General features: G+C 46.0%; 7 protein-coding genes and 1 long non-coding RNA gene across 16 annotated transcripts; 6 read left to right on the top strand and 2 right to left on the bottom strand.

Annotated features, from left to right (window-relative positions):
* The first annotated feature begins 9,274 nt into the window (after positions 1-9,274).
* MMP11 (matrix metallopeptidase 11) lies at positions 9,275-26,405 on the top strand. 3 transcript variants are annotated; one of them, XM_090152485.1, is made up of 8 exons: positions 9,275-9,367; positions 17,668-17,909; positions 18,956-19,099; positions 20,079-20,212; positions 22,849-23,096; positions 23,325-23,538; positions 25,149-25,406; positions 25,846-26,405. In XM_090152485.1, exons 1-8 carry the CDS (start codon positions 9,278-9,280, stop codon positions 25,977-25,979), a joined length of 1,464 nt encoding a protein of 487 aa, XP_090008611.1. In that variant the 5' UTR covers positions 9,275-9,277; the 3' UTR covers positions 25,980-26,405. The 3 variants fall into 3 exon arrangements, with proteins under 3 accessions (XP_090008611.1, XP_090008610.1, XP_031448207.1); XM_090152484.1 differs by lacking the exon at positions 9,275-9,367 and adding an exon at positions 16,241-17,584; XM_031592347.2 differs by lacking the exon at positions 9,275-9,367 and having other exon boundaries at positions 16,241-17,909.
* Positions 26,406-26,576: 171 nt separating this feature from the next.
* On the top strand, positions 26,577-37,630 carry SMARCB1 (SWI/SNF related BAF chromatin remodeling complex subunit B1). Its single transcript, XM_031592349.2, has 10 exons — positions 26,577-26,772; positions 28,833-28,944; positions 29,455-29,484; positions 30,179-30,308; positions 30,885-31,022; positions 31,255-31,382; positions 31,911-32,077; positions 32,257-32,447; positions 36,201-36,332; positions 37,262-37,630. Exons 1-10 carry the CDS (start codon positions 26,680-26,682, stop codon positions 37,299-37,301), a joined length of 1,161 nt encoding a protein of 386 aa, XP_031448209.1. The 5' UTR covers positions 26,577-26,679; the 3' UTR covers positions 37,302-37,630.
* Positions 37,631-40,191: 2,561 nt separating this feature from the next.
* LOC116228492 (derlin-2-like) lies at positions 40,192-44,211 on the bottom strand. 3 transcript variants are annotated; one of them, XM_031592368.2, is made up of 7 exons: positions 44,048-44,211; positions 43,868-43,930; positions 43,331-43,404; positions 42,879-42,972; positions 41,633-41,828; positions 41,093-41,183; positions 40,192-40,395 (listed from the first exon to the last, which is right to left on the bottom strand). In XM_031592368.2, exons 1-7 carry the CDS (start codon positions 44,138-44,140, stop codon positions 40,284-40,286), a joined length of 723 nt encoding a protein of 240 aa, XP_031448228.1. In that variant the 5' UTR covers positions 44,141-44,211; the 3' UTR covers positions 40,192-40,283. The 3 variants fall into 3 exon arrangements, with proteins under 3 accessions (XP_031448228.1, XP_031448227.1, XP_031448229.1); XM_031592367.2 differs by having other exon boundaries at positions 43,868-43,933; positions 44,048-44,207; XM_031592369.2 differs by lacking the exon at positions 43,868-43,930.
* Positions 44,212-46,388: 2,177 nt separating this feature from the next.
* LOC149915516 (uncharacterized) lies at positions 46,389-52,600 on the bottom strand. Of its 2 annotated transcripts, XR_016472055.1 has the most exons (4): positions 52,519-52,590; positions 51,520-51,683; positions 47,745-50,446; positions 46,389-46,953 (listed from the first exon to the last, which is right to left on the bottom strand). It is a non-coding gene; the product is annotated as an uncharacterized LOC149915516 (long non-coding RNA). The 2 variants fall into 2 exon arrangements; XR_016472054.1 differs by having other exon boundaries at positions 51,520-52,600.
* Positions 52,601-52,652: 52 nt separating this feature from the next.
* Positions 52,653-62,494, top strand: SLC2A11 (solute carrier family 2 member 11). Of its 2 annotated transcripts, XM_031592345.2 has the most exons (12): positions 52,653-52,874; positions 55,159-55,257; positions 55,812-55,972; positions 56,083-56,207; positions 56,469-56,598; positions 56,754-56,902; positions 57,988-58,175; positions 58,553-58,663; positions 59,133-59,234; positions 59,360-59,435; positions 59,860-59,987; positions 60,451-62,494. In XM_031592345.2, the coding sequence occupies exons 1-12, from the start codon at positions 52,854-52,856 to the stop codon at positions 60,649-60,651; spliced, it is 1,491 nt and encodes a 496-aa protein (XP_031448205.2). In that variant the 5' UTR covers positions 52,653-52,853; the 3' UTR covers positions 60,652-62,494. The 2 variants fall into 2 exon arrangements, with proteins under 2 accessions (XP_031448205.2, XP_090008742.1); XM_090152616.1 differs by lacking the exon at positions 55,159-55,257.
* Positions 62,495-65,700: 3,206 nt separating this feature from the next.
* On the top strand, positions 65,701-73,631 carry LOC116228487 (solute carrier family 2, facilitated glucose transporter member 11-like). Of its 2 annotated transcripts, XM_031592346.2 has the most exons (11): positions 65,701-65,832; positions 66,820-66,980; positions 67,465-67,589; positions 67,807-67,936; positions 68,179-68,327; positions 68,886-69,073; positions 69,728-69,838; positions 70,130-70,231; positions 70,584-70,659; positions 70,987-71,114; positions 71,850-73,631. In XM_031592346.2, the coding sequence occupies exons 1-11, from the start codon at positions 65,737-65,739 to the stop codon at positions 72,054-72,056; spliced, it is 1,473 nt and encodes a 490-aa protein (XP_031448206.2). In that variant the 5' UTR covers positions 65,701-65,736; the 3' UTR covers positions 72,057-73,631. The 2 variants fall into 2 exon arrangements, with proteins under 2 accessions (XP_031448206.2, XP_090008741.1); XM_090152615.1 differs by lacking the exon at positions 71,850-73,631 and having other exon boundaries at positions 70,987-71,421.
* A 118-nt stretch (positions 73,632-73,749) lies between these two features.
* Positions 73,750-85,998, top strand: LOC116228289 (solute carrier family 2, facilitated glucose transporter member 11-like). Of its 2 annotated transcripts, XM_090152501.1 has the most exons (13): positions 73,750-76,653; positions 77,578-77,676; positions 78,320-78,480; positions 79,306-79,430; positions 79,801-79,930; positions 80,555-80,703; positions 80,850-81,037; positions 81,850-81,960; positions 82,529-82,628; positions 83,327-83,415; positions 83,532-83,607; positions 84,624-84,751; positions 85,068-85,998. In XM_090152501.1, the coding sequence occupies exons 1-13, from the start codon at positions 76,630-76,632 to the stop codon at positions 85,272-85,274; spliced, it is 1,587 nt and encodes a 528-aa protein (XP_090008627.1). In that variant the 5' UTR covers positions 73,750-76,629; the 3' UTR covers positions 85,275-85,998. The 2 variants fall into 2 exon arrangements, with proteins under 2 accessions (XP_090008627.1, XP_090008626.1); XM_090152500.1 differs by lacking the exon at positions 83,327-83,415 and having other exon boundaries at positions 82,529-82,630.
* Positions 85,999-91,778: 5,780 nt separating this feature from the next.
* LOC116228288 (solute carrier family 2, facilitated glucose transporter member 11-like) lies at positions 91,779-100,834 on the top strand. Its single transcript, XM_090152502.1, has 12 exons — positions 91,779-91,908; positions 92,213-92,311; positions 93,091-93,251; positions 94,002-94,126; positions 95,576-95,705; positions 95,850-95,998; positions 96,539-96,726; positions 97,778-97,888; positions 97,971-98,072; positions 99,099-99,174; positions 100,079-100,206; positions 100,361-100,834. Exons 1-12 carry the CDS (start codon positions 91,885-91,887, stop codon positions 100,568-100,570), a joined length of 1,503 nt encoding a protein of 500 aa, XP_090008628.1. The 5' UTR covers positions 91,779-91,884; the 3' UTR covers positions 100,571-100,834.
* The last annotated feature ends 1,192 nt before the right edge of the window (positions 100,835-102,026 follow it).

The following is a 102,026-nucleotide window of genomic DNA, read 5'->3' as shown; positions in this document are numbered from 1 at the left end:
GCTGCTCTGAAAGTGTTTTTGTAGAATCAAGTTTCCAGCATGAGGGGAAGAGAGAAGTGTTTGTAACGCAAGCCACCCCTGCGCTGCAGGAGCAGGGCAGACAGGGCATGCAGGGGGAGGGACGCAGCTCCCACATTTCAATCCATAGCAAGTGGATTTTGCCTGAAAACGACTTTTGTCTCCTCTTCTGTGCAGACAGCACCCCAAAATCCTTCCTCCCATAGCGTTGGGAAAACCTCTTGCCCTGGCAGCAGTGCTGTGCTCCAAGCAGAGCACAACACGTCTCATCCCTGTGAGAGCAGCAGCGTTTTGCATTCAGCATTTCCCTGTCTTTCTCCCACTGATAAACAGCAGAGAGGGGCAGACAGCTGGCAAACTGGCAAAATGTAACCGAAAAGGCACTGCAAGGCAGCACTGCATCTATCCACCCCCAGCCCCATTTCCCAAGGAGGCTCCTTCATCCTGCAGCCCTGTGCCTGCTGCTGAGGGGGGACAGAGGTCCTGAAGACCTGAGAAGAAAGGGCTTGTGCTGGGGGATGAGGGGACTGTGGGGGCGTCGGGAATGCAAGACATCCAGCCATAGGAAATCAAGGCTTGTTGGTCCCACCACACACACAGCAGCTCGCTGGAGGCGTCTGGCCTTCAAGCTGAGGGCATCTCTGTAAGCTGTGTCTCCAGGACCCTTTGATTTGGTTAATTAGACACAAAGTTGTTCTGTGCTGTGGGAGGAAGGTATGCGCCGAGGAGCCCGGCTACCGCCGCGGTGCTAATGAGGTAATTTAGTGTGGCTGTCTGAGACGGCTCAGTGTGCACAGCCCACAGACAGCAGCACTACCAGCTCAGTGTGCACAGCCCACAGACAGCAGCACTACCAGCTCAGTGTGCACAGCCCACAGACAGCAGCACTACCAGCTCTGTGTGCTCCTGCTGTGGCAGCCGGCTGCACTGCGCTGCACTGCATTGCCCCACGCAGAGCCCGGTGTGTGCAGCATGGCTCTGTCTGCAGCAGGCCATCTCCCCAACAGAGACCAAACTTCCTACTGCCTCTACTTTTCAGTCCAAATGTGATCTTGTTTCATAGCCTTGCATCTGCCTCTTTCCCTTCTGTTCCGTAAGATTCCTCCTTACATAATAATTCAAGTGTTAGGGCTTGCCTACACTTAAAGTTCATTTTGGATGAGGAGACACATAAATCTGAAAGACAGCAGTTAATTTCTGAATAGTTCTGGAACGATTTATCCCAAACCAATTCTTTCTGAGTAACTCAGCACTGGGCTGTGTGTCCCCTCCAGTTGGCAGCAGGATCAGTAAGACGAGGTTCGTAAAAAGTGGCTCCATTTTTCCAACTGCTCTCTTGGTCTAAAAGCAGATAATAATCTCCCTTTGCAGAGCCTGCCTCACTTAAATCCTCACACTGTCACCGCCGAAATGTTGCTGCAGAGACCTCGGAATTCCCCGAGCATTTGATTTCAAGGGGTTATTTCACAGGTAAGGAATGCAACCTCTGCCTCCATCACACATCTCCTTCCCCCCGCCAGGGGACAGCCAGCCGCTCTCCCTGCCAGGCTGCAATCCTGCTGAGGGGCTCAGCGCCACCCGCAGCTCCCAATTACCCAGGCACTGCACGCAGCCCTTCCATCCCTGCCCCACGTCGCAGTGAGCAGATCGCCACCTGGAGATGCCTGCGGAGCCACCCAGCTACAGGTTTGTGCTTGGAGTGCCCCAATTACTGCGTGCATGGGCAGATCTGGGCAGCGCTGTGGGTGTACCTGCGTTCACGTTATCTGGGTTAACAGCGAGCGGCACAGGACGGCTGCTGGGGGATCTGGGCAAACTATTCAAAGAAACAGAAAGCGTCTGATGAATTAGCCAATGTTTGTGTTCGTGGATGATCCCAAAAAAAAGCAACAGAACCTCCAGTCCTTACCAATGTGTTTGTTACTCAAAATTACTCCATGAATCACTTATGACTGAGTACATATTGCAGTTTCTCATGTCCTGTTTGTGTTTTTGAGCCCTGGCTGGCCCTAATTTTGCTTGTGCTGAGTGGTTGAGTTCAGTCTTCCAAGTCCATACAGAGCACCGCTCTTTTATCCTGCAAAGTTTTCTGCAAGCAGAACTTGCAACCAACAAAACAAAACCAGAAAAGCTGCCGCCACTAAAAGTAATTCACAGATTTTTCATGAGTAAATGGGCACATTTCTGCAGTACTCACTGCTGGTTCCTCCAAAGGACCACGAAGCAGTGATGTCAGAGAGACACACACTGCAACTCTACAGCTGATGTTTTCTCATCAGAGATGGGAAAGGGAGGACTTAAGAAGTGAAGTGTCCAGCTGGAGGAGCAGCACATGGCTGGATGTGGCTACACGGGAAGCAAAGGCAGCACTACAGAGCACAGTTTCATCTTTCAAGTCTTGTGCTCCCAAGATCTACATGCCATTTCTTGGATGTGGTTTGCCCTGAGGGCAATCTCAACAGCTGTGAAGTTTCAAAAGATGAACAGAGTAGTTTTCAATAAATTTCACAAAGCAACTAAATGATTTTAACTCATTCGTGTATGTCCCGTTTTGGTATTAAGGCTCTTCCTAATGTCACAAGAGTTTCCCACTTGAACCCCAGGGCCTGGCTGCTGGAGCACATCTGACCCCTAGCAAGATTGTTCTGATCCCCATTTTTTGGAGAGCCTTTCCCCATCAAAAGAGGCTTCTCTCAGCCACATCCACAGATTCTTAGAGGTCTAAGTCCATTTCTGCATTTACCTGTCCCACTTAATGCCACTGTGAGCTGCCTGTGGAGAAAGATACCAAGCATGGAAACCAGATTCATTTTCCCTGGGGGAAAATGGACTGCTGAGTGGTGAACACCTTACCTTGTAGCAGGAATTCCCCTCATCTCTCAATGTGGAAAGAGGAGACATGTATTGAACCCAGTCAAATAAGGGCTTGTGTGTCCCAAAAATCATCAGTTAGTCCTAGTGAAATGACTTCTTCCAAAACATCTCCAGCATACACTCAGATAATGAGGACAACAGTGTGAGCAATGTGAATTTACTGCTAATACAAGGCAAAATGGTAAACCTGAGCCCTGTTTTGTTTCCTTCAACGCAGCAGAGAACCCACAAGCACACAACAAAATAGTCACAACACATTTGATTCGTGTGTAGTTAAAGGAGCTGAGTAATAAGGCTGCAGTGTGCTGCCCTTTATCCTGATGGGATCTGCCAGGCTGCTTCACAGAGTCTAAAGCAGCAAGCTCACACACCCTCACAGGGGAGACCACTGCTGTGCAGCCCTGGAGCAAGCTCTCAGCTTTATAGGGCTCCGTGTTTTACCTGAGATGTCCCATCAATGGGGCTTGGCATTTCCTTCTCATCCAAATGTCTGCCCAGAGGCCACTTCCCTCTGTTCTGCTCCCTGGTTGGTCTCACTTCCCTCCTCTGTGCTGCAGACACAGCAGACATCTCCAGAGAGCTGGTCCCAGCAGTTTTCCCAAGCAGAGAGCTGCTTACATGGCTGCTCGGGGCTTATGGCTCAGAGGAGTCTGAGCAAAACAACACACAAGTGAATATGGAAGTGAGGGTGGGGGCTGTGTCTCAGGCAGAGGCATCTGTGACCTTTAAGGAGGCTGTTAGCACCAACTCATGAACAGCTACTGCTTTGAACTAGAATATTACGTTTACAGGCTACCTCCCCCAGATCCCCCATGTTCCCAAGCAAGGATATAATGCCTATATGGCAGCCTGAAAGACCCTGAGCAATGGTGCAACTTCTCTGCAAGCAGTTCACAACCACCTGTGATTCAGGGTCCTTTGTTTCAGCTCTTCAAAATATCTCATGGATTTCAATCACCCCATTGTTCTCCTCTGCCCTACTGACTCTGTCCAACCGAGCAGCTCCCAACATCTGTTCTCAGCTGGAAATATCTTTGCCTTTCTTTTCTGTCCTCTGTAGAAGCAGTTGATGGTGTCTTCCCTCCACATGGAAGGCTAATAGCCCCTGCAAATGCACAGGGAACTCTGGTTCTGCACTGGTTTGTGGTTACTTCTGCTGAAATGCTGAGCTCAAGGCAGAGGACATTCACGTGCTCCTCCATTGGAACACTGCATGCTTTTTGTCTGGCTTCGGCTTACTGCAGGCAAGAGCACAGGCTGAAAAGATGCCTGAGTGATATGGAGGGGTAGGAGGGTCTCAGTGGCAGGGAGGCTGTGTGGGAAAGAGGTGCTGGGGGAGAGGTACCTGCTGGTTCAGTGCTGTTTGCGGAGGAGCGAGTGAGAAGGGGGACCAGGAGTTTGGCTGCCCTGAGCATGAAGAACTCCTCAACCCACACCCTGCATTCCACAGCTCAGTGCAGGGGACAGGGGAAGCGAGGAAGGACAGGATGGGACATTTCCAGCAGACCCACAGCATGTTCCTAACAGCCTTGTCCCAGCAGTCCTGGCTGCCTCCCTCCCCCAGTGCCTTCACATCTCATATTGCATTTTATTAATGCAATCCCCCTTAGGCTAGAGGGAATCGTATCCCAGGAGACATTCCAATCTCAGCTCCGCTTTGGAGGGGATCAGAGAGAGGCAAGGGTGGGGGGACATTTCATTGCAGAAAAACTGGCAGATTTAACATGCTGCAAGACAGCACTAGCAACCTCCTTATCAGACACCGAGCCACAGGCTGCAGCCAACTGCTCCGTGCTCCTGCTCTGGCTCACTGCCTCCCGAGGACCACTTGTTTCTGCTGTGTCCACACTGTGGGCTTAGAGCTCTACACCAGGGCAGTGGGCTGATCCCAGGGTGTGGGGATTGCCCTTCTGTTCAGGGATGAACACAACTGTGCATGCAGGCAGATCTGTGCTGCCACAGGGGCTCGGCCAGGTCCTTCTCCTATACAGCGCATGCCACGACCACCAGCTCCTCATCATGCTTGCCCTTGTTGCTAGCCAGGGCTAACATCTCTCACCAGAAATGGGAGCTGGCTCCCAGGCGTCTGGCTTCTGAGGTGAATTGTGTTACGCACTGAGCCTCTGCCAGGAAAACACCAGCAGATGAAACTCCATCTCTGGCCAAGAGACATAAAGATGGATATGTTTTCCTTGCCCGGCTTATCTTGCGGGCAGTGCTTCTCACTGTAGCCCCGTGCTGTTTGTGTGCACTCTGCTCCTGGCACAGACCAGGAGCTGATTAACAACAAACACCATGGCCTGGAGCCCACAAAACCACGATGGAGCAGAGAGCTGCTCGCTGGGGGCAAATCCCAGAGCTGGATGCCAGTTGCAGTGGGACTGTGGCCTTAACTCAGAGTTAAAGTCGATGAAGTTTGAATGAAAGTCAGTCACAAAACGCAGAATAAGTAGCAGTGGCCCACGTATGACTTTCTGGCCTAACCAAACCTTTCTAGAAATTCATACCAAGGCTGTTGTATTAGCCTGGTTAAAGAGAAATCTGGGGGAAAAAAAATTAAAGCCACTTTATTTTGGAACTCTCAAGAGGCATGGTTTGGATTCAGGACAACTTGCACAATTCAAGTCACCTCATTAAAAATTATGAAGAGCTTTGAAGCCAAGCGCCTCACCAACCAACAGAAATGTTCACATATTACTCTAGATGTTACTTTACTTTTCTACTTCTGATTCCAAGGCCTCCTACTGCTCCCTCCCCACACTTCTGTGCTGCGCTGCCAGTTGAGAAGCAGCACCTGGTAACTCAAGGACTGTCCAAGAGGGAAATCCTCCCCAGCCCTGGCGTTTCCAAGGGCAGTTCACCACATATGCCCCCCAGCCCTGTTTGCTCCTACCAGCACCTGCACAAACATCCACTTTGGCTGCCCAGGGAAAAACATGATGCCAGGGCTAAAAGCAAAAGAGAACCTCTGAAAATGAGAGGGTGAGAGCAGTGACTTGCCTGATGGTGATGCTTTCCCATTTATTACCCATGGAGCAGTGGTGATGGAGACAATTCACGAGGCCATCACCTACCGAGGGAACAGGAAAGACATCAGAGGAACCAAAAGGGTTACTCTGTCCTGGGCACTGGCTTCAGGACCCTCCTCCAGCTGCTCACAGCAGTGCCCCAGAAGTGCAGTGCTCCTGCTGACTTTGCAGGGATCCTGAGGCCAGGCCCTCAGCCCCACAGCACACAGCTGCGAAAGTCACACCAGGGAAGTGGCAGGAAACAAAAGGACTTTGGACAGACAGGCCTAATCCATTTAAATTCAGTTTCTCTCTCACCTCCCCCTTCCCCTTCTCTCAGAGACCTCTTCTCTCTCCTGCTCTCAGTCCAAAGTGCCACAGCAGCGTCTCGCTTCCCACTGAAATGTCACACTGACCGAAAGTTATGCTATTTGCTATTCACAACAGTGAGAAATCAGAACTGCTGTTTTCTTCATCTTGCACACTGTTAGCACTGGCTGGTGGTTCCTTGCAAGGCTCATGTCATGATTAGCACCAAAGGAACAAGATGCTCTGGCACCATGGCCTTGCAAAATGTTCCCCAAATCCAGCTAAACAAGGATTATCCAGAGAGCTGGAAAAAGTGAGCGGGGGAGGCTCGCTGCAAGCAAAAGGGCAGGGAATCCCCCATGCTCACTGTCTGTTTCTGAGGCCACAGAACTCATCATATACATGACACAGATGACCTCTGCCTCACAAGCATCTCCGCCATTCTCATCCCTGTTGTCAGCTCTAAATGGCCAACAGCTCCTGGTTTGAGCCCCATCACAACTCAGGCACCAAGGAACAAAGTATGCGGCCCAGCCTCAGCTCACAGACCAGCAGGCACTGAGGCAGCTGTCGAGCAAGAAAATCCATGCACCGGTGGGACCTTCCAGTCATGAAGGATCCTATGGACCTCCTGCAGCCACATGAGCTCCCTGATCCCCAAAGGTTGCTCCAGCCCAGCAGAAGCTGCAGGAAAGCAAGCTGGCTGCACTTGCTTTGAGAGGTGTCAGCGTGTTGGTGCTCCAGGGTTGGGTTGGAAGCCCTGTGCTCCTCTGCCAGAATCCTCTGTACAAGCAAGCTGCACACTGATGTAAGGATGAGGGCTGTACAGGCAGACAGTGACTGCGAGAGCTCCTAGCAGAGTAGTGTTAGCAGAAAAGGGTTGTGCTGGCTGCACGTACAGCTGTCAGCAGAAGGTGAGCACACAAGCTCACAACCCACTCAGTGGGCCATCTTCCTGCTGCTGAACATGTCCCTGCTCTGCTGGAAAATGCTTGGAATCCCAAACACACCATGCACTTTCTTTTGTGCTCAGTGTCTTGGCAGGAACCGGCTGTTCTCACGCACGGTCCCATCTCTGTAAGGCCTGTGTTTCCCAGAACACCCCCTTCCCAAGTCTCCTTTTTTAAGAAGAGCCAAGCTGCCTGTCGCTGCCTCGCGGGCTGCTCCCACGCCTCTCCCTGCTTCCCCAGGGCACCAACAGCCTCCCCTGGCATGGGCTGAAGGCCCTGAGCTCCCAGAGACACCAGCCATTCAAATGAAAGACACTAAAGAAAAGCGAAACAAAGGCAGGAAAGCCTTCCTTGCCTGAACCCAGCTGTCTGACTCAGAGCAAGGCAAGAAAGTAAGAACTTCTGTGTGTCCCAGAGCAGCGGAGCGTACACTCCACAGCATGCAGCCTGAGCCCTGCAAGCATGTTTCCCTGCTTCTTCCCTCTGGCTGCACCCACAGGTGTGGCCTCTGGGATACCTGTAGAACACCACTCCAACAAGGGACAGCTCCTGCCAACCCCAGTGCTCGCAGTGGGAGCCAGGTGGGGCCCGAGCTGTGACCAGGTGTGGAGCTCTACAGCTCTACATATTAGATCTGTGCAGGGTCAGGTCAGGACATCGCTCTTGACTGCCTGACACACAGTGCTAGGTGGGCTTTTGCTTTTCTGCCTCACCTTCCTTTGCTCAGCATTACAGTGCTGTCCAAGCAAGGCCACCACCAGCCTCACTCTTCTCTGCTTATCATACTCAGTATTTACATCCTAAATATGGTTTCCATAAAATAGAACATGAACAATTCATCACAGACAAATAAAACAGTCCTACAGACTGGGAAGTTAGGAAGCTTTAACCACTCCCCATGCACCAACACAGGCAGCTGGAGATCAAAGTCTCCTTATTTGCATACATTTCTTGAACCAATTTGCAGTTAAACTCTGCTGAAGGGATGCTGACACAGTGCAGAGACTCTTCCCCACAGGAACCAAGAAACCAGAGCTGTGCACTGCCTGCCTCCATCTCCAGGCTGAGCGGATGGAGGCTTTGGCATCCCCAAAACAGGGGACCCTTCCTTTCCCTTCCTCAGCATCCTGCCCAGGGAAAGCCCTCCTGTGGGTGGTAAGTGAAGGGCCAGGCGCACACAGTGCTGCCATAGAGCCCCACAAATGCAAAGCAGTGATGCAGGCACATTTCCTGCATTAAATCCAGAGATCAGGTCTTCCCTGTGGGGCACTGAAACGTCCAGGTGTGCAGAGGATGGTTTTTGTCCTCTGGAGGGGAACTGGAAAACACCTTCACTGCCCACCCACTTGCTCCCCTTGACCCAGGCATCAGCCCTTTTCTGAACTGTCACAGATGACAGCAAAGCATCTGACTCATTTCTTCTAACCTGCTTTGAGGCAGCTCCAAGAACTTTTGTGGCCCCACAAAGCACGCACGGAGTGGAGAATGGTGAACACTTGTGGGATTTCAGCAGCACTTTTCAAACCCCCTCCCAAGCACGCCCCGCAGAGCAGTCCCAACTTCGAACACCAGCCCAGTGAGAGCAGAAACCAGCTCCGGGTCTGGAAGGAAGCACTTGCAGCGTGTGTGCAACTTGCAGCCAGGTGCTGCCTCACTGTAGATGTAGACGGCCGGAGGCAAAGCAGCATCGTCAGCCCGGGGGCAGCAATACACAGCCCCGCACCTCCTCCTTCTCTTCTTCCTCGTTCTCCTCCTCCTCTCTCCCCCCCCAGCCGGGACTGAAGCCCCCGGCGGCCCCGCGCCGTCCGGCCGCGGCTCCCGGCGCCTCACTCCCTCCCTCCCACCGGGGCGTGAAGCCCGGGAGGGCCGGGGGGCGGCGGGGCGGCCCCGTTCCCGGGCGGCTCCGCCCGCGGTACCGACGGGCCGCATCCCCTCGGCCCGCACGGCTGTAACCCGACGAGGGGGAGAACAAAAGGCAGGAGCGGCAGCGGGCGGGAGGGAGGGAGGGAGGGAGGCGCGGGGGGAGGGCAGGCGGCCGCGGGGGGATAAAAGGCGCTGCGGGACCCCCCCCGCCCCATGTCCGAGCCCGCCCGCCCCGGCCGCTCCTCGCCGCCCGGCATGGCCCGCCCGCCGCTGCCCGCCGCCGCGCTGCTCGCCGCCGCCCTGCTGCACTGCGCGCCCGCCGCGCCCGCCCGCCGCCACAAGCCGGTGAGTGGGGACGGGCACGGCCCCCGGGCGGGCACCGGGACAAAGAGGGTTTGCGAGAGGATCCCCCGCCTTAAAGGCATCGGAGCCGGCCGTTCCGCGTGAGGAGACGGGATAACCGGAGGAGAGGGGCGAGCAGGCAGCAGGGGCCGCCAGGTCCCGGCACCTGGGATGCGGCTGCGGCGCCGTGCCGAGGAGCGGCGACGGGAGGCACCGGGAGCGGCTCGTGCCGGGAGCGGCTCGTTGGCTTCTTAGCGCGTGTGCTGCACCGGTGTGCCGTAAAGCAGCGGCAGAGCGAATGCCCGGTAGCAGCCCGCGGGGATTAGTTGAGGGTCTGCCGATGGTTTTATTATCGGCTCTGTCATCTGAGCGCTTTCTAACTTGACTGCTAAGTATGCTGTGGGCTGGGACTTGGCACCGAGCAGCTTCGGCCCCCGAAGCGTTTGTATTATTCCAAACCAAATGTCACCGCTCTTGGCTCAGCCGTCCCTCTGAGGAAGGTGGGGCCGGGCGTTTCCGCGGCTCTCACCCACAAGCTGGCTGCTGCCGTGCGGGGCGGCCGTGCGGGCCGGCTGCGGAGAGGCAGAGCGCGCAGCCGGCGGTGCTGCTGCGTGCGGGGCCGCTCGCCGTGCTGGGGGCCGCACGCAGGCTGGGATGCTGGCGCTCCCGAAGGGACCTGAGCGGCCTCTGGTCCTGCTGCCAGCAAGGACCCGCGAGGTTCCCAGGGGACGGGAGAGCCGGTCACGTGTGTCACATCCTCCAATCCTCCACGGACATCCGTGGGTCCGGTCCTCGCACCGTTCGCATGGTGCATGCAGCTGCCGGCCGGCTGCGGGGGCTGCCCGGACCCCCAGCTGGTAGCCTGCTGTCCCGAGGCTGTTTCCTCCTCAATCTGGGTTAGCGCTCCGCATCCTGAGTGCTCATACTTTTGTCTTGGCTGGAGTAACTCCACGTGATACCCCTACAAGTATGTTTTGCTAATGAACATCTTGTGCTGGTGTGTTTGATCAGCCACGTGGAGATCAGGGTTGTAAATCAACATTTCATTCAGTCTTTACAGAAAGAGTGGCTGCGCTGCTTTGAGGGTTGAAATGGACAGATGTTTTTCCATTCTTTTAGATAGAAAGGATCACCCCAGATTTCCTTTTGGGTACATATTCCTTATCTGGTGTCAAGGCTCCTGTAGGGCATTCTGGTGCCTCCAAGTACCAGCCAGCATCACAGTGGCTGCTCTCGGCAAGTAAGATGACAGCAATGTGCCTCATCCCAATCCCAGTGCCCCTGCTGGGGTACACCGTGGGGTGGAGCAGTGACTGCAGGGAGGAGAACTGCATGGTTGTCAGTGGCCTACACGTGAATTTCTGGCCTCACCCCTTCTCTGCCCTCGTAAGAGAGCTCTGCCATGCCATCACATGCTCTCCTGGCTAATTTTAGTCCTTCCACACAGAGAGATGTTTCCCCATGTCTAACTGCAGCTGTTTTCCTTCCTGTGCACCTTGTGCTGTCGGGTGATGAATGAGAAGGGAGCCAAAGGGCTGAGCTGGGAAAGGAGGCTCGCTCCTCTGAGACAGAATATGGTGACTTCCTCAGGCTGTGCCAGTAGGAGGTGTGGGCGAGGGCTGCCCAAACCCAAACTGGGGCTGCTGGGTGCTCCAACACCAAATGACAATAGCCATAGTTGGGAAGAGAGGGGAATAAAGGGTTAAAATTCATTTTAAGGCTGGAACTTAAGAAGCTTCAATCTTTGTAGCAAGCTTTGTAGCTCTCCTTGACTTTTACCTTTATGCTTAAGAAAGAGAAAACAGAGTAAAACACAGGCTGTGTCTGGTGTCCACAGTAAAACTTGAGAACAAAAGAACTGCAGTCTCTGGGCAGTGCACGGGCGCGTGCTGAATTCCTGCACTGCTTTCAGCTCCCCTGGGAATTCAAAGTCACTCCGCTTGCTGGGAAACTCTCCGTGGAAAAGCAATGGCACCTCCCCAGCTGCCAGCACCGTCACCCGGGAGCTGCACCCTGCAGCTGTGCCCCCAAAGCTGACAGTCCTGGGATCCCTGCACTGCTCTCCTGCAGCCCCCAGCTCTCAGCGGAGCTGGCGAGGCAGTGCCTGCAGGAAGGGTTTGATTTGCACTGTTTGGTTTGGCTATTTAAATACTGCAATGAGTGTTGGGGTAATTTTAGGCATGTTTATCCTCTGCTCTGGGAGAGACTCAAGACACATGTAAGCAGTTATTCTCCAGTGGGCCTGTTGTGTTTGTGCTTTCACATGCAATATGCACACACCCCGCAGTGTGGCAAATGGGGTGCAGCTGACAAAGCAGGCTGGAAAGGGAGAAAAGGGCAGAGGGGAGAGAAGCACTCTGTGAAGACCCCACACTGCAGCACACAACTCACTTTTACTCACTCCCATGGGTGCAGCCTGCCCTGGCCCACAGCTCAGAGGGGCTCGTAGAAGCAGGGTGAAGGTGTCATTCAAAATGGGGCTTCTATGGAAAACTTTTCAAGCTGAGTCTGCTTGTAGCTGTCCTCCTTGCAGTGGGATTTAGGTAGCAGAGAGGCATCACAATCTCACACCATCTCACTTAAGTGGTTCTGAAAATGCATGGAGGGAGAAAGCCCACTGGACATCTCCAGCAGATCAGGCAGGGGAACAGTGCTGTCTCGTGTGTTTGCTGCATTCCCTGAGGGCATCCCCCATAGCTCTGCAGAGGGCTGCACTGTGCCTGGTGGCTGTACCAGTGGGAGATGTCCTGGCTGTTGTCCCCAGGTTGAGCACCAGTTGCTCATCGCTCACCTCAGCTTGGATGTAAATGCATAATGAACAAAAAAATCTCAGCCCTTCCTCCTCTGGCTGGACAGCACTGCATCCTAGATTGGTTTCTTGTCAACAAGGGGATTTCTAGGTCATCAGCCTAAGGGCTCTTGAAACCTTTCACTATCCTGGCATCCTGGGGCTTGTTTGCTTTCTAAGTACTGCTGCGTCTGGCAAACTGTTGCTTGGGTGACACCAGCAGCATGACTGCAGTGTTAATGATGGACCAGACTCACAAACTGTTATGTAATTAAAGCGTCTGATAACAAAAATAATCCTGCAGTGTTTATTCATTTGCTTTCTCTTGTTACATCGGAGCCTGGGCCTTTTCATTCTGACTGTGGGCATAAACATTTGCAGTCTATAATGTTTCGTGTTCTGTGTTGCTTAGGAAAAATAAACATTTTCCTTCTTTCATTGCCAACAACAACTATCACCAAATAATCCGGAAACAAACCGTCAGGCCCCAGGAGGTCGTGCTTGGTGGTGCTGTATGGGAGCGAGCAGAGAGGAACCTCCAACTGTGTGAAGGCCAGGAACTGCAGCACCTCCCATTTGGCCTCATTTGACCAAAGTTTGGCCTTTTCATTTCCATTCCCTCTGCTCTGTGTGCAGTAGGACAGAGCTGCAGCCCAGCTTGAAGGAGCCAGTCCTGTTATAGATGTATTTGGTGTAAGTAAAGAATTCAAAGGGGCTGGGAGAGAGCCTTGTTCAGGGAGGAGGACCAATAATCTGTTGACTTTGCTTACACATTTCTTCTACAGCATTTCCATTAACTGTGCCTTCTGACCAGCAGCACACAAAAAAAATGCTGTGGACTTCAAGCTACAGCATTCACACCTTTGTGACCATCCAGTGCTGCACTTATGGTCTGCCTCCATTCTCTACTCCAGAGTGGGATGGCCTCGGTTTCAGTGCTAACAGCTGTAGATGACTTCCAATCCAACCCCTGCAGATCCATGCTGGGATGAGAAGCAGGCTGGCCAAAATACTGGGCACAGTACTCTGTGCCTGAGGAAACCAGCGCTGATGTCAGGCAAGACCACCACCAAGAGCCTGTTCAGCGGTGCAGAGCCACTGAGGGGGCACAGCTGCCTGGCAGCAGACAGAAAAGACATGCTGGAACTGTTGTACATAAGAGCCACAGGAGAAATCATATCTGCTTTTCTTCTCTGCACACTGAGCTAAGGGAAGGAGTGCTCTCCAAGGTGCAGACTCGTGGATGGGAGGAGGATAATCCTACTAGCCAAAGGGTGAGCAAATACTGGGACCACACCAAATACTCTGAGTAACAGAAGAAGAAAACAAGGAGAAATAGAAAAGCATCAGAAGAGAAAGAAGGTGAGGAGAAAGCCTATCTACTCATCCCATAGCAGAAAAGAAAACAGCCCTCAGCGACAGGGGAAGTATCCAAGACTGATGGAATTCATGCTGTAGCTTGTCCAGTCCCTCCCATCTGACAGGGAGGGGGGTCTCCTTTCATGTCTGTGCTGCAGGAGTCAGCAGGAGCCCAGCCACAGAGGTAATTACGTGTGTGACAGAGAAGACAAGTTTAAGTTCAGGGCAGGCAGCAGAGGATGGACCCAGTCAGAGGAGAGCACTGGAGTTGTCTGTACCTGGCAGTGGCCTTGCTCTTGAGGTTTTTTATACATCCATTGTAGCTGTGCTGCTCTGGCTGCTTCTCTTTCTGGGGGATGAGTGCTGCCCAACACAATGAGGTTAAAGATGCTCCTGGCTCCTCGGGATGGCTGGGACACTTCCTGGGAAGTTTGGCTGATGTTCATCTGGCCCCATCAGAGCCAGAGAGATGTATGTTGTGTCACAGAATTTGAGTACTGAGACAGCTGGAAGGAACCGAGTAGGCAGTCAGCACCTCCATGGTGGTTTCTGCTCTCCCGTGGGATCAGTCCTTTCTCTCCAGCTCCCTCTCAGCCTTTTGGTCACAGGGCTGTTAGGAAGAGGTACTTTCTCTTCATAGCTCTCTTTGTGAACAGTTTTGATCCTCTGCTCTTCTCTACTCTGGGTTTCAGGCCTGGCAGCCCCTCTGTACTCAGCCACTTCTGCTCTGCACTTGCAGAAATTTTGCTGCTCGGTCTCCATTGCAAAGCCTTGGCTTCTTCCCCAGCGGAAAGCTGCCTGTTCCTGTGTACACTCACCATCCCTGACTATGGGTTATCCTGTGAAGGACAGTGCAAAGAGCTGCAGACTGCTGTAGGCTCAGAGGCAGCATATGCATGGGAGGGTTCTCATAGGCTGGGGATCAGCTGTCACTGGGGAGAGCTGGCAGGCCTCTAAAGCGCTCAGCTCCCCCAGGCTGGCAGGAGAGAATTGCTGGGGGGTGAGGCAGCCTCTCTCACGCTGTCTGGTTTCCCATCTTCTCTGCAGGTGCTGTTCTTGTGCTCTGACACAGCTCTGCATTTGGCCGTTCTGAATGTCTTTCCTGGCTTGCAGAAACCTCCCTTTGCTTTTGGTCTTCAGCAATCCTTTCCCCTCTGCTGTCAGGATGGGAGGAGTGGGGATGCCCTCATGTTTATCCTACAGCCATTGCCTTCCTAAGCCTTCTCCACAGGTGTGTCCTTGCTTCAGCAGCAGCACAGCTCTAAGCAAACCCCTAAGCATACAATTAGGGCATACCACATATGAAAAGCTGAAGAAAACAAAGCAGGAGCTCCCTGAAATTCCCATACATATCCCAGAGATGGGTGGTTTCAGCACAGGGTGGAAGGGATTCAACCTTAAGTGACAGGATGTGCCTTATCTAAGCCTTGGGAAGTGACTGCAGTGAGGTGTGTCCAGTCAAGGAGGCTGAAATCTCCAGCCTGATACGTCTCCTGAGCATTGTTTGGAAAATGGTTTCTGCCCGTCACATTTCCCCTTGCTGGCTGTGCCTGCAGTGGCATTTTCCAGCCCTTTCCTGCCATCATGCTAATGTCAGTGTAGTGACGGCAGAGAGAGACTCTATGCCCTACCACTGTTTGTGCAGGGGTGCAGCAAGTGCAGGAGCAGCAGGGCAGGTCTAAGTCCTGCTTCCACCCAAGGGACCTGCTGGTGGCCCCTCCCAAGCCCAGTCAGGCTCGATCATGGCAGCGGGAAGACAGGTGGAGCAGGGAGGGTCCTGCTGGAGGTAAAGTTGGGTCTGGATGGCTGAAAGCTGGAGTTTGTGCCAACAACCTCAAGTTAACCATACAGTAGAGACAAAACCTGCCTGTCCTCAGCCCCTGCACATAGGTTCCTTCAGGGCAAGAAGGAAAAAGGTAATTTCTCCTCTCTGCCTCTGCTCAGACATTGATAATATCCAGTTTATGCCAGTGTTCCTAGCCAAAAAGCCAACAATTGACTTTTCCTCCACTTGTCAGGCCTCCAGCAGTTTGGGTAGATCTTGTTATCATAGCCAAAACAGAAAGCCCATCTTCAGTTTCAGCCCACTTGCCTATCTGGGTAACTCCCGTATCATTTCCACAGTGAGGGCTTTCCCTGAAGTCCATCCGCACTCCTGTTCCCTATGTGCCTTGAAGCAGCTGCCTGGTGCCTCCTGGCCCTGGAGATGCAGGCACATTCATCACCCCATGGTAGTAGAGTGCTCCTGAGCAGTGCATGCAGTGTGGGAAGCCAAGAGCCTTTCAGACTGGGCTTTGGTGAAAAGCATCAGCAGACACAGCTGCCATTATATGCTTGGCAGAGGGTTTCATGGGGGCTGAGAACAAAGTATTGGCCAGGACACAATCCTTATGAGCTCCTCCTGCCAACTGTCCTTCTCAAACATTAGCTGCCTGGGAAGGCAGGACGCCAGGCCACTCTTAGAGAGTTCAGTTTAGAAAGACAGGTATCTTACACTTGGCAGCGCTCCAGCATTCGGTGGAAGCAGGCTGGTGCAGCCTTCCCTTGGACTGGCCAGCTGATGCACCCTCCTTTCACTAAAGGATTAGATGGATTCCCCATGCAATGGCTGGTGGGTTGAGTGGGCTTTGTTGTACAAGACATAAAATGGCTTTCTTTGCCCTTTTTAGTGGTGTATGAAAGTGCAGCGGGATGCCAGGATGGGGTTGATGCAGAGGCTGGTTTCTAAGGCAAAGGCTGGCAGATGCCAAGCCCCAGGCTGGCAGACTGTCAGGGAAGACAAGCCAGCACTGTGAAGTAGTGACAGACATATGAAGAACTGGACACCTCAACTGCACCTTGTGCAACCTCTCTGGCTCCTGTGCCCATCCATGCATCACTCTTAGGCACGGGGCAGTCTCAGAGTCAAAGCCCAGTAGCGGAATTAATGCCAAGGACTTCACACTTCATTCCTGCCCGCATGAATGGGCTCATTGTAGGGGAACAGAGGGACGGCAGCACGCGGATTACACGGCATTGCGGCAGCACTGGCATCGCGCCAGCCCGACCCTTCAGTCCTTAGGCAGGCAGGAGAGCTGGCCTGAAAGAAGGCAGCTCTCTGCAAGGAAAGGAAGAGACCCCTAAACACGACTTAAGCCCTGTGGGACAGAGCCTGCCTGCTTGAGCAGATGCATCACTGCTGCATCTCAAGCCCTCCTGGTGCTCAAGCACATTTAAATCTGGCTGCACAGAATGAAGCAAAAAGGGCTGCATTTGGACCCAGGGCTCACACAGCACAGTTACTTGGGAATCAATCAGCCTCTCACCGTATGTGCCTCACAGCAGATTGGGGATTAAACTTGACTCACGTATCATGGTGGTCCTGTGCCCCATAATCTTGCTGTTAGTTGGGAAACCAATGGAAATCAGTTAATTAGCACTAATTAATGCTTCCACAAGGAACCACGCTTTTCTAATTAAGTGTGAGAGAGTGCAGTGACCTTACTGCAAGCAGATCTACAGGCTTAGTGAGGCAAGGGGGGATGGTCCTGTCCTCTCTCTCACACAGTGACAGGGACTAGAGGAACAGTCACTGCTGCTCTGCACTGGGTTCTGTCACCCTCCAGATCCGTGTATCCTGCTCTCCAGCTTGTGCAGCCCCTGAGCCATGCCAGGGGTCTGCTTATCACATTACAACACCACAGGAGGGAGAACAGGGCGCACAACCATGTGCTGGGGACTAAAGGCTTCCTCCTGTTCATATCACCCACATCACTGCTATCAGGGCAAGGAGGGAACACAAGCTAAAAGGATGTGGTGAAAAGTGGGAAATTTTACTCCCTCCATAGTGATTTATTTCATGTTTGGAGGGTCTGGTTCTTATCCACAGTTTGCAAAAGCATTTCATGCTGGCCAGCTGTCAAGGAAATGCGGACCAAAAGTAGACTTAGGGTATGCTATGGAATTAGACTTTGTTCACAGGTGTGACCTGACCTCGGAGCAAGAACCCAGGGAACTGAGGATGTCTGTGGGAAGCAGGATGTGCCTTAGTAGCCAGGGAAGAGACCAGGGAGAGGTGGAACTCACCTCTGCAGGTCTGTTATTGGTAGATGTTCATTCTTCCATCAAGACCTCATATCCCAGACACAGAAGTGACAGCTTTGCTTTTCTGTTCCAGGACATGTCTCGAAAACATCATACCTGGAAGGAGCAGAGTCCCTGGCTTTCATCTCTGGTGGGGACTGGTGTGCCCACCAAGGGCTTCCCCATGGGTGCAGATGAGCAGGCAGCACACTGGAATCCACCCCGTTGTGGTGTGCCAGACCTCCCGGTGCTGCCAGATGGCCAGAACGGGCGCAACCGACAGAAACGCTTCGTCCTTTCCGGGGGACGCTGGGACAAGACTGATCTCACCTACAAGTAAGAGAGACGTGAAATGAGAGTAAGACTTAATGGCTTCTCCCTCCCTAAAACTCTCCATCTGATGTCCCCTGACTGCGGCATGCTGTGACGTCCTCATACAAGTAGGAGGGCAGCCCTGAGTTGGGTATAGCCAGCTTGGCAGGGCAGCCACACACCAAACTGCCTGCAGGACTGCACCCAGCACCTCTCCATCCCTTCATGCACGTGTTCCTGTAAATGCAGATGCTCACTCCCCTATCCCAACACCTTCTGCACATCCACCCCTCGGCTTGTCCACAACAGCTTCCCAGTGCATGCCTTTGCTTCCCCATACCAAACCCCAATATACATGATTCTGGTGTCAAGTTTTGCCCAAACCAGTCCACACATTCTCAACTGCAGATCTGCTGATCAGGTCTAAGGGAAGGTTGTGTTGTCTCCCCAGTTACCCATAGGATATGAGGTATGAGTGCTGAAGTAAGCACACTTGTATGGACTTCAACAGCACCTAATATTTTGTTTAATTGAGTGCAGGAGATTGTTCCTCACAGCGATAGGAGGCTACAGATGAAAGAAAGTCTTCTTCCATTTTTTACTTTGGTGAACAGTGTTAAAAGAGGAAACACAGCTGAAATGAGCACACACCAGCACTGTTAATGGAAGGGAAAGTAAGCTCCCTTTGCAGCAGACCTGACACTCTGGTTAGTTGCAGGGGGGCAGAAGAGGCAACTGCTCTGAGCAAGCCCAGATTTTCAGGGTCAAAAAGTGCAGAGATTGAGGAGCTGAAATCACATCACACCACTCCCAGGCAGCTCTGTGGGGATGGACTCAAGACAGAGCTGGGAAATGCAGCCCTTTACTCCAGAAAAGCACAGCTCTGCAAAGCTCTCTAGAGAGTTCATCTCTGGGCCCAGTAGCCCAAGGGTTTCAGCACTGATGGAATTTGCCTGCTGCAGTGTTGCATGGAAGAGGGTGCTGGAATGGAGCTTCTCTATATTGGAGATACTCTGGTGCCACGAGGGAATGGCTGATGCTCTTTTCCCCTTGTGTCTTTTGCCTTTTAGAATTATCAGATTCCCATGGCAACTTGTAAAAACCAAGGTGAGAAGGACCATCGAGGAGGCTCTGAAAGTCTGGAGCGATGTGACACCGCTGACCTTCACTGAGGTTCAGGAGGGCCGGGCTGACATTGTCATTGATTTCACAAGGTGAGCGCGGCAGGTAGCAACACACTGCTCCCAGATAGAGCAGCAGCACTGTGTACGAGATCCCAGCCTGCAGCTAAGCTGCCAGCACAGCATGGGCACCGACAGGGAGACACATATTTCAGCTCTCAGACTCGGGCATGTTTTTGGTTTTTCTGTCAGATGTGGGCCGCTTAGTGTAAATGCAGCTGTTCTGTGCTGGCTATGCACAGTACCGTTACTAATCCGTCATTAACTCTCTGTGTTTATTTACATTTCTCTGCCCACAGGCTGTTTTCCTAAGTGTTTGTTTTGACGTTCTATCTTCAGGTCCTCCGTCCTGTCCCCTGACAGAACAATGTAACTGTCTGCCTGAAGACAAATATAGCTTCCTGGTTAAATGAATTTTGGCTCTTGGCTTGAAATTAATGACTGGCAAAATAAGCACGGGAGCAAAGGCTTCCCTCTGTGGGCTGTTTGCACAAAACTGGGAACAGCAGAGGAGAATGTCTAAGCAGGGATGCGATTTGTGTTCTGTGTATTTGCATGTGCCACCCTCAGCTCCCTAAAGCAATCACATCTCATGAATTTCCTTCAGTTGCCAACAGTGGACTCAGCTTGAGTGAGGACTTGAGGATTTGGCTGGCTTCCTCACAGGCTGCCCCTCCACATCCCCTGCCATTCAGCTGGGTTGACTTGATTCTGGCTCTGGCAGCCACCTCCTTAATCTTTAGGTTCCATTGTCAGCTTTGTCTTGAGAAAACCATAAAACTCCCCTGGGCTTGGTGTGGTGGGGCTCTACTTAGGGCTCTACTTACTCAGCCCCAGCACAGAACCAGGTTGGCATCAACCTGTAGGGCTCCAAGCAGTAATTACAAGATTAGCTTGTGGTGGAAGAGAGAGCTGCTGTCTCCTCACCGTGATTCTCCACTTTTGGCTGTGCAATGCCAAGCACCTGAGCCACATGGCTGTTTGTCTGAGGTGCACTGTGGTTCCCTTCCAGGTACTGGCATGGTGACAATTTGCCCTTTGATGGGCCTGGAGGGATCCTGGCACACGCATTCTTCCCCAAGACGCATCGGGAAGGAGATGTCCATTTTGACTATGATGAGACCTGGACGATTGGGAACAACCTGGGTATGGTACTGTCTAAGGGAGCTGTGGTGTGCCAGGTGCCTGTCAGCACACTTAGAGATCATTTAACTGTGCTTTGAGCAGAGTCCCTGTAAAACTGATAGGCAAACATCATTCTTGTGGGATGTATTGTCACTTCCTGCCACTTACAAGCCTGCTGGACTTTTTTGTCCTCTTCCAGCCACAGCAAAGCCTATGCCCAACATCAAGACCTTGGATTCCCAGAGCAGACACAGGCTCACACATTGGATGATACACCAAGTGGCTTCCAAAGGACAGCATAGGAATCAGGCCTCAGAATCAGTCCTGCATGCCCTCAGAGTATTTTCCCTTTGAACAAGTCCATAAAGGGAAGCTACCCAGGCTCCAGCTCTGTCCCTGTGGCCTGGGAATGCTCTGACCGTAAACAATGCCACTGCAAGTCAAGACATTTTTTTCTTTGCCAATAATAGATCAGAGCTGGTAGCTCACTGCTCAGGCATTTGGGGCCTGGCGTCACAGTATCCATGTAATACCACAGTACCACTTGGGACCATCTGGACCAGCGCCCAAAGCATCCGTTTCTGCAAGAGCCACCAAAACTAGTGCAGGGACAAAGACACAGACACAAAGCCCGAGTTAAATCTCCACCCCTCTGAGATTTTCCAGATGTTTTGTCCACATTGATGTCAGGGCTCAGATGGGCCCCCTCAAGTCTGACTATGTCAGGTGAACGCCAGGTTGGCTCTGTGGGGGACAGGACTGTCACGTCTCCAACTTGGTCCTTGCCATCCTGATACAAGAATCTCAGCACCAGGTCTTGCTGCTGAAACCTTTCTGCTTCTCAGGGACAGGTGGGTTCTGATACTTTGCACCTCCCATTGGGGCTGCATGTGCTGAAGAATTTCCTACATTCTCTCATAGACAGCATTGGAAGCAAACCAGAACTGTCAAAACAGATGCCAGTTCCCATCAGAATCCAGCCCTGTTCCATGGCCTTTTCCCCCCCTCTGCCTTCCATAAATAAATGTTATAAAAGGTCTTTGCAGCTAATTGCTATTTAATATGCCGAAAAGAGCTTTATGATATAAACACGGTTTAATCCTTGCCTAAGCTCTTAGAGATAGGAAAATCCTTAGCCTCATTAAATACATGGCAGAGCAGAGGGGGTAAGGTGCCTCAGGGTTACCCAAAGCCGTGCATGGAGCAGGACTGCATGCAGAGGACCTTCTGTGAGGGACAGCAAAGCACCCAGCACAGCTCCTGCAGACATGCTGTCCTTCACCTCCCCAGAGAATCTGACAATACTGCTGCAGATCTGCCAACACTGGAAAGCATCGAGTGAGGAGCCTGCCAAGTTAAACACAAGTGTCTGAAAGTTTGTAATAAATCACTGATGCAGAGACCTCACTTTGTCAGCTGACGTAGGTGTGTTGATCTAATTGTGTCAGTGCTGCAAAAATTCATCACTTCTACGTGCAGCTGACCAGTAGAGGAAGACCAGGGCTCACCTTCCCCTCCACCCTTCCCAGGCTCCCTTCCAGCTGCATCCCCATCCCGGTGCTGAGCAGTGACCTGCTCCCCTGGGCCAGCAGGGAAATCCCGCTCGGAGCAGTGAGACCAGCTGACTCACATCCCTGCCTTTCTCATCACCTGGGCTGCAGCTCGGAGGATTTCTGGCTGAAGGCAAGTGAAGGAATACGCTGAGACTTGTCAACAAACAGCCTCTGCTCACAAGCTTTGCTGCTTAATGTTTCTCTTACAGACTTCCCTAAAATGCATCAACTTCAAAAATGATCTATTGGAAGCTAAATAACGTCTGCCAACCAAACAACATTTTTGTTTACTGAAATACACTTTTCTCTATTCACTCTTATAAACGCTGTCAGATCACATATTCCCAAAGTACAATCTCCCATACAACTTCTTGAGCTTGGTGAAGAAGGGCAGGTCTTGACATTGGAGGAATTTTTGTGTGTTTATCTTTAAATGCCCTCCTCTTGCCACAGTCCATACACAAGCAATAAATGAGCTCCCTCTGCTGTCTGCGTGGCAGCCACCACTCGCAGGCTGTATCCCCGGAGAAGTCCCCACTGATACGAGGAACTGGCACAGCAGGCATGATATAAGAGCTACCTGCTACATTATAGCTGTAGCTAACAACTGTTGCAAGCCTGGGTGAACAAAGAACAGCCTTTCCACCCACCACTTATGTATAAAGGCCAGGTTTCCTTCCTTCTGCAAAGTTCTCCTTTCCAAAAGTATGTGGAAAACCCTCATCTTCCTGATAGCTAATGAGTGCAGAAGTCCCTGGAGATAGAATTAAAGATTATCAACATGCCCAGGCTAATACCTGAGCATATGAATTCACTCACAGTGCTCTGGAATCAGTGGATCTCTTAATTATTCCCTTTGATTCCTTAAAAACACACACACACACAAACAAACAAGGTATAGAGCTATACAGGAAAACATCTAGGAACAATCAGCAAGCTAGATTTCTATTGCTGCATGTCAGACTCCTAGAACATACCTCAGTGCATTGTCAAGAGCTGATGATCAGCAGCAATGAACCTAATAGGACAGCGTCCTCTCTGTGAGTACAGCCTGCCCATCTCACACTAACAGGCACAAGTGTCTCCTGTCTCATCCCTTTGCAGGCACTGACCTCCTCCAGGTGGCTGCTCATGAGTTCGGCCACGTGCTGGGCCTGCAGCACACAACTGTCTCCAAGTCATTGATGTCTCCTTTCTACATCTTCCGTTACCCACTGAGCCTGAGCGAGGATGACAAGCAGGGTATCCAGTACCTCTATGGGAAACCCAAACTGGATCCTGACCCAACCCCAACACAGCCAGCAGAGCTGCCCCAGCCAGACCTTGAAACAAATGAGATCACCAACATGGAGGTAAGCAAACCGCTCGTCTCGTTCTCCTTTAACACCGTGGCTTGGGCTGCCCACACCATGGGGCCAGCAGCAGGCTTGCACATGATTTGATACCTGTTTTCCTCCCACACCACTGAGCCCAGTTGTAGCGTGACATCCTGGACTTGGGGATGTCTCATCAGCTGAACCCAGCCTGGGTGAGGGCGGTTCTCGTGAGTCCCAGCCCCTGACCAGGCCATGCTTTGGCAGGCTGTGCAGCCCGATGCCTGTGAGACAGCTTTTGATGCTGCAGCCACCATCCGGGGAGAGCTGTTCTTCTTCACATCTCGCTACGTGTGGCGGCTCCGAGCTGGAAAGCTGCAGGCCGGTTACCCAGCTCTGGCCTCACGTCACTGGCAGGGGATCCCAAGCTCTGTTGATGCCACCTTTGAGGACCCTCTGGGCAATATCTGGTTTTTCCAAGGTAAGAGCTGGACCGGGATCAGACGGCTCAGAAGTGAATCTTCTTTACAGAGGGGTATTCAGGACACAACAAGTCCCTAGGAAAAGAAACCCTTAGGATACACTCAGCAAATCATGATCCTTGCTGTTTACTTCTTTCTCTGTTTAAGCTTTTAAGCAGCTATTGAGGGGGGAAGAGAAAAGAAAGGGTCACTTTTACTTTAGACACAACCAAGATATGCCATTCTCCTCCTCTGGAATACAATTGTTTTGAGCCTCTGACCTGGCCATGCTGCTGGCAGAAGAGGAAGGAAACATTTGTAACATCTTTCTTGGGGATTAAAACAGGAGAAAAAGGGCAGGTTCACTGGTGCCCACAGTCACTGAGTTTTGCTAGCACTCAAAAACTATGAGCCCACAAAGAAGGTAGCCTTTGTACAGAGCCAGGCAACCTCCAGCCACCACAGGGATTCAACATTAGGCACCACAGCAGGGTGAGACCTCCTGGACAACTCTGGAGCTTAAGACCAGCAAGGACTGCTGTTTCAGTCCACTGTTTTCTCTAATGCTCTTTCCAAGTGTGTATTTAATAGCAGGGACACAGAACTATGTAACTATGCCCACCTGCCCTGACTGTGCATGTCCCATCTGTGCGCTATGAGACCAAGCACCAGAAACCACACCAAGCATGTCTGCAGGCAGCTTTACCACATAAACAGATTGCTTAGCACCTCACCTGCAGATGAGGTTTACAGTGTAAAAATTGGCAGGCTCCCACCATGAATTAAAATGAGATAAGGGGAAAGTATTACATGCCATAGGGCAATTGCAGAGATTCTCGTTTTAATCTAACTGGGAATATGTTCCCAGTCTCTGTTTCAGCTTGGCAACAAGAAATGGGGTTCTGTAGCTTGCCTCTCTATAGCCAGTGTCCCCCTTATGCCTGTGCACGCCTACGTATGATGTCCTCCAGATAAACGGTGGGGTAAGGGCTGATCCCTGGGCCCTATCCCACGCGTGGATGTGACACACAAGGAACGTGCTCCCCTCAAGCCAGTCCATAACCCATTTTGCTCCTCTGCACCCACCTGGCAGCCCCAGGCCTCGCGACACTGATGCCACAAGAATCAGCTTTTGTTTTGTCATACTCTACAGCTTTGTGGATTTCTTTATCCAATGGTGGGTTCTACTCCTTTTTCAGCATAACCAGGGCAGACTCAAAATTCAGAGCTGATTCAACTGCCCAAATGCATCCTCAAAAACTAGAGGCAACCCCATCTGATTGGAGCAGCTAGAGAGAAACACACACAGGCCTCTCCAACACCACAGCCATGAACCTGTGAGAGGCCAGGAAAGGCAGCCTGGCAGCTAGTATGTAAAGTTAAATCTTGTATTATAACTTCCACAAATATAGAAGAGACAGCTGCTAGGAGTCCTCCCAATCACACCATTGACAATTCTGGGTTAAATTGAGGGGAGAATTGAATTCCTTACCTGCTTGAGGGGCATTCATAAACAGCTTTCCCTGGGAGCTCTGCCTAGGTACCAACTCGAGTCTGCAATTCATTGCCAAGTTATCTGACATCTAAGAACCTCTGAACCTGTGTCTTCCCTTTTCCATCTCCTCACCAGATTCTCAGTACTGGATTTATGACGGCGAGAGAAGAGTCTCTGGTCCCACCCCAACTGTAGAGCTGGGCCTCCCTCCCTCTCCTGTGCAGGCAGCTCTGGTGTGGGGGGCAGAAAAGAACAAGATTTACATCTTCAGTGGAGGCAACTACTGGCGCTTCAACCCTCGCACGCGCCAGGTGGACAACATCTACCCCCGGACTATGGCTGACTGGCGTGGTGTCCCACAGGAGATTGATGCTGCTTTTCAGGATGAGTTGGGTCAGTGCCAGCGGGGACAAGGCCTGCTCTGGGGCATGTGCCCAGGATGATGCTACTTCCCACCAGAAAGACTTAGACATTTGGTAGCAGTGGACACTTCCCAGCCATGGCACATGCCATGCAGTTTATAGAGATTGAAACAGGTCCCTCCAGTAGGGTAGGGAACTGAGGACTATTTCATGAAAGTAAGGAGTTTTTAAAGTATTAATTAGAACAATCAACACTTAAGCATCTGCTGAGAGAAAACCTAAAACTTCTGGTAAATGAATGGTCACAGAATCCAACCTAGCTGTTACCACTCCCAACAATGGCAGCACAGCAGCTCTGTCCACAGTTCAGCCTCGGCAGCTGTGCTGAACAGACTGGCTGCTTTCAGTACTACGTAGTGCTGGCAGCTGAGCCAAGCTATCTCACCTACTCCTCTCTCTGTCCTCCACAGGTTTCGCCTATTTCCTGAGAGGTCGAGACTACTGGAAGTTCGACCCCGTCCAGGTGAAGGTGCTGGAAGGTTACCCACGCCAGATCAGCCAGGACTTCTTCAGCTGCACACCTTCCTCCAACTCCTTCCGATGAAGGAGCATCCCCCACTTTTCCCTTCCATCCCTGACCTCCAGCAGCCACCGATGGCTCTGCTGCCCGTCCTGCCTCCTTCCAGGCGCAGAGCCTGACACAACAGACGTCTGTCACAACAAGTGACAAAGGTTGTTCCTCTCCTGTTCCAGCAGCAGCCCCAGCTTCGGTCACTATCAATACAAAAGTATCTGCCACATTCTTTACAGACACGAACAGGCCGGGCCCTTCCAGCGATAGCATCCCAAAAGCCATCAGGCCCGCCTGGAACGGGACCTCCCCCCCATAACCCCGACCCGCCGCCGCCCTCCGCTCTGTGAGGCCGCAGCCCCTCAGCCAGCCCGCGGCTCTCAGTGCTGGACACTGCCCGTCCGCACCGCGCTCCCGGGGACGGAACCAAATGCGGACGTCAACGTTTGTACGATGCGTATAAACCCTTTTTTTTTTTATAATATATATATATATATATATACTGTGTATATACGTATGGATGTACCAATAAAGCGCCTCTTTTCTACCTGCCGCCCGCCTCCCCTCAGCGCCGCCGCCGCGCGCCGGGTGGGCGGGAACGAGCGGGCGGGAACGAGCGCGCGGGGCGGCGCCCGGCGCATGCGCAGAGCAGCAACAGAGTAGGCCGCGGCGCTGCCCCTCCCGCTGCGCCCCGCTCCTCTCAGCGCCGCCGGAGCCCCGCCAGGCCGCCGCGATGATGATGATGGCGCTGAGCAAAACCTTTGGGCAGAAGCCTGTTAAGTTCCAGCTGGAGGAGGACGGAGAGTTCTATATGATCGGCTCCGAGGTGCGGACAATGGCGGGGGTCGGGGGGGGAGGGTGAGGCTGAGGGATGAGCTGAGCTGTGTGGGAGCAGAGGGCCTTTGCTGCAATGATAGCGTGGGAAATGTGCGGCTGAAAAGAGCCGTAGCTGCGGGCGGTCGGGCCTTGCGTGCCGTACGAGGCACGTGGAGGAGGAGGGATCGCCTTCCTGTGCCCTGCTGTCTGCTGGTGAGCGCCGTAGGGCAGAGGTGCAATTAAAAATGGCCTGAAAGATGGTAAGGTCAAAATGAGTCCTGTCTGACGAGGAATGTGAGCCCCTTTGTGGACTGTAAGCACTCTACAAGCAGAGCACCAGTCTAGAAGTCCGCTTTCAGAGCCTACAACTCATCCTGTTGTCTAGCAAGCCTGGCTGGAGCCTGCCCTGCTGGCTTGCAGCGAGAATGTTGTGCTGAGGAGAGCAGAACTGCTTTGCAGGTGTTCAGCAAGCCTGGAGGAGGCAGAGATCACATCCTGAGTATTGCAAGGATTTAAAGGACATGGCAGGAGTGCGGGTATCTGAGGTATCCCAGTGGTGTCTGGGAAAAGGGATGCTGCTGGGTTAAATCCCTACTGAGCACTGCGTTGATACAGCAAAGTCAATGTTAAATTGTTCAAAAATACAAGAAAATGGATTTTTGTCAATGAGTTGGAGTTTCTTATCAAACTAGATTAGGTTTACAGAGAGAGTGGTGAGGTGCTGGAACAGCTGCCCAGAGAGGGTGTGGATGTCCCATCCCTGGAGGTGTTGACAGGTTGGATAGGGCTCTGGGCAGCCTGGTTTAATATTAAATGGGGAGGTTGGTGGCCCTGCATGTGGCAGGGGGGTTGGAGATTCATGATCTTTGAGGTCCCTTCCAATCCTGGCCATTCTGTGACTCTGTGATAGTGAAGTGCTGATAAGAGCTATGCTTTCTATCTCATGCCAAAAATTGTGCTTTATGATGCCAAACCTGATATAGTGAATTATGAAAAACATTAAAAAAATCCTCTTGGGAGAATTTTTGAGGTCGCTGTTATCATTACAGAGGATGTCCTGTTTAATATCTTATTGATGACCTGGATGAGGGCATTGAGGCACCCTCAGTAAGTTTGCAGATGACACCAAGCTGGCTGGAAGTGTCGATCTGCCTGAGGGTAGTGAGGCCCTACAGAGGGATCTGGATAGGCTGGATAGCTGGGCTGAAGCCAATGGAATGAGATTCAACAAGACCAAATGCTGGGTCTTGCACTTTGGCCACAATAATCCCAGGCAGCGCTACAGGCTTGGGGCAGAGTGGCTGGAAGACTGTGTAGAGGAAATGGACCTGGGGGTATTGATTGATGCTAGACTGAACATGAGCCAGCAGTGTGCCCAGGTGGCCAAGAAGGCCAATGGCATCCTGGCTTGTATCAGAAATAGTGTGACCAGCAGGAACAGGGAAGTCATTGTCCCCCTGTACTCAGCACTGGTGAGGCTGCACGTCGAGTACTGTGTCCTGTTTTGGGCTCCTCGCTGTAAGAAAGACATCGAGGCCCTGGAACGTGTTCAGAGAAGGGCAACTAAGCTGGTGAGGGGTCTGGAGCACAGGTCTTACAAGGAGCAGCTGAGGGAGCTGGGAATGTTCAGTCTAGAGAAGAGAAGGCTCAGGGGAGACCTTATTGCTCTCTATAACTACCTGAAGGGAGGTTGTGGTGAGCTGGGGGTCGGCCTCTTCTCTCATGTAACTGGTGATAGGACTAGAGGGAATGGCTTCAAGCTGCGCCAGGGAAGGTTCAGGCTGGACAGTAGGAAATACTACTTCTCTGAAAGGGTGGTCAGGCACTGGAATGGGCTGCCCAGGGAGGTGGTGGAGTCACCGACCCTGGAGGTGTTCAAGGAACGTTTGGATGTTGTGTTGAGGGACGTGGTTTAGCGAGAACCATTGGTGATGGGTGAATGGTTGGACTGGATGATCCTGTGGGTCTTTTCCAACCTCAGTGATTCTGTGATTCTATGATTTGTTTCAGCTTCTGATAAGCATTTCTTTAAATGGAATATGATTCCAGGTCATATCTTTGTTTTTCTAGGTGGGGAACTACCTGCGTATGTTCCGGGGCTCACTGTACAAGAGGTACCCCTCGCTCTGGAGACGACTGGCCACAGTGGAAGAAAGGAAGAAGATAGTGGCATCTTCACATGGTAAAAAGATGAGTAAATGCTCCCAGACTAAATGACTGGCTTGAAGAACCGTCTCTATAGGCTCAGAAGCTTGTGTACCTTTAGGGCTTTGCTAATCACTTCAGATTGCCTCAGTGATGGAGTGTTCTGCAAAATATGTGTCCTGGAGTTGGCTGCATTGCAATGCAAAAGTCACACCTCAAGATAAATACCATATTCCAGAAGGGAGTTTTATTAGTGAAGAGAGGTGGTTCTGTCCCTTAGCCCATTGAAAGCATGCACTTCATATGTTTATGACTCCCAGAATTTGTACTGCGTTTCTACTAATGTTGCCGCCACAGTGAGAACACATCCACCCTGGTATTATTTTTGATGGGAGACCTTTAGTAAGTACTTATATTCATTAGCAGTGTAACTTGTCATATGTTCCTCAGGCTAAGGCATAATAAAGAGAAGTGGTTCATTCTATACTTAGGCCTCCTTCTTCTAACATCCTGCTGACCCATTGCTGTTTTCTTTCTTTTCCAACAGAAAATCAGCGGTCTCACAGTCCCAGAAGATGTAAGTCTGATTTTTGTGTTATTCTTAGCTGTGCTGCAGGAATAATCTCTGCCATGACCTTTAGTGTTATTACAGTATATATTAACATCTCACCCTCTGATCTCTCCCTGTGGTCTTCCAATTATGCATTGTCATCACATGCTGAACTTTTCTTTCTCAGAACATTAATGGGTTCTTGGATGCAGATGGTCTGTGCAATTCAGCAAGTTCTGTCCTGAAGTTTGCTCACTTTTCCAAGTCTTAAGAGTTTGTACTCCGTGGCTTAGCTTTTATTAATATCTGATGTGTCTGCTCAGCCACTCGCTTTTCCATTGAGTGTTACATCTCCATTTCCAACCTTTAAGTCCACTGAGGAATTACAGTTTTCTGGGCTTTTCCTCCCAAAGGCTGTGGAAGAGATTTTGCATCATTGTGGCAGACTGTAGGTGTGCAGAGCTAAATGATGTGATAGTACAGGGTAATATAGGGTAGGAATTGTTTTTTTTTCTCCCCTTATGTGAAAGCACATTACTTGTCAGCTTATTTACTATTTAGGAGGACTTAAACAGTTTTAAAATGATGTTTTTTTCTAGTCCCGCCTGCACTGACAGAGGGGGATTTTCGCTATTCAGCTTGTTTGTGCCATATGCTATGTAATGCTTTTTCATTAATTATTAATTAATTAATTAATTAATGGCATCTTTCCTGGTAATAGATCATGGATATACAACATTAGCCACCAGTGTGACACTGTTAAAGGCCTCTGAAGTGGAAGAGATCTTGGATGGAAATGATGAGAAATACAAGGCAGTGTCTATCAGCACAGAACCTCCAACCTACCTCAGGTAACCAGTGTTGGTGAGGGCCAGGGTCACAATGAAGTTGCTGGAATGTGTCAGCGTGGACTGGAAGCACTGTCCTGTCCCAATAGAAATCACATAAACCCAGGGCAGTTTGCAGGGGGTGCTTGCAAGTCTGTGCTAGCAGATATTTGCATTGTTGGGCAAATGAAGATCTCCAAGTTGTAAGGATTGGGTTGTTGCCCACGTATTACGGGAAGAAAAACATTAGTGTTTGATGATACAGCTCATTTTGCAATTACTGCATTCCAACTGTAACAGATGTTTTGGAGAACACTTTCTGCACGTACTTTTTGCTGGAGATGTCGCATTTCTCAGCAGTCCCTCTGTAAATATAGACAGGAAATCCAAATATGAACCTTGTATTTACAGTGGTACACCTGGATCCATATACGATGGATAGTTGTGAGCTGGAGAATGGACTTTGAAGGAGGTAGTGTGGAATATGAGTTCTCAGTCCACCTGTCATTAGGGAGGAGCTCGTAATTTATGATACTATTCTTAAAAATAGTGGCAGTGGTATTCAAAGCCTGCAGGTTAACACAGAGTCTCATTCTCCAGAGAACAGAAGGCAAAGAGGAACAACCAGTGGGTGCCGACACTGCCCAACAGCTCTCATCACCTGGATGCAGTGCCATGCTCAACAACAATTAACAGAAATCGCATGGGCAGGGACAAGAAGAGGACTTTCCCTCTGTGGTAAGGCAGCTTCCTTCTTCAGAAAAGTGGAAACAGTTACCAACATGACACACTGCAGGGGACTGCTCTAATAGAGAGGTGGTTGCCATGGCCTTGTAACTTTGTGTTGAGGAGTATGTCTAATAAGTGGGGCGTTGAAGTATAGGGATTGGTAACAATAAAAAGCACCTTCTATGCACGCCAGATGTATCATTTTCTATTCCATGTGCTGTGGTGTTGCTCTTTGTTCTAGCTTTGATGACCATGACCCAGCAGTCATCCATGAAAACGCATCCCAGCCAGAGGTTCTGGTTCCAATCAGGCTCGACATGGAAATTGATGGGCAGAAACTCAGAGATGCATTTACATGGAACATGAATGGTATGTAGGAAGGAGAGTTTCCTGCGGCTAGAGACATATAGTTGCATTCATCAACAAATACAAAGAGAGAACAAGCAGGTCTTTGCCCCATAGAGGAAAAGCTTTAAAGCTCTTCTACTTTGATGTGTTGTATTCAGCTCTCATGGCTCTTAGCAGATCCCTGACACTTCCATGGCTTGCAGTAATTCGTGGATGCCTGTAATCTGAAAAGTTAGACAGGCCTATTCTGATCCACTTCATCAGTTCAGCAGCCTAATGGAAATGTCAGCCAAGATTATACCAAACAGTTAATGTGTATGGCTCCTTAATGTATGTGGATTAATAGACAATTGCTGCATTCTTTGTGAAATAAGAAAGTCAAGTCAGTGTGTACATGTGTACAACCCCGAAACAAAGCACTGTTTTAACAGCAAAAGGTGATGCATTTAGGATTCCCTTTTTCAGGCAAAGATCTTAATTTTGTGTATTCTGTAAGTGGCAGATATTGGTGGCTGAGAAATAAGTCTTTTTGTTCTTATTCTGTATCAGAAAAGCTGATGACCCCAGAAATGTTCTCAGAGATTCTTTGTGATGACCTGGATTTGAATCCTCTGACCTTTGTCCCTGCTATTGCCTCTGCCATCCGACAACAGATCGAATCGTACCCAACTGACAGCATCCTAGAGGATCAGTCAGACCAACGCGTTATTATTAAGGTAATTACAGGGATGCACTAGAATGAGAGCTGAGCCATTTGCATTTCTCTATTTTTTTTTAGGGGGGAGGAATAGTACAGGACTTCCATCAAAACCTAGGAGTTTCTAATTCCAGTCCTGTGTCCAGGTTAGATTTTGTCTTTGAGAAATGAATGACTTGTCTCTTCCCTTGTCTCCAGCTAAACATCCACGTAGGGAACATCTCCCTTGTAGACCAGTTTGAATGGGACATGTCAGAGAAGGAGAATTCACCAGAGAAGTTTGCCTTGAAGCTGTGCTCAGAGCTTGGCCTGGGTGGGGAGTTTGTCACTACTATTGCCTACAGCATCCGGGGACAGCTGAGCTGGCATCAGAAGACATATGCCTTCAGGTACAGAGCTGTTATCTTTCTGGCATGGGTGTAGATGTGCTCTAACTTCATGGCTGTTAGCAGCAATAAATCTTGAACAGCTGATGCAATGTAGAAAGCTTAATTTGAAATTGGTTCTCGTGGATTGTACCCACTCTATAGTTCTTACATTATTTTTGGATGGTAGAAGTGTTTGATTTCTCATGTTCATATGCCCATACAACTGTCTTCCTTTTCAACAAGTTTATTAGATGAAAAAGAAGAAGGGTGCAAGTAAAGATTTTTTTATTTCTTGGACATCCTTTTGTATGTTTCATCAACTGGCAATCCCCAGATCTGGCATTATTTAAAGACCACTGTTTGTGGAAGGTTAGCAGTTCAGATGGTTTCATTTCTCCTCACTGTTTTGGATGGTTGCCTGTCTTGAAGTGGCAAGTGAGTCACATCATAGGATGGCTAGGTGTTACTGGTGAGCTGTAAGAGTATTGCTTGTATGAAATGGATGGACTCCTCTGGATAACAGAAATGTTAGTAGTGGATCTAACCAAAGCACTCTAAGTGTGTCTAGTGACATGTTTGCAGTCATGTCTTGCTCAGGCATGGCCCTTTGCTTGTTGCTGGCCGCCTGACTGGTGAAGAAATGAAGCATTTTGATCTAGTGCCTGGTGTATTTTGTTCTGTAGTAAATCCTGGTGCCTCTCAACCAGCTTGTGCTTTTGCTTAGAGATCTTTTTGTGGTGGGTGTAGTATGTCCCAGGACCAAATATCAATGAAATCAGCTTTTGCTACAGAATGAAAGGCTGTTCTAATTAACAGTGGCAGAATACTTTGTGCCTTCTTCTTTTAATGTCTGCACATGATGATCCTCAGATACGTTTCTGTCTCATCAGCTCTGCCTGACTTGGGCCAAGCTTTGGTCTTCTGAGCTAAGACTGATTGACACCATAGCTCTCTACCCTGGCTGAAGTTAAAGTTGATCACAGGTCATTCTCATAGCTGGAATGCAGCAGTGTCAGGTTTGATTAGTCAGCTTTGTAACTTGTCTCCTAATTATTCCCAGTTGTGCTTTGCAGTGTTCTGTGGCAATTTACTGTACGGATGTTATCCTCCATATGTTGCTGAGTTTGCAGTCTGTTAAATGTTCCTTAATGCGTGCTGCTGGGTTTTTTGACCTCAGGCCATGGTGACACGTGAGGAAGTTTGAGAGTTCAGCAAGTGATGTATTGCAGAGGTGGGAGAAAGGTGCTGCTGGCACCGGTTTTGTAGAGGTCAGTTCAAGGAAGCTTGCAGCTAATCCCTAATGTGGTTCACATGGAAGTTAAACTTCTCTTGGAGCTAGGGAGTTGACTTCTACCTTCCTATCCATGACAGTAGATTGATTTTTTCAGATCCATGTGGGACCAAATGAAACTGCTAGAGCCGAGGGTACGTGTTGCTGAGAATTGGTGGGAACCTGAAGGGCAGTCAGCAGTACGATGCTTCTAGTACTGCCTCTTCTTCCCTGCTGCTTTACACATGTACTTTATATGTGTAAAAACGTGTATCTGGCCATGGTTACTGAAGTGCTACCTATTTGAGCTTCCTTTTAGGGGTAGCTCAAATAGGTAGATTCCAGGCCGCCTTTAGACTGTTGCAATTTTTTAAGGGGGAGAATTAAAAACAAGGAAGGAAAGCACAGAGAACGAAGTATGTAGCCATGAACCATTCAGTGGCAAAAAACACCTAATTTAAGACTTGCTTTTTTTGTCATAGTACAAACATGTCCTCCTCTTCCCTCTTTTCTTCCTGCAAAGGAATACTTTTGAAACCTTCCTGTGATTAATGATGTTTGGGTTTTGTGGTTGGTTAGTTCCTGAATTCCCAAACCACAGGAGTAATGGTTGCTCCAAATTTATTCCGACGATGTAAGGAAAGAGTGCTGTAGATGTATCAAAAGAACCATAAAATCTCCAGGAATTGGAGATTTGAGAAGTCATGTGCATCTTAGTCATTAGAGGGAGAGATGAAACTGTCCTTCAGTTGATGAACTCCAGGACAGTTGGCTTCTCCCTGCAAAACAATGGGAGCCTGAGAACCCAATGGAAGTGACAGGATTGGAAGTGGTTGGTAACAATGCAGTTGTCATTTTCAGGGTGATGGTGTACTGAACATTTCCTGCCTCAGTGCTGAGATGTTTCTAAGGGCAGCACACAGTGTTTCATACCCAGACTTTTGCCTTCAAAAGCAGAATGATGTTCCCTTGAACATCAAATCTGTATGTCTGAGGAATTGCCCTTGGCAGAGGAAGACCTGTCCCTGCCCTCTTGGCTGCACTGCTGTGCTCGTGATGCTGCTCCAGAGGAGCAGAAGCAGTGCAGTGCTCCACTGGGAATGCTGCAGCTGACAGTGCCTTTCAGTCATTCTGCCAGCACCTCTTGTTTAAAAAATAAAGGAGGGGGAGTTATCCTACAATGAAGTTTAGGAGATGAGGGAGGATTTTTCATTTTCTCTAATTCTACCCTACAGAAATGTGGTATCTGAGTTGGCTTGCATGTTATCAATGCTCATGAGCTGGCTTTCCAGCCCCTATTTATTTCTAGTGGATGCTCATTGCTGATAGCATGTTCTCAATCTCATTTACCATGCTTAAGTCAGGATCTAGCAGTTAGCCTGGAATTTGCAACATTTTGTGGCTAAGATGAATTTCCTGTTTCAAGTGTTGCTTTAGTGGATATCAGCAATATTGGAGGCAGATTTGACCAAGGTTTCCTCCCAAGATCAGATACCAAAGGCGTTGGATTCATTTTTCTTTTAACAGCGTTGATGCAGACTTTGCTCCCATGGTGAATGAGATGGCTGAGCATCAGTGCTGGGATCCTGGTGGGGGCACGTTTCTGGGATCTGCACACACACCTGTGTGAGGGCTCACACGTTCACAAACACGTACACATTCACACACACACTTGTGCTGAGCTGCTTTCTAGAATTCAAAGCAAACATTTACATTCTGAGGCTCCTTTGTATTTATTCTGAGCTTCCAGCTCCACCCTCAATGTTTGGGAAGCTACTCCTGTAAAGTTCCTGTTGACTTTTGCTGAAAAGTCACTAGTGAAGGAGTAAACATTTTTATGCATGTGATAATGCAGCTGTTCAGGACAGACAGATCCCTGAGGAGCAATCTGGTGATCTGTGACACAGCCCTATGTTTCTGTGCTGGGATTAATCTCAGTCTGCGGATACAACAGCAGGTCCTCAAAAAAGAGCCTTTGCCATGGCAGTGGGGAGAAAGTCCTTGTTCCACTGTCAGGTTCCCATCCTGTCATGCTCCTGTGCTGGGAAGAGCTGCTGGAGGTGTAGTAGGCAAGCTACAGCTAGGAAGTTAGAGCTGCAGAATTGGAAAGCTAGTTGAAGAGCCCTGTTAATAGTCCCTCTTACTGCTCAAGGAAGACATCCTCCCCACGTTAATAAACTGATACAAATGTTGCCTGTGCTTACTCCATTTGAACACTGACAGCCAAATACATAACAGCCTTAATAGGAGAGAACTTATGCCCCAGTCGTTTTGATGTCTATCCTCTCTGGTGGTTGTAGAGTTGGTAACAATTGGTCTCCTTGAGGTGGTAACTGCCCCTGTTCTGAGAACCAGACTGTGTTCAGGGGGGCTGAGTGAGTGCTTAAGCCTGAAACACTTAAAATGATCTGCTGTGCTTGTGTCTTGCACCTGGGCTGATAACCCAGAGGAGTGGACTGTTAGCACTGATGAATGTTGCTTTGACTTCTGCCCTGCTGCTGCAGTGAAAACCCTTTGCCGACTGTGGAAATCGCGATTCGCAACACAGGGGATGCTGACCAGTGGTGCCCTCTTCTGGAAACCCTCACAGATGCTGAGATGGAGAAGAAGATCAGAGACCAGGATAGAAATACAAGGTGCTGCCCCTAGTTCAGTTCTCATTCTAGCCTGTCCCTAAGACAGAAGTTTAAAAGCTTTAATGTTTTTCTTTCTCTGCTGAGTGCCAATTGGCAGGATTTCAAGCTTGCACACCACAACAAACTCATAGGCCTTTTGCTTCAGGATACTAAATTGTTATCACCTTACTCCACAAATATTTAACTGTCTACTTTAGCCATATCCTGTTTGAAGCAAAGCTTCCTCTTTTTTTTTCTTCCCCTTGGACTCTCTGCTTGTGCGGGGGAAGTGTTTCTATAGGAAGGCATTCATCAAAAATATTGGAGTTTCACGCACTGTGATGTGGATTAGCATCCTGCCAGAAGGATTCCTTTCATGTATGATAAAGTGCTGTTTCATGTAGGGACAGACAAGGTCTCATCTCCAGCCTGATGAATGTTGACTTGTTTGCTGGCACATGAGCACATCTGTCATTGCAGGAGGAGCTCTGCTTGCCATAGAGCCCCACTAAGCAGTGCTCAGCAAGTACTCAAAAACACTTGCTCCTACTTGGTTAAACTGCAGCTGCTTCTGGCAATAGAAATGAACTGCTAGTATTCTCCAGAAGATGTGTTGTGGGAACAGTAAGTATGCTGGCTTAGCTCTCTCCTAGGAATATTTTATTGCTAATTAACAGATTGTTAATTGTCTTTCTTCTCAGCTATCACTATCTGAATAGTTCTCAGTAGCAACTGGTTCAGTCTCACTTAATGAGCAAAACTGCCATAAGAGCAGTTGCTGAAAATGGTGTGTCGTAGCACTACAAGTAGGGGAACTCAAGTGACCAAGGACGTTTGGGCAGTAAAAAAAAAGTATCACAAAGCTCTGGTAACCTCACCAAAAGTGTCACTTTTAGTAAGGTTTCACATGTCTGTAACATAGCACTCACTGTAACTTTTTGTTTTCCTAGGCGCATGAGACGCTTGGCCAACACTGCTCCAGCCTGGTAAACTTCCTGTTGTGACACTGGTGCTCTTCCTACAGACTTTGTCCCTACTCCTCTCCCCAAGTGGATCTAGGATTGGCAGGGGTCTTACTGTCCCTTAGGGGACACACATTCCACTTGCCAAGAGTTCCCTGTACTGCTGACTTCTGCCCCATCCCCTCAGCCTAGAGGCCACGTACCAAGAATGCTGCATTAGCACATGATCTAGCTGAGACTTGTGGCAGCTGTTGGAGCCCTTCTATACCTGTGTGTGGACAGTGTAAAAATACTTTTGTATAGGTGCAACATGCACTACTAGAACAACTTTTTAAATAAAAGGAATGCATACTACTAGAGTTCAGTATGTTTAAACAAGTAGTGAATTTCACACTTTGTCCTATTATAGCAACTGAGTCACTTCTGGGTATAAGTGTTGATGGGTGATGTTCCTTTGTTGTTTTTTTTTTTCCTGTGAAAACTGCAGCTGGAAGATTATAATGTCTCTGCACTCAGTAACTGAGACTGCAGCATCCCTTCAGTAATGGGCTTTGCTTTGGTCATTATTTACTCACAGAGCAGCCAGTTACAGTACACAGAAGACCATGCACTTTGGGTGCTAAATTCCCTCAGCACTGCAGTATCTGGTTTTTGCAAACCTAGAAACAATCTGTCTTTTCCTGGAATGTTTGAAAAACAAAAAATTCATTGAAATGAGATCAAAAAAATTCAAGCTTCCTTAAAAAAAAAAAAATCTAATTAGAATCTACCTTCTGCTGAGGTCCACCAGCTCTTTGATAGAGTTCCTACCTTTCGCTGCCAGGAACTGTCAGCTATTGCAAATAGGGTGGATTTTGCTGGCAGCCTGACACTGCATTAAGACCTTTATGATAAAGCCAGTAGGTTTTACAATCCTTGCTGATCCACCCACACTGCTTGTACAGTCAGAACTACTTTCTGGCTTTAGTTTATCGTGTTTAGACTTGAGTAATAGCAGAGCTAGTTCTGATTCCAGGGTGGGAGGGAACTTCTTCCAGATGTTAGTACACAGAAACCCAAAATTTGCAATTTAGCAATAATATTATTACAGTCTTAGCCTAGACTCCTGTCCCAGATTGGTATTCCATCCATTTTTTCTTATTACAGGGGTCAAAAGGATAGTTCTCCATGCAGAACATGTTTTGCCTTGTGGATGCAAGGACTCCAGTTCTTTCTGGGAACACTTCAGCCTCTTTTTGTTACAATCAGGCTTCTCTTCTGCAAGCAACCCCTTCAGGGAGCACGATCAAAACACAAACAAAACTGCTGTAGCCTTAGGCCTAGCAGTTTGTGGTTAAATAACTCTAAGCTTTGCATAAAAGAATGGACAAGTGCACATGAGGATGTGAGCTTCTGTAGCAAGTTTAGAAGTACTTCCTTTGGCTTCTCAAGATCCAGAAAAGATATAGGAATTTTCCCTCCAAGAAACTAGAGGCAAGGCTGCAAAGTGCAGAAGTCCATCTCACAGATGAGAACAGGCTGCTTTGAGCATTAGGACTATGAGGAAACAGCAAGGAGCAGCTTTCCCACCCTGTAAGCACACTCTCCTGTTTAATCTAATAACCAGCCCCCACTGTGTGCAGCCCAACTTCTGCATTCCAGAGTTGCAGTTCTGCATTACCTAAAGACAACACCAGCTCTGCAGGAGCTCGTTAACAAAGCACACAGCAGGTGCCTGTCTAGTCTGAAGCCACTTGCCCCTTGTACCACTCTACCTTCTAGAAGATCACTACATGTATCGTTCTTTCCCTACATAGAAACCAAAGTGCAGCAAAATAGTTAAAGTTTTCCATTACCAAACTGTTTTCATGGGAAGCCTGCAAAGGAGGTGAGTGGTATGGCTGTGGTTCAGCCTTCCATTGCCATAGGGCTTCTGTATCATTCTTACCTGGCTGCTGGTTACTCACACCTCTAATAATTTTAGCGGTGGTTTGCAAGCACGTAGCTGAACAGACAGCCATTAACTGAGCTATCATAAGATACACTGCAGATTTACTGTACATGTTTTGGAGGTCTCTAGTAGAAGCACACATGCACTAAAACTAGCAAGAATGATCAAATTCAGTTAGTAAGCTGCTTGTGTTTAATTTCTAAAATTCAGAGGTGGATTCCACAAGAGTGGAATTACATGGCATGCATAGACCACCTTTATTACTAGTATCAAGTGCCACTTTCAGTCACCAACTAGAACAAGCTTCCAACTCCATTCCATATCCCTTTTGTGGCCCTCCCTTTCTCCATCCACACCTCACCCCCCTTCTCACACCCTGCAGGGTGAAGCAGGGGAAGGAAAGCTTCCAACTAGACTAAGTTTTGCCTTGCCACAAGAATAAAAAATAAGCCTGAGCAATCAGCCTGGCAGTTTTGAGCAAAGTCCTGAAGAGTCCTGGTGCTTCTGCTCCTGGCAGAAATGGACACGCAACTGAAAAATAAAGACTTTAATGTAAAGACTCTTTGGAAACAACAATGTAAAAGGGTGGGGGACTCAGAGGGAAGGGAGTAGTTGAGCTGCATTCCACTATGGTAGGTTTTTGCCTGGGAGACTTGGCTGTGCTTACACCATGACAAGGTGCACTATTGGTTGAAAGCCCACAAAGATGTCTCACAACTGTGAGAGCAAAGAGCATCAGTCTTTGTACAGAGGCCAGAAGTGACTTGCCATACAGCAAGCCATCAACAGCAAGAGAATGAATAACAGGTTTCACACCCCATTTGTTACCTATCCCCACCAGGTAGCCGAGGAGCCATCACATAACTTCCAACCCTTCTCCCTAGAACACCTCCATAAGGATTCATCAGTTCTTACGTGCAAAGCTTTGCAGAGCCACTTAGTACAAGAGGAAGATGGGTCACCCATACAAACAGTGAAGCATGACACATCAGAATGGCAACTGGTATTATTCCAGTGAGATCTCTGGGGCATAGCGTAAGTCCAGCCAGAAGAGAGGAATCCAGCCACACAAGTCCTCTGCTACAGTGGACGCTGCTGCTGCTGGTCTTGGTCTCCAGGTTGGTTTTCAGGATGATCCTCAGGGAGGGGGTTATAGTTTGGATCCTCTTCAGGTGTGTCAAATACCATCTTCCTGGCAAGGGATACATGCATCCCATCAAGCAGGCAGGTTAACAAAGTGAGCTGAAGACAAAGAAAACCCCCAGCCCTTCAAGAATGCCCTAACCCTTCACAGGGTTTGGCTGCACAGAACGTCCCAAGCCAGAAAGGACCCACAAGGATTACTGAGTCCAACCCCCAGCTCCACACAGGAATGCCTAAAAATCAAATCATATATCTCAGAGTTGTCCAAACTTCCTGAGCGCTGGCAGCCTTGGTGCTGTGACCACTGCCCTACTGCACAAGCACTCAGCTCAACACACAACGACAATACCTCAATCTCAAAGACAGCTTTGATCACTGACATTAAGCAGAACACATTCTAACTTCTTAAACCACAAAAGTACTTCAGAAAAATAAAATCCTACCTGTATCTAGCACTTCCATAAGGCTCCAGTTCAGCTAGCAAAACTTATGGTACAGTAGCTGCCCCATACACATACAGTGTGCTAAGTGCCAGTGCTTTCTGCAGCAAAGGCTTGAATTGTTGAGCACAGGTGCTATAACCACACAGGTGGGTCCTATGGCTTAACACAACGTAGCAGAAGCTGCAGCAAGACTAACAGTCAAAGCTATGTTACCCCACAGAGCCACAGACCCATTTGCTATGGAAGCAACCCATGCTGGGAAGCAACATAGTAAACCCAAGAATTAAAATCTGTTTTACTTACAGGAAGCTGGGAGTCAAAAGCAACTTCTTTCCTCCAGGCTGGTTGGGGAAGACATCTTCCAAGAAATAATAGATATGACCCACTGCAATCCCTAGGGAGAGATGCCACCAAGGTCAGGCCCAGCTATGCCTCCTCTGCCTGCTGGACCAGAGCTGCTGGAGCTTAAGCAGGATGAACCCTTGAGACCACCACAGCACACAGCTCCCATCAGATCCACCTGAGCTGCATGTCAGCAGCCAGGTTGTTGGCTGTGCTCATGCTTTACATGGGTGCAGAGGCAGGCAGGGCAGAACCAGATGCCCAGGAGACCATGCACAGCCCCAGCATCACGCTGAGCTCACCACACCCAGCTGCTGCCTCTGGCTAAGATGCAGCAAGATACAAGGTGCTGAGCTGAGCCCCAAGCCTGGCCCACAGCAGACTCAGCCAGCTCACTTCAAGAAGCCCACAACCTTAAATAAGATGAAAGAAAGACAGCTTCAGCAGAATGAAGAATGCCATGGCTGCAAAGTGCCCCTCTACCCACAAGCTCTGACTTACCCAGCAAATCAATAATGATGGAATTGCCCAGGAGCAGGGAGAAGCCCATCAGGACCCAGGGCAAGAAAGGGGCCTGGAAATTAAGGAGCCCGAAGAAGTTCATGCGGATGTAAGGGTTCCTGCGACTCCACACATACACCAGCATGATGGTAAAAGCCTGGCCCAGGAAAAACAAGCTGGCAAAGAGGCCAAATAGCTAGGAACTACCGAGTCAAGGAAAAAACCTACCTTGCACACCACCTCTGGGCAGCACAGGATGTATATAGCCAGGGAAGTTTCAGCTAACTGGCATGAAAGATGCCGCCCAAGCCACGATGGCTCCTGAGCTGGTTGAGATGCACAAATGTTCCCCCACACTATTTCCCTCCATGCACCCCAGAACAATACACTGCATGGCACCTACAGCAACTGCTCCTTAAGGTGCTTGCTACAACAAAAGAGACCAGGGAGCTCTGGGCCTTCTCCATCAAGCAACCATCAGAAGAGGCTTTCAGAGAAGGGCCTGGTGTCAGCCTGTGCTCTAAGGCAAGCCATTCCAAAGACGTTTTATGCTTGGGAAGGAGATATTTTTCCTATCCAGACTACTTTGGTTACTGTAAGACAAACTTAGGACAGGACACATGGCAGTCTCTTCAGCCATTGGCCAGGTGCAGAGACAGATGGGCTCACAGTGCCCAGCACACTGCTGGCCTGCAGGCACCCTGTGCTCACAGCTCAGCATCCCCTACTTCAGTTCCTTACACTCTCTTCACACCTACTGAGCAGCCTTTCACATCAGCCCTGCCATTGTCATTGGCTCAGCTGGAGGGCTCCTCACAGAGCTGAACAAGAGGCTTCCTTCATGCAGAGCTTTCAGATGCTGCCGCACTGCCCCTGGGATTAGGCAGCCCTTCCCACGCCAGGTGCATCAGCACTTCGCAGACATAACAAATACCAGAAGCTCCTCCTTTGGCTTGCTTCCACTCCTCCACACACATTGGCTGGGCTCAGGCCAGGCTCCAGCCAACCCAGCCCGGCAGACCCTTCAGGCCCATGGGGCAGAAAGAGTGCAGGCTGAGGGGCACAGTGAGGCTCCCTGCCTGCAGCCCATGGTGCTGGGGTTTCCCCAACCAGCTGACCTGGCCCACAGACAGGTGCCTGCTACAGACCACACACAGCAGTGTGGGATACAGCTGGCAGATGAGCCCCATGCTACCCAGAGCATCTCAGAAGAGTCCAAAGGGCCTCAGCCTGCTCAAAAGGATACTGTCATGAGAAACCCTCCAAAGAGGAACATGAAGACAAAGTCAGCTGTCCTTCCACGGAAGGAGCCTTCTTCTAACATGCGGCAGTACCTGTACCTGAGAGCAGGAGAGAAAGGAGGAGTATAGGAAATTAACAGCTGGCTGCCTGCATCCCCAGCAAGGCCTTATGAGGAACTGCAAGTATAGGAGGCAGTGAGCAGGTTTACAAGCACCAGAGGAGAACAGTCTCATGCCACTGAGGTAGCTGTGGTGCTGCTACTCATCTGCTGCAGCAGCCATACCAGCAGCTTCATCCTCTAGCAGGGGGAACAGCAGAGGCCACAAGCAGGGCTACCACCACCCAGGGAACAGCCCCAGGGTGCTGTGTGACAGGGCAGTGTGGAAGGGAGGAGGGGCAGGGCATCACAGCTATGTTAAAAAGGGAGCAGACAGCCTTACTGATACCAAAGGATACAGAAATATCATGTTGAAAAAGAAACTGAATCCCAGGGGACCAAAAAAGAGGAAGTTGGTGATCAGCCTCCATATCTGAAAGAGAAGAGAGAACAGGGGGTGGACAGGTGGTTCTCTCTGATCACATGGACAACAGCCCTGTGCAGTGGGGTCAGCCCACACACTGTGCAACCGCATCTACACGTGGACCCCCACCCCATAGACATTTTACCAGCCCAGATGGGAGAAGATTACTCTGTTTCAGGATGGAATGAGCACAGTTCAGCACCCAGAGCAAGCATGACTGCTCACCCCACACCACAGCAAAGCTATCCTAGCCCCAGCAAAGCCGCTAAGAACCTCACCCAGGGATGCAGGGGATGAGGTGGGGTTGATCTATGGAAAAGGGAAAGGCAGGATGGAGTGTAGCAGGGGAAGGCCGGGAGGAGCGAGCTCCATCCTGCAGCAAGGTGATGCCAGGCTAGCGGGCAGCTCCTGCAGTGTTGGAGCAACCCCTCCGGACACGGTCAGGGCCCTGTGCCCCTGGGCACAGCCTCACCTGGAGCTTCCTGAAGATGAGGTCGGGGTTGAAGTACAGCTGGAAGGGGGTGATGAACTCCAGCTGCTAAGAGACACAAGCAGGGCAGCTGCCACCACTGCCGCTTGCTAGGCACGCAGCGCCAGCCGCCCCGCACCCTCCCCAGCACAGCACCCCAGCGCCCGCGCCCCCAGCCCTCACCACGGCGGCGGTGGTAAGCACACAGGCCGTGGTGTAGGCGCGCGTCACGGCCGGCATGCCCAGGTACTCCTGCGCCAAGCCCTGGTAGGCCATGGCGCACGGCGACAGCGCCCGGCCGCGCCGCGGGGCCTTTAACAGCACCCCCCGCGGGCCGCCGACGCCACGCCCCCGCCAGCTGCTCTCGGCCAATCCCGGCGCGACGGGCTGCGAGGGTTGGCCAATCGGAGCGCGCCTCATGCCCTCGGCCTCCAACCCGGAACGGACCCGCTGCGGACGGTGACGGGCCGAGAGGGGGAGCGCCCCTGGGGTTCCGCCCCCTGAAGGCGGGGCGAGCGAGGGCGGCCAATGGAGGCGGGCAGTGCGATTGGCTGGTGGCTGAGGGAAGGCGGGGAGGAGGGTCACGCCCCCACGGAGATAGCCAATCACGGGGAGAGAAGGGGACAACAGGGGGCGGGGCGGGGGCGCGCTGTGCACGTGGCTCTGTGCGGGGCTGCGCTGCGCCGCGCCTGCTGTGCGAGTGCCCAGGCCGTGCCCAGCCGGGCGGTGCGCCCTGCACACCTGCTCTCTTCGCCTTCAGCTGCAGGGCTGGTGCCCTCGCAGCACAGCCTTCCCCGCAGCTAGCCGGCCCCTTCCTCTCCTGTTCACTCTGCAGCCAGCAAATGACACGTGCACCAACATTCAGAGGCTTTGGGGTTTCAGGAATTCACGCTAGTGATTCCATCTCCTATTGCTTGTAGCACTGAGGTGCTTCCCTAAACTGTGAGAGGTCACACCAGGCAGCACAAGGTGCCTGCTCTCCGTGAGGCTGTGCCAGGTGTATGCAGAGCGCTCTCTGATAGCATGATCTGATAAAGGTTTAAATAAACCCACCATCCCCCAGTCCTGAGCTTGTGGTGCTTTCCAGAGCTGCATGCCATGCTGAGGAGCCAGGTCTAATTTTACAGCCAACCTGGTTGCAGGCAGAGGAAGGGCTCTGGTATTAGGTTTCTGTAGGAGAAGGCTAAATTGTCACCAGGTTTTTAGTGAGCCCTGAGATTCCTCTTTAAGCCTTCAGTCAATGGGAAGTGAAATCATTAGCAGAGGAAGGAGTCCTTGTGTTTTCCACTGCATCCTCTCTGACTGCTGTTTGATGGGGGACAAAACACAGCTGGAAGGTTAGGGAACAGTGAGGTTAAAGCAACACAGAGCAGGGGAGAGGAAAAGATGAGGCAGATGGGCACTGAGGTACAGGTTCCTGAGTGCTCAGGTACTGAGACCAGCACTGCCAGCCTGAGCTGCACTGGAGGCTCTGAAAGTGGAGCCCAGGGGATGCTAAAACTGCAGCTGAATCAAAAAGAAAAAAAAAAACCTCAGCTGGAAAGGCCAAGGAGGGAAAGAGAGTTCCTGACTGGGGCTGGGGGCTCTGCTAAGTGCTGCTTGGATCCACGTGGCTGTTTCAGCCCCAAAGCCCCATTGCCACAGCTTTGTGTGTCAGCCTTGTGCAGCCACAGACCCTGCAGAAGGGCAGCTGCAACTGAGTAAAAGAACTGAGTGAATAAATGGATGATGAAAGAAGTACATGAGAAAATATCTGCTCATTTGGATGGAGGATTAGAGATTTCCTATCTGCTCTCACAGTCAGAAGCTGAGTTCAAGCACTGTGACTCCTGCCCCTACCTTGCTTGAGCCAAGACTGGAGATAAACATTTGGAGCCCATTTGCTGAAAGGTCAGCAGCCTGGAGCCCAACCTCACTAGCTACAAGGAGATGAGAATCCAAATGATCAATTCTAATTATTCCATGTGCAAATAAGACATTGCATGAAAGGCAAAAAAATGTCATCACATTATCATTTTCCTTCTTTTCCCTTGTTTGCCAATCAAATTTTGAGAACTCTACTTCTCCAGGCTTATGCGTAAGGCTTTCTTTTTATAGGAATCAAGTGGGAAAGCAATGAAATGCATCCAAAACTCCCCCTTCAGCATGGGAAGACGCCAGACAAACCTGTGACCCCTCCAGTTCCCAGGCAGCTTTCTGCCCATGATCTCACTTCCTTTGGAGAGCAGCCAAGCTGACTTCATGCATTACAGTACGCCCAGGGGCAGCTTCAGTCTGCATTACAATCCTTGTCACATTTTATGGTCTTTGGGAATTATGTCCTTCTGTCACTTCACATCAGCTCAGCCACACTCATTATATACATTTGTAGGGATACTTCTAGAAAATTACAGAATCCAGTTAAAACCCACAAAAAAACCAAACCCAATCTCTTTGTCTCAGCTGTAAGATAACAGGAGGGACTGCCAGAACAGGAATGCTGCTCAGGAGCCACTTTGCTGATTTCCTCCTGTCTGGTCCTGCTGTCCTTCCCCTGCCCAGGGACCAAAGCTGATGTGGACGCAGGTGCTGCCAGCAGTGGTCTGATACCCAGACTTTTGGGTGGGCTCTGATAAACGTCTGTCTGGGGGCTCCTGGAGCTGCCTGAAGAACAAATTGCCAGAGCTCCACCTGTAGCTTTTGTTCAGGTCACTCACAGGAAGAACTGAAGTGCACTGGTACCAGAGGTAATGCTTTCCCATGCACTGTTAGCAGTTCTGCACGTGCAGGTATAGCAGCAGTAACCTGCAGCACCATAAACTTTTGTGATCTACAAACCAGCTCACAAGGAAATAGTCCAGGATGGGAAGAATTCACGTGTGTTGCACACCCATCACTGTGAATTCATCTGCTCTTTGATTTAAGTATGCATGTATTGAAAGGGAATGGTTTGTGAAGGCACACAGTCAGACAACCATTGTTACCTCTGTTTTTGTTTTCTGCTTCTGTTCTCTGTTCATGGGGGATTTTAAGGAATGTGCAAGCATTTGCCTGGGGTCACAGGTGAGTTTAACTCCACAACAGAAACACAGCAGCTTCCTGTCTCGTTTCTGCAAATCAAAATAGCAAGGAGTTTGAAAACAAAGAAGAAAGCTCCCCACGAGTTAAGCAATTCACAGACCTCGAGGAGGCACATGAGCAAAGATAAATGGGCTGTTGCAGAGTTCATCTCCTTTGTTTGTAGTAAATTATTGTGTGTAATTCGTGTTTCCTGTCCATAAATGCCAGAGGAACTTGAAGACATGGAATCTGTTCTAATTTACTAAAGACAAAAACAATTCCTCTCAAGTCCATCTGGAACTTGTTTTTATCATAATTGTTTTAGGCTCAGTAACGAGTTCAAGATCTAACTGACCTCCCTAATTGTTTCAAGAATAAACAGATGCTCTATTTAAAGGCGTCAGCTCCTCTTTGCCCAGCGCAGCAATTGCTGGGGTTGCAGGATGAAAGAAGTGTTGCACCAGGTCAGCACAGACCCCAGTGAGCAGTGGCTCTCCAATGGGACCACTCATGTCACCAGCAGTGCTGGGGCAGGAAAACAGCCCCTGGCCCTATATGCAGAGTGTCCAGTTGGTGAGGTGTGCCCTCTGCTCTCTCCTGCCATTAGCATACAGTTTGTAGCTTCATCTGATGACCTTTAGCAGCATGTCCAACTGGTGAATGCCAGATGGCACATCCCTCCAGCTGAGCTGCATGCAGCAGGACTGTGTTCGCCCCAAGCCCTTGGCCAGACCAGCACTCCATCCTGCACTACAGCCCCAGTTCTTTGGAAATTAGGACAAATTCATGCTGCCCACCCATCACATGAGGCTGAGTGAGCTGCTTGTGAGGTCTCACTCACCCCAGTGCCCCCCAGCATGTGCTGTGCCAGCCCTGTGCAAGGCACACATCTGTGTGAGTGGGAATGTAGTCCCACACAGAGGAACGTGTTCAGAAAGGCACAGGGCACTGGAAAGGCAACTTCTGCTCTCAGACTCCATCCTTGCTGTATGGATGAAGGGTACCAAGAGCCCCAGACCCACCACAGATCAGTCACAAAGTAACTCTGTTCCAGTTCTGGAAACTCCACTCCATGGACTCAGAGCCCATAGATAAGCTGTGTAACCATAACTGCCTGGGGCACTTGAGTCTTGTGTCTATCACACATCAGCTAAGTCTACAGTTTGAGGGCTAAAGTCAGGGGGAGATGAATCATACAGAACTGGATGTTTGGTTGTTATTGGTATTTTGTTTGCTTGTTTGTTAGAAAGAAACTAAAAATAGCACTTAGTGCTCAGCCCTCCAAGGATAAGTGGGTTGCACGGGGTTTGTGGTAAATCAAAGTTTATGTTGTTTTTACTCTTATGGCTTTTTGTTCAGAGATGCAACTGCTTCTGGCATATCATGAGAAAGATAATCTCACCTAAATCTCCTCGAGCAGAGTCTGGTCATATATCCAAATAAAGGCCCTCTTCTAAACCAGATTCTGCTTATGAATTGAAGGCATCAAGAGAGGAAACCACTGTCTCTTAGCACAGTTATTTTTTTCCCAGTGCTTCATCACTCCTGTTAAGTTCTGCCTTGTGATCTGTTCTCTGCACCACAGGTCACCTCCCACAGCTGTCGCTGGGGAATGTCATTCGAGGGCACTCATTTTGTAACATTCATTTCATAACCACTGTGGCCAGTTGGCTAAGAGAATATCAGGCAACACTTGTTTCCTATAAGAGAAGGTCTACTTTCAGCTGCAGAAATGCAGCACATACACCTGGGTGTGCTGTCAGCTGCTGAAGGTATCAGAAGGAGCATTTACACTTTAGAGCCAGGACTGTGCCTGTGTCCTAGTTCAGGTGGCTCTCAGTTAGCTGGGAACATCTCTAACAAAAAGCTCTACCTGAAGTGAGCGCTAAATAAGATATCAGGATGAATCTGGCACTGTGACATCAGGACAGGACCATCCAACACCATTTGTTGCCACGTGGCACTACAAAGGATCCTCTCCTGCACTCAGGGATGGAGGTTTTGTTCTGCAGTTTGCTCTCTCTGGCCCTCAGATTCCCCAGTTTCAACTAAGCCCCCGTATCAGAGTATGATACAAAGAACAAAGAGAATAGCTCAGCTACAGCCTGACCTACTGCTCACAACAGATTGAGAAAGGGCAATTCAATTACTAGTAGTATTTCGGCTTTCCTGGGTTTCACAGAGAACCTCTATTGCTTATCAGGGGGATGAAAACACCAAGCACTGACCCAGCACACAGGAGAGACAGAGCTGCTCTTCTGACATGCCTGCTTGCAGGTGAGCACCACAGGATCCCCTCAGTACCCATGTGTCCCCTTGGGGCTGGAGAGTTGCCTTGTGACTGTGTTCCTGCCCCCCAAAACTGCAACAAAGCCCATTTCCTGAAGTTGTCATACAGTGTTTTGAACTCACAGAAATTGTGGGGATGGTCCTTATGGGAAAGACAGAACATTCAACAGAAACAGCTGGGTGAGATCCAACACCCAGTCAGATCTCTGCGGTTACAGAGCAGGGTATGTAGTGAGAAGGCATCCTGTAGAGCCAAGCTGCATTAATAGAAACAGGCCCCTCTTCTCCTCTCACAGCTTGCCTGTAGATGGTCCAGAGGACCCCAGGTGACACCCCTGGCATGCAGGAACCTTTCAGCACAGGGCAGAGCAAAGTGTGTGCTGAGAGACTTCTAACAGCAGGATTCTGCTTGCTCCTGCAGTCAGATCATTGCAGGCACAGAGATGCCACCACATCTCCATGTAAGTGTTGTCCCATACTCGTGGCATCATGTTTCACCTAACTATGACAAGCTGAGCTCAACGAGAAGGTATTTGAGGAAAGAGGGAGGTAAGTCTCCACAGCAGTGCTGGGGAGCTGCTTCTCCTTTCAGGATTCGTGTAGCTGCAGCATGGCACTTCATGCCAGTGATACAGGCTGGGGATTCTTCACCCACATCAGCTGTGACACGATGAGAACTCATCCTGAGGGCTGAGCATTGGCAATACTGTGATCTTTAAAGGCACAGCAGGAATCCAGTCGGCAACGCAACCAATGTGGGCATCAGTCAGCATCACAGCACAATGCATACAGGTGCGACGGAGGGGAAAGAAAAGCATCCATTCACTCACCGAGGCTGCTGCTGGAAAAGGCAGGGAGCTCCAGGAGCTCCCATCCGGGCTGCGCTGCGAGCCACAGCTGCAAGCATCCCGTGCTGCTCCTGCCGCTCAGTGGCCGATGGCGGAGCAGCACTCAGTGTCCGGAAGAGAAGCTTTTGCAGAACGGGTCGGCAGCAACAACTGACCGGGGATAAAGAGGGGTTTAAAAACAGTTGCACCTATTCTGAATACTTTGAAGTGTATGGAATGTATTGCATAGAAAGACGCAAGCCATTGCTGTCGCTGCTGCCACACCATCTTCAGCCGTTCACATGGGACAAGGAACCATTTCTGGAACAACGAGCAGCCCCACACTGGCTGGCCTCTTTACGCAGAGCCCATCAGATCTGCCCTGCAGATGCGATGGGTGGTGCAGGAAGGGAGCAAAGCTGCCATCCTAGTGAAAGATAAGCCAGAAGACAAAGATGAAAGGTCATGGAAGAAGTCACCATTGCTGTGCAACAAAACCTTTTCTACTCATTAGAATTTAGCTGGAGCCTCCAAGAGGTAACAAGAGGGCCTCTGCTGCATAAAGGTATTTAATTGTTAACCAAGGTTTTGAAACAGAATGGAATTTCAATTTTGTACTCCAGGGGTGTGCCATAAATCCGCTGTACGAGGACCTCCATGCCTCTGTGAACAACTGTGAAGCTCTGTTGGTTCCTCAATTGGTGCCTCCCACAGCACAAAACCATGTACACTCCTTGGTACCAGCTGCCCTCAGAGCTTAGGAATTTGGGCAGCTCTGGATCCTGCAGAATAATTTCCCCAGACTGTCATGTATTTGAAAGAAAGTTAATGGAACTGTATTGCTAATGAACATGTAGTCCCATTTAGAGAATGTAAATCAGCTGGCAAGACACCAAATCAAGTGTGTTATCCCAATGTAATAGGTGACTCAATACATAGAATCACAGAATGGTATGGTTGGAAGGGACCCTTAAGATCATCTTGTTCCAACTGCCCTGCTACAGGCAGGGACACCTCCCTCTAGACCAGGTTGCTCACAGCCCCATCCAGCTCGGCCTTGAATGGTTCCAGGGAGGGACCATCCACAGCAGGTTTGTGCAACCTGTTCCAGTGTCTCACTACCCTCACAGTCAGTAATTTCTTCCTTTATCTAAGTAGCCTGTTCCTGCTTCCGCTCCCTATAGTCTTTCTTTTTGAGCTAAATAAGTCCAGGAGCTTCTTGTTGATCCACAGAGGCTTCCTGGCATTCTTGCCTTCCTTTTTCTTGGGATGCACTGCTTCTGGGCTTGGAGCAGATGGTCCTTGAATACCAACCAGCTTTCTTAGGGACCTTTTCCCTCCAGGGATTTCTCCCATGTCACCCCGCCAAGCAGTTCCCTGAAGAGTTCAAAGTCTGCTCTCCTGAAGTCCTGAGTGGCAAGTTTGCTGTGCACCCTCTTTAACACTATGAGGACTTTGAACACTACAACCAAGAACGTCCTTGAGCTTCACTTTACTCACCAGCCCCTTGTCATTGGTGAGGACAAGGTTCAGCATAGCTCCTTTTCTCATGGGTTCCCATACAGCTTGGAAGAGGAAGTTATCATCAACACATTTCAGGAACCTCTTTGATTTCTGGTGCACTGCTGTTGTCCGTTTGACAGATACGGGCTGGCTGAAGGCTCCTGTCATGACCATGTTTTGTGAACGTGGAGCAGCTCCTATTAGCTTGTAGATGGTCTCTTCTACTTGGTTTTCCTGATCAGGCAGCCCGTAGCAGACCCCCACTACGTCTCCTTTCCTCTGCCTTCCCTTTAACCCTAACCCATGCATATGCTTGCAACTTGTCTTGCTTGTACCCCATGCTCTATGCACTGTGTATGGGCACTTGAGTTGGACTCCCATTGAGGCTGATTTACCAATCAGAATTCCCTTATCCTGAACCTTAAGAACTCTCTTACTGACCTGTGATCCTACTCCAGGCCCAGGGCATCCTCACTGTCAGCCTCAAAGTGCAATGATTTTAAGATCCCCACCCTCAGCAACTCCAGCTTAAAGCTCACCTGACTGAATTGGAAAGCTTGCTGCCAAAGATGGTCTTCCCCTTGTCTGACAGATGAACTCCACCCTCCCCAAGAAGATGAGATGTCCCAAAATCAGTTCCATGACATAAGAAGCCAAAGCCCCATTCACAACACCACTCCCTCAGCCATGTACTGATGTTAATTATCAGTCCTCTCCATTTCCCTAACCTGGAGAACTGATCAGACTACCCGTGTTCCTGAGCTCTTCACTGCACCTCAGGCTTTGAAACAGACTTTTCCCTCCTGCTAGACTTTCTGGTGCCAATTTGCCATTTCTCATTACTGTTTGCTTCCCCTCCAACCAGATATTCCACTGGTAAAGTTCGGGGCTGCTTAGCCCCAGGCTGTGGGTTCAGCGCAGACCACACGTGAACCTGGCTGATCACGGACTGCACAGACGCTTCTTCCTTTAGAAGCTCTGAACGGAGGCACTGACCACAGCTCAGCGTCGCACCGAACCACCCGGCCGCGGCTCCACCTGACGAGTGGGCGGCAGTTCCGGCTTTCGGGCTTTTAAATCTGCCGCCGTTGCCCTGGCAACGCCCACGTCACGTCAGCCGCTCTCGCGAGAGCTCCGCGCTCGTGGAGGGCTGCGCCGCAGTGCCGGCGTTTCCCTGGCAAAGGACGCCGCGGACCCTCGTGCCCGGAGCTGGACGGGCTGCGAGGCGGCTGCGCTCCGCCACTGAGTGTCAGTGCCTACGCTGGAGATTTAAATAATCCTTTGGAGCACTGCTGAGAGCTTCGGCAAGACAGGAAAGACCACCAAAGAGGATGAACAAGCTGCAGAGATTGGTAAGAACAAGAAACTTTTCTATTATTGTTGACGGATTATTATTTTTTTTTTTATCCCTATTTTTTATAAGGCTATGGAAGTCCTTACAGGTTATTGTAGAATTACTCGTCAGCTCGTCCCAGTCCCTGGGTTAGAGCTGACAGACTGAGGGCTCTCCTGGCAGCTGCACATCACGCGGTGGTGAAGCCCGGCTGGGAAGGAACCCTGCAGGGCAGCTCGGCGCTGTGCCGTGGCTCCGGAAGGGAGGAGCAAACGTTTTCCCTTTGCTTATGGCTGTAATAGGTGATAGGCTCTAGAATGAATACAGGGAAATCAGCAGGAGGAATGTTTTGTCTTTTAGACGTTGTGGTTAAAGATCAAAAGAAGCGTGCTGTTGTAGGCACAGGGCATCTCTCTCATCTGGAGAACTGGAGTTAGTGGGAAGAGCAGGGATAGCAAGGGCTCACAGCAGTGAGACAGCAAAGCCGTGCCAAGGAAAGTGCAAGTGAGCGCGGTGTGCCCTCTAACGGGGCAGGAGAGAGCTCGGCCTCTTGTTGCCGCAGGGCTGGAACAGTCTGCTGTGCTTCTGCCAGGGAGAACATCTTATCTGAGCCTCTGGAAGTTAATGACATTAAGAGGCTTTGAGGAAAGAAAAAAGCTAAGATTATTGGAATTTGTGATTTAAAAACTACTGGTAGATGAGGCAAACCGTTCCTTTCTTTGGTAGATGGCTCTGTAAAAAGAAATCGAGCAGGTGAAGCAGATAGGGCTCCCCAGCTTTAGGATATCTAAGTCCTCCCCTGGGTCAGTGGAGTCATATTCACGCAGCAAAACAAAATCTGGCCTGAGGTGACCTGCCCTGGTGGTGAACAGCCCAGCCCAAGCACGGGCTCTTCATGTCATCCTGCCCTGTGGGGAATGCTGTGCAAGCCTGGCCCTGGGCTGCCTGGAACACTGTGCAGGCAGTGTCAGGATAAGGGCTGGGTGCCCCAGCAAGCTCAGAGTGGTCTTGGGACACGAGACAGTGCTTCCAGCCCAGGGACACCACCAGGGCACTGCTTGCCAGGCACAGCATCTCATGTACAGGTAGAGAAGCCGAAAGCACAGGCACAGAATACATGAGAACAGACAAGGATTGGTAGTGTGGCTGCAGTGAGGATGGAGGTGTGGGTATGGGGACGTGATGCTGCTGGCACATGGCTGTGCTGCTCTGCAGGAGCAGTGGATCCATTTGTGGAAAGTCAGACACACAGAAAAGCATCCTGTCAAGGGTGGCAAGTATGAACTGGAATTTACAAACACAATAGAGGAGGAAAGATCAACAGAAATATGTAGAAAGGGAAATACACACGACTGTTTTTTGCTCATAAGCGTAACAGTGAGCACCCAGGTGTCAGCTGGGACAGCTTGTTCTACACCCTTCCAAAGGCAAGAGGCTTCTCTTTGATACCAGCACCCTGATTCCATGATTTGCATGAAGCAGGCCCATTAAATGGCTATGGGAGCAGTGGGCAGTGAAGAAATGACTTCAAGGAGGCACAGAACGTGACACAGAACCCACGACCTGCCTTGTATTTCGCCCACATCATTATACTGAAAATGCAGAAAATATTTTGACCGAATACTCAACTGTAGGCTGCTGAACACCTGTAGGAACAACTGCGTGATGGAAAACTTCATCAGAAAGACGTTGTCTGCTCTGTACAAAAAGTGAAGCAGCATAGGAAAAGCAGTCTATTTTAAGCTGAAATGAAAGAACAAAAAAAGAAAGTATAATTGCAGTAAAAGGGTAGAAGAAATAGCATGCCAGTGAACAAGAGTGCCCTGGACATAAATAGCCCTGAGAAAATCTCTTATACTAGAGGGGAGCTGGAAATGATTCAGAAGTTATTAAACTTTGCCAAATGCTTCTTGAGTAATTCATCATGTGGGTACAGGTTTTGTACTGCATTGAATTAATTGAAGCAATAACACCAGACCCTGACAGTATTTGCTGTTGTTATGCTGACTTTCTGTAAGCATATGCATTAAATATTAAACAAAAGACACTTGCAAGCCTTTGTCTTCAAGCAGTTCCAAATTGCGAATGGCAGCGAAGTATTAATATGGAATCTTAGTATCATTTTGCACTTTTGGAAGCCATAGATTTTAAAACTCTGTATTTTGTTTTCTGTCATTTGCACTTCCCATTATACGACATCATTTGTAGCCTGTGCTAATATTCATCACACAATGGGCCAAATATCTGCTGAGCCATTTTATTCTGTGCACAAAAGCTATCCTTTTTCCATCCATCTTCTTCAGCTTCAGAACAAGAACCTGATCCTGACAGTGTGTGCTGCTGGGATTGGAGGCACTTTCCAGTATGGTTACAACATCTCCATCATCAATGCTCCGACTTTAGTAAGTACTGTGGGTCTGAGTGGCTCCTCTTGAGACACACACTGCCTTGGTGTTCTCATTCAGGCTGCAGATAGTGGCCTGCTACCAAAAATAGGCAGCCTGCTAGTACTGAGGGTGGGAATATGTTGTCACCTCTGTGTAAGTCATAGTCAAGGTACAGAACTTTGCTGTCATGAGCCACCCTTATTCAGGATCTAGAGTCACAAGAATTCTTTTAAAAGCCTTGCTTTTAGTTGTTTTAAAATATCTAATTTAAAATTTTTTCAACCTACATCCTACGAAATTGACTTTTGCCCTTAAATTCGAAGTTGGACCCATGATGCATGTTTTTAAATTATCCAAAACAGCTACACAGACACACAAGCCAAGTGCAACTTTTCAGCAGCTACAGTTTTAGATCCTTATCCCTCTGTTAAAAACACATCTATGAGCTGGAGGCCGTTTTCAGCCCAAGATGTAACAGCATGAGCACAGCACAAGAAGATGGATGCAGAAGGAAGCAGTTACACGCCTCTCTCTGTCCGTGGTCACGCAGCACTGTCCTTTTCTCGCAGTACATCCAGACATTCATGAACAAAACATGGTTGGAACGCACAGGTGCTCCCCTGGGGAGTGGCATGGTCCTGCTGCTGTGGTCCTTCACCGTGTCCATGTTCCCCCTGGGAGGCCTTGCAGGGGCTGTTGCTGCTGGCCCCATGGCCATTGTGTTGGGAAGGTAAGAGGTGCTGGATTATACTTGAAGCTTTGCAGTTTCTTTTAGGCCAAGGGGAAATGTGCAAACCTGGCACACATCTGAGCTCACAACCATCTCTTTTCTCTCTGAAGGAAGATGTCCCTGCTGGTTAACAACGTCTTTGTGATCGTAGCCGCCGTCTTGTCAGGATTCAGCCAGATGGCGAGATCCTTCGAAATGATTATGCTCAGCAGGTTCCTTACTGGTGTGAACGCAGGTATGAGGTGTGCAGGAATGAGAAACCTAACAGGCCAAAAGATATCAAAAGTATCAATTAGAAATAGAAGATACCGAAATAGGAATGATCTTAGACATGAAAATAATTTATCCTCTAGTCCGATCAGATGTGAAATTAAAGGTTTGGGTAAATAAGTTTAGGTAGGTCAGACATCGCATTTCCTGCAAGTCAAGAGTTGACTGCGTTTGCCCTCATCTCTTCTGTCTGCAAGCTGAGGCCAGCATTTGTCTGCCTTGCCAGGTGTAAGCATGAACATTCAGCCCATGTATCTGGCAGAGAGTGCCCCAAGGAAACTCCGAGGGGCTGTGGCCTTGACCTCTGCATCCTTTACAGCCCTGGGACTGGTGCTGGGCCAGGTTGTTGGACTCAGGTAATGTAAAGCTAGAAGCCCAGTTTATATTTCACCTATTTTACTCCTCCTCCCTTTCCTTTCTTTTCCAGTGCCCACACACAGCAGATGATTCTGGTCTCTTGCAGAATTTACTGAGCAAGATACTTGTTAATACTTGTTTTTTTTTTCTCCAGGGAGCTTCTAGGAGGGGAGGAAAGCTGGCCACTCCTTTTAGCCAGCAATGCTGTGCCTGCCCTAATCCAGCTCATGGTTCTGCCGTGGTTTCCTGAAAGTCCCAGATACCTCTTGATTGACCGTGGAGACAGAGAGTCCTGCATCTCTGGTGAGCTTAGGGCGACAGCCAGCCCCTCACTGAGCAGTGGGATCTGCTGACTGGGCAAAGGCACAGTAAGAAGGTTGATTGCATATCTTCACACACAATCCAGTGTATTCAGCCTAAAGCAAATTGAAATGTAGATTCCTCCCAACACAAATATTCTGTTGGGTGACCTACCAGTCTCCTCAGATGAACATAAAATCCTTGAGCCCAGTACTATGGGTTATGTCTCCAGTCCCGTGATGTGCCAGAACATTTGGTTAACAAACCAGAACCATGCTTGTTCTATACAGGATACATGGTGCCACCAATGTTTGCAGATGCATTAATTGTTGCACCCTTAAGCAGGTGGTAGTTGGTTGCATATTTGTGTGAACCAAAGTAATTCTGAGCACAGATTAATGTGTGATTAACTTCTTTGCATCCTGCTTTTGTACAAAGACTTAGGCTGCAATCTCGTGAGAATGGTGCCATGGTTTTATATCTGAGAAGCAATGTATCATTCCATTTGTCATTACTTCCTCCTTCCAAGCTAAACAACATTCTACAATCTTAAATATTTATGATCTATTAAGATAATTTAAAGGCATCTTTATAAAGTACATTTTTTGATAAGAAGAAAAGGTCAAAATGTGGAGCTTGTGTTCACAATGACGTATATGTTTTGTAACTATGAAGTGAAATAAATGCTGGCTGAAGAACTCATGACCAAATGTGCAGCCAGTTCATATTAAGGGATTTGCTTAGATTTGTACCATACAATCCCCATACACGGAGAAGCTGGAATTAGTTTCCAGGAATCATGTACCAGCAATGTCTTAATTGCCTGCATTTCCCAGGGAATCCACTTGAGGTATGAGTCAGAAGCATGGCTGCTGGAATGACATGGACTGGAAATATTCCCTTGTCAAACAATGGGGAAGGGTTTGCAGTTCCTACCCCCTAATCTTTCAAGGGGATACCACTTGTGGGGGCAGTACCACAATCATGGGCTCTTCTACAGCTTCCCACAACCATCATCTACTGCTCAGCTGTTTGGCCTGCAGGGATGGGCAAACAAAGGTAAAGCCTGAGTTCTCTTGTCCTTGCAGCACTGAAGAAGCTCAGAGGCAGCAGTGAGCTGGGAGAGGAGCTGGAGGAGATGCTAGCTGAACAGGCTGCTGCCAAAGGTCAGAGAGCGAAGAAGCCGTGGGAGCTGTTCCAAAACCCAGCAGTGAGGTGGCAGCTGATAAGCATCATCGTGCTGAGCAGTGCCATGCAGCTCTGCGGGAACGATTCGGTGAGCTGCTGGTGGCTGCAGTAATCAGCAGCAGCACTGTGCGGGCCATGGGTGCAAGCACTTGAGTTTAACACTCTTCCTATAGAAGAAGGAGCAGTGTTCTGCTCTGCTTTTGGAGATCTGGCTGCAGAAGGCATGAACAAAGTAGTGAAGGAGGAATCGTGGGAGAAGTGGGAGAAGTTGAATTGGAATATATAAAATGATGGCATAAAAAGTAAACAGGGTACAAATGCTAGGTCTGTGCTACAATGCCTGCTTAATATACAGGAAAAACCCTTTGGCACCCAGCCCTGATTTTCATGGTCCTTCAGGAAAAAGCAAGTGGATGTATTTTCAGACACCTTCCCTTACTGCTCTCTCCTCTCTTCTCTCCACAGATGTACTTTTATGCAGCTTACGTGTTCCAGGAGGCTGGAATTCCTCAGGACACAATCCCGTATGTTGTCATCGGCACAGGGAGCTGTGAACTGATCACGTCTGTAACTTGTGTGAGGCTCTTAAAACACTGCTGACACACAGCTGTACTGACAGTGAGGAATTTCGAATTTACATTGCCTGATATTCCAAGGAAGCACTTCATAACACAGCAGTCAGGCAAACTCTCAGCATTCGTGTCCAGAGGGGTTAATGCTGTATTTTGTAAGATATTGCATCGTCATCGTTGTCTGAAAAGTGCTCTTTGGAAGGGTTTGAATGGACACTGTGCTTCTGATCTGTGCACTCTGTCTCTAGAAAATGAAACTTTTACCTTATGTCACCACAGCTACAGGCTGGGTTTAGGTGCACCTGGCATCTTCGTGTCTCATTCAACAACCATCTTGCTGGCTCCTGCCAGACCCCTTCCCCTGAGCAGCCTTTCTCTTTCAGCTAAGAGTTGCAATGGGACAAGAGGGAACAAGCAGGAATCTAAACAGATGTCAAACATTTTGCTTTATTTCACTGTGTTACTTTGTGCAGAACATGATTATAGACTACGCTGGCCGGAGGCCACTGCTGCTGGGAGGATACATCCTCATGGCAGGATGGGCCACTGTCTTCATGGTTGCTCTGAGCCAGCAGGTAATGGACTTCATTGGATTATTTAAGGGAAATGCAATTGACATTTTTATGTGACTGGGCTGTCGAGTGGTGGCAAGTAACAGTAAGTGCTCTGATTGGCTTTTTGTTGTTCCTTGTGGCTGCAGACTCAGATTAGCTGGATGCCTTATCTCAGCATGGCCTGCATTTTCGCCTATATCCTGAGCTTTGGACTTGGACCAGGTCAGTTCCCCACATGTTTCACTGAAACTTTTGGGTGCCATGGAAGTCTGGAGTTGTGTGCAAGCACATGGCTTTGGAAGTAATTTCTTGTCCTTACAGTGTCATAGGATTGAACTAATTATGAGCTATTTTCACAGCCAGATCCCAGTGAGAATAATGTGGGTTACAAAACCTCTCCCAGCAGTTCATTCCAACATGAAAGAGACTAAATAATTAGCCAGCCCTTAATATTTAACCTAAGACTTCCCCACTGCAGTTTATCTCTTTTACCACTTATTCTGGCATTGTTGACTAGTGAGAATAATTTACTGAATACAATTCACTGTTCTCACAAATGGCACATTGGCTTTGCTTGTGCTCTCTTGGTTTTTATCAGCAGTGTTACCAACAATGTTCTTAACTTTCCTGCTATTCCTTTTTCCAGCTGGTGTAACAGGAATTCTGCCCACAGAGATATTTGATCAGATGTCCCGACCAGCTGCATACATGATCTGCGGGTCTCTGCTCTGGTTCAATCTCTTTCTGGTTGGAACAGCGTTTCCATTCATTGTGGTGGGTTCCCAAGGCAACGCAATGGTGATTTCTGATGTAAAGTTGATGTAAAGCTTTGCAGGCATGAAAGGCTTTTAGTTCTGCTCCGTCCTCTACTGAGAATGGCTGGGATTTAGAGATGCAATGTAATTCCCCTTGGCCAGACCCTGGCACCATGCCCCATGTTGATTCCTGAAGTGAAAGGGAGCAGAACTCCACCATATGCAATCCCATCTTAATTCCTACTGGGATCTCCATTCTATACAGTTATGTATAGACAGAAAGCCAGAAAAACACAATTTGAGATACTTTTCTTGCTACATCAAAGTTCCCAAACTTTGCTGGAGAGCTGCTGTCCTCCTTGCTAGGGAGCACACAAGTACCCTCTGGATGAAGTTAGTGCATGCAGGGAAGGGGTTTAATAACCTGTTTGCTGTTGTACAGAATGTCTCTAACATCGTCTTGTTCTTTACCTCCTCCTCAGAAAAATCTAGCACATTTCTGCTACGTCCCATTCCTTGTGGTTTGCATCTGCACTGCTGTCTACATTTGGTTCTTCCTTCCTGAGACCAAAGGAAAGTCCTTCCTGGAAATCTCAGAGGAATTCAGGAAACGGAACTTCAGAGCTCAGAGCCTTGAAGCTTTCTACAAAGGCCCTGAGGAGATCAGGTCCACCACGTTGTAGCAGAAGGAAGGAGAATGGCAGCTGGGGGAAATTCAGCAGTGGTTATGTTCTCTTTGCAGGGAGACAGAGAGAGGAGCAGGGCTGGGGAGAATATAGTGCTCTTAATTCAGCTGTTAGGATCACATTACTTATTTACTTCATTTGTTATACTCCTCCTAAGCCACCATTTGGCTGAAACCGTAACATAGAATCATAGAATCATAGAATGGCCTGGGTTGAAAAGGACCACAATGATCATCTAGTTTCAACCCCTCTGCTATGTGCAGGGTCGCCAACCACCAGACCAGGCTGCCCAGAGCCACATCCAGCCTGGCCTTGAATGCCTCCAGGGATGGGGCATCCACAGTTTGTCCTCTGTCAGTTCCTGGGGACATTCTCAGGGACTGCCTTCCTGCCAAAATGCTTGAGAGTTTCTCTTAAAAACCATGTGTGACGTGGTGGTTCCACTGAAACACTTTCAAGCCGGTATATCAGAGAAATGCCTGACAGCAGCATGATATAGCGAGACAAGGAACCTGACTGCTTTGCTCAGGGATGTCAGTAGATGTTACAAAGGCTGTAAGCCACCCTTTCGTCAGCTGAATTTTGTAACACCTGATAAACCATTTATTGTGTTGCTACACAGACTATTTTCCTGCTGCTTAAAAGCAAGGTTCTGTGAGTTGAAATGTGAAGTGCCTACTTCCAACCAACAGTGAAACTCAGGCCATACTGCCAGATACCTAAATATTGATGTAGGATACTGTGTTTAGGTATTCAAATCTGAAATTTGGCCCCAGAGGCTTAGAGCTTAGGATGGACCATGATTTAAAAAGAAAAAAAAGGGAATGAAAAATAGATTCCCTCCTCTCCCAGATTCAAAGACAGTTTTGGATAAATGCATGCACCCTCTGAAAGGTTCATAGTTAGTAGCCAAAGCTTATCAGTGTCTTGGTTTACACACAACTTTATGCTGTCACAATTGTGTTTCTGCTTATGGAGAACAGATTTATGATATACAGCTACTAAATTGCAACAAAAGTTAAAAAATCTGTTAAAAATACTAAGTAACACGCATATTAAAGAGTGATAGGCTGATGCCTTATTCTCTTATCAGCAAACACCACCATGTGATGCTTCAGCAACTTTCTTCTGAATTTCTCCTAAGTTTCAATTGTTTTTCTTCTCAAACCAAGCAGCAACTTGCACTCCAGAAGTTTTGTTTGTTTGTTTGTTTTGCTTCTAAATCTGGGCTCTCAGATACAAAAATTGATATGATTAAATTCTGCTTTCAGACAGCAGATGAAATTCTCAGAACTGTGTCTCAGTGCTTCTGTTTCTGTTACTAAGTGATTTCAAATAGACCACTACTTGTTGAGCAATAGCAAGCAGTTAATTATTTTCAGCTATAAAGGCATGTGACGGATGGATTAGGAAGAAAGCTTCTAGCACTTGCTGCGTGGCTTATACAGCTGATGTTTGGGCATCATTTTGCAGACTATTTACTCTGGACTGATTTTCTTCATGGCTTGTTTCTTGCCATCCAATCCTATGTTCTGTCTCTGGTCCTGCCTGGACACTGCCAATCTTGCAGGGATTAAGCCTCCATTTACACCTGTGCTCTGCTGAGGCTGTGGTTGTAGTGAAGAGGAGCATTGGCAAAATAACTAAAGTTTCTTTCTGTGTATTTTTAACCAATTTTAATTTAAAAAAATCCAGCATTTTTGTATGTCATGAATGTAAACATAATGTTTCCTGAGTGTATTACTGTCATGCTGGGCATGGGCAGATGTATTTCTCCAGAGTCTGTGCAAGAACAATCTTTTACTACCTACAGTTTACAGTGTAGAAAAATAAATGTTTGTTCACCTGCAGTTGGTGCTCTTTAAAAGTCATTCACATAAACACATGGCAACAGCAGCTATCTTTGCTCTTGGACAACACTGAGATTTTGAGACAGATAGGATTTTGAGACAAGACAACCTGGAGCAAGACAGCTGGAAGCTAGGAAATGCAGAGGAACTCTTCATTCATATCATCTGGAGAGGGCAGTGAGGGCCTGATGGAAAGAGGACTGATGAATGCACACACTCAAAGCAAAAAGTGCTGGTACCATCACGATGATACCAAAACATTCCGTCCTTCAGTGGGGATCAGAGAAAAGATGGGAAATAGAAATGAGGCAGTGAAGAGAAGGTGGGAGAGAAAATGCCTGGGTGGAGGGAGAAGCCTGGCACAAATTGCCAGGAAGAACAGGTTTGAGGGGAGACTTGTTTGGAACTGGGAGAAACCTTGCAATGTCCCGAGGTCCTCATCTGGGTCACTTGTATGGCTGCTACCTTGAGTCAGCACTCCTTGGCTTTCCCCAGGGCCCTGGAAGGACAGAGGCAGCTGGCTGTATGCTGTATGCCACATACCTGCCCACAAGTGATACGCATTCAGACCCAGCCCTGAGACTATGCATCAGAAAACCTCAGCTCCAATTAGTTCTTTTTGTAACCATGGCCTGAAATCAGGTGTCTTTAGACTGATTAAGCAAAGGTAAACAGTAGTTACATTTTAATTGATCTAGTTGGTTGCATTTTAATTGAAGCATTTAACAAGATAGTTATTTATTACTGAATTAACATACCTTCATTAACAGAAAGAATTTATACCACTTACTTAGATCAATTTTCTAATCATGTGAAGCGCTGGGCACAAATGGATCTTGAAAAGTGATTCTCAGAGACTCATGATGGTTTAAAAATCAAATCCCCAAGCACTGTAGGACTGATTACCATCACACCAGAGAAGCACTGTTCCTGCTGCTATCCCCTGAGTGCTCCTCTGCATAATCTGCCTCTCAGGTTCCGCACAGCTTGGTCCCAGCCTGACCAGCCCAGGTTCTTCCAGAAATTGAAGACGTGCAGAATCCCAGCATGGGCACTGCCCAGTGCAGCCACTCAGCAGCTGAAATGCTTTCCCCTAAGCTGTTTGAATCACCTGTAAACCCCTTCTACCAGAAACGCACTGGAAACTGCCAGAGAAAGAGGCCAATTGAGAATTAGGGCTAAAAGTAAAGATTGAATTGATTTATGTTACGATCAGGATTTAAAAGTGACATTCAGCTTTCCTAGCACTTAATGTGTTACAGGAACACAGACTTGAATTTCAGGCAATGAACCGGTAGCCTTAAAGCATCAACTGATCCCATAATTCAAGCATGAATGCACAAGCTTAGTCACGCTTAGTCAAGCTTTTGAGTAAGGCTTCAGACAGCTTTTCTGTGTTGAGGCTCACGTTAACAGTCAGGACCTTTTCCGTTAATACGATAACCAATTACCCAAACTGTGTTTTGGGGAGTCCAAGCCAGTCCACTCTAGTCTGTGCCACTCCGCTCTAGACTCTGGACTTTGGCTTCCATTAATGCCTCTTTATTGTCCTTTCCTTGTCTCCTGCAGCTCTGTTGCTGGAGCTTCTCTGCCCAGCTGACCTGGCATGAATGCATAACTCATCAAAATTACTCTCAGTTTCATCAGTAACCAACACAACATTTCAAAGCAAATAGCAAGAACTTCATGACAAACCAAAGAGAGTGTAAACAGTGAAAGAGAATGAAATGACAGGTTGAAATGTTATCTCAGGCTCCTCTTTCTCTATATATAGCCTGACTTTTCCCAAAGTGTCCCAAGAAAGCATCAGGAAAGATCTAGCCTGCAAGCTGAGATGACTACCTTTGCATGCAAGTTGGTATACATTTCCTTTTTTCACACCCAAATAGAATTCTTGCAATACAGATTTTTTTTTCTTTCTGCTATTCTAAAGGACCCGTTGCATAAATTTAGTACAGAAAGTTAAATCAATCTGAATCAAATGCATTTAAAATAATAGTATGAAATCATAATAGAGAGATATCAAATATGTTGCAAGGAAATATTTTTAAAAAGCAATGAAAACTGGATTTGAGAGCACTTTTCTATTTAATGCCTGATGTATGACAAAGACAAACCAAGGGAGTTCAGAACAGAGCGAGAAAACAAGAGTGCATGATTTGACAGATGGAGGAGGACCATAGATAGAAAATGTCCTCCTCAATAAAAGGGTTAGAAATAACAAAGTACCTAAGGAACTCAATAAAAGAATAGCCAAGTAATGGTGTTATAATACAGAACTGGGATAACAGTCAGAAAGTTGCTGCAGATGCAAACTTCGTACTTAGAATGGGATTTGCTGCTTCTTTTGCTCATGGTGAGTCTCATGCTGATACGTGGCATCTTTTGTAAGCACGCAGCATGGGTGTAGTGGTAGAGACCACAATTCTCACTTCTTCCTAGTGCTTTGATAAGCACAAGATAAGTAGATAAGACTGTCATCATTTAATATATGAATGTGCCAAATACCAAATGTATTCAGAACTGATTCCTCTGAAGCCAGCAATGATGCGACATGGATAAGTTTGATGCTCATTGAAACAACGGCATTCATCTGATTAGAAATCAGCCTGTAAATGTTTGCCAGTTATGGCTCAGCATTGCCTTTGAATACAATTTGTTCCAGAGATAAAAGGGCATTACCATATTGTCACTGCTGTTCAGAAAGCACTGGGACACCCAGTAACAGAGAGCAGGGGAGTGGGAGGGATGGGGTACGCATGTAGCATTACACTGGAGCTATTTTTAAGCCTATCAGATATATTTCTAAATCAGAGTGAATAACTATGAAACCAGGAATGCCCTCCAAACTTCAAATATTTCTGTTGTCTCAGTCAAGCTACTGAACAAAATATTCACTTAAGAGAGATAACAAATGGGAAAGGAGGAGGAGGAGGAAACAAATGGGAGGAAAGTGTGCGCATGATGCTTGCACGTTGTACCATGCTCCCACAGCTAGCGATTCTATGCAGATTAAGTTGATAAAGCTGAAGACAGAAGCACTGAGGTGTAAAACCTGTTCTGGGAGACAGCTACAAACTTTGTTTCTCCTTTCTACAAATGTCTCCCTGTCCTGTGCTTTAGCTGCTGTGGTCTTCCACTGCATTACTTTCAAGCGATCCCACAGGCAGAACAGGACATCTGAGGGCATGTCTGAACAGCTTTCTATGCTGATTTTTCTTCCTGCCAGAAAATGAGCTGCAATCTTTTCCTCCTTGCTTTCGTCCTGGGCATTGGTGGAACTTTCCAGTATGGGTTGCAGATCTCCATTATCAACTCTCCTGCTGAGGTAAGCACAGACAGCTCAGCGATTGAGCTTCCAGCATGGATTTCAGTGTCCTCATGCATTCCTGCCTCTATCTGTAATCACTAAGGTCTTTCTTTTTGCACTCGAAACTAGACTTTTTGTGGTTGCCTGATTCTCAGAGCAGCTGCCTTACTCTTGTGTGTCATTGTTTCTAACTTCTGACTGATGCCATGGAACTGGGAAAGGGGAGGATGAGGGCTATCCGTAGCCAGGCATTTTTCCATTATTGACTTGGATTGTTTGCAAGAAACTCTCCTGTCCACAAGGTTCCTGGATTCCTTTGTTCCAGGTCCTTGGCTATGCACACCAGTTCTGAGTGAGCACCTGTAAAGCAAAACAGGACAGGGAAGGAGTGGAGCTCTAGAGCCCAGGTCAGCGCTGATACCCGCAGCTGAAAAAGGAGAGGTGTTTGTCAGCTCAAATAGTGCTGAGGACATTGAGTTCATAGTGTCACCGCACTGGGAACCCTTATCCTGAAAGAGGACACTTTGAGGTTATCAACAGTAGGTTAGGGAGACCCCAGAATGATACACATCAGGAGACAAATCCTGACCTCACTTTAAGTCAAACCTAGACTTTATCCAAAGCAGCAGGCAGGATGCAGAAAGTAAACAAGAGGAACAAGTGGGAATGAAGGGGAAAACTGTATAACAAATCGTGCTCCAGCATGTGAACAGAAGATCATCTTGACCTTCTCTTAATGGCATTCACAGTTGATATTTAGTATTGTTATTTCGTATTGATATTTACTATGACTTATTACACCATGTTTCTAAAACACGGACTCTGCTTATGTTAGTGGCAAAATTCCTTCTCGTTTTACTGGGTTTAGATTTCAGCCAGGGTATTGACAGAAATGTATTAAACAAGACAAATAGTCAGGAAAGAGAAATTGAAAAAAAAAAAAAAAGGTGCAATGATCAGAAAACATGTTGATTGAGTTCATTGGTTTCTTTTTTTCTCTTAAAGTACATCAAAAGTTTCATACGTGAGACCTGGCTGAAGAGATATGGATCTTCTCCCAGTGAAGAGATAATTACTTTGATGTGGTCCTTCGTTGTGTCCATTTACACCATTGGTGGGCTCCTGGGCTCCATGTCTGTCAGATACATGTCTGTTAAATTTGGAAGGTAGGAGTAATGATTGCATTAGTTTTCTGTTTACACCCATACCTGCAAGCACAAGTGTTTACATCTTTATGTCTTCACTGCTTGTGAAGAGGTCCTGTGAGCAGCCCAGGGTCACTTCATATGAAAGATCATTGAAGAAACAGAATAGCAAAAACTGCCAATGATCACAACAAGAATACCCTGTTCCTTGTAAATTCCAAAGCCAATCCAGACCAGAGAAATCATCCGGAGAGTACATACCTTTTAAAAATGAATTTCACAGAAAGCATCTCACACAGCATGTTCTTCGAGGTAGATATTAGCTCCAACACATTACACACAAGAAGTGCTGTAGGCATCAAAAGCTCCAACTAAGGTTTCAGTTCAAGACAACATTTTCCAATTTCCCATTTACTTCACTGCAGCTGATCTCAGTCTTTAACCAATGTACAAGCTGCATCACTTCCGTCTGGCCAGGAATGACACTGATTTAAATTAATTCCAGGAAGAAGTCCATGCTGCTTGCCAACATCCCTGCTCTGTTGAGCGCAACTCTCATGGCACTCAGTCGGCTGTCTGGGTCCTTTGAGATGATCATCATTGGGAGATTATTTGCTGGCGTGTGTGCAGGTAAACTTGCATTCCTATAAGTGGGATTAAAAGCCTGGGAGAGCAGTGCCTGAGGATCACAAGGTTTTACCTTGTGCCTGATTACCGAGTGCATTTTTTTACTAAATAAGAAAACACAAACATCATTAAATTAACTGTATATGACAGGCCAATTTCTCGTTCCCATCCAATCCATATGAGAAGTACTGCCCTGTCTGACGGTCATTTGTCTCTGAAGGTTTAGGTCTGAATATCCATATCATGTATGCGGGAGAATGCGCCCCACAGAAGCTGCGTGGGGTGATTGCCATAACTGCTTCCACTGCCATTGCCGTGGGAAAGTTTGCAGGATTTGCTCTGGGTCTCAGGTAAGAGCTCTTTCATTTCTTCTGTTATTAAAATTTATGCATATGTCAATTCATGTCTATGGATAAGCAAATCAACAACTTTTCTTAGGTGTGCTGAAGTGTGCAGCCAAACCAAATTGTCTCATCACCAATTCTCAACTGAATGAAATTCAGAAATCATATAAATGGTTAAGACTGAAGAATGATGCTCCTTCCTAGCAAACACAGATCAAAATACAGACAGTTTAATCCTTTTGTTTTAGAGAAGTTCTGGGAGTAGAAGCTCTGTGGCCCGTTCTCATGGCAGCAAATGCAATTCCTGCCCTCATTCAGCTGCTCACCCTCCCCTTCTTCCCAGACTCTCCCCGCTACCTGCTCATCGACAAAAAGGACAAGGAGGGTTGCATCAAAGGTAAGGAAATGGGTCACAAAGCATTTGTGCTCTTAGCAGTCAGAGCCTGGAAACTGTGCCTTCTGTGTAATGAATGGATGCTCTGTCCATATCTATGAGTATTCCATGTTTTCAGTGACCCTAATGGCAGCTGCTAACATAAACAGAGAAACAGCCATTATGGCTCTTTTGAGTGTGAAGGGAGAGAACTCTTTGGCTGTATATTTAATCATAGGAATTGTTTTTTCTTGTCTCTGTTTTGGTGCGTGCAGTAGAACTGTACCTTTAGCAGGGGGGAATTCAAAAAAGGATTGATAAAAATTTAAGCCTCTCTTATGTGGAAATACTGTAAACACCTGCTGGTCAATGGTGAGGTCGTGATTGAGATTTATAGGTAAAAATAGATAGGAATGAATTGTATTTGGGTATAAGCTGAACCCAGATTTCTAGGAACTTCAGACAAGCAAAGAGCCTGATGCGTTAATAAGACACTCAATAAGGCAGGAAGGAATCCTCTGCATTCATGTGTGCCGGTGAGCTTGGGCCCAGAGTCATCTTCTCCTCCTCCTCTCCCTGCAGCTGTGAAGCAGCTCTGGGGGGACGGTGACCACATGGCCGAAGTGGATGACATGATTGCAGAGCAAGAAGCCATCCGTGGGGAGAAATCTAAGAGTGTTTGTGATCTTATTCGTGACAAATCTGTCCGTTGGCAGTTCATCACTCTCTTTCTTGTCTCCTCATGCATGCAGTTAATTGGAGTCAATGTGGTACGCACGCTGCTTTTCTCTGCTTTGTACACTGTTTACAGTTCCGTGGCAAGAAGTGTTCTGCAATGAGTAAAATGCTAATTGGAGCAGTGGCTGTAAGGTGGGAAGTTGTTATCATTTGTTAAAAATCATTCCCGTCAAAGTTTGGGAACTGAGATAAGTTGAGAACTGTGGTTTAGCAAGGGTTACAATGCTAAAATGGAATTTCTTATATGTTAGGAATACTCACATTCAGAAAAATTGTGACTATCAGAATCACTGCAAAGTTTTAAAGATGATACACAATATTCATTTAAACCAATTGCTTAGTAAGTACTGTCAAAACTTGTATGTGCTCTGTGTCCTGCACATGAGACACTAAAACTTGTGGAAGGCTGCTGGGTGGAATTATAACCTGTAACATGAACAAAAGCTAGTGCTAAAAGTAAGAAGAAAAAGGTAAGTATATCTTTGTTACTGAGTTAGAAGCAGAGCTGCTAGTAAAAGCTCATCTGCACAAATGAGCCTCATAAAAACACTGAGGAGTAGTTGCCAAAATCAAGAACGTTTGCTCTTTACTTAAGCCCTAATTAATTGTTATCTGCCAAAAAAGGCAGAAGTTGGTGTACACATGATCACATGGGTGCAACCTTCACACATTTCTGTTCTTTCCAGGTTTACTTTTATGCATACAACGTCTTCTTAAAAGTTGGACTCTCCCCTGCCCAAACCCGCTATGTCTCCCTGGGAGTTGGGATCACCGAGATCCTCACCACAGCTCTGTGTGTAAGTGGATCTTCAGCTGAATTTCATTCTGCTGCAGTTTCTGTTTCATTTCAACCTTTAGAAACTATTGCAAATGGAGATCCAGCAATCAGCCCCTTCAGTGAACCAACAGGAGTACTTTGCACTGATCACACAGCACCATCTCACTTGCCAGTAGGACAAGTAGGGGGCACTTCCTAGGGCCAGCTCCCTGCAGATCCCCTGCCTTGCTGCTGAAGGCAGCTGCTGAGCAACTTGTCCACTCCTGTGAGACCTTCCCTGAGCGCTGACAGCAGGTGCTCCTGTTTGCAGGGCTTCCTCGTGGACCGTGCTGGGAGGAAGGCACTGCTATGGAAAACCCACACTGCTATGGCCTTGGCCTTAGGACTTCTCACAGTCACGCTTGCTTTACAGGTAAGACCTCACTTATGCATCTGAGCCAAGTGGTCACATCTTCATGTCCTGTTACATGGCAGACATCAATACTGTTTTCCTTTCCCCAAAAAACTTTTTAGCTGAAGTAGAAGTGTTTTTGCAGCTAACCATCATACTAACAGTGGTCTGTTTCCAGCCATGTACATGCAGATTAAAGTCAATAGCTTTTTACAAGTATGATCACTGCCAACACTGTCTCCTTGAGAAGTGTGTGGAAGTTGAGAACACAGATGTATGTAATACTATGTAATAATGAAGATTGACCCTGTTTCTAATAGACCTGGATTAATGAAATTTTTATTTCTGATTTGATTTTTGTTTCCCCTCATAGGATTCTTTCTCCTGGATACCATATTGCTCCGCTGCACTCATTTTTATCTTCATCATGAGCTTCGGTCTTGGGCCAGGTTAGCGTTTTATACTGGAATGTTTTCATATACCCTGGCTTCTTAACAGCAACTCTTAGGAGAGGCAAAGCTGTCATACAGCATGAATCCTTGCTCTTCAGTGAGGGGTAGATGTTCCCAGTCTTAGAGCAGTCCATACTGTGGTAGGAGATAGAGCTTCCTTTCAGGTTGCATTCCTACTTGTCTTTCTCCTGAAGAACCAAGCAGCATTTCAAACATGCCTAGATCAGATAAAATCATCAACTTCTACAGTCATATGAAGCATGAGTTACAGAAACATCTGGCAAAATTTCTAATTTTTTTCTTTTTTCTCCAACATTTTTTCAGCTGGAGTATTATGCCCCCTACCCACAGAAATATTTATTCAGTCATACAGACCAGCTGCTTATGCTTTTAATGGTGCTACAAACTGGATCCAGCTCTTCTTTCTTGGACTTTTGTTCCCTTTCATGGTGGTAAGCAAAGCAAGGTGTTTGGAAATTTTCAGTTTGGAGGTTAGATTTTTCTTGAACCCAGAGATTACTTCCCTTTTCCAGATCTTTGTGCAACAGACAACCAGGATTGACCACAGTTTGGATGGCCTTTTGCTTTTTACCCAGAGGTGTAATGAAAATGTAGTAAAACCACAAAATGCTGCTAACTGTACACAGAGTAACACTGGAAAACATGGAAAGGGCAGCAGGGACACTGACACAGTCAGAAATCATCTGAATGTCACGAGGAGCTCCCTTGCTTTCTTCCTTGCCCTGTAGATGCATCTCCTTTGGGGTTAATGGATCCACCTGTACTTCTCCCAGAGATTTCACCCAGCGCTGAGAAGCAGCAGGGAAACTGAAGCCTCTGCAGTCTGGGAACTGTGCAAGGAGGGACAGAGCTAACACACGTTGGGAAGGGTGGAGCAGAAAGGAAAAGTGACTGAAATGCAGCTCAGCACCCCTCTGAATTGTCAAGTAGTGAGATTCAACATCTGCTGATCATACAGCTTCTCTCCTTACAGCAGGAACAGAGAATTAGTTGACCTTAACCCTCAGTGCTGGTCCAAAAGTGGCAGCAAGCAAGATTTACATCAGCTAAGTCCCTGGCCAAGTATTTCAGTGAATACAAAAATAGGAACAACATATCATAAGAGAAAGATTTTTAGATCAATTTCTATGAATCAATTTCTATTTTCCCTCTTTCTTTTCCCACAGGAAGGCCTTGGTAGTTTTTGTTTCATCATTTTCCTGGCATACTGTCTGTCCATGGCTATCTTTGTCTACCTGGTAGTGCCAGAGACCAAAGGAAAGACCATGCTGCAGATCATGGAGGAGTTCAACCGCCTGAACTACCGCAGAAAGAAGGGACAGGCAGCCCTACAGCAGAATAACTGCTCACTGACAACTGTTACTAGACTTTAGTAACAAACTCTCCACTCCATATTCTGTTCTTTTATTACTCTTGTGCCCAGAAGCCTCACTACACAAAAAAGATTTTATTGCTCCCAGACAGAACAAATGTGTATTAAAAAAGTAGTGGCCTGCTGTGCAGGGTGCAGGATGACCTTGGTGGTTCTCTCCAACTGCTGAAATATGGACTGAATTAAATGCTCAAGGAAGGAAGGAAGGAAGAAGGGAAGGAAGGGAGTGAAGGGGAGAGGGGAGGCAGGAAGGAAGGAAGGAAGGAAGGAAGGAAGGAAGGAAGGAAGGAAGGAAGGAAGGAAGACAGGGAGTAAAGAAAGAATATTTTCACTCTCTGCAAGTTGCCATCTGTGTAAACTGAAAACACAGGATCAGCTATATTTTCTATCAAAACCAGGACTCCCATATTGCAGGACAGTGTGAGTGTGGAAGGCTCAGACATACAGCATAGTTGTGAAAAGGAAGAAAATTAAGACACAGGCTTTCACATCAAAATTACTTGCTACTATTTACAAGATGGTGCTGCTGAGCTTCAATCCAGACAAAGTGTTTTGCTTTTTGAACCAGTGGAGGAAGAGTACCACTCCTGTCAGAGGACATAATTGCTACGCAGTGTTTTCCCCTCTTACAATTCGACTTGAGAGCAAGCATGCAGTTCTCAGTCAACTAGGGCTTTCTTGAGCTGCTTGTAACCAGTTTCTGTGAGCTGCAGGATTTTTTTAATCTTCTTTTTTTTTTTACTTTTTGGAGGGAAATCATTGCTACATCTGAATGAGAAAAGTGTAAAGGAGTAAAGGAAACACTATGTTAGAGAAGCATCCAAGCGTAACCTGCCATCTCTAGCCAAACTTCTTATTTTGCAATCAAATACATTATTTAGATTTCTGAGATTCTTCTACTTGGACGTACAAGGATAGAACACCACTGAAATAAAGCACGAGCAAAGAAAGCAGAACTGCAGGAAAGCCTAAGTAGGCTAATCCACTGTGGGCTAGGTTCTCCTACACCATTAACAATGACACTGGAGCATGCCTTCAGCCTGGAGTTGTTTCATGTCAGACAGAAGGAGCACTGAGTTTCAATGGGATTCAGTTCCCACGTCTCTGGTACTGATGAAACAAAGAGTGATGCCTCTGCTAGAGAACCCAACCTGTGTCTGAGCATTTGCTCATCTCTCTAGGTCTCTAAATACTCTAATTCTCACTACAAAGTATGGGAAAAGGGCCTCACTTTTTCTATTCGTTGCTATACAGTGTGAAACACATTTGCTTGTTGTGCTTTGCAGTTTACTGACAAGAAAATAAAAACGCAGCAATTTGGCAAACACGTCCCACTGATCACGCTGGTGTTTGGCTTTCACTGATTAAAGAGTCAGGGCCAGAGGAATGCCCAACTCTGGGACTGTTTTATCAGGGTGAGCTTTTATTCTGGAAATGAAACCTCCACCACTGGCTGTTGCAGATGCTGTACAATGCAATAAAATTTGCAAAAGGATCTAAATGTTGAGGGTAGTTTCTTTTGCAGGCCTAATCTGCTGTTTGATCATCACACCACCCTCTAGCAAGATCTGTAGCAGTGCCATGAGCTAATACCAAAAGCTGTGGCCTTCACAGCTGTGTTATGTTTACATGACAAGCTTTTGATAGCAGGGGGGCTGCAGGAGTGGCCTCTGTGAACCCAGAAGCTGCCCCAAGTTAGAAAAGAGCCAGTCAGCTGGCTCCAAAAGGGACCTGCTGCTGGCCAGAGCAGTAATACTGAGCAATGCAGATGATACCTTTGTGACAGTAGATTTAAGAAGGGTAAAAACGCTGCACAACAGCAGCTGGGAGAGAGGAGTGAGAAAATATGGCAGAAACAGACCTGCAGCCATCAAGATGCAGAAGGAGGGCAGGAGGTATTCCAGATGCTGAGCAGAAGTTCCCAACAGCCCAGGAGAGGCCTGGAGCAGGAGGTCTGGGGGAGCTGCTGCCTATTTCTTTGAAGAGAAAGTATTAGGTAATGTCTTAACTTGGTCTGATATTTCTCAGCCTTACTGATTTGCAACAAGGAATGTTTTTGTGTTCTAAAAGAGACTAAAAACTCATTTCCTCATATGCATCTTTCTACACTGTGGTCTTGCTCTCCATGCCTGACTTTTTCCCTTTTTCCTCCCTATTAGTAAGTACTGTCTGTATGAGAGGAAACATGGTTAATTATTAATGATGCCTTAAACTAGCATGTGTGGTGAATAAAGGTTAAATGAGTACTTGTGAATCAGCAGTGTATCCATTTGATTTCTAGGATCACAGAAGTGTATCAAGTCTGGAACAAGCACTAATCTTAGGTGAAAAGGCTCATTCCTTCCTCCTCCATAGGAAAATGAATAGGAGCTATACTAGACATTGAAGTCTTGCTTTTTCCATATTAAAGCACTGAACAAACATGAGGGGACAAATAGAAATGACAATTGCATGAGTATCCTGGAAGAAATACAGACAGTGAGAAGAAGAAGGACAAGGCTCTGCTGGGGACAGTTACTTCAACCAGATGCTATAGTCTGGCCACAAACAGGGTGTTTTAAACCTCCTCCAGAAAGTTCCAGCCACATGTGCCTCTCCTACTAGCAGTCAAGCCTCCCACTCTCAGTTCAAAGAACAAGGCCCTATTTCCCCTAAGATTTATTCAGATTCATCTGTTCCCTGCCCATGACTTCACTCTTCAGTGCCTGAACTCTGGCATCTGACTCTGTCACATTTGCTATTAGTCTGGTAGAATCCTCTTGAGAGGGAAAGGGACCTGCAAGGGACAGTACAGCATGAACAAGTCTGGAAACTGAGATGCAACATCCAAATTTGCAAAGGAAACAAAAGAAGTTATAAGGAAAGTGAAGTGTGAAAAACAGCAAAAGAAAACAGCAATGATTTTGAAACCAGCTTTTGGTGTGCCCTGGCAGGAAGCAAGATACACTGCATTGTTTGAGTATCTAGTTAAACCTTTCTACCACCAGACTTGAGGACAGCAAAAGTTTACAGGAGCTCAGAAAGGAACTCTATGATTACATGGAAGGAACAAACATAAAGTCACCATCATGACCACAAAGTCCCAGAGCTGTTCATTGCTGAAGCCTGGGAGATGCATGGGTAAAGACTCACTGCACACGTGTCCAGATCTTGTGCTTGTGCCTATAAATATGTTTGTGACTGCCAGAGCTGGGATACTCTGCTGGGTACAGTCCTGGTGTGATGCTAGGAGGTAGACCTGCATCCCTTCCAACAGGGGATCAAAGAGGCCAGTGGGTAGCTGTGCCATCTGACTGCACTTCTCTTTGGCAGCAAATATCATTGGCTGAAGGAGGGCTGTGTGAATGTGACTGGAGTTTGAGAGTAAGAATTTGTAAGAAGCAAGAGAAAATCTAAATAAAGACAGAAAGTCCAGCAGTAATAATGAAAGAGAAGAGTGGATTCTGGGGTTTTACAAGTGAGAACCTTTGAGGAGTCCGTGCTAAGAGGTGAAGGAACAAAATGCATAACTACAGCTGATGTGAAAGTAATGAAGATCTCTTTCCTCTTCCTTCATGAGGAAAGAAGAATTCAGCTTAAATTCTTCCAGTGTACTGATGTGCAACAGGACTCCCAGGCAGAAGGTGTAGAGACACAGAGTGATTGGGATGTCAGCATAACACAGCAGGTTCGGTGCTGCTGAGCTGCCAGTCACTGCCAGGGAAAAGGCAAACTTTGGGATGGATGTAACCCTTCTATCATGCTCCTGAGCAAAGCTCCTGTTTCCTTTTAAGCCACAGCCTCCCCTTCCTGCCTCCCATCAAGGCACTACCAATGCATTGCTAAATGTGGAGCTGTATTTAGTGTAGAATGTCAGTAGAAGCTTGAAGGAAGAAAATCTTTTGTTCAAAACCATCTTTTCAAGGTAAAGAGTACTTCTTAAAATCAGATCCCAAACCAGAACAGAATGAGTTCCCTGCTTTGACACACACCAGGCCATGTCCACTGTTACAAATCAGAAATAGAGAGGTTTCTGTGTAGTTCTGGAAAAAGCAAGACCATCTGGGTGTTAGCAAGGACCAAGGCTCCCCCTCCAGTATTCAAATACTTCATGTTCTGCACTGGGAAGTTGTTCAAATCACTTTCACTGACTGAAAATCTTACAGCATGCAGGAAACCAGGCAGCACAGCCCAGCTGCCGTACTAAGTGGGTTAACTTTGTAATAGAGTGGAGAGGAGGAAATCCCTGCCTAGAGAACCTGCTGTCCTGAAGGAAAGACGCCAACGCCTGATCCCCACCAAGCAGAAACCCACATTTGTTTTAGCAGCGCAAGTAAAGGGGAGACTCCCAATACAAAGATAAACATTTACTAATGTTGTAATCAATGTGGCATATCTGAGTCTTGGAATTATTAAACCAGCAAGAAGAGACCCTGGCCAGTGATGGAGGAGGACATAATTCACTAGAAGCCACGTAGTTAGAATTTAACTTCTGTGCTATGATCCCAACTTGTTATAATCTAAGCATAGGAAACATATCACTCATCCGACAGACTTGACAAGGGCTCCCAGAGCAGGCAGGTATTCAAGGGGAAATGGCTGGTTTCCTCTCAGAGCTGGTGAGTATTCAACATCTTGTCTTCTAGTCCAGTCACTGACAGCAGCAGAATCTTTGAAGATTACAGCATAGGGAATCAAGCAGTATTTACTGTAACAGAAGAGAGCAGAGTACATGCTGGAGACAACACTGACTCAGCAATAATACTGACTCCACAGCATGTGCAGAAAATGTATTGCAAATACAAAAGTGAGGTTTAAGGGATGATGTGGGAAACCAGGAAAGAGGAAAACAGGGAAAACAGTATTATAGAAAAGAAGAAAAAGAAAAAACATTCTACTCTACTGCCATGCACTCTCAAAGACGTTTGAGGATGTTCATCTGTTTAGAGTATGACCTGATTAAATGTCTGAAAACATACATGCTTGTGAAGAGTGCTCTAAAATGCAGTGTACATCATGGACAACATAGGAGTCATTCAAGTAGGAGCTCTGAAAATGCAGATTCCTATGGGGATTATATATATATATATATATATATTTTTTTTTTTAAATAAGAGTTTTAAGAGAACCAACTTGATCAGTCCCAGGAAACAGGTGAACAAAGTGTCTGAGAATCAATGGAAAAAAGGAAATAATGAAAGTTGTAGTTGTACCAGTACAAAAGCAAGCACAAGCTGCTAATAAAGCTTTCATGGATTTTTATGATTTATCACTTCTATTATTTTTATGATTAAAATTCTGTGGCTGGCAAAACTAAAGGAATTACAGACTGCATCTTTCCAGGCTGTTAATGTTCAGGAAATGATTTTCTTTTCTGCTTTTGTTTTTCTTTGGTTGGTTTTGGTTTGGTTTTGTGGTGCTGCTGCTGATGAAGGCTTTTTAATCATAGGAATGGAAAGATGTAAGATCTCATGAATTAACTCGTGGTTCTGTAAGCCTTGCTGGGGTCAGGAACTTTGGTTGTCTTTCATCATCTTTGGCAGGTTCAATACCGGAAGCTTTTGCTGATGATTTTGGTGCTAGGAATTGGTGGAACCCACTTAGGTGGCTTTCAGATGTCTGTGATCAATTATACTTCTCCAGTAAGCAAACCTTTCATAAAATCATATTTGTAACTGTTTTTTGTTTGTTTATTTGTTTTGGTTTGTTTTGGCTTGGTTTTGGTTTCTGTAACTGTTTTTTCTTTGTTTGTTTTTTGTGTTTATATTTTGAAGATGCTCTAAATTTCCTCTTATGTGTTACTATATGAATTTATTCCCAGCCCCTTCCCAATCTTTACTGTCCAGTATCAAAGCACAAAGTAAGCATAAGTGTTAGGAGCTCTACTGCAAAGAGAGCTTCCCAATGAGTGTTAGAAAGGCTGAGAAAACTGGAAAACATGCAGTATACCTGCTGTGATCTGTAGCTGAATGGAGGGACTATGGAAAATAAAGTAGCAGCTATTTTCAGCATCAGTACAGTAACACCTTCCCCTCCTTAGCAGACTCCATTGCTCACAGTGCTAATGACCAAGCAGCTGCTTACAGCCAACATATGAACAGGCAATAAACTGTATTTCAGTGGATTTGTGGCTAATATAGATACTAATTTGCAAACAAAAGCCCTATATCCTTGATTTTAATAATAACTATTAATCTATTTATTTATTTTTTTAAAGTTGTAAACATAAAGAACCGCTGTGATTAGAGTCTCAGAGGAATAAAAACTTTTTTTTTTCTGTCCCAGTTCATTCAGAAGTTTATCAATGAAACCTGGCTGGAGCGATATGGTTCAGCACTGCATCAAGAGACTCTCACATTATTCTGGTCCTTCATTGTGTCTACATACTGCATAGGGGGAATGATAGGGTCTCTGTGTAGTGGGTACCTGACTGCAAAATATGGAAAGTAAGTATATTTCCCAGCATTTCACTAATGCTGCCACAAGGGAAGCAATTAAACCTCACTCACCTAGCACAACGATTGTCAGAATTCTCACTGCCCCCTCTTGGTGCAGTGTTAGCTCTGCTCAGCATGTATATCTAGACCTGGGTACACGACAGAGATGAGAACATGTGATTGTTTCTGATTCCATTTTCACTGGGTTTTGTGCCATACAATTCCTATATTTTTGCTGAAATATTAGTGAAGAAGCAGTCTGTGAAATGTCTTTACTGAGCAATAATGCCCTAGGGGACCTGACAACACTTTGATTGCAGAAACAAAGCACACAGGTTCATTCATCTGTAAGAACAGTCACAGTTTCATCAAAGGCAAGCAGAAGTATGTCAAACCACATTCAGAACCATCTTTTCGAGTGTGACCATAAAGGACAAAGCCCAAACTCTCTAGGTGAAGGTGGACAATGCATCTAGGTCTCCATAAAGCTGGATTTGCCTACTTCGGGTGATAACTGCAGTGTTTGGGATGGGAGTCTGACGCAAAGGAAAGAAGTGAAGAAGACAATTCGTTATCAGTCTCTGCCTTGCAGGAATTTCTTTCAGTCTCATAGTGTGTTCACAAGATACTAGCATAGAAAAGAGTAGCCTAATTTCTCCCTTCCCACCCTTTTGGGAGAATATCATGCTTTTCATAATCAGATATCGTTCCAGTAAGCAATGGAGTTTAAAATGATCATGGCTTAGTCTATAAATCGAGACAAGAACAGGCAGAAATTAGTTAATGATGAAGAAGAAAATGTGCATCATACCAACATGTTGTTTTCTGTTGTAGGAAGAAATGTCTGCTCATCAATGATGTGGTCCTAATAATAGCCACACTGAACACTGGCTTCAGTAGGAGAGCCAAATCCTTTGAGATGATCCTGATTGGGCGCTTACTCGAGGGCATCTGTTCTGGTAGGACTCCCCACTACTCCATGTTAACGTGAATTCTTAGGGGTGGATACAGAAATCTTCCTGCTAGGAGTTCCCAGGCATGCAGAGTAACCCCAGTGGAACAAGAACAGATTGGGAAAAGGTAAGAAGATCACATCTCATTTTGAGGCAGCTGACTGCTCAAGCCTATTGCAAAGTGCAGTGTGTTCAGTGGGCAGGGACATTATAAGGGTGAGCTGTCCTTTGCCTTCAAGAGCTCTTCCTGAAGAAGATATCAGATGGGTTAGCTAAGTGGGATGTACATTTTCACAGTACTTACTGTGGAGCAGGTGAAATGAAAAGGGACTCTCTTGTTTTCTGTAGCTTCAGATCTCCTTTGTCTTCTTTTTAGGAGTATATATGAATGCCCATATTCAATATGCAGGAGAGATCTCACCTAAGAAGTTGCGTGGCTTTGTAAATGTGACCTCCTCTGTGTTTCTTGCACTAGGAAAAGCTGTAGCAAGAGTTCTTGGATTACGGTACTTGTGCTGCTCCTTCTGGTCCTATTTTCTATTTATCTTCTGTGTGTCAGGAAAGTCCAGTCCTAGAGACAGACACACACAGAAAGTGGGGTTGTACTTTGCTTAATTATTGCTGTCAAAAAGGAAACGTCTGCCCCATGCCAGTCACTGAGGCTCCCTCGTCAGTAACTGAGGATAGGAAGACATTTCTCTTGAGGAAGGATTAAATCCATCTTTGAAGGTGCAGTCTCTCTGCTGAAGTTAGTAAGAACAATTTATATATATTGAATATATATATATATATTCAAGCTTAATAGGCCCCTGAGACCTGAGATTTTCTCTACTGATTTCTTAATATCCTCAAGCAGAATTACTGTATTTGTTCAGAGATCTGTTGTGAGAATATTCAAACTTCACTGATGTTTAGAAAAAAACCCTCAAATTATCAGAAAAATCTCAGTCTTGCAGTAGAACTGAGATATCAGGCTTTTTTCCTTTCCCTAGTCTAAACATATTTTATTTTAACTTATTCTTTACAGTTATATGTATATATAGTTTGCTAGTCTATGATCCAAAAATACCAAACTAGTTATAAAAAGTAATTCTACTGGACTATAAATCCACTCTTGTATGCCTTCACAGAGATCTTTTAGGAACTGAAGACATGTGGAATGTGCTACTGTCCTTTTCTGGGTTTGTGGCATTGACCCAACTGCTCTTTTTGCCCTTCTTTCCTGAGTCTCCTCCATATCTCTTTCTGCAAAAAGGAGACAAGGATGGTTGCTTGAAAGGTAAGGTAAAATTTTAGAGTCTTAGCAGGTTCCAATAACGTTCTAGTTCTTTTCTCAATGACTGATGAATCAAGGCATGGACTCAACTGTAAGTGATCAGTACATTAGATGATGGGAGAATATGCTTCATTCTGTCCCTTCTGTAGCCATGAAGCAACTCTGGGGAGAAGAGAATTATCACACGGAATTTGATGACATGATGAAGGAAAAGGCTGTAACAAAAGGCACCAAAATAATGAATGTCCTAGAGGTGCTGAAAGAACCATCTGTGCATCCACAGCTGTGTACCATGCTCCTGCTTCTACTGAGTCTACAGCTCTGTGGCCTGAGTGCAGTTGAGTATAGCCTATATCCAACCAAATCACTGTGATTCCAACTTGTCACTTTCCTCTAGATCTGTGTAACACACATAGCCTGCCTCTGTCTCTGAAGCTCTGTTGTATCACCACCAGTATTCTTCATACCTTTAAGGGAACTTCCAGGCTGGGAATACAAAAGATCCAGTTCAGCAGAAATTCTTGCAACAGTGCTATTGCTTTCATTCTCTTGGTTATATCTCCAAATATTCTGTATGAGAAACAGTTATAAATACACTAGAGATTTCTGCCATCCACAGATTCATTTTCTTTGACCTTTAAGTAGCAGATGAGCTATTGCCATTTGGTTTTCATTCCATTTCATAATGCAGATTTATCCATTAAGATATTTCCTGTCAGTTGTTCATGCATATAAGGTGGCTGAGCCCAGTACAGCCCAAGCTAATAGGCATTCCCCTAGGAGTCATTTCTGTCACTTGCCTATGAATCCCTCTATGTAAGCTGTACTTAAAACTGTGATATTGCTGGACTGCGACATTGCTGGACTCTCTGTTCATTGCATGGCCTGGCAGTGTGGACAGAGAAGTTATTTCTGTCCAGTGTTGATAGGGGAAAGGTGCTCAGACCAGCAGGAGCTTTGCAGCTGCACATCTTCTTCCGAATAACTGCAAAAAGGCCACAGAATAAACTATTACATCACCTCCAATAAGCCCCAGTATTATACTATTGCTATTGCAGTGATGACAAATCTAAGTCTAAGTGATGCAGGATGAGAATGAACCACATCCATTGACTTTGCTTCATTTTTAAAATGCTTCTTATTTCCCAGATCACTTTCTACACATCGGAAATTTTTCAGACAGCCAACCTCCATGAAAGCATAATCCCATATGTAGCTCTAGGAGTTGCAGTCTGTGAGCTCATCTCCATCATCTTTTGTGTAAGTCAGATCATGCTGGGACTTTAAGACTGATTTGGGTTTATTCTTCCTCATGTGATTTAAGTCTATAATTCTTTACTTCCTTATCTTCACTTAGTGAGTTTAAAATTTTTCCTGTGGTAGCACATAAATCTGTAAAGTGGTTGGTTCTGCCAAATTTCTTCCCATCTTTTACTTATTCCTTCCCATCTTCAGTCTTCATAATTTCTTATAAAAATCCTTCTCTTATTCATACAAATATAAATAAAATATTGTTCAAAGATAAATATGCATGCCTACTCCCTTTCATTGATATATCTAATTATTTATTTGAATGGAATCATAACATGCTTCCATTGATTACAGTGTTTATGAAAAAGTTGCTGCAATGTTTGGGCAGCAAGAGTAATTTATGGCTCTAGAGAGACCAGAAGGAACTCCATAAAATAACTAGCTTGCTACTAACATGATTTGTGTTTTCTTAAGTAAAGAGAACTGAAGAGGAATGTCTAAACTATTAGAAGGCTCACAGTCACTTCACTTGGCCATGCCCCCAGTGATATATGGTTGGTTTTTTTTTGCTTCTCAGAGCTCCATTATTGATCGTTTTGGACGCCGGATACTCCTGTGGGGTGGCTATTTGTTGATGGCACTGGTACTGGTGTTGCTTGAAACAAGCCTTCTACTGAGTGTAAGCAAATGTCTCTCTAGGGGTGGACCTGCATCAGAAATCTTTGTGCAGGACAGCACATAGTCAGCCTTAGTTCTGACGTCCAAAAGAGCAGGTCAGAATATCTTCTGAACACAGACTTACAGCCCCTCTTGCAAGGCCTATACCTCTGTCATGTCTTGTATTTCATCTTCTTTAATCAATCTTTCAAACAGCCAGAGAAAAATATATTGTAAAACCATTGGTCAGGCATAGTTTACTCCAACTCTCTATCTGCCTGATCTCTCCAAGCCTCTCCTGTGTCATTTGCTGCCCCTTAAATCCCTAGATAACATCCTGTTGTCACCTTTCTTGGTTGCTATCCCCTGCACCCTGTGACAGAAGCAGTGTGTACTTCCTACCACTACCAGTTTCCAGCCTTGATGCGCACAATCCAGCTGCACACACAGTGCAGCTCTCTGGCTGTCCCCAAGATGGGTGGTGGAAAGGAGTGAGGAACCCAGTGGCACAGCTTTGACATTGCCAGTGTTTAGCACTGCATTTCAATCTTTGTCTCAGTCCACAAACTATTCACTCCTCTCTGTTTCACACATATCTTCTGATTCACAAGTTTTAAACATTTCTCTGAAGTTGTCTAACTGAATAAGACAATTAGGGTGAATCAGTTTGCCTCATGCTATAACTAGCTTGGAATTCATTTCTTATTTTTCAGAGCAGGGTACAGTTCAACTCACTTCTTTAGGTATGACATTGCAGGATACTTTTGGCCTTTGGCTGCATTCAGTACAGAAATATCAGTAGTTCTAGTGAGAATCTGTTCCTCAGTACTGTGGGCTTTTTCATCAACATCTCTTCTCCGATGTGTTTGGATCAGCCGTGATCTGAAATTGTCATTGTCATCCCTCCTTCTGCCTTTGTCTAGGATCGATTCCCCTGGATGCGTTACTGCAATGTTATTCTTATCTTTTTATTCATCATTGCCTATGGAATAGGACCAGGTGAGTATAACAATATAAGCAGCAACAGCAAAACTTAGACCACAGGGGTACACACAGGCCATGGAATAATACCAAATCAGCAGCTTAGTTTGGACTAATGGAAATGGAGGACCCCCAGTTTATGATGAACTAAGACCTGAGGAACAATTTTTTGAACAAATGACTTCAAACAATTCAGACTCTGATGTATCAGGATTCTATTGCCTCTCACTGGATTATAGGTTCAAGGCAAAAAAACTGTGTTAAAAGTCACTAGGATTTTTTTTTTTTTTTTTTGAGGATGTGAATGCTATTCCATGCATATGGGCTTCTCTAGTCCACTTTGCCCAAAAGCAGAGTAGCCTCTTCCAAAATATCAGTTTTCTCAATTCACCTGTAAAATTCAACTCCATTAAAGAATGATATATGGTAGCATGCAGAGTCTGTGTTTTAGCATTACTCTGTCCTTTCTCATCCTCTCTTCATTTTTTTTCTGAATCACAGACATCAATAATACCAGAACCAAATTTACAAGCTCTCTATTATGATTACACTCACTTGAAAGTAAACTTTACTCTGTGACTGACATGACTAATGACCACTTCGAGTTATGCAATCTTCAAAATCAAATGCCAGCCTTTATTATTGTAAGGGCAATATATGAGGATTACAAATGTTTTTAAAACCTCACAGAATTGCCATGGTAGCAGAACCCACTTAGCACCTACAAGCAATGGAGAGAAATAGGCCATTAGAGCCATTCACCTCCATGTTTCATACATCCTAGGTGCAGAGAAACTGCATTTCAGGGATGTCCATCTCCCTCCATGGACTGTAAGAGAAGTTGGTAGGTGAATTCCAACAGAGGTGGTTGTACTGCCTGGATTTATGTGATCTCACAGTAGTCTGACTTTACTTGGGCAGTGTTTGATGAGTGACAACAATTTATTTAGTTTGAGGAGAGTAGTTAACCCAATCTCCACAAAACACCCAGCAGTTTTTCTCATTGCTTTTTAATTTGTTGTTTTTTTCCCCAGCTGGAGCTGTTTCATCTGTCATGAATGAAATCTTCACCCTCTCAGCACGGTCCTCCGCGTTCGTAATCGGTGGAATCATCATTTGGCTAGGCCTCGCTTTCACTGGGATGATTTTCCCCTTTGCTGTTGTATGTAATTTGATTCAAATTTTCTCTTTGACTCTTTCAATTTAAACTGTTTTTCTAAGCAGGTCTGGAGAGGAAGTAAGATTAAATTCTTGTAGATGACCAAAGCTGTGAATTTTAATTACCACTGGCATGTGGAGACCATTCATGTAAAAAACTTATCTGGAGTTCTGATAGCCTCTGTTGCCTTAAGAATAGACTGAAAAGATAAAATAAATGTATTCCTCGTTTCTTAGGGACAAGCCAACAACTTGCAAGAATCTATAGGGGCAAGTGTTGCCAGGGAAGTCACTCATCTTACTCTATGTTTTATCTCCAGATGGCTCTTGGTCCTTTTTGCTTCCTCATCTTTATTGCTGTCCTGGTAGTTTCGTCAGTTCTCATCTACCTGTTTGTCCCAGAAACCAAAGGGAAATCAACCTTTGAAATTACAGAAGAATTCAAAACACTCAGATATAAGAAGAAAAGGCATCAGACTGTGGAGAATAACGTGACTGAAGAAAAGATATACTGCACCAAGCTCTGACCAGCCACAATAAGCAAGTTCCGCTGACAAAAAGCTCTGTCTCAAAATCAAACTGACAGCTAAACTTTATCATGGACTTATCTCAATAAACTGTAATCAAAAAAGCAACCCACAGATAGTTCGTCATTAATCCAAGTAGTCCTATTTTTATGTATCTTTGCTTCTCGGTGCCTCCTTGCTATAACAGTTCTGTGGCAGGAAGACATTCATAGCCACAGACACTTCTCAGGGCTGATGTGGACAGCTGTATGCAGTCAGAAGGATGCAGGAAGTGTTGAGAGCCAGGAGATGAGGGACTGGGAGCAAGGAGGAGTGAGGCACTTTGAAGAGTACTGAGAGAGCAGGCACTTGGAAAATTCAGCCCACTTTATAAATAAGTAACTGCTCAAGACAAGAAGCAGAAGCTGTGATAGTAAATATCTGCTTGCTGTGTACTGGATTAGGACAATTACACTCAACATCACATCAGCACATCAGCATGCAGTTCTGCACTTTGCCACTGCTGCTCTCCAGGAGCTGTTAATCCTGCTGACTGCTGCTGCATTTAACCACTTCTCTCTCCAAACTCTTCTACCTTTATATAAAACTACAAATTATTTTTCCATTTTCCATCACCGGTACAAATGGTACACCACGCCTCCTGCTTAAGAGGACCATAAGTCCTGCCTTTCTGCAGCTTTACCATTCACAATGATTATCATTGTGCTGGAACTCTCAATCTGTGTTGAGCTTAGGGTATTTTCTATTTAAAATTTTCAAATAATCTACTTCCTACTTCTGCAGGAATAGCCAGAGAAGAAACTCTGATAATAAAGCATGTTCCAGCAACTAAAGCTTAATTTAGATTTTATATTCCACCTGTTTTCACTCCCTGTATCAAAATAGAGAGTATTCATGCTACAAACTCTTATTTAGAGGGACCTCTCCTGTCAGTATATTAGAATATTTGATCTCTCTATTTTAAGTCCTGGGTAATTGCTGTAAAAAACATCAGTCAACAGAAATAATATGAAGTTAACATTAATCTCAGCCTCAGACAGGTGATTGCTTAAGCGGAAGGTGCAGGAAAGAAATGACAGAAAAATTCCTCAGTCTCAAGAATTCTCATTCCTCTGTCTGCCTGGGATCAGCCACCCTTTTCATGGAGGATGGAAAAGCTCCTCTCAGAAGTGCTGAGTACAACAGCTGGCAGAACTGGCTCTCAATATTAAGCTGCCAGAAGCTCCCCAGGAAAAGAATTGAGAAGTTGCCTGTTGCAGTTACCATTCTTAAAGAAACCAAATAACCTTCCCAAAGCTCCAGACAGTGCTGATGTTCACTCAGGGTTAGACTCCATGATCTTCCTGATTGTAATTGCAGCTTGGGGCTTCATTAACACTCCATGCATTAGCTCAGGCCCTGAGAGCTTTCAGAGGTCGCTGGCATACAGGGGTACTTTGCTGTTTCTTGCATAGCCCTTGGGTAGTAATCACTTCTTTTAGGAGATGCTGTTGTACCTACTTTCCCTCTTACACAGACATCTCCCCTCACTCTTCTCTGGCCTTTATTGTCCCTTTTGCATTCATTCAATGAATTCATTTCTGATTCAGACCTTTTTGCACCATCACACTTCTCATGTCTTTTCTGTACCTGGGTTGCATCTTTTCAGCAGTAGTTTTGCTTGTCCTTGATATGATCTTCCCATATCACAGTATTTAAATCCCCAAAACTGCTCCTACTCTACCACAGTTAACTTTCCCCTGCATGTACCCCTAGGTGATGTTAAGGGAATAAAATGTAAAATTAGATACCTCATGTTTTTAATTAATATACCACTGCTGTTCTCTTAATACTACAGCTTTTGGTCTCTGGTCCACGTGTAACTGACCTGTTCCCCACAGCTAAGCCTTCTGTATACTTGAATAGAACATTACCTTCTGGTTGGCATCCATTTCAAACACGCTGCCATACAGAAGAAGTTGCTAAAGACTGCTGGACTGGATGCCACAATAATGTGTGAAGTTTTACTTTTACTTTACTTGGAGTAAAGATTTGCGGGAAATGTATTTGCAAATGCAATGTAAAGAAATAAATAAATAGTGCTGATTACACTGCCCTTGTGCCTCCATGCCTCCAAAACACAGGCAAAGTGCTGCTTTCCAGAATGAGGTATTTTTTTTATCTTCATATCATGATGGCATTTTTGTCCCTCTGTGACAGTGCTTCTATAGAACTAACAACTTTCCTAACGATGTTGTAAAGGGAAATTTCTAATGCCTAAGTTGCATGTTTGAAAATAATCACAGCTTGAAACCAAAGGTGAATGCAAATATACTATGTTCTTCCATGCTGTTCTATTCACAGTTTACACAGATTTCACAATGAGATGCAATTGCAAATGGTAATACTTCTGAAATGTGCTGCACAGACATGCCATAGAGTAGCTATCTAGATAGGCAAATGGAAAAATACAAGTTAGGATCAGTGTTCACCATTGGCAATGCACCAGATCATTGGCGTATTCTGCCGTGAAAACTTCCACTTTCATTTGTCAATTCCTTCTCTCTGATTTTACTCTCCTCCCTCTCCTATCTTCTTTTCAGGCCTCCCAAACCTTCGTGCAGAAAATGTGCCTTCAGCACACAGAGAGGAAAGAATCCTCTCTTGGGATCTCAATCAGTGTCACTGTGACTTTGCTGGTCCTTTTGCAGGAACAGGTGTCGGCAGAAGCACAGCAGGAACACTGCAGAAGGACTGACTGCTGGTCCGTGCTGCACAGGCTGTTCAGGTGGGAGCCTTGAGTCCCTCTGTCCCTCTCTTATGAGCTCCATGTAGGCTCACTCTGATTTAGCTCCACTGCCTCTTGCAAGAAACCAGTCTTTTTGGGATAGTCTTGCTGGCTACCATTACTACTTCTCACCTAACGGAATCTTTCAAGCATTCATTCTCCCAGGTTCTACAAAACCAATGTGCCAAACCCAAGATCTGCTCTCCCAAATGCTTGTTACTGCTGTACATCTCACAGTTACTGATAAACCAGATAGTATATGATTAACCTGCCAATATTAATGTTTGCATGTTGTTTTAACCCATGCCAAGGCCTCTCTGTTTCTCAGACTTCTGCACGAAACAAATTATTTTTAACTACTCACTCTGCCTATCTTTCATTGAACAGTAGGAGTAGCACAGTACTTGACTGTCACAGGGAGAGTGACGGGCTCTACATAGATCCTGAAGGGAGCAATGAGTGTACTTCCATTCAGTAAGTCTGAGGACTTCAATTCATTTACACAACTATGAGGAAACCAGGAAATTTAACACTAGCATTGAGTATTTAGTGCCATAGTAACATCCCACAAACGTGGTAGAATCATAATAAACCACGAAATAAAGGGGAAACTAGGAAATTCAAAATAGAACCAGCCAACATGCTCTGTCCATCTTCATGACTGTCTCCCCTTCATATGGGCCATGAAGTCCATCTTTGGGGGAATCTTCAATCAGACACCTAGATCATCAGCTGCTGGGACTGAAAGATGTTTCAGCTGGACAGGATTCCTTGGTTTTGGAATGTTTTTCCCATTTATCCTGGTAAGTGACTAACCACTAATGTTAGTGACTAGTCACTAATGTTTTGAGTATGATTCCACACACCAGATGATGATATAATTAATTGTTTTCACTCTTTCATCAGTAAGCAGTTAGATTTCTAATTAATGAAATTGTGATCAATGATTCAAGGAGAATCAAGTAGAATCAAATGAAAATATCCTTATTTATCTTCCTCTGATTTATTTCCAGGAAAATCTCCATTCTTCTTGTTCCTTATTTTTGCTGAGATCTTCTTCATCTACCTCCTCCTTTCAGAGGTGAAGGGTACAATTATGAAAATAACAGAAGAATTTGCCATTTTACATTTTAGGATGAGATTTCATTCCATTACAGGAAGTACTTGTGAGGAATGTAAAACCTACATTAGCTTCTAGCTGGTCAGTAGCAGAGCTATGTTTTTAGTATGGTCAGTAAGGACTTTAATGTTTGTAGAGTGCAAGATGAAACAAAGGCAAAATATTTGTTTGCTATTATTGGAAAAGATTTGAATACTCCTTCATAGACACAAGTGGAATCTTCATCAATGGAAGACACATAAAAACCTGATAGAAGTTAGTAAATAATAAGTGATAGTGACATAAAATATGAGCTATGCTAAATTCATAGATTTCACTTAGGAAATGTTTTGTTCCTAAAAGTCTTCTTTAGTTCCAGTCTCCATGATTTTGTTTTTCAGAATTTCATTTTGAGTTTTTAATTATAGCAAACTTAACGTATCAAACCTAACCTAGATAAGCCACTGGGATCCTCTCAGAGGAGACTGGAAGGACAATGTATTGTAAATAGGATTTCTTCTTTGTGGAATTTAAAAAATCAGGCCTGATTATTGAGGTGAAAGTAGAAATGAGTCAGTCAGCTTTGCATTCCTGATACAACAGAGCAGTTTTGTTGAGTCACAAGGTATACAATTATCACAGCCACAGTTACTCATTTGGTATTCTGACTTGTAACCTGCTTCCTACCACTGTGAGCAGTTCTCTAGGAGCTGGACAATTGTGCTGTGCAGCGTAACCACCTGAGCCAGCATACATGGAGAGAACAGGAGGAGGGAGCTGGCAGAATGTTGTGGTCATTTGTAACTTTGTAAGGTTTGCTAGTTTCCAACTGCTATTAATTCCTTTAGGAGAACTGCAGTACTGAACAACTGTAAAGAAGCACAAATACAAAGGATGACAGCTGAGTGCAATACAGGTGTTACGTGCACAGGTCACAAGGAGAAGCCAACAGCCTGTCCTCATTGGACTTATTCTTTAGAAAGGAACAGTAAAAGTCTCCCAATCACATTGTCTCCTAAAATTACTGATAAAATGAAACAGTACTATTCTATAAAATCAAGCGTAGCTCAGAAACCCCAGAAAGACCCAGAAATGTCAGAGAAATGTTACTGTGAATTAGTGGAATCGCTGCTACTTGAGATCCTCAGCAATTATTTTGCAAGGAGAGTAGGAATCACATAGAAAACCCTACACTTTGATATGAATTGAGAAAATGCATGTATGCAATAAGCAGGAAACGTTACAATTTTAAAACAATTTCAAAAATGAATTAATAGCCATGCTGCTTCTGTTTTTGTACAGTCAAAATGCTACTATTGTTGGTGTTCAAGAGAAAACACAAAAATGCTAAATCATTCTAAATGCTGCTGCAAGCCAGGAAAAACAGCTTTGCTATGCATTGTATAGGAACACTTGCAATTACACAAGTAACTAAGGTTTTATTATTAACATCTATTCTCTCTTTTCTTTAGACTCGCTGCATTTGCAGTAAAATCCTCTGTCAATAATTGCATTCTGTGTTTTATGAACTAGAAGTACAAGTCCTGAGCTTAGGAATTTACTGATGGCTCCAGCATAACCCCATTGTCACATCCACACCCAGCCCAAACCTTGGCAGTGGTTGAATGTCCCCTGGCATGACTTAGAGAAAGCAGAAGACACTGAAAGCAGCAATAGCACAGGACATCAGACATACAATAGCCCCAGGCAAACCTCTTTTTTCCAAACCTGGTCTCTAGAAGAAGCCAAGTAAAGCCACAGTTCAGCTTTCACATCATCAATGCGGAGCCTCTGGGAATCAAAGGTTACTTTCCAATGCATCAGCAGATGCAACACTGAATTTGGAGCTGTTCTGTGTCTGTAATGCTCAGAGCTGAAGCCTGAGGAATGAAGAACCCAGCTGTGCCACCCTACCTCGTTAAGGAGTATTTACTCACTTTGATTACTCTCATAAAGAAGTGGATTTTAGTTACTGGCTGGTTTGGCATGGAGCCTTCAGGAAGAGACACTCTATTCCAAAAGCCTCTGCCAGGGCACATCTCCTCCTGCCTTCTCACCATCCCTGGCCAACAGGGCACAACATCTCCTGGTGCCTTCTCACCATCCCTGGCCAACAGTCTCATAATCACAAGACAAAAAATATTCTTCCTTGGGACAGTCAAGACATAAATCAGAACATCTGAATTAAGATTTGAAACGTGCTACTTCTATCTCAAGCCCAGTGAAGAGCTGTGTGTTTGAGAATTTGCCTATTTTTTCATCTAATAAAAGCTATCTACTATATCAGTGATTATGAAACTGAACACAAAATCTTTGCTGCTTAAATAAATACCAATACCTAAATATTTTGCTAGTTACTTTTCCTATTGAGCAGATTATAGTGGATGTTGCTCAGCTCTTATCAGTGAAATAAAGTATTTTACTGGTCTTGGAAAACTACTTGGATTTTTTTTTTCCTGAGCTCTCCTTTCTCTTTCCAAAGGCCAGCTGCAAAACTTCCTCTGTTTTGAAACTTTCCCCCTGCAGACTGGACCCGATGCAATTATTTCCTGAAATATTTAATCCAGCATTGTTAACTTTGTCCAGCTGAAGTAAATATAAGTAAGCAAAGACAAAATAGTAAAAATTTAACCCAGCTCCCTGCAGCCAAATGCCTACTGCCATAGCAGCAGGAATGAGACAGACATAGAAGCCAGTGATGACACAGGCACTCAGCGCACTGGAGAACCAGCCCTGAGCTAGAGATGACTGGCTTCCTATCAGACCTGGTGAGTACATGGTGGGGCACTGACATCTGGGATATTTTTGTATGCTATCAGTGGATGAAAGAAATCAAAATCACTATCTCTGTTAAAACAACAAGGCTCCTATTTGCAAAAAGTACTTTGGAAGTGATTCTACACACTTTTTCAGGGTACTGCAGCTATTTGCATTTCTTACACTCTCTTCCATCTTTGTCAGAGCCTATCTGCAAAATCCTTGAACAAGTGAGGTGTTTCTGGAGAATGAGAGGCACAATTAAGGAGCAGCCTGATGCAGCTACAAGCTTAAGATTTTATTCTACTTCTGCAGGTACAATACCAGGGACTCTTCCGAATGGTCATTGTCCTGGGGATAGGTGGAACATTCCAAGTTGGCTTTCAAATTTCTACAATCACCTACATGAATCAGGTAGGTAAAAGCTCACATAGACTGGTAAATGGCATCACCAAGTCCACATCCCTTTCTTGGCATGCTCCTCTTTGATAGTTAGCAAGGATTTAATCACTATATTCTCCTCTTATGATTAATTTCCATTACTATGCTATTGTGTAAAGCAGAACATGTCAAAGTGTTGAAAACAGAAGAAAATAGAGAGATCTGCAACTTGTTGTTAATAGAACTGTTCCTCAAAAAAAGCACTGACAGGTGTGCTGCAAGTTTACAGGGAGACGGATGTCCCATGTGGCTACTCCAGTGATACCATATGACACTCTCAGAGCTTACCCATCTTCACATAGGGAAGTCAAACAGAACAAGTGAACTGTGCTCTAACTGCTTCTCTCCACTGACCACAGGTAAAACTTCCATTTGAGACACTGGAACTTAAGGGAAGACATTATCATTTAGTAGGAATCACCTTATGGCAGAAGTGTTACTTTCAGGCTCAGAGCACAGAGTTCTAAGTGAGAAAGGATTTAGAAACTGCAGTGATCAGGTGCAGTTCCTCATTACAGATCTGTGTCTTAGCACCTCAAATTTCAAGAACAACCAAGCAAAGAATGATCTCCTAATAACAGGGAATCAACGTAGCATACTCTATTACTCTATGTCTATTGGCTAATGCAAACTTTTAGAGTCTATATGAAATAGAGACTTTATCTAAAGCAACAAAGTTATGTTATAAATGTAATAAAATACATGCTGTGGAGTCAAAGTTATTGTTAATGATCCTTTTTTCTCTGTCTCAGCATGTTAAGGCTTTCATTAATGAAACTTGGCTGGAGCGATATGGCTACCCCATCCATCAGGATAACCTCTTGTTCCTGTGGTCTCTCATCGTGTCCATCCTTGGTATAGGAGGTCTCTTGGGTGCTTCAGGAAGTAGATACCTGACTGTCAAGTATGGCAAGTATGTATGTTTAATGAGAATCTGTCAACTGAATCTTAATTTAAGGAAATCACTGTTGAGGTTTTTAAAGTTTTTAAATATGAGACTGATTTAAAGGTACACTAACAGCTGTACACAGCCAGTTTGGCGGTGATGCCAAGTTGCTGCTTCTTGCCTATATCCTGTGGCACTAACTAACCAGTTATGTTTACAGCCTGTCACACAAGATGTAGTTACTGAGGCTGGGTTCAACTGGAAAGGTCGCTCCCAGCTGAAGGCAGAGGGGTTTCTTGGAGATGCTGCTTACAATACAGCAGCGTTGAGATGCTCCTAGGTGCCACATCAATGTCACATTGCTCCCCTTCTTTATTTCACTCTCCCTGGTTTACTGGGAAATGAACTTCAATGTGTGACCCAGAAGAGACACAGTACAGGCTGGCAGGTCCTGTCCCAGAAATGACAGTGCCCACATATGCCTTCCAGGGGATTTGGAAGTAACCTTTTTTCCAGTGCCTTTCTCTGCCAACCTTGGCTATAGTGAATTCTCCCTGTTCAGACCCTGAGGTAGCTGGATGACAATATAATTCTGTGTAAGAGGGACACAGAGTGTCCAGAGCCAATAGTGTAGAAGGACCTATATTGTACAGGATCATATATGCATAACTTGACTAAGTTAGCAAGATGATTTCACTCTGTGCTCCTGTGTTGCAGGAACTTAAATGCCATTTCTCTCCTGATCTACAAAAATGTTTTATTTGCTTGCATTTACAGAAAAAAATGTCTCCTGTGCAACAATCTATTAATGATAACTGCAGCATCTATCATGGGCTGCAGCAAAATGTCCAAGTCCTTTGAGATGATTCTCATTGGACGCTTCCTGTGTGGTGTAAGTGTAGGTAAGTGATTTCTCCCACAGGTTAAATATTACATCCTTATTCAAGATAGATAACCTTTCACTAAGAGAAAAAAAATCTTGAAGTCCATGATCCTTTGTCAGAAGATATTCTACGTCAACCAACTATAAGGAGTACAGTTACAAATAATTTTGCAGATACCAAATGAAATTCAGCTTTGCCAAGTGCATAAATATTCAGAGTTCTCATAAATACCCTGATACAATTGAAAACTTTTCTAGTGGAGAAATAGATATAGTATTACTTTAATTTTGGTGGACAGTATTCAGAATTATATGGAATATAGTTTAAATCTAGTGCTCTCATTTGGCTTCAGAGAAACAGACCATTCAAAGTCATGGCCATTTCATTTTGACTCTGAATGGAATGTTCTGCAAGGGTGTTCAACTTGGTTCAAAGCAGTAAGTCCTTGGGGTTAGTGAAAGGAGCTGGATGCAATCTAGTAAAATCACTGCCTGCAGGAAGTGCAGAGAAAATAATCCGTGCTAGTGTCAGTATGTCTTGTATTTCTTTCCTACACAAAATGTTGCTTATTCATTAGTTTTGGATATTCACAAGGATGCCTTCTTTTTTTTTTTTTAACTTACTTCATTAGAAATTAGTGTCTATTTTTCAAATAACCAAGTTCTGTAAATTACTGACATACAGATGTATTGAAGAACAACATTATTTCAAGAACCGCTCACTCATGGTCACCCTGCTATGATCTAGAACCCATATCTTGTCTTTTTTGCTATGGAGACTGCATATCTCCACCATTTTGCCAATACATAAAGACAGGAGCAGACAATATTTTCAAACCAGATTAGAAGGGCTGTGACTATCATATAAAGAAAATACTCTTGTTCCCAGGCTAGATTTCAGAATTTCTGAGTCATTAAGTACTTCACTGATAGTTGTAAATATCAACTCTGCTTCAAATCATCAAAATTATTGCTGTACATTGAAAAAAAAATGCTTGCATCTTCTCTCAAGTCACGTACAAACCAACATTGAAGCACCATATACTTTAACCCACAATGGATCTAACGTAGCAGCTCTTCTATAACATCATTTCAAACAGGGTTGAGATTATGTACATGAACTACAAGCAAATTAAACACTACTCACTGTTTAGTTACTCAGCTTTTGCATATTCTCCTTTAAAATATAGTAAGACTCAAAACAGACACCATGATGAGGCAACACCCCACAGGTGTACAGTTCTTAAGGTCAGTAAACTGCACTGTACGAAGAGGGCAGGAACCACTTCTGTAGAAATGGTTAGAAAGCCTAGTACTTAAAAATCTCATGCCTAGGCTGAGGTATGAGAAACAATTTGGTGCATGAGGCAGCTATATTCTGTGCTGCTTAGTTATTTACATTCAATTTTATTTCCCATGGTTATGAATGTCTTCTTCTTCTCTCCCATCATTTCCTCTTCACCTCAAGGCTTTTCTACTCCTCTGCATCATCAGTATGTTGGGGAAATTTCCCCTAGGAAGCTACGTGGATTTGCAAACTCTACTGCCTCTTTCTTTTGGTCACTGGGAAAAGCCATAGGGCAAATTGCAGGACAAAGGTATAGTACAACTGATTTGCAACCCAGTTCATATCTGGATCCCTCTATCTTTTGCTTCTTCTGCTTTTCCATCAATTTCTTTCTCTTCTCAAAAACCAATGCAATGAACTTTTATTCTACACACTCTTGTTTTATTCCTGCCAGGGAGCTGCTGGGCAGCCAGTCCCAGTGGCCCATGCTGATGGCCTCCTGTGGAATTCCTGCACTGGTCCAGCTGCTCACTCTGCCCTTCTTCCCTGAATCCCCGCCATATCTCCTCATGCATAAAGGAGACCAGGAAAGCTGCAAGAAAGGTAACAGTGCTCTGTGTTCATGTTCCTTACTTGGCTTTCAGTTGGTTTGTGAGTTTTCTCTCCCAGTGCAGAAAAAAGTTTCTGAGATGACTCTGAATACCCACTAAGTACATTTTTGTTGTGGTCCTCATATAAAACACTAAACTACTCCTATATTACAAAGTCTTTCATACTAAGCTGTTATGCCCTGAGCAGTATAAATAATAAATGATAAATGATAAATGGCAGTTTGCACTTCAGGGCTCCACAAGGCACTACACAACTCTATGTTGTTGGCTGTGTACCAAGCTTGTACCCTGAGAGAATGAGGAAGGGATTAATGTGGACCCATGAGCAGGGAGGAAGTCATTGTGCACCTCACTAAGCCCCTCTCTCTGAACAAGCCCCTCTGTGAAAAAGGTGACAGGGCTCTGTAATACACCATAGGACACCTTTGCCTCACACTGCAGACACAGCCCACACAGCCCGCTTAAACTCCTCAGTCACCAAACAAAAGAGACAAATTAACATGGCAGGTCTCACTCTCCTTCTCCTCTACAGCCATAAGGCAGCTCTGGGGTGAAGGCCATCACCAAGCAGAGATTGATGACATCATGAAAGAGAAGGCAACAATGAAAAACATCAAGATCTTGAGTGTCCTGGAGCTAATGAAAGAACCAGCTATCCGCTGGCAGCTGTACATGATAGTTATTCTGACCGCCTCAGTTCAGCTATGTGGCATCAGTGCAGTTGAGTGCATTTCCCCCTTAAAGTCTCAAAACATTTACAGCAGCCTTAAAGAAGACATCATGGCTCTCAAGATCTCCCTTCATTTTTCCCAGGTTTCCCAAGCCACTATTTGCTATCTGCCAACCCTTCTACATAGCAGCTCTGCCTGGAAAGCTTGACCAGGCTCTCCATATGACAGCTCTTGGTCATTGCTGGAGTTACCATCCTCTGTATTTAGAGTTATTTATCAGCCATTTTTGGCAGCTTCTATGAGGCCCCAGAATCTGTTCCTACAACAAGCCCACTCTCTCTTGGCAAAATCTACAGCACAATTTTATGTTACTGCTCCCATGTGTCAGCATTCTAAGGAGGACACTTGTGGAGGGATGGCAATATGCTCACTCTATCTTTAGCCATTAAAGCATGCTCACAGTTCTGGCGGCTTCTGCAGTCCTCCCTGCCTTCTTCAGATCAGAATTTTTCTAAGATCATTTTGAAGCCACAGCTTTGCAATTTCCTGCACGATTCTTCCACGTTTAACTTCACGCTGCAGCAACATCTGTGAAGGAAACACACAGCTGAGTCTAACACAGTTCAAACTGAAATCTGTATCATCTTAGCAAATCTCCAAATAGAGCAGAGATACTTTAAAAGAAAAGATGTCTGTTTTACTTCCTCGTGATTCCATCACCCACACTCTTTTTTCTTGAGAAGGAAGAGTATATCCGACAACATTGTTCTTGGATGGGCTCCATAAGTGACAATATAACTGGTTATTTATGAAAGCACTTAAATGAGATCTATGCAAACCTAATTACAGCAGCTGGAGATTTGTTTATCACTGAACTTTATCTTTCATCAAATTAATTAATTTTATAATGTTTTACAATGTTTTTGTCTGCCAATAAAGTGAATACTACCAGAAAGAGTGCACAACTCTTACTCAAAAGCTGAGCTGCATGATCCTGCTGCCAGCTCCTGTCCAGGTCAGTGTCACACACAGACATGGGTAAGAAATGATATTCTTTATTCTCTTACTGTTCTGTGTTTGTTGTTTTTTTTCTCCTCTAGATTTATTTTTATACTTTTGAAGTCCTCCAGGCAGCTGGCTTTGAGGAAAGAATGGTCCACTATATGACCCTCTCTGTCGGACTTGCAGAACTCTTAGCCACTGTAGTCTGTGTAAGTCAAGTCATGTTACTATGGAAATGCATCACTGTTTGCTTTTCTGGCACTGACACCAGCTGTGATTTTTGTCCTTCAGAGCTCCATCATTGAGCGACTGGGCAGGAAAACACTCATAAGAGGAGGCTACTTCATCATGGGTTCACTGCTAGCTGCTATCACAGTGACCCTCTCCCTACAGGTTAGGAAACTCTTCTCCTGGTAGTTCTCTTTCCATTATCTATTCTGTTCTATTCGTACCTCTGCTCGTAGGTAGAAACATCTTTCTGAGAAAGTGAAGCTCAGAAGTTCTCAAATAACCCTCTGCACATAGGATTAATCTTTCTCTCAGCAAATACTGTCTGCACTCCTGCCTTCCTTTAAGCAAGACTATAGCAAGGAGTGCACAAAGCACAGAGAAGGTAGCCTCGATTCCTGATATCATCAGGCTGCAAACACTGAACACTGGTCAGCACAGATCAAAATGCAGTCATAGGAAAATTGTCCTTTCTAATTACGCATTTCTTAATAAATAAGTAACAATTAAAAAAACAGTTCAACTTTGCTGCAAATTTCCCTGGGAATGCACATATTGGTTCATGGACTGCAGAGCATTTCAATTCTTTATTACCATGCCAGTGATGTAACTTCTTCAGAAACAGTTCTCTTGGGTTACCAGTATTCATCTAAGAGCTGTTCAGTAGATACTACTGCAAAATTAACATTGAAGCAAGGTGGCAGCAGACTTCCATTTCTGTTTAAATCATGAAGGGTCTTGGATATAGGAGAGAGATCATTTCCTAAAGGATTGTGTCCTATGTCTTCTTGACTAAGATCTAGGAAAGCTCCTTTTCAGTAGAAATTATTCTAGCTATTACCCTGTCAAAAGCAAAGAAAGATATAACTTGGCCTTACCATATCTCCAAGGGGAAGCACTGTGGGAACAAGGAGAAAGGAGTACACGGTGGAAAAGTACTATTCAGATATCCTTTAATTGAAGGCATCTAAACTTGACAGCTGCTCTGCATCAGCAAACTTGATTCTCTGCACACCTAAAAAAAATCTCAGGGCTCTGTCCATAGGAAGAAGGATTCACATTTCTCTCCCAGTTCTCACACACCATATGTTCTTTATTGAAGTGACAGTGTTGGAAAACTTTTGTAACCTACAATTATTCACAGATTTCACTCACAAATTGTTTTTTTCTTTGTTTATTGTGTTTTCCCAGGATTGGTATTTCTGGATGCCATACTGCAGCCTCTGTCTGATTATCTTATTTGTAGTTGTCTTTGGGCTTGGGCCAGGTGAGTATTTCATTCAAAAGAAGTAAAAGGATCAAGTCATGTTATCTTACAAATATGGCTGAGGAAATATTGCATTATATAGTATGCAGCATTTCACAAAGGTGAGTTCATTTAACCTAACCTTGTAGGCACATAAGCATCATGGTTCCAGTCGGTGGCCAGAAACTGCATTGCCATCAGGTTTGAATTTTTATCATGAGAGACTGATGAAAGGAGAGAGCAAAAAGTATTCACCAGAAAATCACAGAGAAACAGAGTGAAAGCAGATTTTTTAGAAAGAATTAGGAAAAAAAAAGAGAGAAAGAGAAAAAGAAAACCAAGGATACTTTTAAATTCATTGTCATATACTCTCACATTGTATCCCACATAAACAGCAGCATAGAAGACGTACTTTGGATTAATTCTTTTCCTAGCTTATACTACCAACTCCTTGTGAACTTATAAAGTTTATTTATTTTTAAAATACTTGCCTTCTCACACGGTAGGTGAAATTATTTTCCTAACTCAAAGCCGTCAAAGTTCTGCAACTTCAAGACCATAACTGAAATGCCCAGAAAGTGAATCTGGAAAGACTGCTCATCATTGATCTAGCAATAGCATGCTGGGAATTCTTGCTGTAGTAATAATTGGTATTTCACACTTATGCAGCTTTTTTAATGAGAAGATGTCAGATTTTTTGAAATGCCAACCACTCAATTCTTAAATCTCTCCAATAAAATTTGTTTGAAGAAATTAATATTTAAATAAAGTGATGTCTAACAGTTTATAAGATGCCACAAACACTTTCTTTTCTAGAAGAAAAGAGTCTCTTGAATGCCAGCCAACAACAAGAGCATCTTTTTGCAGATCCAAGTCTTCAAATCAAACACACTGAGAAGTAATTCTTACTCCTCTTCCTATTTAGGTGGTGCCACAGTTTCCATGAGGGTTGAAATTTTCAAGCTGTCATGTAGACCATCCGCCTTTGTGATCAGTTCAGTTTTCAATTGGCTGGGTGTCTTTGTGATTGGAACAACCTTCCCATTCATCGTGGTGAGTGACTTACCCCAGGGCGCTCCCCAGGCATGCCATGCTCCACAGCTGGCCATGGGAGTTGGAAGAAGAGCAGCAGGAGACGTCCCAGGAATGTGACAAACAAAAAGATATGCTTATCTTGCTCTCTTTCTCACTCTGCTTTTCCCTGCAGGAAGGACTCAAGCACTTCTGTTTCCTCATCTTTATAGGGGTACTTTTCTCTTCAGCAACATTTTTCCACCTGTTCCTTCCAGAAACAAAAGGGAAGTCAATTGTGGAAATAACAGAAGAGTTTGATAAGCTAAACTTCAGAAAGAAGCATGTTCCAGCAACTCCAAACCATGTCATGGAGGAGGGTTACACCTTCTGCACCAGGCTGTGACTGGCTGGTACAGAGGTAGCAAGCATTCTTGAAAGGAAGGAAGAAATGACATTTGTTGTTTTCTGGGTTGCATATTGGTCAAATGGACTATCAGCTTTCATTATCCATCACCTGCGAGGCTTTTCTTTTGCCAAAACAGCATGGTTCTAAAGCACTCCACTCTGGGCAGCTTAGAAAAGGGATGATGACTTATATCACTGGAATAGACTTGTCTAACTCATGCACATCTTGACTCAACTTGCTGATGTGTAAATCTCTTCTATAATAGAAAAATTAATACACACTGAAACTGCATGTAGAATTTCTAAACATTCTGCTGACCACACAGAAAAGGAAGACTTATGGTCCCTTCTCTCTGTGAGATTCACGAGTTTGTATTTACAACCCTGAAATAGCAATAGTAAAGTTCTTGGCTTGCTATCTCTGACTAGATTTCAATTCACAACAGATTAAAGAAAAAGAAATAACAGAATAGGACAGAAAATCTTAGTTTCTTTAGACTGAACAACCACATCTTTCCAGACTCCTGTACTTAATGCCACAATTTCTTTCTGTTATCAGACTTTCATTCTAGTTTGTCAAAATTCAGGCCTTTTGGATTTTAAACTTTCGATATCAGCAGCTCTCCTTGCTGAGAATTGCATTGAATTATTTTATTTAAAATTAAAAAAAGAAAGAAAATCAATCATTTGATTCTAAGATCAGATTTATTCATGAAATGAATAAAGAATGAGTAAAAAAATTCCTATACAACTTTACTTGTTTCAGTGGCAATACAGCTAATGAAGTCACAGATGGAACCCAATAGCCAGAAAACAGAAGCACAGGGAGTCCTTTCAGATACTCAGTGCTATCACCCCATCAGCATCATCGCCTTAAGCCTGTTGCTACCCCTCCAGGATCAGAGTGCCCACAATTACCTTGTGGGCAGTGAAACACATAACAGTACGCAGTGGAGTGCAATATACAAAGTAAAACCTAAACACTAGCTGTACATAGTAAAATAAATGTTCCTTTTTATCTCTATACTGCTTTGACTGGTGTATTTACTTCAACTCCAATGTGGCTATTCAAAATACGAATTGTGTTGTTCATCTTAACTGCTGCTTACCTTTTATTGGAAACATTACACACAATAAAAATGGCAGATGAACTTATAATAACACTTCTGGCTTCCACAAGTGTTTCTTTCCAAACAATAGGACGCCCCTCAGGAACAGCTGACTAGAAAAAAACTATTGGTGTGCAGATCCTTCCATGACTGGAAGGATCTTTTGTATTGAAGAACACTTGAGACCTCTCATTAAAAGATAATCTATGAAACATGGAGAGTCTCTAGAGTCAGGAAAGACTAAAAATTTTGCAGTGTTCTGTATATGTGTATATACATACCCAGGCTGGATGGGGCTGTGAGCAGCCTGGTCTACTGGGAGGTGTTCCTGCCTATAGCAGTGGG

Source organism: Phasianus colchicus, chromosome 18, assembly GCF_987193195.1.
Source record: "Phasianus colchicus chromosome 18, bPhaCol1.hap1.1, whole genome shotgun sequence".
NCBI lineage: Eukaryota > Metazoa > Chordata > Aves > Galliformes > Phasianidae > Phasianus > Phasianus colchicus.
The sequence above is the reverse complement of the archived record's forward strand: the minus strand, read 5'-3'. Positions and strand labels throughout refer to the sequence as shown.

What these genes read in the sequence shown, in the direction of transcription:
- SLC2A11 (XM_031592345.2), top strand. Translation starts at nt 52,854, where the DNA reads ATGAACAAGCTGCAGAGATTG. An exon ending in TGAACAAGCTGCAGAGATTG is followed by an intron (nt 52,875 to 55,158) that starts GTAAGAACAAGA and finishes CATCTTCTTCAG; the next exon opens with CTTCAGAACAAGAACCTGAT. An exon ending in TCATCAATGCTCCGACTTTA is followed by an intron (nt 55,258 to 55,811) that starts GTAAGTACTGTG and finishes CTTTTCTCGCAG; the next exon opens with TACATCCAGACATTCATGAA.
- LOC116228487 (XM_090152615.1), top strand. Translation starts at nt 65,737, where the DNA reads ATGAGCTGCAATCTTTTCCTCCTTGCTTTCGTCCTGGGCATTGGTGGA. An exon ending in ATTTGCTGGCGTGTGTGCAG is followed by an intron (nt 67,590 to 67,806) that starts GTAAACTTGCAT and finishes TTGTCTCTGAAG; the next exon opens with GTTTAGGTCTGAATATCCAT. An exon ending in CAGTCACGCTTGCTTTACAG is followed by an intron (nt 70,232 to 70,583) that starts GTAAGACCTCAC and finishes TTCCCCTCATAG; the next exon opens with GATTCTTTCTCCTGGATACC.
- LOC116228492 (XM_031592367.2), bottom strand. Translation starts at nt 44,140, where the DNA reads ATGGCCTACCAGGGCTTGGCGCAGGAGTACCTGGGCATGCCGGCCGTG. An exon ending in TGCTTACCACCGCCGCCGTG is followed by an intron (nt 43,934 to 44,047) that starts GTGAGGGCTGGG and finishes TGTGTCTCTTAG; the next exon opens with CAGCTGGAGTTCATCACCCC. An exon ending in TTTTTCAACATGATATTTCT is followed by an intron (nt 42,973 to 43,330) that starts GTATCCTTTGGT and finishes TCCTGCTCTCAG; the next exon opens with GTACAGGTACTGCCGCATGT.
- LOC116228288 (XM_090152502.1), top strand. Translation starts at nt 91,885, where the DNA reads ATGACTGGCTTCCTATCAGACCTG. An exon ending in CCTGTGTGGTGTAAGTGTAG is followed by an intron (nt 94,127 to 95,575) that starts GTAAGTGATTTC and finishes CTTCACCTCAAG; the next exon opens with GCTTTTCTACTCCTCTGCAT. An exon ending in TGTCTTTGGGCTTGGGCCAG is followed by an intron (nt 99,175 to 100,078) that starts GTGAGTATTTCA and finishes CTTCCTATTTAG; the next exon opens with GTGGTGCCACAGTTTCCATG.
- MMP11 (XM_031592347.2), top strand. Translation starts at nt 17,350, where the DNA reads ATGTTTGGAGGGTCTGGTTCTTATCCACAGTTTGCAAAAGCATTTCAT. An exon ending in AAGACTGATCTCACCTACAA is followed by an intron (nt 17,910 to 18,955) that starts GTAAGAGAGACG and finishes TTTGCCTTTTAG; the next exon opens with AATTATCAGATTCCCATGGC. An exon ending in ATTGTCATTGATTTCACAAG is followed by an intron (nt 19,100 to 20,078) that starts GTGAGCGCGGCA and finishes GTTCCCTTCCAG; the next exon opens with GTACTGGCATGGTGACAATT.
- LOC116228289 (XM_090152501.1), top strand. Translation starts at nt 76,630, where the DNA reads ATGGCTGGTTTCCTCTCAGAGCTG. An exon ending in ACTCGAGGGCATCTGTTCTG is followed by an intron (nt 79,431 to 79,800) that starts GTAGGACTCCCC and finishes TCTTCTTTTTAG; the next exon opens with GAGTATATATGAATGCCCAT. An exon ending in CAGAAATATCAGTAGTTCTA is followed by an intron (nt 83,416 to 83,531) that starts GTGAGAATCTGT and finishes GCCTTTGTCTAG; the next exon opens with GATCGATTCCCCTGGATGCG.
- SMARCB1 (XM_031592349.2), top strand. Translation starts at nt 26,680, where the DNA reads ATGATGATGATGGCGCTGAGCAAAACCTTTGGGCAGAAGCCTGTTAAG. An exon ending in GAACCTCCAACCTACCTCAG is followed by an intron (nt 30,309 to 30,884) that starts GTAACCAGTGTT and finishes CTCATTCTCCAG; the next exon opens with AGAACAGAAGGCAAAGAGGA. An exon ending in AAGAGGACTTTCCCTCTGTG is followed by an intron (nt 31,023 to 31,254) that starts GTAAGGCAGCTT and finishes TCTTTGTTCTAG; the next exon opens with CTTTGATGACCATGACCCAG.